The sequence below is a fragment of the Entelurus aequoreus genome, linkage group LG07 (assembly GCF_033978785.1).
Source record: "Entelurus aequoreus isolate RoL-2023_Sb linkage group LG07, RoL_Eaeq_v1.1, whole genome shotgun sequence".
Classification (NCBI taxonomy): domain Eukaryota; kingdom Metazoa; phylum Chordata; class Actinopteri; order Syngnathiformes; family Syngnathidae; genus Entelurus; species Entelurus aequoreus.
Genome location: NC_084737.1, coordinates 61,860,295 through 62,004,473, shown reverse-complemented (window position 1 = coordinate 62,004,473; position 144,179 = coordinate 61,860,295). Strand labels below are relative to the sequence as shown.

At 38.6% G+C, this 144,179-nt stretch overlaps 5 protein-coding genes across 8 annotated transcripts in view; 4 read left to right on the top strand and 1 right to left on the bottom strand.

The window, feature by feature from the left end:
* The window catches only part of LOC133653151 (G-protein coupled receptor 61-like), a 16,335-nt gene extending 12,536 nt beyond the window's left edge, over window positions 1-3,799 (top strand). Inside the window, exon 3 of the transcript XR_009826672.1 lies at window positions 3,473-3,799. The gene's annotated coding sequence lies outside the window, so the exon portion shown is untranslated. The remainder of the gene's footprint in view (window positions 1-3,472) is intronic.
* Window positions 3,800-4,994: 1,195 nt separating this feature from the next.
* LOC133654126 (guanine nucleotide-binding protein G(i) subunit alpha-1-like) lies at window positions 4,995-48,098 on the top strand. Its single transcript, XM_062054173.1, has 9 exons — window positions 4,995-5,469; window positions 25,283-25,325; window positions 25,698-25,839; window positions 28,139-28,296; window positions 33,630-33,758; window positions 34,440-34,569; window positions 36,466-36,619; window positions 40,228-40,435; window positions 45,527-48,098. The coding sequence occupies exons 1-8, from the start codon at window positions 5,352-5,354 to the stop codon at window positions 40,416-40,418; spliced, it is 1,065 nt and encodes a 354-aa protein (XP_061910157.1). The 5' UTR covers window positions 4,995-5,351; the 3' UTR covers window positions 40,419-40,435; window positions 45,527-48,098.
* A 556-nt stretch (window positions 48,099-48,654) lies between these two features.
* LOC133654128 (guanine nucleotide-binding protein G(t) subunit alpha-2-like) lies at window positions 48,655-55,467 on the bottom strand. Its single transcript, XM_062054174.1, has 9 exons — window positions 55,148-55,467; window positions 52,793-52,835; window positions 52,262-52,403; window positions 51,080-51,237; window positions 50,859-50,987; window positions 50,652-50,781; window positions 50,418-50,571; window positions 49,674-49,885; window positions 48,655-49,439 (listed from the first exon to the last, which is right to left on the bottom strand). The coding sequence occupies exons 1-8, from the start codon at window positions 55,251-55,253 to the stop codon at window positions 49,695-49,697; spliced, it is 1,053 nt and encodes a 350-aa protein (XP_061910158.1). The 5' UTR covers window positions 55,254-55,467; the 3' UTR covers window positions 48,655-49,439; window positions 49,674-49,694.
* A 13,543-nt stretch (window positions 55,468-69,010) lies between these two features.
* On the top strand, window positions 69,011-126,521 carry LOC133654123 (AMP deaminase 2-like). 4 transcript variants are annotated; one of them, XM_062054164.1, is made up of 19 exons: window positions 83,232-83,251; window positions 83,367-83,483; window positions 94,394-94,518; window positions 94,610-94,740; window positions 97,787-97,855; window positions 97,964-98,066; window positions 98,145-98,343; window positions 105,946-106,087; window positions 110,122-110,211; window positions 113,524-113,653; window positions 113,753-113,947; window positions 114,970-115,101; window positions 115,200-115,363; window positions 116,373-116,499; window positions 116,584-116,747; window positions 120,178-120,298; window positions 120,405-120,578; window positions 125,621-125,731; window positions 125,813-126,521. In XM_062054164.1, the coding sequence occupies exons 2-19, from the start codon at window positions 83,396-83,398 to the stop codon at window positions 126,026-126,028; spliced, it is 2,481 nt and encodes an 826-aa protein (XP_061910148.1). In that variant the 5' UTR covers window positions 83,232-83,251; window positions 83,367-83,395; the 3' UTR covers window positions 126,029-126,521. The 4 variants fall into 4 exon arrangements, with proteins under 4 accessions (XP_061910147.1, XP_061910152.1, XP_061910151.1 ...); XM_062054163.1 differs by lacking the exons at window positions 83,232-83,251; window positions 83,367-83,483 and adding an exon at window positions 69,011-69,101; XM_062054168.1 differs by lacking the exon at window positions 83,367-83,483 and having other exon boundaries at window positions 83,112-83,251; window positions 125,813-126,520.
* An 8,004-nt stretch (window positions 126,522-134,525) lies between these two features.
* LOC133654121 (glutathione S-transferase Mu 3-like) overlaps window positions 134,526-144,179 on the top strand; it is a 12,486-nt gene continuing 2,832 nt past the window's right edge. The window contains exons 1-4 of the mRNA XM_062054160.1: window positions 134,526-134,806; window positions 137,896-137,971; window positions 138,049-138,113; window positions 138,192-138,273. Coding sequence (XP_061910144.1) covers window positions 134,771-134,806; window positions 137,896-137,971; window positions 138,049-138,113; window positions 138,192-138,273 — 259 coding nt within the window. The 5' untranslated portion in view covers window positions 134,526-134,770. The remainder of the gene's footprint in view (window positions 134,807-137,895; window positions 137,972-138,048; window positions 138,114-138,191; window positions 138,274-144,179) is intronic.

Sequence of the window (144,179 nt, the reverse complement as noted above, 5' to 3'; positions counted from 1 at the left end):
ATATATATATGTATATACTGTATACATATATATATATATATATATATATATATATATATATATATACTGGATATATATATATATGTATATACTGTATACATATATATATATATATATATATATATATATATATATATATATATATATATATATATATATATATATATATATATATATATATATATATACTGGATATATATATATATATAAAAATATATATATATATATACTGGATATATATATATATATATATATATATATATATATATATATATATATATATATATATATATATATATATATATATATATATATATGTATATATTTATACATATATATATATATATATATATATATATATATATATATATATATATATATATATATATATATATATATATATATATATATATATATATATATATATATATATATATATATATATACTGTATATATATATGGCAGCATGGTGGCACGATTGGCAAGCCGCGGGCCACATTGTGGAAACTGGCGGGCCGTATCCGGTAGTTTGGGAACCCCTGCTCTAGACTCTTATTAATTTCCTGTTAATATTTACTTACTTTCTGCTCTCACGCGCTTCCGCCTACACCTCTTAAAGTTGACTTAGCACTTATATCATCACGATTATTTTGATTGATATTATAATCACGATTAATAACACAACTATTCATTAATTTGAAAACATATGTATTTATTGTAAAAGTTCAAGTCCCAACGATCGTCACACACACACTAAGTGTGGTGAAATTTGTCCTCTGCATTTGACCCATCCCCATGTTCACCGCCTGGGAGGTGATGGGAGCAGTGACGGGAGCAGTGAGCAGCAGCGTGCGCCGCGCTCTGGAATAGTTTTGGTGATTCAACCCCCAATTCCAACCCTTGATGCTGAGTGCCAAGAAGGGAGGCAATGGGTTTAAACTCACGACCTTCCAGTCTCCGTGCGGCCACTCTAACTACAAGGCTACTGAGCTGGTTTTTGTACCACCAAAACTCAATTTTAAATGTAGTTTTTTTTTTTTAATGGATAGAAATTAGTAACAAATAAAACCACAACAAGTAAAATAATAATACTAGCAATAACAATAAATGTAAATAACAATAGCAATATAAAAAACAATAAAATATTTTTTTTCCGTTTAGAATTCTTTTTTTTTTTTTTTTTTTTTTACCAAATACATGTATTTCACCACCATAGAGTGTGTGCTTTTTGTGTAAAATAAATGTTTGTAATTAGATGCAAAAAGCCTCACGTTTATTTTTGTGCAATACCTCTTTGGACAATTTTGACCAGTATTTTAGGTGAAAACATAATGGTTGTGTAAATGTATTAATGAGTGCATTAAGTAGATTATTCTTGTGCAATGTGCCTTTCTGAAACCTTCATTTTGTTAGCCAAGTCAGACCGGATGTGGCACACCATGTTATTATTGTGAAGGAAGGAAGTGCGCTGTGCTGTTCTCAGCTTGATGAGTAAAGAGGTGACTCAATTGAGGCTGTTAAAAAAAAAACAGCCTAGTGTGTGTGACTATCAGTGGTACTTTAACCATAATGACCGACATTAAAATACAGTAGCATAGTAGACCTAAGTATTAATTTAAAAACAAGGCAGTGGTTTTATTTAACAAGTATATTTAACATGTTGGGCTCTGTAACATTACACACAGTTTGAACAGTAGCACTGTCTTTGGAAAGTAAAACACTGTACTTTAATCAAGTGATTATTTGGCGTACTACTAGAAGAAGTCCGTGTACCACTAGTGGTACACATACCACAGTTTGAGAATCACTGGCTTAGCTATTGGCATGCCTGCTCCTGGCTTGCTCTGAATGTGTAACATGTTCAACACGGTCTTCCAGTGATAATAGTTCATGATTATGATACTTAAGAAACTAAAAAATGTTGTTTATTTACTGCAATGGAGGTTATTATTATTAGCTTAAGGATTATCATATTTTCATTATCGTGAGAAGCCATAATCGTAATAATAATTGTCCAGCCTTAACCATAATGACCGACATTAAAATACAGTAGCATGGTAAAAGGCCTAAGTATTAATTAAAAACAAGGCAGTGGTTTTATTTAAGAAGTATATTTAATATTTTGGCCACTGTAACATTACACACAGTTTGAACAGTAGCACTGTCTTTGGAAAATAAAACACTGTACTTTAATCAGGTGATTATTTGGCGTACTACTAGATCAGGGGCGTCAAACGTTCAGCCCGAGGGCCGGATCAGGCACACGAACAGGTTTTATCCGGCCCGCGGGATGAGTTTGCCAATTATAAAAATGAACCTAAAATTTCTGAATGAAAGAAACTGCTGTTCTAAATGTGTCCACAGGATGTCGCAATAGCAATTATTTGTATATTTATTTGTATATTTGTAGATGCTACATATGTACAAAATAAACCACATGTTAGTGCACCAGTCGAGGAAAATTATCAAACTACATATATAACATACTGTAATTTGATTTTAATATATATATATTTTTTATCTTGATAGATTGAAAATTAACACCAATGAGTCGATTGATGAACATTATCACATAATTTATTCAGAAAATATAAATAACGACAAATAAAGTACTTTTACTATTAACCGCAACAGGTAATTGTAAGGGAAAAAAACAACAACATTATGATTTGTACAATTTCAGAATGTGCTTGTTCTATTTTTAAACAAAGAAAACAATCTGAGGTTGTCTTTATTTTTAAGTTATCGTGCAACATGTTCAATGCCCTCTTCCAGTGATAATAGTTCATGTTTATGATACTTAAGAAACTAAGAAATGTTGTTTATTTACTGCAATGGAGGTGATTATTATTAGCTTAACTCTTAGTGGCCACATGTGTGGACAGCACCTTTCAGCTCTTATTTCCAAAATTGTGTACACTACTGAATTGGGGTTTTATGGCCGCTTATGTGGACACTTATACTGCCATCTGGTGGTGTCAGAAGAGTATTACATACAATAGAATTTGGGGGGAAAAAAAGTGTAAAAATAAAAATTAGCATGTCACTACACATGAAGTACACGTTTCTGTACTTATGGACTAAGTACATCATATCAAAAGATGATTTTTAGTTTTTATTCTAATTAGGGTCCAATAAGCCCAAATAGCAAAGAGAAATAAAAAAAACATGTAAACAAAGAGCTTGGGCCTTAAGAGGTTAAGGAAGCAGTTTCACACTCTATTAATTGTGTTTTATTTTGCATGAGCAAAGAGACTCCTAATGTGTTTATTAAACACCTTGAACATCATGTTTTTCCAAAGAAACATTTATCCACATTAACATGGACCTGTTACTCATTTTGTCTTATTAATGTGCAATTTTAAGTGCTTTCCTTCCTGCAAAGTGTGCATAATACTTTGTTGGTAATGTTTTTTTTAACTCAAATTTCCCATTGATAGGACTAATGTGCTGTTTTGCTTCCTCCATGCAGGTGGTTTGTTTCTGCAACCTGTCACTACCGCATCAACTGTGCATGTGCACATGTGCTACTATAACACTACTTGGACAAACTACCCAAAATGCATTGCTGGATATTATTTTAAGCGATTTTGAGTGTTTCTACCGTGCTAGGGCGTTAAAATGTAATTGTTTACATTTAATTAGAGTAATAATAATAATGATGGCTTGTTTCGCATTTATCTGTTCATTTTAAAACCCCTCATCAAGGGTTGTAATTGGGGGTTAAATCACCAAAATGATTACAGAGCATGGCCAACGCTGCTGCTCACTGCTCCCCTCCCCTCCCAGGGGGTGGAACAAGGGGATGGGTCAAATGCAGAGGGTAATTTCACCACACCTAGTGTGTGTGTGGTACTTTAACTTCAATACTAAATACAAATAATCAATAAAATTACCAAAAAAAATCCCAGTTTTTTCTTTTTTTTCTTTTCAGAGTGACCTTAATCTTAATTGTGTTTTTTAAATATGCGATGGTCCAAAAAAAAAAAAAAAGACAGCAGGTTTTAACTGGCGCCCCAGGTAACACTTTGGACACCCTTGTTTTCTATGGGATAAGAGCAAGTCTCTAAAAAATGAACAACAAAAGCCAGAATCCAATCTTCTGGTCCCCCAGGACATACTGTACTGTACTAGTAATAAACCAAGCCTTAATAAAGTAATCTACTGAGAGGTCCCTAAAATAGGGAACCTGCTCATCGGTGCAGATGGAAGCGGCCTCTGATCCAAACCCTCTCTTAGTAGATGACGTGGCACCTTGTCTTAGAGTTTCAGTGATGCTGTTGCCTTGGTAACCATCACTGACAACATGTTTGGCGGGCAGCAGGAGGTTTTTTTTATGTTACTGTTTGACTGTTTAACATTCCACATGAACAGGCAGCCATTAAGTAAATAATTAAATTAATTAATTTATTGTAAACGGTCAGTATCATCCATACATGGTGGGATACGCTTTTTATAAATGGCATTTCACCAATACTCACTCTGGCTGGATTTGGTAGGAATTTTATTTAATTCAAAACATATGTTTTTATTATTATTATTTTTTTTTAAAGCTTACTTTATTTTTAAATATACACATAACACATGTGCAAAGTGCATTTCAGAGCACATTAATGAGGTAACGGTGAAGCACGTGATGCATGCAAACAATTAAGTACAAATAAATATAAAGCTTTGCAATAATTATTGAATTGTAGTTGTGCTAAAAAACCGCTAGGGGTCACTGCCACACCCCATAAACCCGAACATAAACCAGAGTGAAAGTTTGCGTTTAATGTAATGTTTCGAACTAACTTCAATAGCAACACTTAGCAAATTAACACCGCATAATGGTTGGTTGTATCCATTACATTGTATCGTTATGTGCTCGGTTTTTCTCAAGTGACATCTCAGTGAGATGACATCTCACTCCATCGGAAAGTCTTCAGTGTGGGACTATGACTACATTTCCCAGCATGCACTTGGGGTTCACCATTCCCCTCTTCGTCATAGAACCGCTTATTAGCGTCTGGATGAAGAGAACAGAGAGACAGCGGCGCGAGCTGTCAATGTCTCGGCGAAAATACTTTTTTTTATCGCGGTTTTTTGGGGGAAAACTTTGTATTGTGACATTTTTCTTTGTAGTTTATGTTTAGACTTTTAAACGGTGTCATTGTTATGTTATCAAACCACTGATAAAGTGCTTCGAGACAATTCCCAAACACCCACCAGGACACGTTGGTGTTCCTTTTCCGGGACACTTGTGGAGTTAAACCGCTGAAGCTTTTCTAGCTTCTCTCTGGCGACGTATATGAGCTCCTGAAAAGAATAATTTCTACTATATTTGTCAAAAAGTTGTTCCGAGAGCCGTCATGGGCTGCACCATCAGCGCCGAGGACAAAGCTGCGGTGGAGAGAAGCAAGATGATCGATAAAAACCTTCGAGAGGATTTAGAGAAGTCCTTGAGAGAAGTGAAGCTGCTTTTACTCGGTAAGAATCATTCGGACATTGAACGCACCACTTGTAAGTAAGTCATGGTTTTGTTAGTGGGAAGTTGTTTTAATCGTTCTTTCAATTATACAAGCCCACTGTCGCAGATCACCACAGTTTATCCAACCTGACACCTTCTAGATTTACCGATCCATCCATTTTCATTAGGGTCAAGGGCGTGTAGAGCGGGGGTGTGACTCCTTTGGCACCTAACAATTCGACCCAGTTCTGATTCCTGGGATGACGATTCGATTTAGAAAAGATTCTCATCCAACACGATTCTCAATTCTACACGATTCCTGATTCAAACCGATTCTCGCAATGTATTATTTGGTGTAATCATTACATTTAAACTTTTTCAAAACCGATTACAGGTTAAAAAAAGCTCTCTCTGGTTGGAGATGGCCTAAAAACATATTTTTTAAAAATGATTCTTATACTAAAAAACAATTTAATACAACTTTTCTTTTTTTCTCTTTTTTTTAAATAGATTTTTTAAAATTATGAATCAGCAATTTAGAATCAGGATGAAAAGGAATCGCGATTCGGATGTGAATCAATGTTTTTGTGCACTCCTATTATTTGAAATAATAATTTTAATAAAACTTTTTCAAAACAGGTTACAGGATAGAAAAGTTCCTTCTAGTTTCATGGAGATGGCCTAAACATTTATTTTCAAAAATCATATACTATTAAAGAAAAAAGTATTTTTTTGTAAATTTTTAAAAATTATGAATTGATTTAGAATCGGGATGAATAAGAATTGCGATTCAGAATACATTTTTGTGTGCATCCATATTATTTAGTCATTTGGGGGCCCAAGGCAAATCTAGGACTTGGGACCCTCCACAAAACTAGGGATGTTGTGATTTGAAAATTTTATATCGCCGTTATCGTGACCAAAATTATCATGGTTATCATTATTATCTCGGTATTGTTGAATGCACTCCAAAAGTACTTATACACACACTGAAATATTTTGACCAAGTAATTTTTTTTAAATAACTAAATTAGACACATTTAGATAACCTTAAATTTTGTGTTTCTTGTGTTTCTGTGATAATGTTTTAGTCTTTGTATTTTATCTGTTCTAATGGCTAAGCTTTTATTGTTTTAAATATTGGTTTGTATAGTAGTGCTTGAAGATTTATTTAAATGAAAAGTGCGTAACAAACTAAATCTATTATTTCTGGCTACTATGTTCGGCGGTCTTTGAGCGCAGTGTAAAAACACCTATGCCTCGTACAGAACGATCACTCTGTCTAAAAGAGCACAGCTTGTAGGTTCAATATGCACAATTGTAATGGCTTAGTTGCTCAGACAGCAATGTGTTTTAATAAGTTTAGATTGGGGTATGTCGTTTCTTAATGGGGAAAGACGTTAATGTCTCTTGTTTTCATGTTAGCTTTTAAAGTACCAGTACAATGTAAAAATAAGTTAAGTTTATATGCTGAATTGTGTTTCATTTTATCCGTTAAACCATATCCATTTATCTATCTCCAATCTGGAAAGTATGTGAAAATATAGTCTAAACATGCACAAAACAGCACAATTTCAAACGGCCATTTTGAATATTCTGTTCTAAAAGACTTTGGCAATTTCCGTAGATTTGGGAACTCCTCTGCTCCATGTCTTTAGACAGCAGACCATCCATCCATCCATCCATTTTCTACCGCTTATTCCCTTCGGGGCCGCGGGGCGCTGGAGCCTATCTCAGCTACAATCGGGCGGAAGGCGGGGTACACCCTGGACAAGTCGCCACCTCATCGCAGGGCCAACATAGATAGACAGACAACATTCACACTCACATTCACACACTAGGGCCAATTTAGTGTTGCCAATCAACCTATCCCCAGGTGCATGTCTTTGGAGGTGGGAGGAAGCCGGAGTACCCGGAGGGAACCCACGCAGTCACGGGGAGGACATGCAAACTCCACACAACAGACCAGTCATGCTGGAAATACGTAAGCATGGGAACGAGATGTAATGTTTATCATTCATAATCCCTACGTAGGACAAGAACACATGTTTTAATTGTTTTATGCATTCTGAATCGTAAATAAACGTTCGCAAAAATGAGCTAACAATAGAGTCAAGGGAGGCTCCTCTATTCCGCCCACAAAGCCCTCTAAATAACCATCCAAAAACCACCAACAATACTCTATTTACATGACCTGAATGTATGGCCAATGTTCTGCGGCTGCCTCTGCTTCGCCTCTAATCTAAATTGGTAAAAGTTAATTGGAGATTATAAATCATGCCTCTCACTTGGATAGTAGAGGAATGACCAACAAGCTGGTCAACTTTGACATCTAATTTAGAGCCCAAAATTGGCAAAAAGTAAGCTCGTTTGTAGTTTTTTTTTTAAATCCTTTGCAAAGATTGTGATTAATTCTTCATCCAAACGGGATTATGTGAGTGTCCCAACGATTGGCATCCCAGCGATAGCAGACATTGTACAGTAAGTGTTTGTTTTATTAGTTTCTTGTTTAGCACTTAGCAATACTGTATTTCCTTGAATTGGCGCAGGGAATATAGTATTCACACGTTTAGAATTACTGCCGGGTCGAACTCGTTTCTCAAAATAATTAACGCATGCTTGGCCTTATCGCCGGTTCATTATTAACGCCGGATCAAATTCGTTTCGCAAAATATTAATTTTATTATCGCATGTCTATAATTTTCGCCGGGTCAAACTCGTTTCGCAAAATATTTAGCATATGGCTAGAACCTTCACCGGGTCAAATTCGTTACATCACGAGTGACGCTTTACCTGTCCTCATTTTCAAAATGGAGGAAGTTGCTTTCAGTAGTTTGCAATCGCACAAAGGAAAAAAGATAAAGAGCTATTCAGTAGGATTTAAGGTCCAAGCTATTGAATAAGTGAAGTGAAGTGAATTACATTTATATAGCGCTTTTTCTCAAGTGACTCAAAGCGCTTTACATAGTGAAACCCAATATCTAAGTTACATTCAAACCAGTGTGGGTGGCACTGGGAGCAGGTGGGTAAAGTGTCTTGCCCAAGGACACAACGGCAGTGACTAGGATGGCGGAAGCGGGGATCGAACCTGCAACCCTCAAGTTGCTGGCACGGCCGCTCTACCAACCGAGCTATACCGGTACAGTATGCTAAAAAAAACAGTAAGCAGCTATGTTTTATTAATATACCGTATCTGCGTGTGTCAAATACTATATAAGTCATTAAATGACTCCCGCCTCCTGGTGGTAGAGGGCGCTGCCGCGCTAGTGATCCTTCTTGCGACTTCCGGTACTGCAGAAGAAGTGACTACACGCAGCAAAAGATTTTTTTTTTTTCCTCTGCCTGAACTTTTAACATGGAGGATTACATACCGGTATCTAAAATAAAACAGTTTTCTAAACTGGACTTTCAATCGAAGCAGGAGGTAATAATTAAAGGAATATCTCCATCGAGACAGAGAGACTTTTAAAACTGAAGAAAGAAAATAAGGAAGACTTCTATAAACAAGTTATCGATGCTTTTGGTCAGAAGGAGCTGCAAATGGACTCCATTTATAAGTACAGGTAAGACCATAATAACGTTTTTTTTAATTAAATGTGCTTTTCATGATGGTATGCTTACATCACACTCAAAGCGCACGCCTAAATTTACTGCATTTCTTTTGGTAAACGCCGGAGTGAGAAGAGGTTTTAAAATAATTACCGCATGCACGGCCATCCCGCCGGCTTCCGGTAAACGCCGGAGTGACAGGAGGTTTTAAATTAATTAGCACCCCTGCGGCTATTCAAGGAAATACGGTATATGTTTCACTAAAGCTACATCTATTTAGTACTCGGCTTCTGGCGCTTGATGCTCATCCTCCTTGTGTTTGGGCTCAAAAATATAGGGTTCTGGATCATAATTTGTCCCCAAAAAGTTGTTGTCCCCTCACAATGTCTGCCATGATTCGTAATTGTTGTAGATGGAAGGAACTGTGGTTCCCACATGCATGTAACGGATCACGTGACTGGCTTGCTCATTATCGCACAGAAGGGCTCAGGAATCTGTGTGAGATTAATATTATGTTGATCATATCTACTCGCAAACGTAGGGCTTTTGATGTTATAAATCAAATATTGATGCTTATCGATTCAATATAAAGACAACTTGTTTTTCGAGCAGTGGGGGTCCCCACATCGTGGCCCCTTCCCAAAGTTTTTGTGTTTTCCCATTTTGGGTTTTGAGTTTTTCCTTGCCCGGATGTGGGTTCAGACCAGTGATCTCATTGTGGTTTGTGCAGCACTTCGAGGCACTTGCGATTAAAGGGCTATATCAATATACTTTGATTGTGTTGGCCTTGCGATTAGGTGGCGACTTGTCCAGGTTGTACCCTGCCTCTACCCGAGTGCAGCTGGTACAGGTGGGTTGCAATCACGTGACCTAGAGGCACATCTGGGTTTCAGGCGATGGCTCCCATTAGGCTACTGTTTATTTACCTGAATCCGTGCAGATTTAGGCGTATTTGGAAATGTTTAGAGGCAAATATATAAGTGATCATTAAAAAAAAATTTAAAATGGGAGAGAGTGGATTTATACACTCTTCAGAAATATATATTTTTTAAGGATTTAAACCATTTATCATCACCAAGCCGTTACCGCTCGCCATCAACTTCACTTCATTTGACACCTCACAGTATTTAGAGAACAAAAAATTGGAGGCACATCATGTCTTTACATATGAGCGGTCAACAAATTAAGAAATAATCTGTAAAAGACAAATTTGGACTTATTCATGCATCGGTAAGTAACGTATTTGATTGACATAACGAGTCCCGTGCTGCTGTGATCGTGACGCTAGTGAAAAAAAGGATATGTTTGTTTGAAGTTGAATTCCTGCTACAAATATTAGTCTCATCTACAATTCATGTCTGCAGTAGTTTTTATGGTGTGAAGTTCATATTTTGTCTCATTATTTAGCTATGTGTGCCCTGGTAGTTCAGCAATGTTAGCCAGCAATATCAATATTCAGTGTATGCTGTTGAGCCTATGGGAGATTTATTCATCTAGTTTATTAATACTTTTAAGGATATTTTATTGATGTTAGCGAATATCACCAGAGACGCTATAATGTGGTCATCTGTGTCGAATAAAGCATTTGGCTTTCCTGTGATACGGTTGATTGCACCAACATTTGACGATCTGTCACTTAACGTCTGTTTATGTTTCCTTAGTTTGTGTTTATTTCCTGTCAGCGCTCTTATTTTTGTTCCACTTCCTGCATGTCTCCCTGAGTGCTCGTTTCCCTAAGGTATGCTAGCTGCTAAGCTCGAGTTTTTAATGCAAACAGGGTGGGCAGATCGATACAAAAATCGATGTAACGATACCAAGTATAGTATTAGTATATAGTCGATACTGCAGTGATTAGATTGATATTTTCTATTATCACAAAATTGTATTTTGTTGTTTTTGTTCAGGAACAACAACAACAAAATCGACTTAAAGTCCTTTGCAAGGAGGAATTTAAGTGCAAAAAACAAAATATTTAAATCAGAACCAATAGTAGTCTTTGTATGAATTTAGGTATTCTGCACTATTGACTTTATTTTGATTAAAACAATTTATTTAATAAAAGGGCGTAAGGAAATAATTTAAATATCTAATTAAGTATTGTTACATCTCAATCCTGTATTTCTGTCTTATTATAATTGCGATCAAACATTTAATTATTAAAAATTTGAAGTATCAGCATTGTTATCGCCAATATTGCCCCATCACTACTCAGTATTAGATCAATACCCAAATTTGTAGTATCACCGAAAACTAATTAACTAAACAATAAGTGTTAAATAATAAATGCTTGTTACATTTTAAGTGTCAAGAGAAACACGTTACACCAGAAAGTTACAAGCTATAAACAGTAAATTCAACAAGTAGATTAATAATAGTTTTGATAAAATAATACAACCCTAAATGATGCAATATGTTACTGCATACCTCAGCAGCCAAATTAGGAGCCTTTGTCAGCTGCTTTTAAATGGTTCTATTATTATTCATTTGCCAAATAATTTTGTGATATATATTGTTATCGCAGGAGGCTGCAATATATAGTGCAATACAGATTTTAGGTCATATTGCCCATTCCTTGCGCAGTTGGACCCGAAGTGACATGTACCGTAGCTCTTTCAATGTGGAAGCCATGTGTGTGACTGGTGGGAAAATGAGAGCTCTTGGCGGTGGCCGTGTTTAAACAAGACATACTTGAATACAATACTTCTGTAAATAAAAATTTAGCAAATCATACAAATAAAATACAAATAAATACACTCCAATATTGGACATTGACAAACTACAAACTTAAATATTCTGTTTTGAATAAAATTCTCCTAAAAAATAAAAATGTACCATTGAAAGGTCTCTTTAGTTTTAGTAAGTGGATAAACGCAGGCTTTTACTGTTTGTGATAGTTTTCCACTGTCCTTCTTTCTCATCATACATGGTACCTTGTGTAAATTATTCCACCACAGTAAATGGAATTTTAGCTGGAGGTTGTTTGTTGTTATGTTCTTGTTTGCTTTGTAAAGAGTTGCATTTCCCCCACTTGGCTGGATGCTTCTGTTTCAGTTGCTGGAATAAGTTTGTTGTGCTTCTGCCTTTTTCAAACAAACTTTGCAGCCTGCAGTCATTGGTTCCATGCATGTTTCCACAAAACCAAACCAAAACATTGGAACAAACGTTTTGCTATAGTTTGCGTTAGCATTAGCCATGTTATGATATATGTGTGTGACTCTCGCGAAGGAAATAAGGGGGAGGGCGGAAGCTACGGAAGCTCCTGGAGGCAAAAGTTGTGCCGTAGCAAGAAGAGAAAATCATAGATTTCTTTCATTTTTAAAAATCGTCTGTTGGACGAAGTGACTGGGGAGAGGGAAGTCTGGGCTTCGCTGCGACCTCGGGATAAGCGGAAGAAGATGGATGGATGGATGGTCTGCAAAAAACCCGGAATTTATCGATAAAATGTATTTATCACCCAGGACTATTAGGTAGTTTGAACAATTACATTAGCCTCTTTTCCTCTCCACTTTAGTAACCTCACTTCCTTTTGATAAAAACCTCTCACAACCGTATCAACAGGTTTGTGTTGGTATGTCTTCCTGAATCAAGTCTGCACATGCAAAGTAGCGTAGAAAAGTCCATCGTGCGAGTAAGGAGGGGGGGTGCTGTCGAATAAATCATATGTGATACTGATTCAGCATTTTAATGTATCTTAATTTATCTCAAAGTGCATGAAATAAAACAAAAAACTAAATAATTGTTTTCAATAGAAGAAAACTTTATTAATCATTATTTCTGAGACATTTTGGAGCCCTTGGCAACTGCCTGTGTTGGCCTAATGGTTAGTCCGCCTCTGATTATGGTCATGGGAGAGCTGGAGTCTATCCCAGCTGACACCCTTGACTTCGGGTGTTGTACACACTAGACTGGTCGCCAGCCAAATGCTGGGTGCATGTAGACTCACATTCACACCTATAGACAATTATTCTCAGAGCATTCAATTGATTTTATCGCATTTAATAGTCGACTAGTGGACTAGATCTGACCATTCTAAGGCTAAGACTAGATCTGACCAATTTAAGTCTATGAGCATGAACTGATGAAGCCTACTAGGATGAGAGGCGAAACATCTTCTAAGACAAATCAAATAGTCCAGTTGCGATCGATTGAATGCTCTGAGAATACAATGACCTGGATGAATGAGAACATCTATACTGTATATATTATATATATATATATATATTTATATATATATATATACACATATATATGAGTCTGCAATTAAGCTGACAATACTTTGAAATGTGTGAGGAAGCCTAAGTACCTATAGAAAACCCACACATGGGGTGACCATGCAAACTCCACAAAGAGATGCCCAAATGGAGATTAGTACCTTCAGTCTTCTGACTATGAGGCTCACATGCTAACCATTTGACCACAGTGCGTATTTACTCATTCATTCTAATGGACATGTACGGTATGTGCATTAAACCACCATTAGAGTGTACTTTCTCTATCCAATGGTGAAGTTGGTTTTATTCAGGGTTGTTTAAATGTTTTCCACTTAGGGGCACACACCTAAAAAGTCAAAGTATGCAGGGGGCTGTTTTAATATTTTTTTATTTTATAAAAAAAAATATTGTAAATATTCAAAAACAAAACTTTGTGTTGGGTTTGTGTTATAGGGTGCAAAGTTATTAGTATCAAAATAGCAGCTTTTTCTCATTATACATCTTTTTGATTAAAATTTTACTGTTTTTGGTTTGATTATGTTTCAAGCTGTGGGCAACAATTAGCCCCGGGGCCACACTTTGGACACCCCTGGTTTAACCATTCTTTTATTTTCAAACTTTGAGAAACCATCCATTGTTGATACTGCTTGTCCACATTATTGTCCTAGGTGGGCTGGAGCTTATCCTAGCTGACTTTGGTCGAGTGGCTGAATATATACAGTACATACAATGAAACTCACATTATGAAAATTTTTAGTCTACAATTAACCCAACATGCATGTTTTTGGAACAAAGGGGAGGCTGGAGTACGTTGCGAAAACCCATGCAAGCACGGTGAGAACATGTAACAAGAATATTCCAAATTAGCTTCTAATCATAGATAGCCATTCATCCATCCATCCATCCATCCATCCATCTTCTTCCGCTTATCCAAGGTCGGGTCGCGGGGGCAGCAGCTTAAGCAGGGAAGCCCAGACTTCCCTCTCCCCAGCCACTTCGTCCAGCTCCTCCCGGGGGATCCCGAGGCGTTCCCAGGCCAGCCGGGAGACATAGTCTTCCCAACGTGTCCTGGGTCTTCCCCGTGGCCTCCTACCGGTCGGACGTGCCCTAAACACCTCCCTAGGGAGGCGTTCGGGTGGCATCCTGACCAGATGCCCGAACCACCTCATCTGGCTCCTCTCGATGTGGAGGAGCAGCGGCTTTACTTTGAGCTCCCCCTGGATGGCAGAGCTTCTCACCCTATCTCTAAGGGAGAGCCCCGCCACCCGGCGGAGGAAACTCATTTCGGCCGCTTGTACCCGTGATCTTGTCCTTTTGGTCATAACCCAAAGCTCATGACCATAGGTGAGGATGGGAACGTAGATCGACCGGTAAATTGAGAGCTTTGCCTTCCGGCTCAGCTCCTTCTTCACCACAACGGATCGATACAGCGTCCGCATTACTGAAGACGCCGCACCGATCCGCCTGTCGATCTCACGATCCACTCTTCCCTCACTCGTGAACAAGACTCCGAGGTACTTGAACTCCTCCACTTGGGGCAGGGTCTCCTCCGCAACCCGGAGATGGCACTCCACCCTTTTCCGGGCGAGAACCATGGATTCGGACTTGGAGGTGCTGATTTTCATCCCAGTCGCTTCACACTCAGCTGCGAACCGATCCAGTGAGAGCTGAAGATCCTGGCCAGATGAAGCCATCAGCACCACATCATCTGCAAAAAGCAGAGACCTAATCCTGCAGCCACCAAACCAGATCCCCTCAATGCCTTGACTGCGCCTAGAAATTCTGTCCATAAAAGTTATGAACAGAATCGGTGACAAAGGGCAGCCTTGGCGGAGTCCAACTCTCACTGGAAACGTGTCCGACTTACTCCCGGCAATGCGGACCAAACTCTGGCACTGATCATACAGGGAGCGGACCGCCACAATCAGACAGTCCGATACCCCATACTCTCTGAGCACTCCCCACAGGACTTCCCGAGGGACACGGTCGAATGCCTTCTCCAAGTCCACAAAACACATGTAGACTGGTTGGGCAAACTCCCATGCACCCTCAAGGACCCTGCCGAGAGTATAGAGCTGGTCCACAGTTCCACGACCAGGACGAAAACCACACTGTTCCTCCTGAATCCGAGGTTCGACTATCCGGCGTAGCCTCCTCTCCAGCACACCTGAATAGACCTTACCGGGAAGGCTGAGGAGTGTGATCCCACGATAGTTAGAACACACCCTCCGGTTCCCCTTCTTAAAGAGAGGAACCACCACCCCGGTCTGCCAATCCAGAGGTACCGCCCCCGATGTCCACGCGATGCTGCAGAGTCTTGTCAACCAAGACAGCCCCACAGCATCCAGAGCCTTAAGGAACTCTGGGCGGATCTCATCCACCCCCGGGGCCTTGCCACCGAGGAGCTTTTTAATTACCTCAGCAACCTCAGCCCCAGAAATAGGAGAGCCCACCACAGATTCCCCAGGCACTACTTCCTCATAGGAAGACGTGTTGGTGGGATTGAGGAGGTCTTCGAAGTATTCCCTCCACCGATCCACAACATCCGCAGTCGAGGTCAGCAGAACACCATCCTCACCATACACGGTGTTGATAGTGCACTGCTTCCCCTTCCTGAGGCGGCGGATGGTGGTCCAGAATCGCTTCGAAGCCGTCCGGAAGTCGTTTTCCATGGCTTCCCCGAACTCCTCCCATGTCCGAGTTTTTGCCTCCGCGACCGCCGAAGCCGCACACCGCTTGACCTGTCCGCTGCCTCAGGAGTCCTATGAGCCAAAAGAACCCGATAGGACTCCTTCTTCAGCTTGACGGCATCCCTCACCGCCGGTGTCCACCAACGGGTTCTAGGATTACCGCCACGACAGGCACCAACTACCTTGCGGCCACAGCTCCAATCAGCTGCCTCGACAATAGAGGTGCGGAACATGGTCCATTCGGACTCAATGTCCAGCACCTCCCTCGTGACATGTTCAAAGTTCTTCCGGAGGTGGGAATTGAAACTCTCTCTGACAGGAGACTCTGCCAGACGTTCCCAGCAAACCCTCACAATGCGTTTGGGCCTGCCAGGTCTGTCCGGCATCCTCCCCCACCATCGCAGCCAACTCACCACCAGGTGGTGATCGGTAGAAAGCTCCGCCCCTCTCTTCCCCCGAGTGTCCAAAACATGAGGCCGCAAATCCGACGACACAACTACAAAGTCGATCATGGAACTGCGGCCTAGGGTGTCCTGGTGCCAAGTGCACATATGGACACCCTTATGTTTGAACATGGTGTTTGTTATGGACAATCTGTGACGGGCACAAAAGTCCAATAACAAAACACCGCTCGGGTTCAGATCCGGGCAGCCATTCTTCCCAATCACGCCTCTCCAGGTTTCACTGTCGCTGCCAACATGAGCATTGAAGTCCCCCAGTAGAACGAGGGAATCACCCGGGGGATCGCTCTCAAGTACTCCCTCGAGTGAATCCAAAAAGGGTGGGTACTCTGAGCTGCGGTTTGGCGCGTAAGCGAAAACCACAGTCAGGACCCGTTCCCCCACCCGAAGGCGGAGGGAAGCTACCCTCTCGTCCACCGGGTTGAACTCCAACATGCAGGCTCTGAGCCGGGGGGCAACAAGAATAGCCACCCCAGCCCGTCGCCTCTCACTGCCAGACGGAGAGAGAGAGAGTCCAGCCCCTCTGGTGAGCCCATTGGAGGGGGAACCCACGTTGCCTCTTCGGGCTGTGCCCGGCCGGGCCCCATGGGGACAGGCCCGGCCACCAGGCGCTCGCCATCGTGCCCCACCTCCGGGCCTGGCTCCAGAGGGGGGCCCCGGTGACCCGCGTCCGGACGAGGGAAATCTGGGTCCATAGGTTTTATTTTTCATTGAGGTCTTCGAGCTGCTCTTTGTCTGATCCCTCACCTAGGACCAGTTTGTCTTGGGAGACCCGACCAGGGGGCATAAAGCCCCCGGACAACATAGCTCCTAGGATCATTGGGACACGCAAACTCCTCTACCACGGTAAGGTGGCAGCTCAGAGAGGAGAGATAGCCATTCAGCTTTGGAATTTCAATTCAATTGATTTAAATAATTTGAATTCAAATTTAATTGAATCCTCCCCACAGGATGCTGTATTGGAATTACAGGAAGCAAAATTAAATGTATTACAATTAAGAGAAATCACACCTAGCCACTTAGTGAATTGCTGGCTAATAATTGCATTACTTTGTGTAAAACTACAGGCAATTTAATGTAACTTAGGTAAAACACTGTAATTCTGCATTTAAACACTGTAATCACAGCTCTAAACTTATATTTAATTACTGCAATTAATGCAAATATTAGCCTGTAATTTACTTTTTATTTACAATGGATTTTTTTTTACGGCACAAGTAACAGGAAGAATGTGTCATGTTTAAAAAGTTTTTGGCTTAAATACTGAAAATACTTTACAAACACTGAACATGTATTCCTTCATTTTGAATACTAGGATAAAGTAAAGCATCCTGAGAAATGAATTATTTTTCCACCATTTTCCATTTTTTGAAAGTTACAATACATCAAACTGAATTATCTGTTTATCGAACATACTTTTAAAATACAATTTATACCTGTAATGACATTTCTATAAAATATGTAAAACGGTTATGTATGGAATATACTGTATAGCATGATTCTCAAATTATCAATTGGAATTTCATGGAATTCTACTTCCTTCAATTTGAATTTGAATTTCAATTGAACTTCCTGTTTGCAACCTCAATTCAAATGGAACAGTTTTTCTCTTTCTCTTACTCTACATGTAAACACGACACAGAACAATCCAAAAGTAGTGAAACAAAAATGAATATTATCAACAACAGTATGAATATTAGTTACAATTTCAACATAGCAGTGATTAAAAATCGCTCATTGACATTATCATTAGACATTTATAAAATAAAAATAAAAATGAACAATAGTGTCACAGTGGCTTGCACTTGCATCGCATCTCATAAGCTTGACAACACACTGTGTCCAATATTTTCACAAAGATAAAATAAGTCATATTTTTGGTTCATTTAATAGTTACAACAAATTTACATTATTGCAATCAGTTGATAAAACATTGTCCTTTACAATTATAAAAGCTTTTTACAAAAATCTACTACTCTGCTTGCATGTCAGCAGACTGGGGTAGATCCTGCTGAAATCCTATGTATTGAATGAATAGAGAATTGTTTTGAATCTGGAAAATATCGTTTTTGAATCGAGAATCGCGTTGAATCGTAAAAAATCGATTTTGAATCGATTCGTGACCCCAAGAATCGATATTGAATCGAATCGTGGGAAGCCCAAAGATTCGCAGCCCTAGTATTTATGCTGTTCTTAATGGGACGTCTTGAAAGAACAGTTTACAAAAATGTTTTTAATGAAATTAATAGAAAGACAAAATAATCAATCAAGTCAATACAAAATGGTCACTCACTCCACACTATATTAAAAAAGACAAGTTAAAAAAAAGGTAAATTAATTAATACGATTGCCTAATGTGGGGCGGGCTGATGAATATTAGCCAGCGGGCTTTGTCAGCCAGTGCAGCAGGGCCAGGGCCAACTGGTCCTGGCAGCTGCCAAGCTTAAGTGTATGTCATTGTGTACAGCATTTAGTTGTGATGCAGCTCATTTTTTTAAATCTTCGATATTATAACTTAGATCACATGTTAGTGTGAATTGAGATTATGTGTTTCTCCAACGCATCTTAGGATACATTCAATCATGGATGAGAAGCACAGACTTGCTGAAATTGGTTGAATGCCCCAGTTTACACCCACTGTGCGTTTGGCAGCACTTTTTCTCCAAACAGAACCAGCTTTCCAAATGAACAGAGAGTGACGTCTTCATTGTTGCATGTGTTATCTTGTATCGAAATTACAAAGAGTAAGCGAGAGAGCGTTGTTTCTGCTTATCATCTTCTGCCAGGACCTATTGATATGACCAGGTCACCGATAAATGCAAGTCTAATTGTCTGGATGGGGACAGGAGTCAGCACAGATGTTAAAAGTCCCAGCAGTTGAAAAGACAATTTAAACTAACCGATAAGTGAAATCTAGTCTACAACTGATTAGTGATCAGGTTGTCAAGCCAGAGGGCAGCCATACAAAGTACTGCAGATAGGTCGGCAACCAGTCGGAAGGTATAGTATTTACAAAAAATCTCATTACACATACAAGGATAATTGAGGACAATATAGTCTTTTGCAACTCTGGTAGCCTTTCAACAAAGAGTGGGAGTATCTGTGAATTTTTTTTCTGAACCTTTATGAGCTCACAAGTCTGATGTCTGACGAAAGTGAAATTGAATGAAAAATTTAAGTATGACCTATAAGTCAGATTAATTTTATATATGTCACACATGTCAGTGCGCTCTGCAAAACACTTAGGGTTTTAAGCCGAACCTTCCATCATCAGGAATCAATTTGGTACACACCTTTAGTGGACTGACAAGCCGTGTCTGTAAAATTTGGGCAGTATTGATTGACAAACATGGCCACCATCAGGCATAACGTTTTTTGCAGAGGTACAGGTCGGACTTAAAAACTAATTGAAATAGGGATGTATCGATCGGCCAGAAATCAGTATCAGACAATTTTTGTGAAAAAGTATGTGCTCACCATTGACGATTAATGACTTTTAATGCAGATCACAAACACTGATCCCCCATGGCTGACACTGTATTTATGTTTAGTCAATCGGTTGACAGGCAGCTAGCAGCTAGCAGCTAATTGTGTACAGTCGTGGTCAAAAGTTTACATACACTTGTACAGAAGTGAGTTTCCAATAATTTCTACAATTCTTATTTTTTAGTGATTTAGTGTTTGGAGCACATACTTGTTTGTCACAAAAAACATTCATGAAGTTTGGTTCTCTTATGAATTTATTATGGGTCTACTGAAAATGTGACCAAATCTGCTGGGTCAAAAGTATACATACAGCAACATACATTATCAATGTTGGTAATGTAGAAAAGTTACAATCAAATCAAATTAGCTTCATGGCATGGCCTCTTAACTTCATGTGAGTGATTATGATTGACGACACCTGTTGACTTCTCTGAGCCCATTTAAATAGGGCTCATGTGATGCAGTCATTAGACTCGGTTACAAACACGACAATGGGAAAGTCAAAGGAACTCAGCACAGATCTGAAAAAAACAAATCATTGCCTTGAACAAGTCAGGGAAGTCACTTGGAGCCATTTCAAAGCAGCTTAAGGTCCCAAAAGCAACTGTGCAGACAATTGTTCTTAAGTATAAAGTGCAGGGCACAGTTTTGTCACTGCCATGATCAGGAAGAAAACGCAAGCTATCACCTGCTGCTGAGAGAAAATTGGTCAGGATGATCAAGAGTCAATCGAGAACCACCAAAAAGCAGGTCTGCAAGGAATTGGAAGCTACTGAAACACAGATGTCAGTGTCCACAGTCAAGCGTGTTTTGCATCGCCATGGACTGAGAGGCTACCATGCAAGAAGGAAGCCCTTGCTCCAGAAGCAGCACCTTAAGGCTTGTCTAAAGTTTGTTGCTGATCACATGGACAAAGATAAGACCTTCTGGAGGAAAGTTCTGTGGTCAGATGAAACACAAATTGAGCTGTTTGGCCACAATACCCAGCCATATATTTGGAGGAAAAAAGGTGAGGCCTTTAATCCCAGGAACACCATTCCTACCATCAAGCATGGTGGTGGAAGGCCTGTTTTGCTGCCAATGGAACTGGTACTTTACAGAGAGTAAATGGGACAATGAGAAAGGAGGATTGCCTCCAAATTATTCAGGACAACCTAAAATCATCAGCCCGGAGGTTGGGTCTTGGGCGCAGTTGGGTGTTCCAACAGGACAATAACCCCAAACACACGTCAAAAGTGGTAAATTAATGGCTAAATCAATGCTGAAGAAACAAGTCCATGTCAGAAAACCAACAAATTTACCTGAACTGCACCAATTTTGTCAAGAGAAGTGGTCAAAAATTCAACCAGAAGCTTGTGGATGGCTACCAAAAGTGCCTTATTGCAGTGAAACTTGCCAAGGGACATGTAACCAAATATTAACATTGCTCTATGTATACTTTTGACCCAGCAGTTTTGGTCACATTTTCAGTAGACCCATAATAAATTCATAAAAGAACCAAACTTCATGAATGTTTTTTGTGACAAACAAGTGTGTGCTCTAATCACTCTATCACAAAAAAATAAAAGTTGTAGAAATTATTAGAAACTCAAGACAGCCATGACATTATATTCTTTACAAGTGTATGTAAACTTTTGACCACGACCCTATGTCTATACATAGTGTGGAGCCACTCCCCTAAGCTAATGTTAATCACTTTCATGTATAATAGTAATCAGGCATGCTAATAATTAAGCTAATGCTAAACTAACAACACCAAGAAATATGTGCTTAGTAAAGTGAGTGATTAGGTCGATATTTTGGTTTTGTTATTGTTTACAAGCTCAGGGAATAATTCCCCAGACACAGGAGGTCTTTGAGGGAAAAAGCCAAAGGATTTAAATGAGTAATATATAGTAATTTTTGTTTAGTTACTGTGTACTGTTGACTTTGTTTTGCTCAAACAATTGCATGTAATAAAAGAGAGAGAGGAACTACTTTAAATATTGTGTTGATATTGTTACACTGTCAATAACGCTCACCATAAGTGAATTAAAAAAATGTACAGTTAATACATATTATCGGTATTGGTATCGGCCAATCTCCTTAATGGATGATCATATCGGCAGCAAAAAAAAAACCTGAACGGAAGATCCCTAAATCGGATCTTTGAATCATATCCTTGAATTGCACTTACTTCATTGACTAATCTAAAACATTGATGATATTTGTTTTAAATATATGCTAATATGTATTCCAAAGCATTTTGAACACAACCTATAGTAGCTGACACAAATATCTTATACATCCATGTGTTGGTAGGCAAGACCATGGACACACAAAAATAGGTACAATAGGTAGGTAGAATATTTACTTTAAGAAAATAAGTAGGCAATCAGCTAAGCTAAGGTTGATGGTCAGAATGGTAAGAAAACCAAGCAGGCTTATATGAGAATGGTAATATATATGGATTGATATTCCTTGAATCCTTAAATTATTTTATTACATTGTGTCCATTCCAAAGAAATTTGTAGTTGTGCTCATTGTTGCTTTATTTCTATTCAGTGACAACAGACTCCGCTCTGCTTCAATTTTCTGGAGGAGAACCTTTGTAACATGACCTACTGCAATATGATTTGATGGGAACATGGTACCAGGATCTATATGATGACGCCATTAAAATGCATCACGTGGAGTACAGACGCATTTATTAAAGTTATTATGAATTCATACATATCACGCATGGCTTACCTCGTCACGTCTATAAAGATGAAAATCTACAAGATGTTGTTTGAAGAAATCAGCCATGCTGCGTCACATTGACAATTGGCCCTAGTATTGCTGATTATTGGATATTTAGATGTTTTTATAGATGGTTTGTTATATATTAAAATTAAACGATGGTTGAATATTAGACATGATAGATTTACTGTAAATTCCAATAGTAATCGTCATAGCATGAGTCTCAAAAAGAATAAGATATGTTCTATGGAGTTTTCATGCTTAGTTCTCTGTTTTTGCTCTGCATGTTATTCCTGATAAATAAATGTTTACCACATGTTGAGTAGTTTGCCATTAAGCTTTTTATCTTTCATGGTTGCTGTGCTTTTTCTTTAAACTTGATCTGCAGAATACTGTAGGACAAATCGATTCTTGCAAGTACTCAATCTCTGTTCATAGTCTAAACTGGAGCAGGTTTCTTGTACTGTAGTTTAGCTCCCTCAATTTATGTACTGTACTGGTGCAAAACTGAGAGCTTATGGTAGATACTCTTTCAATGTATGCTTTTAGTCACAAAGCTGAAGGTGAAACTTTTTCCCCCACATATTTCAGCACTCCTAGATAGTGCGGGGATAAAAGAGAGCTATGTGGGGAAAAGAGGGGCGGGCAGTAACGATTTTTGCACTTAACTACAAAAACTGGAAAGATAACACATTTTACAAAGTAAAATGGTTTTCTGTTGGCCCACAAACAGCTCTTCACATTTAAAGAAAAGCTTTAAAATTATTGTTAAATGAGGCTTTGTGGGAATTTCTGCATGTGTTTGGACAAATGTGAATGCAAAGTAAATCTGGCAGGAGGCAATGGTGATAATCAGCCAAAAATGCAATGAATGGTACAGAACCAGAAAAAGGGGGCATTGCATTTTGCTTAATCAATAAGTTTTTGCATTTATCTGTCAATTAACATTTAGCAAATCTTTAGTCACTTTACAAAACATTATCTGCTTTAAAAAAAAGTGCTCCACCATTAAGAGAACAACTTTAACATGTACAGTACGACTGTACATTCGATCATACATAGATCAAACTATGATTCTTTTTCCAGGCCACTTTGCCTACATTATCCTGCCAGTTGTTACCAGGCAGATTTCATCAGCCACAATTATGACTGTCCCCATAGGTCAATTAAAACAATAGCAATTGCCAGTCAGGCCCATTAGACTGGTGGAGAATTGACTGGAAGAGTAAGTCTGACAGACTTACACTAAGGGAATGATTCCAAAAGCCCTGCTATAAGGATGAAACATGTTTATACTAGGGCTGCTGTAGCTATTGATTATTTTAGTAATTGAGTAATCTATCGATTATTTTGTTTGATTAATCGAGTAATTGGACAATACACACTTTATAGCCTCTATATGCATTTTAGAGAAAATAATTGAAACAAACAAAAATGTTTCTGCTTGCCATAACCTTCAGTCTTTGTTTAAGTAAATGCACATCACCAACATTAAAATTGCACTTTTAGCATGTGTAATTAATAACATAGTGGGGGTAAAAACCCTTTTTGCTGTTAGCCGCCTCATAGATCACGTTATTCACACACCATCGCTTTCATGTCGGCTCCGTTTTATCACTCTACTGGGGTGCGGAAGCTATGTCCGTGTAAAGTTTCGGGCACTCCACGCGGCCCATATTTTGGCAATCCTTATTAGTTACACTCATTTTGAAGATTAATTGAAGCAACAGATAATAAATCAAAGCTTTTTTTGAACTGAATTAATCGATTAATCGTTGCAGCCGTAGTTTATTCACACACACAGCCCTGCTCTGTATCATTAAAAAGCACTTTTGCCTATGGTAGTAAATAATAGTTTTGTTTTTGGGTGGTAAAAATTAAGTTCTGTGTATGGTGCAATTGCATGTACCATTGTTAGTGTCGTGGTCCACACAGCTGACTCATAGTCGAATGGTCTCATCATTAACAAACAATCTTTACTTTTAGCCTTATAATATGTCTATCTTTTTTTTCTTTCGCACTAACTTGGACTCCACAAAATATATTAAAGAGGAATTGCTGATGCCTGGAGGATTAGAAATAAGACATATTCTTCCCGTTAGTTTTTTATAATAATGTATTTTATAATTTGATATTATTTTATGAAAATAAGTGTACCACCCTGTGCTGATTTACACTTGAGCATTTTGTCAAAGCAAACTGATTTATTTTAAAGGGTGTTGAGAGATCCCTGTTATCCGTTCAGTGCAAGAAAACCGCTGATGCATCCTGTATAGCTTGAATGTTGAAATTCTGTAAAAGTCCTCTCATGGGAAGTGATTCACCCACCCAAAATTGCAACACCTCCGATGTCTACATCATTTGCGCAAACCGTCCAAATTGAGCTCTTTCTACAGTGGAGACTTCGTCAAAATTATATGTTCTGTTTGGCTGAGGGGTTTCTTTTGTCCTTATGTGATCATCTTTACAGCATAAGCTCATTGTTGACAACGTGCTTATTGATCCAAACAGCTGACCACCAGAGAGAACATTACCTCAGTGTGTAACTACAGTACAAAGTGACTGTGCACAACACCTAAGGCGCCACTCAAATGACATTATAGCACTTTAGTGGGAGGTTTGACATAAACATTGTGTACATTGCTTGATGTGTGACAGATGTATACAGTAGATTGCTATGTTTTATGACAATCGTTTTCCTTTCCCTCTTTCCAGGTGCTGGAGAATCTGGGAAAAGCACACTAGTGAAGCAGATGAAGTAAGCCTGAAACAAAGTTGATGCCAGTTCTGTTTGGAGCTCTATTGTCAATGGTCACAAACAGGGTTCATCTATGTGGAAATGAGAGTACATCGGGGCACAGCAAAAAGCTCCCCATTTTGCACAACATGCAAAACAAAGGCCACAGAGGGCAGTCATAGCCTGGCAAGACATGAATAGACTCCACCGTTTCCCACATTACCCATGCTGCATGGTCACTGGAGCTCAAATTCCAGCTCTAATGACAGCATTGCAGGAAATGTTGCAGATCGCTAACATGTCCCACATTAGTACAATCGTTGGTCACAGTTTTAAATATTTATACAATCTCTGAAAGCTTGTTGGGATTTGTTTTTTTTCTGTGTTTGCTAGAATCATTCACGAAGATGGCTACTCAGAGGAGGAGTGCAGTCAGTACAAAGTGGTAGTCTACAGCAACACCATCCAGTCCATCATGGCCATTGTCCGGGCCATGGGGCGCCTAAAGATAGAGTTTGGGGATGAGGCCCGGGCGGTAAGATAACAATACTAAAATACTTAAAGTGGGACTGCACTTTTTTGGAATATTGTAAGACAAGCACACATATGCTTTTATTTTTTTATGAATTCTAACTAGTAAATAAATGCAATCAAAAGTCTGCATACAATGGAGCCTATACGAGTCGCTCTATTCTGCCTATAAAGTGCTTAAAACATCCAAACCCCTCCATCAATGTTTTATATACACCCTGTATATATGTAATGTAGTAACAGGCACATTCACAACATGTAAAATGTACGTGTTTTGATCATTCTAAACATACGGCATCACTACGACAGCATCCACCGGGAATCACTGTGGCAGATCCTCCAGCTATACGGTATACCATTAAAGTACGTCAACATCTTCAGAGCCCTGTACCACAACTCCACCTGTTGAGTGAAAACCACACAGCACAACCGACGACTTTGACATTGTGACCGAGGTAAGACAGGGTTGCATCTTGTCTCCCTGACTGTTCATCATTGTCATAGACTTTGTCATGAGGAAGTCTGTCGTCGGAGCAAACCTCTGCATTAAGTGGGGAGGGGGCAGACTGGCAGATATGGACTTTGCGGACGACTTGGCTCTGCTTAGCCATTCCTACGCTGCGCTCCAAAAATTTACCAACAATCTGCATGAGCAAGGGGAAAAAGTCGGCCTACGTATAAGCCAAGAGAAGACCAAGGCCATGACCGTCGCACAAGACCAAAACGTTCCACTGCTCACCGTAGGCGAACAAGGCATAGAGTACGTTGAGAACTTCACGTATCTTGGAAGCAACATCTCAAACACTGGAGACGCAGAAAAGAATGTACAGACCAGAATCGAAAAAGCTGCAGGAGTTTTCCAACGCCTCCGGGACATCTGGTCATCAAAATCTATCAGTACGTCCACAAAGCTGCGCCTCTATATGTCAGTGGTCATCCCTACAGTGACCTATGCCTGTGAGACGTGGATGAAGACATCAAGCATTACTAACAAGCTGGATGTCTTCCACCGACGGTGCCTCAGATACATCTTGAGGATCTCATGGAAAGACCACATCACCAATGAAGAGGTGATGAGAAGGGCAGGGGTAGCACCATTGTCTGACATAGTCTCTGACATGAGAAGGAGAATGGCTGGACGCGTACTCCGACTGCCAAGAGAGAGACCGGCAAGTGTGGCAATGGACTAGGTGCCAGAAGGGGGAAAGAGGAAGAGAGGACGGCCAAAGAAGACGTGGAGACAAACAGCCAAGGAAGACCTGAGAGACATGTAGTCAGCTGGCATGGAGCAAGAAGGGTCGCCAGTGACCGGAACAAATGGAGGGGACTCGTTGCCCAAAGTTCCAACAGGAATGGGAGGAACTAAGTAAGTCATCACTACATATCACTTACTGTACAATGTCTGCTGTCACTAGAATGCCAACTGTTAGGACGTTGTTATATGAAGATGAAGAATGGCTCATAATCTTCAATAAGAAAAAATGGGGTGGACAAGTGTCTTTTCAGGTCTTTCTTGCCATTCCCGGGTCTAAATTGGATGCCAAAGTTGCTGTTACTAGAATGCTAACTGTTAGGACATTGTTATATTGCCGTTAAGATGAAGAATGGCTCATAATCCTCACTAAGAAAAAAGTGGGGTGGACAAGCATCTTTTCAGGTCTTTCTTGCCATTCCCGGGTCTAAATTGGATACCAAAGTTGACCATTTTGTCTGATTATGTTCTTATCCTTCTACAGTCCAGGTAAGAGGCATGATATCTATCCATCCATTTTCTACCGCTTGTCCCTTTTCGGGGTCACGGGGAGAGGGGCTGGAGCCTATCTCAGCTGAATTCGGGCGGAATGCGGGGTATCTGATGTAGAATAAATGTTCACGAGCTCTGAGGCGAGAAAGCAGCTCACCAGCCGATGATGTCAACAAAGCAGTAACTCGCTTGTTAGTTCTCTGTGACATTACGCCGCTAAAAAAGGTTTGCCTGCGTTAGCGCTTATAATAACAATATCACTAATACTTGGTTAAAATTGCAGTCACAAAATGTAAATGTAGTATTGTTGGCGCTTTTTGGATGTTTTTTTAGAGGGCTTTATGGGCGAAAAAGAGGACCTCCCATTGGTTTCAATCTAAACAAATTTTATTGACGTTTATTTACGAGTTAGAATGCGTTAAAAAAACAAAAACACTTCAGTCTTCTTGTCTTTCATGTTGATTGTGAAAAATAGGCAACATTTAAAAAAAATTGCAGTTCCCCTTTAAAACATGCATTCCAAGAATCCAATGTGCCATGAAGGCTTGTATCTTTCCAGGGTGATGCCCGTCAGCTGTTTGTGCTGGCCAGTGCAGCAGAGGAAGGTGTGATGCCAGCAGAGCTCAGCGGCGTGATCCAGCGGTTGTGGAGTGATAGCGGTGTTCAGACCTGCTTTGACAGATCCCGAGAGTACCAGCTTAACGACTCTGCTGCATAGTAAGAACTCAGTCATATTTTTTTCGGCTTCAGATGAGCGCTACTTGCACCTCTTACACCAGAAATATTAAACTAGATTGTTTTGGGGGCGACATTTCTAGAAAGCTAAGGACCACGGGGCCAGACTTCCTTCAATATTAGTCTTATTTTGTATATTTCCAAAAATATACAAAATAAGACTAATAGTAAATAGATTGGTCAGAGTTACAGAAACTCTCTGCTGTTTTTAGGTACCTTCTGCAAAATTATGTTGTTTTTGAACCGAACTGGCGGGCCACCAGTTGAATAGCCCAAATGATGAAAAAGAGAGGACTTGAAATGAGACTTTGAGGAACACCACTAGTATAACCAAATAAGTTGAGAAAATGACTACTGACTGCATCTGAAGTAAACAAGCTACAGCAAAACCTTAGTTACATAAATCACATTACGAAAAAAAATTGTACCTGCCAAAAAGGAGAGAACCTAAAAGGGTGCCTGCCTTGAGGAACGCCTCAGTTATGTAAATCACAAGTTTGGATCCCAGTGTTCTGTTTGCTAGCCAGGTTAAAATGTCAATGCAAGAATCTTTCAATGTGTTTACAGTGGTCCAAGTTTCTCTGTACAACAGGAGAACTCTCCGTTTTTAGTTCTGTGAACTGTTTTTAGGAATTTGCTGCAAACATTTTTGTCTCCCACTTTTACTATAGTGTCATTCTCAGGCCGGATTTGGGCCCCAGGCCACCAGTCAAATAGCCCTGTTTTATATTATAGTCACATGATGTGGTTGAAAGCTGGAATGAAACAGAAACAAGAAAATATGTCAGTGTTACACAAAGATAGCTAACTGTCATATTGGCTAATCTCAACCTTCACTTTGTTTAATACTTTCTTTATTGCACAACGAGCCACTTCCATTTCTGGAATGTTAGTCTTGTTCGGTGCTTTGTTGTTGTGATGTTGTATCTTCCTTCTCATCACCCTTTAATAGCAGCAGTGTTTCCACTTGGGGCCCAAAGGAGGCAAGATGTGTCTTGTTTTTTAAGGGTCGCTGTGTGAGCTTGTTGCTCACAGAATTGCATTCCTGAGCAAGAACAGAGTCAAAGCAGCACCTAAAGCTGTCGAACTATCACATAGCAATTTATTGTGTGAATGCAAAGAGGCCAGCATTACTTTAGCATTACGTTTCTTAGCCCTATCACTTTGAGATTCAGAATTATCAGGATTTATTTCAGCAAAAGTATTATAGGTACAGGAAAGCAGTGATAGCGCCACATATCACTAACCCAGCCTTTCTGTCATCTTAGGTTTTTTTTTATTTAAAGTTGATTTAAAATTGTCAGGTATGCCAGGTATTGTGAAACATCTGCATGTCTTGTAAAATAATATCAAAAATATCATCTCCACTTGTGTTTTGCTTTTTCTTTTACTTTTTTGTGTAATGCCACTACACAGTTATTCCAAAGACATTGACCATATAATCATTGGAACACAAAAAAAAACTATTGCACTGGCTGCTCAAGCGCCTGTAAATCAACATCAGAATTAAAAGAGAAACGGACTGTAAAGTGTACTCCTTTTTCTTGTTTATTACCTTCCGCCCTTCTTTTTACAATTGTATACGTTTCCAGTAACAGGTAAGAATAGTATGACACAATTGTTTCTGATGTTTGCTACACCACAGTTAACTTATTTTTACACTTGTTTGCCAATTCATATTGTTATAATGTGGCTTTGAATAGTGCATTTGTGTGTAACGGATGTCAGCTATTGCATCTGTGCGTGAGTACATTGGTAAAACTCACACTCTGGCACCACAAGAGTTGCGCTGAACAATGAGCTGACAGCTCAGGCGTTTAGCTTGTTGGCTAAAGCTTTCCACTCTCAATCTGTGGACCTTGATTCAATCCAAAAAGGGGCAGATCCAGCGGGTTACCTAGAGTTGATAAATGTTTCATAATGGTGACAGTTTGGTGGAACAGATGACTTCAATTTGGGCCTTTCCCTATGGTAGCAATTGGTTCTATATCATACTTGCCAACCTTGAGACCTCCAATATCGGGGGGTGGGGGGTGGGGGGTAGGGGGTGGGGGGGGCCTTGGTCGGGGGTGGAGGGGTGGTGGTGGTTGGGGGGGGGTTGGGGGCGTGGTTATTTACAGCTAGAATTCACCAACTCGAGTATTTCATATATATATATATATATATATATATGTATATATATGTATGAAATACTTGACTTTCAGTGAATTCTAGCTATATATATATATATATATATATATATATATATATATATATATATATATATATATATATATATATATTTATTTTATTTACATAAAAGAAATACTTGAATTTCAGTGTTCCGGTGGCTATCCATTAGATGGCAGTATTGTCCTGTTTAACTTCTCCGTTCATGTTGAGTATATCATTTCGGCCACCGTGTTCAATGGAGAAGTCTGTTCTACATATTTACAGGCAACATACACCTTCCCCTTCGAACTGTCCTGGATGAACTGAAATTCTTGTTTCCATTCGTTTGAATTCGTTAGGCAAGCTGTTTATATTGTGGGAAAGCGGACATGAGAACAGGCTGTCCCCACTCAGTCTCAGGTCCGCATTGAGCTGGTGGGGGCGTGGCCTCCAGCTCCGGCTGAATACCGGGAGTTTGTCGGGAGAAAATCTCTGTCGGGAGGTTGTCGGGAGAGGCGCTGAATACCGGGATTCTCCCGCTAAAAACGGGAGGGTTGGCAAGTATGTTCTATATCCAAACGCATTGCAAGTTGACTAATTTATTAAAAAAAGATGTTGAACTACCAGAGTTGTACTGTATTTACAGTATGTATTGACCAACGTTCCAAAGCAAGTAAAAACAAAGCAATGTGAGATCCATTGGGCATGAAGTCAGTTGTGTTTTTGTTGAAACAGTAAGACGGGAGGGAACTCACAGTGAGGACATGCGCCTTGTTTTCAAAACAATCACTCTGTCGTGTGCCGTGACTCTCTGTGCACTTTGTCTCCACAAAGACAAGCGGGGAACAGAGAAGAAGTCTGTTTATGCTGAATTCATAATGAGCAAGTATTTACTGGTATCAGCGACCAAAATATGAGCCCATACTTAGCAACCGGATTGTTGGAAGTTACTTGTCTCTGCAGACGACCAAATGTGTTGTAGGTGTGATTAAATTAGATGATTTTGTTTGAAGCATACATTAGAGCAGTAGTAATTAGGGTAGCAAACCGTCTCTTTAAAAACAAAATATAAATACGCTGTCCTGTATCAAGCCTTAAAGAAACACACTTTGTACTACAATTGTATTCTCTCATCAATGAGAGAATAAGGAGGGTGCAGGTTAATTCCTAGACTGGATTGTGTCAGGAAGGGTAACTGGTGCAGACATGAAGCTTAATTCTAATGTGATTGTCTCACTGTAATGAAATGATACATTAGAATACACTTGATAATGTTGCTGTCATCAATAATTGTCATGTCCGTGTCTTCTTATCAGTCAACTACAGTGCTTCTGGAAAGTATTCACAGCGCTTCACTTTTTCTACATTGTTTTATGTTACAGCCTTATTCCACAATGGAATCAATGCAATTTTGTCCTCAACATTCTACACACAATGACAATAAATGACGATTTATATTTTATTTTGCAAATGTATTAAAAATAGAAAAACTAAAAATATAATGTGTACATAAGTATTCACAGTTTTTGATCAATACTTTGTTGATGCACATTTGGCAGAAATTACAGCCTCCAGTCTTTTTTTATACGATGCCGCAAGCTTGTCACACCTATCCTTGAGCAGTTTTGCCTCTTTGCTGCATCAGGTTGGATGAGAACCATTTGTTTTCATCCAATATGTCTCTGTACATTGCTGCAGTCAGCTTTCCCTCTACCCTATCCTCCCACCACCATTCTTTACTGTAGAGATTTTATTGGCCTGGTGATGAGTGGGGCCTGGTTTCCTCCAAAAAGATGCCTGGCTTACGCCAAAGAGTTCAATCTTTGTCTCATCAGACCAAAACATTGTGTTTGTCATGGTCTGGATTTCTTTCAGGTGCATACTGGCAAACCTTTTATTAAGAAATGGCTTCCGTCTGGCCACTCTACGATACAGGCCTGATTGGTGGGTTGCTGCAGAAATTATTGTCCCTCTGGAAGGTGCTCCTCTCCCCACAGAGGAATGCTGGAGCTCTGACAGAGTGACCATCGGGTTCTTGGTCACCTACCTGACTAGACTAAGATGAATGCAGCAATGTACAGAGACATCCTGAATGAAAATCAACACTTCCCATCCAATCAGATGGAGCTTAAGAGGCGCTGCAAAGAGGAATGGGCAAAGAGGAATATATTAAAAAATATTTAGGGCTGTAATTGCTGACAAAGGTGTATCAACAAATTATTGAGCAAATGCTGTGAATGCTTATGTACATGTGATTTTATTGTTTTTAATTTTTAATTTTTTTTATAAATTTGCAAAAATAAACTTTTTTTTTTTTCCACATTGCCTTTATGGGATATTGTGTGTAAAATTTTGAGGACAAAAATTAATGTATTCCATTTTGGAATAAAGCTGTAACATAACAAAATGTTGAAAAAGTGAAGCGCTGTGAATACTTTCCTGATGCACTGTTCAATCTTTGTCTCAAGAAATCAGCTTACACACACACGATGCACGGACAGAGCCTTGCTAGTCTCGACTCGTCAGAGAGAAGCAACCCGAGGTAACAGAAATTAGGAGGAAAAAATATGATTGCAAAGCCAAATGTCCCGTTTGTGGAATATTTCGGTTTCAAACCAAATGAGCAAGATGAGATCATCAACATGGAAAAGTTTAAAAAATGTATTATTCCTAAACATTCATCTAACTCAATTAAAGTTTGAGTCAAATGTTATAAAAATAGTTGCACACAAATAAAAAGAAATAAATGGCAAAACATGAAAAGAAAATTGCTGTGTAATTTGGTTCAGCCAACCCTGCCAAGAAAGTGCCCCTTATTTATTTTTCAGTGTGTTGGCATCCCTAGTAGTAATATAACCTGAAAATACCACGGTAAGGTCAGCAAGTTCTTTTACTGATACAGTTGCATAATATCCTGTTGTTTTAACACTAGCATCTGTGCTAACATTACATTTCGGAGTTGTGTGTTCAGTCACAGTGCTTGTCCAAACTTTGCTGCACTCTAAATCGATTAAACAATGTTTATCTAAAAACACTGTGTTACAACACAGAAGAGTTTTGTTGGTGTTAAGTGTCATACACCCATAGCCTTAATGTTTTTGGCCTCTGATCATGTCTTGCCGACTGACCCGAGATCTTATTTTACCATATATTCTGTTTTGCAGCTATCTGAATGACTTCGACAGGCTCTGTCAGCCCAACTACATCCCGACCCAGCAAGATGTACTGCGGACGCGTGTCAAAACCACAGGAATCGTGGAAACTCACTTCACCTTCAAAGATCTTTACTTCAAGTTAGTAAAAGCTGCACATAAGACTACAGATGGGGTGTTTGTGCCACAAAAATACCATTATTAAACAACCTGAGGATGGGTTACTGGCCAGCTTTGAGATTTGTTGATTTACAGATAAACACTAATGTTTGGAGCCTCCAAATAGCTTGCAGGGGATATATAAAGTCAGCTTTACTACAGCAAACACAATAAATTATACTGCATTTAGTGTTGTTCACTATTTAGATTGTTATCTGCCAAATACTGATATATTAACTTCTGCAAACTTCTATTAATGTTACTGCTGATGGATCACATGCGACTGTCATAATTCAAAGTGCTTTAGTTTCAAGACAGAGGCTGCTTTCTTCTCGATTATTTTGATTTTCATGCTAATGTAACAAACGATGATTGAAGACTTCATTTGCATATCTTCAAAAGACAGAGAGAAGAGATGTCTTGTTTATTCTGTGTGATGGATGGATTAATGTCCCACTAGGGTTTTCAATTGATAATGAAGTGGATGGAAACTGGCAGGTATTCCACCTAAAAACAATAATTACAAAGAAAATTGATTGGAATAGCATATTTTTTGTCCGTCTCAGAGGTGTTGTGCTGGCAAGAGACCATGCTAATGTCTAATAAAAGGGTGTAGCTACAAATAAGATTATATTTATACAGCTTTGCTTTCTGTATGTCCAGAATGTTTGATGTCGGAGGTCAGCGCTCAGAGAGGAAGAAGTGGATTCATTGCTTTGAGGAAGTCACAGCCATCATTTTCTGTGTGGCACTCAATGACTATGACTTGGTCTTGGCTGAGGATGAAGAGATGGTTTGTTAGTTTGTCTTCATGGTGTTTGTATGTATCAGGGATGTTCGGTCAGGGGAGGCAGGTGGGGCATGTTAATAGAACAAAACAAATAATGATAACATAAAGAAATATGAACACTTGTTCATTGAACAGTGTTACAAATGTGTTCCAATCACTTAAAAAAATTATTGATATACACTACCGTTCAATAGTTTGGGGTCACCCAAACAATTTTGTGGAATAGCCTTCATTTCTAAGAACAAGAATAGACTGTCGAGTTTCAGGTGAAAGTTCTCTTTTTCTGGCCATTTTGAGCGTTTAATTGACCCCACAAATGTGATGCTCCAGAAACTCAATCTGCTCAAAGGAAGGGCAGTTTTGTAGCTTCTATAACGAGCTAAACTGTTTTCAGATGTGTGAACATGATTGCACAAGGGTTTTCTAATCATCAATTAGCCTTCTGAGCCAATGAGCAAACACATTGTATCATTAGAACACTGGAGTGATAGTTGCTGGAAATGGGCCTCTATACACCTATGTAGATATTGCACCAAAAACCAGACATTTGCAGCTAGAATAGTCATTTACCACATTAGCAATGTATAGAGTGTATTTCTTTAAAGTTAAGACTAGTTTAAAGTGATCTTCATTGAAAAGTACAGTGCTTTTCCTTCAAAAATAAGGACATTTCAATGTGACCCCAAACTTTTGAACGGTAGTATATATCATTGCATATGCACATTTCCTGATAGGGTAGAAGCTTATAATGGACTCTACGGTAGCCTATCCTCTTTGCTTTAGTGCGCAAGTAAGCTTTCCCTCTTAGTGCACTGCGCCCTACTGTGAGTGCACTTGGCTCTATACAGGGTGGAAACCTATGATGTGGCCGCTGGGAGCCAGACCTCTCTGATTAGTGCGCAAGCGACCTTACCTTGTTATTGCAGTGCAGTCATAGGACTATTTTTATAGTCGACGAGTCATCCAATCCAATCTACTTTATTTGTATAGCACATTGCAAAAAAATAATGAAAGTTTAACAAAGTGTTGCACAGTAGTTGAAACACATTTAAAAGCAGAATAAAACTAAGAACAGTCAAGTGTAAAAATATTTAACTAAAAAGGAGAATAAATACATAAGAGAAAAGAACATTTACTAGGATCGCACAACGCTCAATCTGGTTTAAAAGCCAAGGAGTAAAAATATGTTTTAAGACGGGATTTAAAATGAATTAAAGAGGGAGATGTCCGAATAACCAGAGGGATATCGTTCCAAAATTTTGGACCCACAGCTCAAAACACACGATACCCTCTGCAATTTACCGGGTTTTTGGGATGAAAAGAAGAAATTGATCAGCAGACCTCAGAGACCTTGTTGGTGTGTAGATTTTTAAAAGGTCTAAAATTTATTGTGGCGCTAATCCGTAAGAGATTTAAAAACAATCAATAAACTTAAAAATGAAATCTCAAATAAACTGCGAGCCATTGAAGTGATGCTAAAATGGGGGTAATGTGCTCATGTTTTATGTGCCAGTTAAAAAAGGCGAGCAGCAGCCTTTGACTAACTGACTATCAACTATCTTAGCGATTAGTCGACTTATCGGTTTATGAAGCCTACTCCTATTAGTCACTCTAATTTAGCCATCAGCACTTAAATTAAGAAAATAAAAATTAACTTTATTCAGAAACATTTACTCATCCTGCTATTTCAACCATTTTTAAATCAAGGGTAGACAAAGTCCTGATAAAAACAAATGCTATTTGTATTGTTTGTTTATTGTTATTGTAATAATTAACATTAAATATAACTAAAGCTAAACACCAAGTATGAATCTAACCGCACGTCAGTGGTGTATATGTACAACATGATGACGTTTAAGAACCAAGTTGCTCTATCTTTGCCTTTGTCTCTCTCCTCAGAACCGCATGCATGAGAGCATGAAGCTCTTTGACTCCATCTGCAACAACAAATGGTTTACGAGAACCTCTATCATCCTCTTCCTCAACAAGAAGGACTTGTTTGAGGAGAAGATAGGCAGGAGTCCTCTTACAATTTGCTACCCCGAGTACAAAGGTAAAACAAACAGCATCTACAGGTTTAACCTTAATGTACGTAAAGGGAAACATAACCGATATGTCATACTTGTCAACGATGCGATCAGATTGTAAGTAGTTGCGCTTATCTTGAAACATGGTTCTCTCGGATGCACAACAAATATTGTAGCGATGAACAAAACTTCCTTGACTTTGAGTGTTCTGACTCTGACTGACTGAATACAATATATCCATATAGTTGTCAAATGTCTTTCTAGAAAAGTATTACTAATAAGTGTTTTTGTAAATGCAGGTTGGTTATAAGATACAAATGTTAAATGTCTGTTACTTTCAATCAATCAATCAATCAATGTTTTTTTATATAGCCCTAAATCACAAGTGTCTCAAAGGGCTGTACAAGCCACAACGACATCCTCGGTACAGAGCCCACATACGGGCAAGGAAAACTCACCCCAGTGGGACGTCAATGTGATTGACTATGAGAAACCTTGGAGAGGACCGCATATGTGGGTAACCCCCCCCCCCCCCCCCCCTCTAGGGGAGACCAAAAGCAATGGATTTCGAGTGGGTCTGACATAATATTGTGAAAGTCCAACACATCAGCGAGAGTCCAGTCCATAGTGGGGCCAGCAGGAACCATCCCGAGCGGAGACGGGTCAGCAGCGTAGAGATGTCCCCATCCGATGAACAGGCTAGGAGTCCACCCCGGAGCAGAGTAGAAAAGAAAAGAAAAGAAACGGCAGATCAACTGGTCTAAAAAGGGAGTCTATTTAAAGGCTAGAGTATACAAATGAGTTTTAAGATGAGACTTAAATGCTTCTACTGAGGTAGCATCTCTAACTTTTACCGGGAGGGCATTCCATAATATTGGAGCCCGCAGACTTTTTTGGGGCTCTGGGAATCACTAATAAGCCGGAGTTCTTTGAACGCAGATTTCTTGCCGGGACATATGGTACAATACAATCGGCAAGATAGGCAGGCGCTTGACCGTGTAGTATTTTATACGTAAGTAGTAAAACCTTAAAGTCGCATCTTAGGTGCACAGGAAGCCAGTGCAAGTGAGCCAGTATAGGCGTAATATGATCAAACTTTCTTGTTTTTGTCAAAAGTCTAGCAGCTGCATTTTGTACCATCTGTAATCTTTTAATGCTAGACATAGGGAGGCCTGAAAATAAAACGTTACAGTAATCGAGACGAGATGTAACGAACGCATGGATAATGATCTCAGCATCGCTTGTGGACAAAATGGAACGAAGTTTAGCGATATTACGGAGATGAAAGAAGGCCGTTTTAGTAACACTCTTAATGTGTGACTCAAACAAGAGGGTTGGGTCGAAGATAATACCCAGATTCTTTACAGAGTCGCCTTGTTAAATAGATGTCAGTGTTGAGCAGGACCGATAATCAGCATTTCCGTTTTCTTAACGTTGAGTTGCAAAAAGTTAGCGGACATCCATTGTTTAATTTCATTAAGACACGCCTCCAGCTGACTACAATCCGGCGTGTTGGTCAACTTTAGGGGCATGTAGAGTTGGGTGTCATCCGCATAACAGTGAAAGCTAACACCGTATTTGCGTATGATGTCACCTAGCGGCAGCATGTAAATACTAAAGAGTGCAGGGCCAAGAACCGAACCCTGGGGAACTCCGCACGTTACCTTAACATAGTCCGAGGTCACATTGTTATGGGAGACACACTGCATCCTGTCAGTAAGATAAGAGTTAAACCAAGAAAAGGCTAAGTCTGACATCCCAATACGCGTTTTGATACGCTCTAATAAAATATTATGATCAACAGTATCGAAAGCGGCGCTAAGATCAAGAAGCAGCAACATAGATGACGCATCAGAATCCATCGTTAGCAATAGATCATTAGTCATTTTTGCGAGGGCTGTCTCCGTAGAGTGATTTGCCCTGAAACCGGATTGAAAAGGTTCACAGAGATTGTTAGACGCTAAGTGTTCATTTAGCTGCTGTGCGACAATTTTTTCGAGAATTTTCGAGATAAACGGAAGGTGGGACACCGGCCGGTAGTTCACCATGAGGTCAGGATCGAGGTTAGGTCTTTTGAGTAGAGGATGAATAACCGCTTTTTTGAATGCTAGGGGAACAGTACCAGAGGAAAGTGATAAGTTTATAATATTTAACACTGATGGACCTAATAAAACAAAAAGCTCCTTGATAAGTTTCCCAGGAATTGGGTCAAGTAAACATGTTGTTTGTTTTGTCCCATTTACACATTTTAACAATTCCTCCAATGTTATTTCATCAAAGAGAGAAAAACTATTTTGGAGGACGGTGTCTGTCGTATATACAGTCGTATCTGTGTTAATAGAACCCAGCTGTAGCTGAGATGCATTGTCTTTAATCTCTTTTCTAATTACTTCAATTTTCTTATTAAAGAAATTCATAAAGTCATCTGCTGAGTGGGTGGAGCTACTGGGAGGAGTCCCTTGTTGGGTTAGCGATGCTACTGTACTAAACAAAAATTTAGGATCATTTTTGTTGAGGTGGATGAGATTTGAGTAATATTTAGCTTTAGCTGAGGTAAGCATGAGTTTTTAAGTTATTAAACTATCACTCCATGCTTGATGGAAAACTTCAAGTTTAGTCGCACGCCATTTGCGTTCCAGCTTTCTACATGATAATTTCTGGGCTTTAGTTTCTTCTGTAAACCATGGGGTACGCCATTTAGGGGCCCTTTTTAGCTTTAGCGGTGCTACACTATCAATGGTGTCACGCAGGGCGTCGTTAAAGCTGTTAGTGAGGTTATCAATAGAGCCCACATAATTTGGGAATGGTGCCATTACCGAAGGCAGTAGGTCAGTAAGAGTCGTCGTTGTGGCAGCATTAATAGTATAGTAGTTATTATTATTATTATTATTAGTTTGTTGACAATGAGTCAGAACTTCGAATTTTATAAGGTAATGATCGGACATTACTTTAGTGTACGGGAGTATCATAACTTTAGAGGTGGTGACACCCCTGACAAGCACTAGATCTATCGTATTACCGTTGCGATGCGTGGGTTCATTTATTATTTGTGTAAGACCACAGCTATCAATTATAGTCTGGAGCGCCACGCATGGTGGGTCCGATGGGGTATTCATATGGATGTTAAAGTCTCCCATTATGATTATATTGTCGGCGTGCGTCACTAGATCAGCAACGAACTCTGAAAATTCATTGATAAAGTCCGAATAGGGCCCTGGGGGGCGATAGATGACAGCCAGGTGCAGAGGCAGCGGTGTGACAAACCTCACAGTAAGCACCTCAAACGAGTTCTATTTATTATTTAGGTCCGAGGTAAGGCTAAAGTTTTTGTTGTATATTAGTGCAACACCCCCACCCCTTTTAATGGGACGGGCAATATGCGTATGTGGCTGACATTTGACAGGTGAGTACTATTGCTGTTGAACACGTTTGAGAAAGCAAACCAAAGCTCACGGTGCCACAACAGCACTTTAGACTCCATTCTAAACATATACTTTAACCTGTTATTGCTTGTCTGTTTAATGATGAAAAATGTTCTCACTGTCCACACTGTTCAGTTCTTTGCTATTTTGCTGCTGTTTTCACTTTCTTACTTAATCATTTAGACATAAACACTTGCCTTTTTTTTATATAGGTGAAAACACGTATGAGGATGCAGCGCAGTACATCCAAAGCCAGTTTGAAGACTTGAATAAAAAAAAGGCCAGCAAGGAGATCTACACCCACTTTACTTGTGCCACAGACACCCAGAATGTGCAGTTTGTGTTTGACGTTATCACCGATGTTATTATCAAAATCAACCTGACGGATATCGGACTCTACTAAAGATTTAGGACCTGAAGGTAAGCTTATTAGTCAACTGGTTATGTGGATGATTATATATTATATTTATTTTACACATTTTTGGTCTGAGTTAATTAATGATCGCATTAATCATGTAGCAACACAGAGTAATCACCCGAATCATTTTTCGACGCACTTGCTCTTTTACTTGACCTATGGATGATTATCTAAAAGGCTCCGTAGGTTGTTATATGGTCAGTGATCAGGTCAAAGTGTATATCAGTGCAAAGATGAGTGAGGAGAGGCTGTGCACTGTGACAAATTTTGCTTCAAAATACACCCCGATCGGACTGTAGATAATACTGTTACCAAGTTTTGAGCAAATAAATTATGTATATTTAGGAAAACATAAAAAAAATGTTTGTCAATGACATTTTAACAAAATTGCATTGTTTCAAATTATTGGGGTCTTCTTTTTTTATTTATTTTTTTATTTTATTTCAGCAAAAGTATTATAGGGACAGGAAAGCAGTGATAGCGGCATATATCACTAAGCTAGCCTTTCTGTCATCTTAGGGTTTTTTTTTATTTAAAGTCGATTAAAATTGTCAGGTATGCCAGGTATTGTGAAACATCTGCATGTCTTGCAAGATAACATCAAAAATATAATCTCCACTTGTGTTTTACTTTTTTGTGTAATGCCAATACACAGTTATTCCAAAGACAATGACCATATAATCAATGGAACACAAAAAAACTATTGCAGTGGCTGCTCAAGCGCCTGTAAATCAACATCAGAATTAAAAGACAAACAGACTGTAAAGTGTACTCTTTTTTTCTTGTTTATTACCTTCCGCCCTATTTACAGTAACAGGTAAGAATAGTATGATATGATGTTTGCTACACCACAGTTAACTTATTTTTACACTTGTTTGCCAATTCATGTTGTTATAATGTGGCTTTGAATAGTACATGTGTGTGTAACGGATGTCAGCTATTGCATCTGTGCGAGTGTACATTGGTAAAACTCACACTCTGGCACCACAAGATTTGCGCTGAACAACGAGCTGACAGCTCAGGCTTTTAGCTCGTTGGCTAAAGCTTTCCACTCTCAATCTGTGGACCTTGATTCGATCCAAAAAGGGGCGGATCCAGCGTGTTACCTAGAGTTACTAAAGGTTTCATAATGGTGACAGTTTGGTGAAACAGATGACTTCAATTTGTGCCTTTCCCTACGGTAGCAATTGGTTCTGTATCCAAACACATTGCAAGTTGACTAACTTATTAAAAAAAGATGTTGAACCACCTGATTTGTACTGTATTTACAGTATGTATTGACCAACGTTCCAAAGCAAGTAAATACAACGCAATGTGAGATCCATTAAGTCAGTTGTGTTTCTGTTGAAACCTTAAGACGGGAGGGAACTCACAGTGAAGGACATGCGCCTTGTTTTGAAAACAATCACTCTGTCGTGTGCCGTGACTCTCTGTGCACTTTGTCTCCACAAAGACAAGCTGGGAACAGAGAAGAAGTCTGTTTTTGCTGAACTCATAATGAGCAAGTATTTATCAGCGACCAAAATATGAGCCCATATTTAGCAACCAGATTGTTGGAAGTTAGTTGTCTTTGCAGACGTTCTTTAAAGTTAAATTTAATTATGCAAGCAAGTTATTATTGTGATTGATTAATTACAATTCAAACGTTTGATTTATCTGGGTTTTTTTTAATAATCATTTGACAGCACAAGAAAAGATGAAGGCTAGAATGCCTAAAAATAATAGCTTTACTTTTAAAGTGTTCTTTTCCACACTCTGCTATAATTATATGAGCAACTGTGAGCAGGACTTCAAACTAATATTATCACAGCCAGGTGTTGTTGGAGATTCAGCAGACTAGAAACATGTCAAGCAGGCAAGCAGGGAGCTAAATAACATTTATTTGAATATAAACATAGGAGACACTGAAACATAACAACAAAATGAATCAAGTCAAAGAGCAAAGCGGAGCAGAAGCAAAAAATTATGTTGAGATACAAGTGGGCGGGACATGACGGCTAAAACTACCCTCATGGTCTGACGCAATAAGAAGGGGGCAGGACTGACATGACGTGGTGAAACTATTCAGACAAGACCAGGAAATACAACCAGTAAATATGTCATGTGTATTAGTGATGGGAATCCCATCTCTTTTCTGAAACTCTGTTATTATAGCACGACTTACTAAAAAGTATTTCAGCGCTTAAGTGACTCCTCAGATTTTCCGTTGCTTAAATATTTTTTTTACCAAAAGTAATGGTTTTTGTAAAATTAATAATGTACAAAACATATGATATGTAATAGGGGTGTAATGATTCATTTTAACAACGACTTGATTCGATATATGGAGTTGCCGATATGATTCAGTCACTTTTTAGCAAAACAAATCAAGCAGTGTGACAGTGAAATAAATACTGGATTCCGGACACTGCAGGTGAAGTTTCCTATATTTTCGGTATAAATGAATTATCAATACAGACAAGCAAGTAAACAGCAATTAATGGACAATGCATTCACATCTTATTTTAATAAAGAGCAACCAACACTTTAGGTTGAATTAACAGAAAGAAACACTTTATGCTCACATTTTAAACATTCAAGCATTTTTCTATAAAAGTACAGTAACCAACATTTTACCAGTAGATTTACCTGCTAAATAAAGTTCCCCGACCCGGCCATACAATATCTGTTATCCACCCTCGTGTCACCGATGATAGACAGGGTCCCTGGTGTGCTAAACGGAAGCTCATCCCTGTTGATGGTGTTTTTACCTCGATTCATAATTTCCATAGCCTCCGTTATCCATCTCTTCTATTTATTTGTTTCTCATCAAATGACTTCTCCTTGTCTTCCGTGAGTCGGTGCCTCGCAGAACTTGCAACACTGTCACATCCATTGTGTTGGCTGCGTCTTCTGTGGTTTAAAGTTGTGTTGCAGCTTTATCATTGTGTTGTGTTGTTTGTATTTGTTGTGGCTTTTGCAATCGTGCTGTAGCTGAAAGTTATGATATCGAAATGCCCGGCAGTGGAGAATGAGACAGTCGGAGATACACTCTGTCTTCGATGCTTACTTAACAAGCGGTAACAAACTCAGGGAGTCAAAACACACATATATACAAGAGCTGCTGTTCGCCACAACTCACATTTAGACACTCAAGTTGACTCAACACACAGACACCCAAACTCTCGCAGGACTCACACACGTCACACACGACAGCACCATCTCTTAAAGGCACACAGACACACATTTCACAAATATTACACTATTGTCTTGTGACGTTTGTGTTCTTAGGACCTTTCTCGACCACCGTAGATATCCGCCATTTTTGTTTTAATGACGCCAGTGACGGGAAAATAGACTTAACGTTTAAAATCTTTATTATTACAACTGCTAAACTTAATATAAAATTTATCGTTCTCTAATCCAATATTTTCCTTTTTCTAGTATCAATAAAATCGATCGATTCCCTTTTCAAACAATTTTGGATCAATACTTGTCTCTTGGAAGGCAAACTTGCCGAGCACAGATCAATATACTTAAAATTTAGGAATATAAATCCATCTATCACTGTATCGATCAATCGTTACATCCCTCATATGTAATGACTCTCGATGTATGGCTATTATTGTGCTGGGTTATGGCCACAGACTTTGTAAGGACTTCGTGCCTTACTGTAACTTTCCACCTTGTTCCAGTGATCACACCTTGCACAGAGTGTTACAGACATATAAAATGTTAAGATAATATATATGTACATAGCTTATTATACTCAAAATGTAACAGGGTGCTAATCTTTTTGACTTCACAGTAATGCTGAAATATGACTGTACATACGGCAATAGCCATCATGAATGCAAGACGTCCATTAAAAAAGATTCTGCAAATTACGTTTCTCTCTATTTAGTGGTTTTGCTATTCTAGATGATTTAATCTGCATTGAAATTAGTGTGTGATATTTTGCTTGTTCATGTGTGGAGTTTGCACATTCTCCCTGTGACTGCGTGGGTTCCCTCTGGGTACTCCTGCGTCCTCCCACTTCCAAAGACATGCACCTGGGGATAGGTTGATTGGCAACACTAAATTGTCCCTAGTGTGTGAATGTGAGTGTGAATGTTGTCTGTCTACCTGTGTTGGCCCTGCGATGAGGTGGCGACTTGTCCAGGGTGTACCTCACCTACCGCCTGAAAGCAACTGAGATAGGCTTCAGCTCCCCCCGTGACCCCGAAAGGGACAAGCGGTAGAAAATGGATGGATGGATCTTTATTGTTCATATCACATTGCCTAAAAAATTTGGAAAACATATTATAGTAAGAATACTTAATGTGTAAGTCCTGCTGCCCCTTGTGATTTAATCATTTGTTTTCAGCCTTATCTGTTTAAAAAAAACAGTACATTCAGCAGTGTTTCCCACAGAAAGGGAATTAATTTGATGCGGCAGAGGGTGAGGGGGTGAGTGGTGTGGTGGGGGTGTGACCTGGGGGGCAGTGTCAAAATGATGTAATTGTGTAATTTGCATAATTGACTATGACGCATGTATTTTTTATAAAGACTAAATATACAGTATGTCACTTTAAAGACAATGCTGTGTCTTGTCATGCTGTTTATTTTATTACTACAATGTAACACAGACTTGACTTTTGCACCTCTGGTTTATTTACATATATTATACTGCCTTTCCTGAATATTGGAATTTAATTTGCCCACTATGTAAACAGTACTATAAATTAGAGGTGAAAATACAACTTGAGGTTGTGTATTGGTTGTCTCTACAATGAAGTTACTGTAAAAATAAGCACAAAGAAAAGTGAATTAATATACACATGAAGTGCACATACGTGTAAGAATCATGTTAAATCCACAATATTGTTTAGTATTAACTGAAAAAAAGAAATGCATACATACAGGATAAAGGTTGGCTATTGTGCCGCCCGCCTAACATACAATGGACGACCCCATTGACATGTTAATGGGAATTAGTATTGCCACGGTTTTAAACTTGTAAACTTGAGATTTTAACGGAACAAAATTGACTTGAAACAGCAAAATCAAATCTACAGTGTTCAGTATATTCTGCTCAGCCATTGATTGCTTTTGTATCTTTTGCTTTGTTGCAGGTGTCACAAGGGGTTTCTGGTGATCTTGGCTGGTATCTGCTAACTGCGGGAAAGGCAGAGGGAATTGTTTTACAAAAGGACCAAGCCGCAACTATGACATCCAAAATTCTGGAGACTTGTGTCATGATTACTTTAGTCATGGCAGAGAGATGAAGTAATTTGTGAGAGTTGCTAGCCAAACAATCACTGTGAGTTCTTTGCTCCTGTGGCAGGTAAAGACTCTGATACACCATCGGTATGTCTGTTTTTCACAGCTGATATGTAAATTTACCTGGTTGAGTGTTACCTTGCAAATCTGTGTTACACATAGCTTTTAGTTTAAAAACTGGGTTGCTGTATTGCTTTGCAGAGTACCGTATTTTTCGGAGTATAAGTCGCTCCGGAGTATAAGTCGCACCGGCCGAAAATGCATAATAAAGAAGGGAACAAACATATATACGTCGCACTGGAGTATAAGTCGCATTTTTTGGGGAAATTTATTCGATAAAACCCAACACCAAGAATAGACATTTGAAAGGCAATTTAAAATAAATAAAGAATAGTGAACAACAGGCTGAATAAGTGTATGTTATATGACGCATAAATAACCAACTGAGAACGTGCCTGGTATGTTAACGTAACATATTATGGTAAGAGTCATTCAAATAACTATAACATATAGAACATGTTATACGTTTACCAAACAATCTGTCACTCCTAATCGCTAAATCCGATGAAATCTTATACGTCTAGACTCTTACGTGAATGAGCTAAATAATATTATTTGATATTTTACAGTAATGTGTTAATAATTTCACACAAGTCGCTCCTGAGTATAAGTAGCACCCCCGGCCAAACTATAAAAAAAACTGCGACTTATAGTCCGAAAAATACGGTATACGTACCTTAACTTATGTGGAGGACATAGTTTTGTATTTGGTAAAGATTATATAACACATACATATAGTTCTACTGAACTCCACTGCAGCACAATCTAACTTTATGTAGTATGTTATACTGAACTATTTTTATATTTTTAACTGAGACACATCACAGCACAGAAATTCCTAAAAGGGAGTTGATGAAATTTCTTGACTAATGTTATTCACTTAGTCGGCTCAATATCGAAGCCGTTTTCTTACAGAATCCATGAAGACATGCATTTATGTTTCACCGCTCTCACTTCATGCTAAAGATGACTTTATTCTTCCCTCACTTCTTGTTCAAAGAAGTCCTATCAGCCAGTTTTCCCATTTAGAATTTGCATGGCTCTCTCTGCATTTATATTAGCTCATTTTAAAATCATTAGATGCGGGCTGTGCTTCCTTTGTTTGGTTTTAAATTAAAAAAAATCTTCCACCAGGCGGTTGATATCCACCTGGAAGACGTTTAATGGCCTTTTGCAAACAAAGCCGTAAAGGTTGTGATGCAAAGGGGAAGTAGTATTTTCTGAAATATGTGTTTTGAAGTGATGGTTGATCGTGATCAGCCGTTGCTTGTGTATGTGTAGCTCAACAACACACCACAGACATCAACAAGTGGGTATTGGGAAATGCAGGAAAAGATTATTGAATGCAAGCTTTGGGTTTATGCATAATCAACTATTGTAAATAGAGAGACTTTAAAAGACAAGTAAAATCCCGATTCATCCACAAACTTGGATTCTGTTGTCAATGTACTTGTTTTAACTGCAAAGGTGTTCTTCAATTACTGTTCTTGCTAGGTCGGATGCAACACATGTTGGGGCTTTGGAATTGATCAATTTCAAACTAATAAGGCATATCTTATTTATGTCCAAGTGCCCTGCCATATTCATTGTGTAACTGCTTAAAGACAATTATTGTTAACTTACTTAATAGCAGTGCCTTAGCTCAATGGATTTAAACACAATCAAAGAAAACATTTGGGACTGGCAAGCTATTTGTTTTCTTTGTCCTAACACTTTTTTCTGCAAAGAGATTAAGAGAATGTGGCAACAATTCCAAAACACTGCATAAGCACTGAGGGCCTGATCTGCTAAGATCCAAATTCCACACGCTAAACACTGTGTGCAAATTATATAATTTAAGGTACTATTAATGGTTGTGTTGCATGCGATCTACAAAGACTGCATGTACAAATGATAACAAGTGCATGAGTGGCGCATTTTACATGTACTACGCGGCTTTCCCCATGGAGACACTCATTTACTGCACATTCATGTCATCATGCTCCTACCTGTGGTGTTTTGCAGCAGACATGTACCACTTTTTCCGGGCATTTTGGAAGCGGTCTGGCTGTGCATCTACAGTGTAACCCACTTTTTTTTAATTCTTTGAAGGCAGAATGTTCCAGCCGTAAGAAAATGCATATTGCAAGCATGTTTTTCATATATTAAAAAACGGATGTCATTCAAAAAAACAACAGACACCAAAATGCATCAATTGAATTTGTTTTAATTATCTCCTTAAGTATTTTTTTTGTTTGTTTTAACCCTTTGTATTCCCATTTGGACTAATATGTCAGTTTTTTAAATTTTGAAATATTTGCATAAAATTAATTATTCTCAATTTACTGTATTAAAATGAATAAATTAAACCATGACAAAGTATTTTTTTAAAAAAAAGATGAATCCAAAAATGTTTTATACACTCTTAACTCCCTGGGGATTTAGCTGTACTTCGCTGGGGATTCTTTTTTTTGCAGTGATATTTTGATATTAAGAGAGAATTTAACATACAAATATTAAAAGTTAAAGTGATAAAAAAAACCTTGTTTAATTTGGAGTAACACAATCAAAGCTATGGCCAAACAATGATCAAACAATTACCTAAAAGGACAAAAAGTGCCCAATATACACTAAGGGTTAAATATATATGTATAATGCCTTTTTTTAGACTGCATTCTTTGACTTTTAGTTTCCGTCTCTCAGTGGAAAATATTTTGGACACCCCTCCCATTGACAAACTAATGTATTGCTCCATTGTGATGAAATAAATGTACAGGATATGTTTCTTTTAGCACTTACTATTAAAATGTGGTTTAAATTAGCTCCTGAACGCTTAAAATGACCTAGAATTACTTTCGCCAACAATTTACCGAATTTTATCATCCATCTTTCCAGTGTGCACACGATGCTGGAATTGAGCAAACAACGACACAGAGACACGTGAAGTTAATGCAGCTTTAATACATGCCTCTACATTTCATAAGAAAGGATCAACTGTAGCTTTGCATTCCCTTTTCATTAATAAAGCATCACTCCTTTGTACTATTCCCCTCTCTCTGTTTTATTTATTTGTATAAATATACTGTATATGATCTGTATATAACCATTTACATGTCAAATGTTATCGTTGTTGTTCAAAATATAATGAATTAACTACTCTTATGTACAAAGTTTGTCTAACACGTTTGACCGTCAGAAATACATTGCTTCGGTTAAAATGTTGGGTGAATTGAAAACATCAACGCTATTTAAATTATATTACAATTTGGTTTGTCATCTCGATATTCTGCAGGCATATGCAATATACTTTCTCAGCAACATTTTACAGTTTAAATATCAAGACCACAGCGACTACTGTACTCGAAAACAAAAACAAGGAAGCGATGATGCTACACAAAACATTAATCTTTAACTCTGGGTTCATTGTATTCTCTTTCATTGCTGGTCTCAGGGATAATAGTAGTCAAAGGGGAGCGATGAGGTCATCTTCGAATACCAGATGCTACTAGTATTTGCAACTGAAAAAACAGTAAAAACCTGCATGTCCATTAAGGTTGACTCTCGACCCTGCTCTACTTGCAGGATGTAATTGTTGAAGATGTGCTTCTTAGAGGAGCAGTCATAGACTTGGCATGGAGGCGCTGGCATGAACGCAACAAACCTTGGTGGATCCCTGGTGCTCCATCAGCACGCTTAATGTCAGAGTGGGAGGGGCCAAATTAAGTTCTGCAAAAGGAGATGTGAAACATAGCTTTGTGAAGAAATTGTGTAAATCCTGCATTGCTTATAGATTATAACCTTATAGATGATCAATAGACAGGAAATAATTGGTTTTCTTTGGGAACATAGGCTATCATTAAAGTTAATGTTATCTTGGAAGCATCTTTATCAGAACATGACAAGATGTACAGAAACAAGTTTTTTTTAGACTGATTTGTCCCGTCATATCTTAGAACCTACCTGGGGTGACCGCAAAGCTGCTTAGAAGAGACCACAGTCTTTAAGGTTCTCCTTGATGATGATGTCTGTGACAGCGTTGAACACAATCTCGACGTTCCTTGTGTCTGTGGCACAAGTCAAGTGGGAGTAGATTTCTTTCACGCCCTTCTTCATGTTCAGTTCCTCAAACTGCGCCTTGATGTAGTTGCTGGCATCTTCATACGTGTTTGAACCTGGAATAAATAAACATCACTTGTCACGTACTTTGTAACAATTTTAGCATCTTTGTCAAATCTTTTGAAACCCTGAGATGATCGATATTTCAGTCTATAATATTGGTGGACCAGTCAGGACACCTGTCTTGCTATGGTGGGACATAAAGGTTGTGTTCAGTGCTTGCAAAAACAGTCGAGGTTTGTCGCTGTTTTGGTTTCTGGTTGCTAATTTGAGTTTTCAACAGCAGCCTAAAAACAACAGTGTTGTCAAAATTGGTGTAAAGTTGTCTTGTCTTACTTGATCATCTAAAAGGACTGGGTCTATTTGAGTGACTTTGGCAGAGGTGTCTTGACTTTTTCCACAAAATGTTTTCCAAAAATCTAAGGACTGACAGGCACACATTAATATTCTCCTTTTGTTTATAAAACGCTACAACCGATATGCAACCAATGCACCCTATAACTTTCTTTCTTGTGAGTGTGACCCTAAGTTTTGTTTGTCATTTTCTGATACGTGACCATTAAAGCATTAACAGGTAGTTGTTTGTACCGTCATAGTCTGGAAAGCAGATGCTCAGGTGGACCTTCTTGATCTTCTCCTCAAAAAGATCTTTCTTGTTGAGGAACAAAACAATGGAGGTCAGCGCAAAGAACCTATGGTTGCAGATACTGTTGAATAGATGGAGGGACTCGTGCATGCGGTTCTGAAATGATAAGAAAGGAAGAGCGTCTTAGGCGAGTTGTTTTTAGGATCTTTCTTGACAGCTCGTGGGGTCCAACTCACCACTTCGTCATCCTCTACCAGCACCATGTCATATGCACTGAGGGCGCCGCAAAAGATGATGCAGGTCACACCCTCAAAACAATGGATCCACTTCTTTCTTTCTGACCTCTGGCCTCCCACATCGAACATCCTATGTACCAAAGACAATCTCAGTGTCGGACTTTTAAGGAATGGGAAAGTTTTTCTTTTTGAAAGTGGGTCTTTCACCTGAAATACAACTCTTTGCAGGAGAACTGTTCTTCAATGATACCAGTTGTTTTGACTCGAGATCGCAGCACATCCTGCTCAGTGGGGAGGTACTCAGGTTTGCCGATTCTGTCCATTTCATTGAGGTAACTGAATGACAAAGAGAGTGAAATCCGTCACCTCATTATCGCATTTACTGTGAGGCAGCTTGGTGTTCTCAAGAGTTGAAGACGTGGACTTACTAGCCAGCAGAGTCGTTGAGTTGGTACTCAGCAGCTCTTTCGAATCCGGCCTGCACGCCGGAGTCTTTCCACAACTTCTGGATGACGTCAGCCAGCTCAGCAGGCATGGTACCTTCCTCGATGGAGTCGGACAAGTTTTGTAGCTTCTGAGCGGTCTCCTAAAATTCCAGGAAAGTAGAGATCCATTAGAATTTCGTTGTACTTGTGCAATGACAACAAAAAGCTTCTTCTTCAACCATCACACTCCACTTTCCTGGCTCAGTGAGAAGTGCAGGGAAACCTCTGAATCAAATGTCTTTAAATGAACTCAACATATCTCGCCAAACTTGCATCGGACGGATTTATTTCTCCAGTGGGTTTCGATTTTTCTTTGGCTTTTTTGTGAGGCCCCGCTTTCACGGTCTGTACTCATAACGAAAATCAAGGTCAAGGGAGCTTTTGTCCTTTTATTGTAGGGTACAGCTGTCTTTGTCTTGGTGGCTCATTGCATGTCCACAATGTGTCATCAAATTTACCGGTAGGTACACATTCGGTAGTTGTTGTTTTTTTAATTTTGTTTGCACTTTAATGACATTTAAGAATGTTAAAAATGATGATGCATAATCTTTGCCACTGCACTAAATGCCTCAGTTAACATCACATACTGTATCATAAAATGGTGAGTAGTTTGGCTTTATTGTAGTTTTATTTGATTCATTTGGAACATTTATTTAGGCTTGTATGGCAGCTGGAAATATTTAAAAGCCAGATTCTTAAATCTGACACCCTTGCCACTTCTTTTGATGCTTCGCCCAATATCAAACATCAGCAAGGGTTGAGGAGTTTTGCTTTAATTTAGTTTTATTCGGTTAATTCAGAACACTTATTTATACTTGTATGACAGTTGGGAATATGAAAAAGCATGATGCATAAATTTGACGCCATTGCCGCTTCTTTAGATGCTTTGCCCAACTTTAAACTTCAACTGGAGGTGAGTAAGTTTGCTTCATTTTAGCTATATTTAGTGATTGACAGAAATCTTAGTAATGGTTGATGGCGACCGCCTGACCCTGTATTTTATAGGTAAAAGTTGTTTCTAAATACAAACAAATCGCAGGGTGGCCAGCATCCCAGAATAAATTGCATTCCGCCTCAGAGGTTCCAGGGTAATTTAAAACTATCTGGTGTAGAGTCATAGTCGACCTGTGCAGAGGGAGCACCGAAGTCAATGCCCAGAATCTCCATGCCTCTGATGATAGCCAGAGCCGACTGCAGGATGTTGCCATAAATGATGGCTCGGAACTCAAGCTGTTCCTCTTTTGTGTAACCGCCTTGATGCAGAATCCTGTACACAAGATGGTGGAAACAGTGACAGTGAGTATGTTGGTTGAAGTTTATTTCGAACACGTATACAGTTTCAATATGATACATCCCATATTTGACATGTTTTCATTTGTGTTGGTGAATGCAATACTACATTAAGTCCACTACATATGTAAAGACTTGTAAGGCAAAGAGCAACAGAGCCTTCCTGCCTAAAACAAGTGCTGACAAACGGGAGTCAGCGGATGTTTAACCTATTGACCTCGGTGAAGGGCTTCAGCAAAGCCGACATCGAGGCGGGACGTTGAGCCAGTCGACCAATCAGATTCGATCAACTGAGCCGCACTCTTGAGTGCTCACACACAGTGACACAGCGTGGATGAAATGGTAAATGCAATTGAGTCCACTTACTTCATTTGCTTGACGATGGTGCTTTTCCCTGACTCTCCAGCACCTGCAGAGAAAGACAGAGATAGAGGACACAGTTTACCTCTGTTTCTCTTTAACGTTGCACAGACACACAGGCCGGGCCATAAAGGGGAAAAGAATGTGCATTGAAACATGTTTTTCTTTACTATCTGGTTACTTACGCAAAGGCACACATCTAAACATTATATTAAAAACATTAATAAACGGTCTTGATGATGCGGTTGCCCTGCATAATTCTCATGATATAACCACTCTGAGCATCCATCCATCCCTTTTCTACCCCTTGTCCCTTTCGGGGTCGTGGGGGTGCTGGAGCTTATCCCAGCTGCACCCTGGACAAGTCGCCACCTCATCACAGATAGACAACATTCACACATGAGGGACAATTTTAGTGTTGCCAATCAACCTATCCATTCTCATTTAAAACCCCTTACCTTTTCCTCTTTACCTATTAATACATACTGGGTGTGGGAATCTTCCAACAACTCACGATTTGATTCAGATTCTTAGGGTGACGATTTTGTTCGGAATTGATTCTCAATTCAACACGATTCTTGATTCAGACCGATTCTCTCAACCTATTATTTAGTATGAAATGATAATAAAACATTTTCAAAACAAGTAACAGGTAACACAATTTTAAATGATTTCTTCTTAGCTGCTGACTTATGACGTATACGCAGAGTAAGCGTAGAAATGGCATAAAAGCGTTTTGTTTTTTTAAATGTATTCTCAAAAAAAAAGAAGTTTTTATTTCTTTTTATCAATTTTTGAAACATATGAATCCATTTAAAATCGGAATAAAATAAGAATTGCCATTTTTTTAGGGCCCATATTACATATACACTTACTCTGTAACATGCATTTGAAACAAGTATGCAGACCACAACAAAGCATCTAAACAGTTCTTTTTTAGCTAAATGGTTCTACACTTGACTTGTTCTTAGTTGTATGTGTTTTAACTACTGTGCGGCACTTTGTGAAATATTTATTGTTTTTTGAAATGTTTTATAAGTAAAATGGATTGGAAGTAAGAAAGATGTTTCATATTCTCCTGAGAAGCATTATCCTCTGCAGTGGATATTTGTGTTACACAAAGCCCTGCGTAATTAAGTTGTCTTATTAAGCCGCAGTTAAAGACTTGTGATGATTTTATGAAAAACACAATCACCAAAGCAAAAGCAATTATTGTTTGTGATAGAGTACATATGATGGAACCACTGGAAGGTTTACTATGATTACTGTTTTTTGTCATCTTAGAGACATAAAGTGGTTTGTTTTCTTACCATTGCAGACCGTGCACTTGTCGCATAGTTCCCAAGCTAAACTAAGCATTTTCTAAATCTTTTAAAATACATTTCAGATATTTTGCTGATTGAATGCGTGAGGAAAGGCATACTGTACAGCAGTTGCTCCTAAACATCATTTCCAACATGCATCAGCTACAGTATGTTTACACCCAGCTGGAATTTGACTGAATAACCATAATGCAAAATGGGACTACTACTATGTGAGGGAAAGTAAGTACATTTTATTCATAAAGCGTTTTTCACAGATAAAATCACAAAGCGCTGGTGAAGTAAAAGAACAATTCAATTCAAACAACAGGGGCAACGTCATAAAAATATGAAGACAAATCTTCATATTTTTTTCATGTGTCGCTTGAGGGATCAGCAAAGACCTCCAACAAGTGGATCTGCACTAAACCTGTTAGCTAATTGGATTGACGTATCGCTGCTTTGCTGCGATTCATTTAGACCAAAGGCTGTGATCTCTTAAGCGCCAACGTCCTTACATAAGAATTGAAACGTCTGTGCCTCGCTTGTGCTATTTTTTTTTTTCAGACTTAGCATGCTGGTCAGACGTCCCAATTTAAAGCTTGCATGCAACTCCTTGCAGACTTGATCATTCAACTGCAGAATCTTCTTCATATTCACTATAGACTTGCAGTCGGATCTCACTCCTGCTGTCTAATCTCCTCCATCCCATCTCCACTGCTGAGAGGTGCAAGCAGGCCTTCCTTCTTCCTAATAAATGAATGCAGCCTGCAAATGCCCTAACAAACTTTGTGCAACATCCAACCAATCTAGTGATGTCTGCCACTTAAATATGCAGCAAATCAGCCTGCATCCTAATCTAACTATGAGGTTTGTTCCACTTATAACTTGCATCTTCACTGTTGTTATGCATTGTTGAGAATAATTCCTCATCTTAACCTTCTTGTACTGTATGTCTCCACTGGACTGCTCTGCAAATGTGACTGTCCTCACAAGTTTGACAAGAAAGACAACTCTACATTTTGCATCCCAAACAAGACAACCTTAGAAGTGCACTTACCAAGCAGTAATAATTTGACCGTCTTGGCGTCCTTGTCAGCATCCTCCTGAAGTTGCTTTTCCAACTCCTTGGACTTTTTGTCCTCTGCACTGGCTCCCGCACCCATGCTTTCGGCCTCCGCAAACTCAAGATCCTCAAGGATAGAAATTTTGCCGGTCCTCTGAGCTGCTTTAGAGAATCTTGGCGCAGCACTAATTGTGCCGAAAGTCGCTTTCTGGACGGAGGGGGACTGCTGTGAGGGAGGTGCTTGAGCCTTCCTGGCTTGCTTGGCGTCTTGTCAGTTGAAGATCAGATAAGAGACTCTCAGGGCTCACTTCAATTCACAAGCTCTGCCCAGCAAAGGTTCACCCTTTAATTCCCTCTTCCTAAACCCCTTACTGAGGAGATGACTCTTCCTGATTGGCCAGCCAATCCAATTAGTCTAACGGATGTAAAGAAAAGGTAATGGTCAAATTGTGTCTTTATGACTGATTGAAATACACGGCTGTGAAGTAATGGTTGGCTTTAGAGTGCATATTGTAGTTGTATATGTATAGTTGCCCTATTATATTATTACATATTCGTCCCTACCTTTAGTTGTTATCACTTTTTACCAACAAACTTGTTTTGAAACTCAATAAAAATGTGTTGTAAGTAGTGCTGTCAAATAATAGTTGTTTTTTTTAAATACCGTTTGATTTTTTTAAAAAAAACATGTTTCATTTATTTACAAAAAATCACACAGAATATCAATCAGCGGTGGAAATATACATTTTTATTTTTTTAAATCAGATTAATTACACTTGTGAATTTTTATTAATCATGATTAATCACAGGTTATTACTTATTGCAAAATTCAAATAAATAAATTTAAAAAGCCAAATATTTGACACAAATGCAATTTTATTGTTAGAATGTCATGCAGGAACATTTTTTAATGTGTTTTCTTGAATGCACTCCATTTATTTGCTCAAAACATTTTTTTGTTGTTGTCATTAATCACATGAGTTAACTCGTTATTTTGGACAGCCCTCGTTGTAAATTCTGTAGATTAGTGATTCGTAAACTGTGGCACACATACCTAATGTCATGACTGGTTCATTTATCTTCTTTTGACTTCTTTTTTTGTTTAAATTCATTCTTATTTCTGATTATCGTTTTTATGATGATATTATCTTGATTTTGTATGTACTTTATGTCATATTTTATTAATTATAGCACTTTTTCATCGCTTAGAATTTTGTTTGTCTTTAGTGGGTATATTGTAGGCCTTTGGTTCTTTCTTTTATTTTTGCAAAAAATATATATCTATTTTTATATTGCTCTTTTTTATTTTTGGTATGAACATTTTTATGTAAATTCCAAGTTATTGTTTTTTGTTTTTTGTTGTTGCTATTTTTGTAGTACAAAATGTTATTATTGATCATGTTGTATTGCATTGTAATCTTTTGTTTTGTAAATGTGTGATGTTTTTTCTCTGGACATCAGGAAGAATAGTCTCCACTGCGGTGTAGACTAATGGGGATCCTTAATAAACTAAACTAAACTAAACTAAACTAATGGTACGCAGGCTTCATCTAGTGCTACCTCAAATGAATCACTTAAATAAATAATCAAACACAGTGTTACTGTTCAAACTGTGTGTAATGTTACAGTGGCCAACAATCTTAAATGTGTTTGTTAAATAAAACCTCTTCCTTGTTTTTAATGATTATTTAGGCCTACTACACGACTGTATTTTAATGTTGGTCATTATGGTGGTACTAAGGAGCCAAGTGTTTTGTGAGGTGGTACTTGGTGAAAAAGGTTTGAGAACCACTGCTGTAGAGTATAGTATCTATTGTACGATTCTTAAAATGTGTATGAAATTGCAATTGCTGTACAAATATGCTGCTGAAATTGATACACGTAATGCATGTTTCTGTAAATATGATTAAGTAAATGTGCTTTAATTCAACAATAAGCTTGTTTTGATCCAGTGTTGCAAAGTCAATGCAAAAATCATGGGTTGATGAGGTATGTATGAGTTTAATTGTTTCCTTTAATTGTAAAAAAATTATAAAAAATATTGCAGCTTTTATTTATTTATTAGACGCCTTTTACTGAATATGCACAAGCACTGTTCTTAATATTATGTGATAATACCTTTTATACTGTGTTTTGTTTTGAATTGAATTGAATTGAAGTATTTATTTCAAACCTGCACAGTACAACAACACACATTTTTAATTTTTTTTTTACATTTTGGCAGAGACATTTATGCAAGGCTTGAAAGGGGTTGGATGAAGCAGATGCTTATAATATCCCAACCCCTCCCACTCATTCCACATTTAACATAAACAATCAAATACAAGAACAATACTATACAAACAAAAACAAGAAAAGCTCCTGTACACTAACAATACAATAGTACCACTGTTACTATGAGACAAGACGAGACAAAACACACACACAAACACACACATGTACTGTATGTGATTGTATGTCTACTTGGACGTTGGAGTCTGCAATAAAGCTTGATTAATGTAATAATGTAAAATAATTAATAATGAAAAATAGTTGCAAGGTACAGCTTTAAAAAAATGGTGTCATTAGATTCATAAAAACTGTGGACGGAAGGCCATAACATATTTTTAAAGACAAAATTGGACTGACAATTTTAATGTTACCTCTTCCTATTTACCCTGAGTTGCAGTATGTTTGCAAGACCCCAAAAATTACAATGTGGCATTTTTAGTTAGGCACCTATGATGTTCCGATTATGAATGAGGCCGTGTAAATATGTAGAAAATAAGTACACATGTTTATCTGCTTCCACAGTAAACTTATTCATGTCAAAATATGACAAACAGTGTTATGGTGCAGGGCCGTAAAGCATTAACGCTTTCAACCGTGTTGCATTCGCTGACCGGTGGGCTCTTGACAGCGGTCACATGGACGAGCAAGGAGGGAAGCATTAAGGTCTTGTAAACGTCTTACAGCTAAGACGTTTAAGTCCCAGGTGGTGTGTTGGACTGATAAATAGAGCAACTGTCACTGCACCGTGCTCTTCTGTTGGCTGCGAGTGTTTGCATGATCTCAATGTCTTGCACGGGGTTACGTAATCACTTTCAATCACTTTTTCAACAAAGTGCCTTTTCTCTCATGTGAGAGATGCTGAGAGAAGATGAGCAGGGGGATAATGTCAGACATGAAGAGTTGACGGGGGGAGTTCAGTGTACGGGTGTTGTGGCTTTGCATGTTGCATGTGCTCTCACACTTACACTACACTGCTGTTGTACTTTCCACTCTCTCTGAATTGCCCACAGGTGTGTGAATGCTTGATTGTCTATATGTGTCCTGTGATTGACTGGTGACCAGTGCAGGGTGTGTACTGTGCACGCTTATAACCCAAAGTCAGCAGGTATAGGCTCTCGCTCACCAGTGACACCAGAAAAAATGGAAAGATCAGCGTTTGTCCAAACGTTTTCCACAAAGGGCCGCATTGAGATCAATTGAAGGATGATACATTGTCTACATTAAAGATACTAAAAGCAAACCAAAATATGTCAATATATGCTAAGCCAGCTGAACAAAACATCTACGTTAGCTTTGTGTTATACAGTAGGTGACAAAGTAAACGTGTGCAATATCTAATAACTAGGGCTGTCAAAAATAACGACTTGACTCACCAAAAAATATGCATCAATCATATATACCAAGATTAATCACGCCATTTTTTTTTGACTGCTCCTTCACCTTCTAATCTATTCTAATAATAAAATTGCATTTTCTTTTATTAAGGTAATTGCAATTTTTAAGTTAATTAAATGTAGTTAATGCATGTGATTAATCACAAAAAGTTATCACATTTAGCATGTATCAGCGCAGATTATTCACCCAATTAATATTGACCCCATTGCTGTGCTCTTTGACAAAAATGGGTTTCAAATACATCCCGATGGGTATATATGATTTATCCATCCGTTTTCTACTGCTTGAGCAAATTTTAACCAGACAAAACAGGAGAAATGTAAACTTAACCAGAATGACCCTAATATTCACGCTTATAATAAGGCTGTCAAATTTAACAAGTTATCGCACGTGAATAATCACATTAAAGTTATCGCATTAACACTAACTAGCACTAACTCCATCACTACAAGTGAAAAATCTGGGCGTCGTTTTCGATTGTGACCTTAGTTTTATACCAGATATAAAATATATAACAAAATATCATTTTAAGAATACAGCCAGAGTTTGCCTAATTCTCTCTCAGGGCAACACGGAGACGCTAATGCATGCTTTTAATACAAGTTGTATAGATTATTGTAACACCCTGCTTTCTGGTCTTCCTAAGAAGGTTCTTGCACCTTTACAATTACTCCAAAATTCAGCGGCACGTGTCCTGACGAAGACCAGAAGGCGGGCTCACATTACACCAGTTTTAAAATCTCTGCATTGGCAACCCGTGTGTTTTAGGATCAATTTTAAGGTTCTTCTTATGGTTCGCAAATGTTTTTTATGGTATTGGGCCTTCTTATCTTTCAGATTTGCTTTTACCCTATGAACCTCCGTCATGGAACAGCTTGCCGGAGGACCTCAAGGCTGCGGAGAACGTTCATGTTTTTAAGAGCCGGCTTAAGAGCCACCTTTTTGATTTGGCTTTTACCTGATATTAATTAGTTTATTGAAGTCATTTGTATTTTAGTTTTCATCCTGTTTGTTATGTAATATTTTATTTAGTTCTATTTATACACATATATAGACGGCGTGGCGAAGTTGGTAGAGTGGCCGTGCCAGCAATCGGATGGTTGCTGGTTACTGGGGTTCAATCCCCACCTTCTACCATCCTAGTCACGTCCGTTGTGTCCTTGGGCAAGACACTTCACCCTTGCTCCTGATGGGTGCTGGTAGCGCCTTGCATGGCAGCTCCCGCCATCAGTGTGTGAATGTGTGTGTGTGAATGGGTGAATGTGGAAATACTGTCAAAGCGCTTTGAGTACCTTGAAGGTAGAAAAGCGCTATACAAGTATAACCCATTTATCATTTATTTATATTACATTTATTTATATTCATCTTCATATGTCTTACTTGTATTTTATTCTTTATCTCTACTCATGGTTCTTACAATTTTACAAGTTGTATTATTTTTATTTTCCAACGTTCCTCAGATGAGCCATCTGCCTCAGGGGTTATCGGCCGTGCTTGTGGGGGCGCTTTTGTGTCAGCGTCCTGGTGGCCATGGTTTGATGACCTCCTGGTGCAGATGGCTCCCGTGATAGTGTTTACTCGCATGTCTCCTCTGTACTCAGCTATGCAATCATTTGTCCATATAGTTGCATATGTGTGTATGTTGTGTGTGTGTGTGTTTGTGTTTGGTATCTGTGTCCGTGCGTGCATATGTTATAAAGGGGGATATGGGTCATCGGGGTATTGTTTTTAACTTTGTAAAGCACTTTGCATTGCATTTATTTTATGTATGAAAAGCACTTTATGAATAAAGTTTGATTGATTGATTGATGACAAGGATGGCGGACGCTGTAAATCGAACTTGGAACCCTCAGGTTGCTGGCAAGGCCGTTCTACCATATAAGCCACACCGTCCGTCCCAATGCTGTTACTAAATTTTGAGCAAATAAGGTACGTACTGTATGTATGATTAATCATGATTAATCACAATTCAAAAGTGTGATTAATCTGACTTAAAAAGGAATCATATGACAACATCTGAATGTTTGTGTGGGAATGATAGCCTTTGCCAATTCACCTCCCCAATTCCTTTCCCTTTCACCCTTTTGGACCGCGTTACAGTCTACTTCTGTTTTGAGATGCCCAGCACGGCCCCCTCCTGTCACTCCGCTAAGCGTGTTGCGTCCTTAATTGCAAGGGGCAGGCTGCTTGAGGCTTCGGAGTGCTTCCAAAGAGGCTAATTGCGGTGGCACATCTACTGACACCGACCAATCCCATTAGGCCGACGATGGCGTAGCCCTGCTTTGTGCTCCGTCTCTGTGGCGCTGATCTGTTGACGAGATTACCCAGAGAGTCCCGGCTCAATCAGAAAGGCAGCCGATTAGCACTTGTGCTTTTTCTCTATAGGGCCGATATGGTCTATATGATGTTGCTTTAATGCTTCATGGCAGGGCTATTCAACTACATGATGAAGAGGGCCGCAGTTTCAGGGGCCCAAGGTCTCAGGGGCCCAAGGTCTCAGGAGCCAAACATCAAAATTTGTATGCTTCTTTAAAAAGTGCCTCCGCAGGTTGTATTCCTTTGACACTGTTGACCTAATTACAAAGTACACACGTCAGCTTCCACACTGCACTGTCCATAAATTCATTATTCTGCCCTCGCTTCTCGTTTCCAGCGTGTGCAGCTAGACAGATAGTTAACAGCATGAAGGGTTTTGTGGATGATCGATGTTCCTTTCTTTTGAAATATTTTCCTTCCTCAGGTTTATTTTTTATACGTCTTCCTTTATTTAGGCTTATAAGACTGAATAAATAAACCAGGGGTCCCCCAACCTTTTGACTCGAGGGCCGCATTGGGTTTAAAACATTTGGCTGGGGGCCAGGCTATATATATATATATGTATGTATAAGTATATGCATATATGTATATATATGTATATATATATATATATGTATGTATGTGTGTATATATATATATATATATATATGTTTATGTATGTATATATATATACATATATATATATACATATATATATATATATATATATATATATATATATATATATATATATATATATATATATATATATATATATATATATATATATATATATATATATATATATATATATATATATATATATATGTATATATATGTGTGTGTATGTATATATATGTATATATGTGTGTGTATGTATATATATGTATATATGTGTGTATTTATATATGTATATGCATGTATATATATATATATATATATATATATATGTACAGTGTTGGGACTAACGCGTTACAAAGTAACGCGTTACTGTAACGCCGTTAGTTTCGGCGGTAACTAGTAATCTAACGCGTTATTTTTTATATTCAGTAACTCAGTTACCGTTACTACATGATGCGTTACTGCGTTATTTTACGTTATTTTTTATGTAGTATCGGCTAGAAACAGAAGATCTGAGTGTGTTTTATTGCAGCGCTGCGGTGGAAAAGAAGAGGCGTGCTTTCTGTGGGTGGGGGCGGGGGGGACTCCCAGACCGTAGTTGAGGGGCGCAGGGGAGACGTTCCTCCAGGGCCTATGTACTTCGGGGCTAACAACCTTCACTTTACCCGGAAGTGGGTCTTTACAGCTGAGGGTGAATGACGAGGCCGGCGGTTTGTTGCAACTTTGTGACTTTATTGCACGCAGCCATCCACCAAGCTAGAGCACCTGCACTCACTCACTGTCGCCGTACCCTCACTTCTCTCGCCCACTCACTCACTGACGTCACTCACCCCACATGCTGTCATATCTTAAAGGGCCACACACACACATACGCTATTCTCATAACAACTAACAAGACATCATGGTGAAGCCAGAAGTCTAGTTTTTTTTAACATGGAGACATTCTCAATACTTTTCTTTTGTCGAGCACAAAGAAAATAACGTTTAGTTAAATGTAAGTTGTGTCTTGGATCAAAGATCCTATCTACTTAAAGTTAAAGTTAAAGTGCCATTATGTTGCAGCTATTTAAAATAGTTTTGTCAATTTGTTCTGGCCTGAAATAGATTGGCCCTTTGAAACATATCTTTGTCTTTGTGTGTTGTATGTAGAGCACATTGCTTTCTGAGTTCAGTGATGCAAATGCATGTCAAGTTGATCAACAGATGGTATTATTCTCCAGTGCAATAACAGTACTGAAATGAAGGCTAAAAGGGCATTAATGGGAGCCTTAAAAAAAGGGGGGGGGGGGGGGGAAGAAGTAACTAAATAGTTACTTTTCACTGTAACGCATTACTTTTTGGTGTAAGTAACTGAGTTAGTAACCGAGTTACTTTTGAAATAAAGTAACTAGTAACTGTAACTAGTTACTGGTTTTCAGTAACTAACCCAACACTGTATATGTATATATACACTACCGTTCAAAAGTTTGGGATCACCCAAACAATTTTGTGGAATAGCCTTCATTTCTAAGAACAAGAATAGACTGTCGAGTTTCAGATGAAAGTTCTCTTTTTCTGGCCATTTTGAGCGTTTAATTGACCCCACAAATGTGATGCTCCAGAAACTCAATCTGCTCAAAGGAAGGTCAGTTTTGTAGCTTCTGTAACGAGCTAAACTGTTTTCAGATGTGTGAACATGATTGCACAAGGGTTTTCTAATCATCAATTAGCCTTCTGAGCCAATGAGCAAACACATTGTACCATTAGAACACTGGAGTGATAGTTGCTGGAAATGGGCCTCTATACACCTATGTAGATATTGCACCAAAAACCAGACATTTGCAGCTATAATAGTCATTTACCACATTAGCAATGTATAGAGTGTATTTCTTTAAAGTTAAGACTAGTTTAAAGTTATCTTCATTGAAAAGTACAGTGCTTTTCCTTCAAAAATAAGGACATTTCAATGTGACCCCAAACTTTTGAACGGTAGTGTATGTATATATATGTATGTATATATATGTATATATGTGTGTGTGTATGTATATAAATGTATATATGTGTGTATTTATATATGTATATGTATGTATATATATATGTATATATATGTGTATGTATGTATATATATGTATATATGTGTGTATTTATATATGTATATATATGTGTGTATTTATATATGTGTATATATGTATATGTATATATGTGTATATATATATATATATATATATATATATATATATATATATATATATATATATATATATATATGTATATATGTGTGTATTTATATATGTATATGTATGTATATATATATGTATATATATGTGTATGTATGTATATATGTATATATGTGTGTATTTATATATGTACATATATGTGTGTATTTATATATGTTTATATATGTGTATATATGTATATGTATATATGTGTATATATATATATATATATATATATATATATATATATATATATATATATATATATATATATATATATATATATATATATATATATATATATATATATATATATATATATATATATATATATATATATATATATTCAGAGCGTGATGATGTCACGTTATTGATGGTAAAATACATTTTTAGACAATATGATTTGCCTGAGTGGCTAGGAGACACCGAGAGTAACAAGTGGTAGAAAAAAACAAAAAACAAAAAAAACAATTGTTTTTTTCCCCGGGCCGGATTTTGGACGCTGGCGGGCCATAGTTTGGGGACCCCTGATATAAACATTACAAAAATATAACGTTCATTGTGTATTTTATATAAATAATAACCATCATGTATGTTACATAAATAAAAGAGAAGGTTTAATGTTAATACACACAGCAAACATTGCACACATCACTACACCACGGATACAAAAGATATCACAGGGTCAGAAATGTTAATACATTCATGCTTTGTTGTCCCGTTGCTGTTAGAAGTTCGATTCTCGCGATTGATTTCGATTTTTTCAGTGTCGATAGTGCCACCTTCTTCTACTGCTGCGTCATTGTGACACATATGCTTTGCTGTTGCCCCCCTGTGGGGTGGCGGAAGTACTGCATACATGAGCAACTCTGTTTCATCAAACCCGCCAAATTAAAAGCTTTGGCGGGACAAATGTTCAATAGCCCTGCAATATGGTGTCAAAGAGGTTATGGAGATGTGCGATTTTCTGATGAAACACTTTAACGATCACGGTGATAAACAACTCACTGATATCAATCTGCAAACACATAATGTGACAGTTACAGAAAAGCAGAAATGGTTTCCTCCTTCAAATTTGGGCGCTCCAGGGAGGTTGGGCTTCGTCCCTCTGAGGAGCTCAGCAAGATTTGAGCTATGTTTATCTTTAAGTCTGCCAAGGAAATAGGCGTACTCTCACTGGTGACGCATCGAGAGGCCGCCTGACGCCATGCTGCCACATTTACCTCTGCACCCTCATCCCTTAATCACCATTAAAAAATCACACATGGTTGAAACGCCAGCCTGGGTGCACACACACAGTGTGGGAACAGAAGAATCTGCTATCACTCTGCAGCTCGCATGAATGAAGTGACAGTCCGCCATAATACGCATGATATTTAAGGACCACAGTATAGTCCTACTGCAGACACATTAGGTTGAGGGACAAGTGAACAAAGTCAGACTGGGGAATTTGTTTCAAGGAAATACTTCCTGTTTGTCACTACTTGTGTCTGATAGACAAATTCCTTTTTGAAGAAGCTCAAGAATTAAAAATGTGTTCAATTTCGGTATTGAATACTTGTTGTTGCTCGTTATAAAAAGAATACTATGGTAATTGTTTCCTCATATTCAGTCATTCTATACATGTTTACCTTGCATATTTTTTTTATCATTGATTTCACAAGCCAGATTTATTTTTCCATTAAACAGAGGTCATTGAGCAAGCATGACAGCGCTCAGTTCTCTCTCTGTACCACAAGAGGGTGCTAGCGACTTCTGCATGCTGTGCTGATGTTTATTGTTGCGGGTGTCCATTCACATACTGTATGGAGTTCATACATGTATATTTGTTTTCTACTTACAATTATGACTGATGTTGTTTATATCTGCATATATATTATTCTTAGTATTGTAGATGTAGAGTTTATATATGCATACATAGTATTTATTTAGTTATTTACAATTGCAATGTGTCAGGTAGGTGCACTGCTGCTTGCAATATATGTCAAATAAACCACAATAAAAACAATAAAATAGAATCAATAAAAAGTTGCCCAAACTAATCACTCCTATATGAGTAGGAATTTAAAAAAACAACAACTAAAAAAGTATTCATAGATACATTTATCAAATAACTTGATTGTCATTGTTCAGTTCAGTTTCAGTTTCAGTTTATTTCGAAAATGCTTACGATACAATGTAATGCATCACACATTTGTTGTTGTTTCATTACAGCACGTCCGAAAAGGAGTAGGAAGATGCTCATCTTATTTAATCCTACCCCTTGTCATACCATAGCCATTTTATCCCATTTCCTTGTTGTCTGTAACAGAACAGTGAATAAATAATAATAAATAATATATCTTAGTAAGTAAACAATTACTAAATACATAAATAATCTTTTTCTAAACAAAAAAAGGGTTCAAGATTTTCATCATAATTATTGTTCTGTGTACTTTGTGAACACTTGTAGTTTGAACAGTCTGAATCATATTGGTGCTTTGTTGGATTCCTTTGGTTAATCCATTCCATAATTTAATTCCACATACGGATGTGCTAAAGGTTTTAAGTGTTGTACACGCATACAAATGTTTTAAATTAAAGGGACGGCGTGGGGAAGTTGGTAGAGTGGCTGTGCCAGCAATCGGAGTGTTGCTGGTTACTGGGGTTCAATCCCCACCTTCTACCATCCTAGTCATGTCCGTTGTGTCCTTGGGCAAGACACTTCACCCTTGCTCCTGATGGCTGCTGGTTAGCGCCTTGCATGGCAGCTCCCGCCATTAGTGTGTGAATGTATGGGTGAATGTGGAAATAGTGTCAAAGCGCTTTGAGTACCTTGAAGGTAGAAAAGCGCTATACAAGTATAACCCATTTATTATTTATTTATTTATAAATTGGATTTTCCTCTAAGGTTATATTTCTTCTCTTTTGTTGAGAATAATTGTTGTACATTCTGTTGTTGATTATAGATTATAACCATGTGGAATTTTAGCCAAGTAGGAATCACTTATGTCCAGTTTTATATTGAGTTCATTTGAAAGTGTTTGTCATGATGCAGACATTTATGACATATATTTCTCATGAGATTTAATAGAGACATTAATATGATGTGTTTTTAGAGCATGATTGTGTGACGTATATCTTGCTGAGAATTAATTGGAGTGTTGACAAAATTAACACTTCTAAAATACAAAAAAGTCCAGACATGATTCTTAATCTATCCATTCATCTAAAATAAATATTTTTACACTTCCAAGTTCAAAGCTGAATAACCTCTTAAAATATTTACAGGTGACATTTTATTCGACAGAGGGACATGCGGTAGAAAAATGGATGGATGGATGGATATCAGGCCCACACACACACACACACACACACACACACACACACACACACACACACACACACACACACACACACACACACACACACACACACACACACACACACACACACACACACACACACACACACACACACACACACACACACACACACACACACACACACACACACATTATTTTATTTCTTACCTTCTTGAGACCTCCGAAAAATGACTCTCTCTTTAGGACCAGATATATAAAGATTTGTATTTACAACATTAATAATAAATACATCCATCCATCCATTTCCTACCGCTTGTCCCTTTTGGTGTTGCGGGGGGTGCTAAAGCCTATCTCAGCTGCTTTCGGGCGGAAGGACCCTGAACAAGTCGCCACCTCATCGCAGATAATAAATACATCCTATGCAAATATATAAAAGGTAAGCTTTTAGTTAAAAAAAAAAAATAGAATATTTTGTTTGTAATTGGTTTTTACTCTTCATTATTTACTTATTACAGTATGTCTCTACATACACATATATATTTTTTTGGAAAAAATAAATGTTGGCCAAAGGGGGCGCATTTCAATTTCTTACACACATTTTTTATTACATATGTTGGCCAGAGGTGGAGTCCTTCAAATATTTACACACACTTGTTATTTCAAATGTTGACCAGAGAGGGAGCACTTTTAAAACCGACACACAGTCAATTAGAAAAATCCCTCCTTTTTGGGACCACCCTATTTTTCATAGATTTCACCACCACAGGTAAAAATTTGATCTTTATTTTTTGTTGTTTTGTAATATGCTTAAGGCCGATGACAAACGAGTCACGGAACACTTTGGGCAACCCAGCTGTAGAGGCTAACTGTTGTATTTGTATCCTATGGTCACATATGGGACGCAGGTTGTCTTACGTCAGCACCGGAAGTCGTAAAATCAGCTGTTCACCTGGCGGGTTTTTTCCGGGATGAATAGAGAAGTCCTTCTTTAGCTGCCATCTTGTTTTATCATACAGTATACTGCTGCCTTTGCACCTGTCAATGTTTAATTTTGTATGCACATTAAGTCAACAAACATTCCTGACTTTGGAGCAATGTTCACGGATTCTAGTATTTGGCTCTCCATTAGATGCAATGGTTTTCCGTATTGGGACTATGATTTCGGTCCTAACTTGTTCACCGGTCCTCATATGGAAGCTACTATTCCTTGTTGGTGTCTCAAGAAGGGTAAAAATACAAGAAGTCACACACACACACACACACACACACACACACACACACACACACACACACACACGCACACACACGTTTGGTTGCCACGGCAACAGCACCACTAGGAGAAGTGCGTTGCTGAGTTTGTGGCTCATTTGTATTCTCTATTCGTGTGAGTGCATGTTTGTGTTTGTGTGTGTTTGTGCCGGGGGGAGACGATAACCACGCCCCCTCTGCTACACCCGCAGCCTCCATCAATGCTGCAGCTCCAACCCCAAAGTCTTCCAAGAGGGCGGGACTAGTTTCTCTGCAGAGGGACGCTCTCCACCAACCAATTTGGAAATCCCTACTCCCAGGCACGTACACACACACACACACACACACATGCACACTAGAGCTGACTGCAACCGAAGCCCCCGAGCACTCAGCATCTGTGCAGCATCCCGCTCCTTTCCTCTTCTCGCTCTCTCTCCATCGGTGCTGACAAGCTCCGCAGCTCTGACTCATTCGCTTCTCCCTTCCCCCACCCCTCTCACACCGGCTGAAGCACAGGGGCTGGCAGCATGGCCTCCAACGTGCCTTCTGGGACCACCAAAGGCAAGCCCCTCTCCCCCTTCAGGAAGCGGGGAAGCCTGCAATACACACCCAGCACAGGTGAGTGGCAGACGTGGGGTTAATGGAGTGTGTTGGGGATGCATTAGTTAGTTTGTTGTGTGGTTGAGGCAGCGTGGCGATAAAGCACCTTTGAATATTTGAGGCAATGCCAACCTGTTGATTGGCTGTTCTCTGATGGACATTCTGACATGCAGTGCAGCTTCAGGCCAATGAGACTGCAGCTGGTGTTTATTTTCATTCTAAACTTTGCCGATGCTATTTCTTAGCACGGCGCAGCGTGCATACGTATGACGCCAACCTGGATCTTGTGTTAGATTTCACAAAAATGTAGGGCCTTAAATTACGAGACTAATTGGTTCTGTGACGGAGCTCTTAACTCAAAACACTTGTATCTTAAATCAACGTCTCCCATTGAAATGAATTGTCTTTTTCTTGCCCCTTTTTCTTGCCCCTTGCGCAGCCCTTTGAGACACTTCTGATTAAGGGCTATATAAATAAACTTTCTTTGATTGATTGATTAAAATTAATTAAAAACTAACATCTCAATAAGAAATATTATATGTAAAAAATACTATAGAATGTACTACTAACAACTACAGTAATGTACTAATTATGTGCAATATTTACCTTGAAGAGCGCACTTCTACAATATCTTTTTCCGGCTGCTTCTCTGTCAAACACACCATCAGCAGCTTTTACATATGTTCATGGATAAATGTCCGCCATTTAAATATCATTTTAACATCCTTGGCCGGGCTTGGATTCATTCTGCTTCAGTGTGGCGCAGACTAGCAGTGAAACGCTCAAATTGGTTCGTTGTGACATTTGCTACACATTGGCTTTCAACTTAAAACATAACAATTAAAGGCCTACTGAAATGAAATGTTCTTATTTAAATGGGGATAGCAGATCCATTCTATGTGTCATACTTGATCATTTCGCGATATTGCCATATTTTTGCTGAAAGGATTTAGTAGAGAACATTGACGATAAAGTTTTGGTCGCTGATAAAAAAAGCCTTGCCTGTACCGGATTACCCCATTAATTTGAGCCAGGATGAAAGATTCGTGGAAGAGGAACGTGAGAGTGAAGGATTAGAGTGCAGTGCAGGACATATCTTTTTTCGCTCTGACCGTAACTTAGGTACAAGCTAGCTCATTGGATTCCACACTCTCTCCTTTTTCTATTGTGGATCACGGATTTGTATTTTAACCACCTCGGATACTATATCCTCTTGAAAATGAGAGTCGAGAACGCGAAATGGACATTCACAGTGACTTTTATCTCCACGACAGTACATCGGCGAAGCACTTTAGCTACGGAGCTAACGTGATAGCATCGTGCTTAACTGCATATAGAAACAGATGAAATAAGCCCCTGACTGGAAGGATAGACAGAAGATCAACAATACTACCAAACTCTGGACCTGTAACCACACGGTTAATGCTTTCCAGCCTGGCGAAGCCTAGCAATGCTGTTGCTAACGACGCCATTGAAGCTAACTTAGCTACGGGACCTCGACAAAGCTATGCTAAAAACATTAGCTCTCCACCTACGCCCGCCAGCCCTCATCTGCTCATCACGACCCGTGCTCACCTGCGTTCCAGCGATCGACGGCGCGACGAAGGACTTCACCCGATCATCGATGAGGTCGGCGGCCCGGAGACGGAGGAAGTCAAGGTGAGGACAGCTGCGCGGCGGCGAGCGTTGTAGCTTTCGACGACACCCCGGCCGCCATCAGAGTCGGCAAGAAACATATATTTCCCCAAAGTTACGTACGTGACATGCACATAGCGCCACGCACATACGGGCAAGCGATCAAATGTTTGGAAGCAAAAGCTGTACTCACGGTAGCGCGTCTGCTGTCCAACTCAAAGTCCTCCTGGTTGTGTTGCTGCAGCCAGCCGCTAATACACCGATCCCACCTACAGCTTTCTTCTTTGCAGTCACCATTGTTCATTAAACAAATTGCAAAAGATTCACCAACACAGATGTCCAGAATACTGTGGAATTTTGCGATGAAAACAGAGCTGTTTGTATTGGGATACAATGTGTCCCAATACTTCCGCTTCAACCCTTGACGTCACGCGCAAACGTCATCATACATAGACGTTTTCAGCCGGAAGTTTCCCGGGAAATTTAAAATTGCACTTTATAAATGAACCCGGCCGTATTGGCATGTGTTGCAATGTTAAGATTTCCTCATTGATGTATAAACTATCAGACTGTGTGGTCGGTAGTAGTGGGTTTCAGTAGGCCTTTAATGGATAGCTCTTATTTCAAAAAAACTCTTAAATTGGTGTATTCTTAAGTTGAGTCACTGTATTAAAAAATGCTTTTGTCACACTTGCACGCACACACACACACACACACACACACACACACACACACACACACACACACACACACACATTATTTTATTTGTTACCTTCTTGAGACCTCTGAAAATGTCGACCTCTTTAAGACCACCCTTTGTAGATATATAAAGATTTGTATTTAAACATTAATAATATATACAATACTATGCAAATATAAAAAAAAGTAAGCTTTTAGGTTTTGTGTTTTTTGGGGGGAGGAATGTTTGTAATTGGTTTTTAATCTTCATTATTTACTTCAAGTTATTACAGTATGTCTTTATATACATATTTATTTTAGTTTTTTAATTAATTTTGGCCAAAGGGGGCGCATATCATTTTCTTACACACACTTGTTATTACATATGTTGACCAGACGGGGAGCACTTCAAATTTTTACACACACATGTTATTATAAATGTTGGCCAAAGGGGGCGCATTTCATTTTCTTACGCACACTTGCTATTTAATATGTTGGCCAAAGGGGGCGCATTTCAATTTCTTACACACACTTGTTATTACATATGTTGGCCAGATGGGGAGCACTTCAAATTTTTGCACACACTTGTTTTTTCATATGTTGATCAGAGGGGGAGCACTTTTAAAAGCGACACACAGTCAATTTGAAAAATCCCTCATTTCACCACCAGGGGTGCAATTGAGACATTCTCTATTAGATGCAATGGTTTTCTGTATTGGGACCATGATTTATGTCCTAACTTTTTCACTGATCCTCATATGGAAGGTTATTTTCCTTGTTGATGTCTCAAGAAGGGTAGAAATACACACACACACACACACACACACACACACACACACACACACACACACACACACACACACACACACACACACACTGTGGTAGAGAGCATAGCAAAGAGACAGCACTTTCAGCACATTTTGCTGTTTGCTGTCATTTGAATTGTGATACCAAACTGCACCAGAGTTCACATGCAGGTGGACCAAATCGGCGGTCCCCTTGATTGGTGGCCCCCCCCCCGGGTTTGAATGATGGAGTTGCCATTTGACCAAACAAGCCGTACGAGCAGAGCAAATGTACCAGAGTTCCTTTGAAGCGTGAACGCCACCCTAAAGGCATACTTCTTCATGCTGCTTTTACCTGCAGGATGTTGTTATTCGTATGATTATATAAATACAGTACATGTTAGTGTTTGCCACGTTGTATGATAGTATGATTATATAAATACAGTACATGCTAGTGCAGACCTGGGAAAATTAAGGCCCGGAAGGAAAGACAACGAGAATGCGGGCTCCCGTGGATGCGATAAAAAAGGTAGCACATGCTTTGTATTACCTGACCGACGAGGGAAGACTACGGAAAACATCGAATGCATTTGGACTGGCAAAGCAGACTGTATCAGTTATTGTCCGCCATGTATGTCGCAGACTCAACGTCTAGCTCCAGAGTATATAAAGTCACCCAAAATTAATGGACAATGAAGGTGAAGGCAAAAGAGTGAGGAGACCAGATATCTAGATCCCTAGTGTGGAGGTTGCCCTCCAGTGGGTTCCTCGGACCACCACACACTGCCACAGTACAACACTGTTTTATTTGCATAAATAGTGCAAGGCTTTTGCTTTCGAGCAAAATGTCTTTTCTGAGTCCGTCTCTCTCTCTCTCTCTGGCTCCCACTCCAACTCTCCTGTCTCGTCCCGGCTGCTGCTATTAAAGGCGACAGGTGATTAGATAACAAGGCCCACCTGGGCCATCTACTCACCTGTCGCTGTCTTCGAGGCCGGTCCTTGCACACCCCGTTCCGCGGCAGGCCCGCAGGCCACACCCCCCTCCACACCTAGATTGAGTGATTGATGTGAAATGCTCTTTATCACATTGTTTACTTTCACATGTCCATTAAAGATTTGATTGATTTATGATGGCTCAGGTGTGATTCACTACAATAGGGCCCCACATCACACTGGATTCCAGTTAATTGAAATACCACAACACTGGATATTGTTCAGATAAGTTCAATTTAATTCAAGAACTTGCTCACAAAGCAACACTGGAGGTGACTATGTCGTGCGCACTTTCCACGCATGAGTATTAGGTTGCGTTTCGATGGGGGGGGAATCTTAAACGACCATTATTGTGTGGCCATTGTTGTTCTCCCACATTCACATTCACATTCACATTGCACATTCACCATGTGCAAAACATGATGTGAGTTAATTAATTCACTTCACACTACTATTTTAAAGGCCTACTGAAAGCCACTACTACCGACCATGCAGTCTGATAGTTTATATATCAATGATGAAATCTTAACATTGCAACACATGCCAATACGGCCGGGTTAACTTATAAAGTGCAAATTTAAATTTCCCGCTAAACTTCCGGTTGAAAACGTCTATGTATGATGACGTATGCGCGTGACGCAATCGTTGGAACGGAAGTATTCGGACACATTGTATCCAATACAAAAAGCTCGGTTTTCATCGCAAAATTCCTCAGTATTCTGGACATCTGTGTTGGTGAATCTTTTGCAATTTGTTTAATGAACAATGAAGACTGCAAAGAAGAAAGCTGTAGGTGGGATCGGTGTATTAGCGGCTGGCTGCAGTAACACAACCAGGAGGACTTTGACTGGGATAGCAGACGTGCTATCCGACGCTAGCCGCCGACCGCACGGATGATCGGGTGAAGTCCTTCGTCGCTCCGTCGATCGCTGGAACGCAGGTGAGCACGGGTGTTGATGAGCAGATGAGGGCTGGCTGGCGTAGGTGGATAGCTAATGTTTTTAGCATACCTCTGTGAGATCCCGTTGCTAAGTTAGCTTCAATGGCGTCGTTAGCAACAGCATTGTTAATCTTCGCTTACAGGTCCATGGTTTAATAGTATTGTTGATTTTCTGTCTATCCTTCCAGTCAGGGGTTTATTTCTTTTGTTTCTATCTGCAGTTAAGCCTGATGCTATCACGTTAGCTCTGTAGCTAAAGTGCTTCGCCGATGTATTGTCGTGGAGATAAAAGTCACTGTGAATGTCCATTTTGCGTTCTCGACTCTCATTTTCAAGAGGATATAGTATCCGAGGTGGTTTAAAATACAAATCCGTGATCCACAATAGAAAAAGGAGAGAGTGTGGAATCCAATGAGCCAGCTTTTACCTAAGTTACGGTCAGAGCGGAAAAAGATGCGTCCTGCACTGCACTCTAGTCCTTCACTCTCACGTTCCTCATCCACGAATCTTTCATCCTGGCTCTAATTAATGGGGTAATCGTCGCTTTCTCGGTCCGAATTGCTCTCGCTCCATTGTAAACAATGGGGAAATGTGAGGAGCCTTTCAACCTGCGACGTCACGCTACTTCCGGTACAGGCAAGGCTTTTTTTATCAGCGACCAAAAGTTGCGAACTTTATCGTCAATGTTCTCTACTAAATCCTTTCAGCAAAAAAAACGGCAATATCGCGAAATGATCAAGTATGACACATAGAATGGATCTGCTATCCCCGTTTAAATAAAAAAATGTCATTTCAGTAGGCCTTTAAAGGTTTGATTCTGCATGTCTGCGATGAGATAACGATCCCGGTTGTCCCATCTGAGTAGGCAAAGATGACATTTAAATGACACATTTTTAGCCTCTTCAAAGTCACTTTATATAGTTAAAGTAAATAAGCTATATGTAATGCAGCAGCAATTCAGATTGGGATACTTGAATGTTTAGGATTGTAATTGTTGACGTTTTTTTTTTGGTATTGTTTTCTAATTCCATAGCGCGGTGAATCTTGTAATTAAAGGACACGGCCTACCTGTGTTTATAGAATCATGTGATCGTGTCAGTCACACGGCCTGTGCGGGGAGTTGTAGCTCATAATTACCACGCTTTGTGCGCGCAGCGCGGCAGCAGTTGGTTTGGGGGCAGTGGGCGTGCGATATTTAGTACTCTTGCTGTGAAAAAAAGGTAGTTGTCAAATTTTGTAAGCCACCCACTCAACAGTTTGCCTCCTCCGTGTGAGTGCTCTGTTCCACTTTGTTCAACTGCTTCAATCGGCTACATGAGAGTGGTCGGGCTGAATAGGAAATAGAAGCCTTCACCAAACATAATGATTTATGATTTTTATATGTTGGTTTGCTGTATAGTTGCTGCTTGACTAACATGTGCCATGTTTATTTACATGTTCAAAGCCAAATAAGATAGAACTTGAGGGCAAGTATGTTTGTGGCCCAGGAAGTCTGCCCAGCAACAAATGTACACAAAAACATGTGACTGACCACAAAACAAAATAAATGGTAAATGGGTTATACTTGTATAGCGCTTTTCTACCTTTCATTTCATTTCATTTAATTTTTATTTATCTCCTTCATTGATGTGCATCTTTGATAGACAATTATACCACAATTATTCAGTTATACAGTTACACATCAATGCCTGAGAAGGAGCAGGATGAAGAAAAATCTTATATTTTCCTGCCCCCTTCAACATAATACGTAGTCTTACTTAATGATATATAAACCAACAATTACATCCAAATAACAAAAACAAAAAAAACACACAAAAAATACACAAGTGCAAAACTTCATGAAGTACAAACCGAACAAAAAAACAAAAGAAGTAATATACACCTCACGGGGTGACACAAAAATACAAAACCAGGCAAAAAATAAGTAAAATAATAAATATAAAGCAAAATGTAAACACTTATGGCTGTCCATATGATTTTATTGTTCTGTCTTTATATATATTTTTCAATTGGAATATATTTTTACAATCTTTTATCTCATTGTAAAGAGAATTCCATAGTTTAACCCCCACCACTGATATGCACATTTTTTTTAAAAGTTGTCCTTGAATACTGATGTTGGAAATGACCTTTTCTTCTATGCTCTTCATTCTCAGAAGTGATGACAAACATTTTTTGTAAATTTGCTGGTAATGTTTTACTTTTAGCCTTAAACATGACACATAATGTCTGTAACTTTACTAGCTCCTGTAATTTCAATAAACCCAAATTAATGAATAATATGTTAGTGTGTTCTAGATAATCTGCTTTATGAATAATCCTTATAGCTCTTTTCTGTAGTTGATACAATGCCTTTATGTTACTCTTATATGTGTTCCCCCACACTTCCACACAGTAGCTGATATATGGCAATATAAGTGCACAATACAATATACTCATTGCCCTATAATCTAACACATATTTTACCTTATTTAATATAAAAATACTCTTAGACATCTTTTTCCGTACATGTGCAATATGAGATACCTTCAAGGTACTCGAAGCGCTTTGACACTATTTCCACATTCACCCATTCACACACACACTGATGGCGGGAGCTGCCATGCAAGGCGCTAACCACGACCCGTCAGGAGCAAGGGTGAAGTGTCTTGCTCAAGGACACAACGGACGTGACTAGGTTGGTAGAAGCCGGGGATCGAACCTGGAACCCTCAGGTTGCTGGCACGGCCCCTCACCCAACCGCGCCACACCGTCTCCAACTTTCATCATTATGAGAGCTATACTTTGACATAAAGAAAGGCAAAGTGATCTTCTTTTATTTATAAGACAGGCAACATTTAAACTGTACGTATTTTACAAAGATTTCCACTTAATGCTGTTTTGCGGTAATTTGCAAAAGCTATCATGTTTGAAGTGAACATTTATGACAATGCTATGAGTTTTGGCAGATACTCTTTGACATTTTGGTGGGCGTGGCCAGCATATGACAAATTTTCATTGGTACATGGGGCAATTAGAGTTGTGCCCTGTTTACTCTTCCCAGCAACATGTGACCCAGTACAGAATCCCAGCATTTCAGATAGATGGATGGGTGATTTTAACATACTTTATGACACATTTTTATTGCTACTTATTGCTGTGGCTACTTTCATAGCCACAGCTGCCCTGGGGTAGACTGACGGAAGCGTGGCTGCAATTTGCGCCAACGGCCCCTCCGACCACCACCTATCATTCATCATTCAATTCACCCGTGTGAGGGTGAAGTGTCCCGCCCAAGGACACAACGGCAGCGATGATTTTTTTTTGGATGGTAAGAGGCAGGGAGCGAACATGCAACCCTCAGGTTTCTGGCACGGTTGCTCTACCCACTACGCCATGCCGCCCCGGTTATCGCAATTATTTTGAGTTAACTATTAACAAAATGGTATTACCGTATTTTCCGCATTATAAGGCGCACCTAAAAACCTCCAATTTTCTCAAAAGCTGACAGTGCGCCTTATAATCCGGTGCGCCTTATATATGGACCAATATTGAGCCACAACAGGTCTCGCAACTACGGGATGCATAACGTAACCCCAGCCTCTACTGTAGCGTCTATTCTATGCGCCTTATAATGCGCCTTATTTATGAACAAAGTTTTAAAATAGGCCATTCATTGAAGGTGCGCCTTATAATCCGGTGCGCCTTATAGTGCGGAAAATACGGTAATCATGATTTAATATTTTAATCAATTGACAGCCCTAGTTTTTATGCACACAAACTTCTAGGAGATCAGGCACTTTGTCTCTTGAAAGTGTTAAGAACTGATCCTGGATAAATGCGTAAAGACAATGCTTTCTAATGAGAAGCAATAAGTAATCAGTACCAAGTTGATGCAATTTTACAGTGAAAATATTTGTTGATCGAGTTTAATGATAGATCCTTGATATTTTTGCTCTTTGCTCACATTTTGTTCCTGCCTCCTTTGCTTGCCATCATGTCCATGACGTGATGGACTGTTGCCACATCACATCCGCCGAATGAGACAAGGAAACCATAATCTGTCACACCCTTCTGGGATGGCAGAATCTGCTTGAGTAATGACTCAGTTTAGTGATTAGTTTTTGATTGGGCCTCGAGTCTCCCCCATATCAGCAGTCGGCCAACACGCCTTTGTTTGATAATCTTCAGTCATTTATCAGCATGTTTGGTCTGTGTGTGTGTCATTTCACCTGGCCTGCCGAGCCCTATGGACTTGTGCCCTCTGTAGGTGGAATCAGGGCCGGCTTGCCATTAGGCAAACACAGGCACTTGCCTGGGGCCCGAACACTTCCATGGGCCCCAAAACATCACACAAAAAGCTATTTCTCATTCTAATACATAGACACCGTCAAGAGTGCTCTTTTTCCCACCAGTCATACACTGCTGGCCTTCATGATAACAGCGCTATGTGTGACATCCAGTCAACACAAAAAGATCTCTGAAAAATGGATTACATTTTAATAAATGCTGATTAATGTTCCTACTACTTCCAGTAAAAGTGTTGGGATCAGTGATACTCATTGTGCGTCTCATCAAGCTTTAATATTCAGCTCGCTTGGTAATTTCTTACAACATGATAAATTACCATATTTTTGTTATGTGGCCCCAATGACTAGGTTTGCTTTTGACCTTCAAATGACTAATTACGCCCCTGGGCGGAACCATTATTTGTCATACCGGTGTGTCTGCGATAGCACAGACCAGTTGTTGCTGGGAACACATCCTGTTGACCTGTGGAGAGAAACAGTTTTTTTCAGGTACAGTGTTTGATTTAGGATTTTATTCTATCCATGAAATGAATAAAACATATAATTAGTAACTATTCGTCATTTATTTGGTCAGCGATGTGAAATAACTTCACTAAAAGTTTATTTTGTGTTACTCATCTTTGCTGTGATTTTGTAGCCATCAGAATTTTACAGAATTGTTGCACTTCTCAAAGTACTACATGGAATTAAAAAGCTAAATAATTAGGAAACATGATTGTTAATACAGTAAAAAGTTGTCCGTATTAAAACAATGCTAATTGTAACCTAGTTATGATAATGAATTACATACTATAAACCGTTTTTTTCTTCACTTCTGATTGATTCTGTTGCGGTATATATATATATATATATATATATATATATATATATATATATATATATATACATATATATATATATATATATATATATATATATATATATATATATATATATATATATATATATATATATATATATATATATATATATATGTATATATATATATATATATATATATATACATATATATATATATATGTGTGTGTGTGTGTGTGCGTGTATATGTATATATGTGTGTATAAATTTATATATGTATGTATATATATATATATGTGTGTACATATATATATATGTGTGTACATATATATATATATATATATATATATATATATATATATATATATGTATATATATATATATATATATATATATATATATATATATATGTGTATATATATATATATATATATATATATATATATATATATATATATATATATATATATATATATATATATATATATATATATATATATATATATATATATAATGCAGCTGAGATAGGCTCCAGCACCCCCCGTGACCCCAAAAGGGACAAGCGGTAGAAAATGGATGGATATATATATATATATATATATATATATATATATATATATATATATATATATATATGATTGTTTTGGACCTGGTAGAGGTAAATTGTGGTTTATTTAAATGATTCAATTAGTGAGTGGTTTCATTCTGGGTTTTTTGTTTTTAATTAATTTTAATTTATTTTGCAATGCAGGGCCTGGCCAATAGGAGGAGCCCTGTGAATGAATGATGAATCTTTGCACCAATCCTCCTTAACAGTACAAAATGTTATGTTGTGAAAATAACGTAATTAGTTTTCTGCCTTTGTAAACATTGGAATAACAAAAAAAAGACGACGGTTTCAGCTTTAGACATGATTTCACTGAAATCCATTTAAATGTATTTCTTAGTTGTTGTTAATGATAAAGTCTTCCACCAAAGCTTTTCAGGCTGATTTGAGAGCAGCACACAATCATGACGTTTTAGTGTTTTAGTGGCAAACAATAGATAGATAGTTTGGTTATAATGAGAAGTTCAATTGTTTGCAAAGCTGACATTGATGTTGCAAAAAAGCTGAAACAAGCAGGAAAAGTATAAAAGGCTAAACGGGACAAAATTAAATTGATAAATCTTTAAAAAAATACTTAAATGTGTCATTACTTAACTATAATTGGATATAATACATACATGTGTCATTAACTCATTTAATGCAAAGTTATTTAATTACTAACAATGTGTTACTAATTATTTGATAACTTAATTAATTATTTATTGTATTATTTTGTTGTTTGATAAGTTATTTCATAATTTAATTAAGTATCTCACGATTTGGTTAATTATTGATTTCATTATTTAATGAGGTGATTATTTATTTCATGATTTAATTAATTAAGGAGACATTTAGGTACTTTTTTTTAAAAGATGTGTTTGTTTATGTTGTCCCATTTGGCCCTTCATAGAATAGCACTACACGTGTTACATTGTTTACATACTGATAAAATAAATATATGTTGATTTTGTCAGCTCATACTGTAAAAGCTCATTTTTGTCAACGCATAAATATGTTGACCTTTTATAGTTGTATAATAATTGTAATACTTTCAGTATAGGCTAAAGTTGAGTAGTACTTTTTTTTTTTTTTTTGGTAACAATATTTTTCAGTATTTTTTCAGTATCAGTATACTTTTTTGTCTTAAATTGCTACCAAACACTTATCCTATGTGTAGTTCATTTGCACCTAATTAGGACTTGCTATTTAAAGTTTATTTCAATATGTTACCCTTATCAAAATGTGTTAATAATAATGACAATAAAAGGATCAACTACAGGTATTCTTACTACAAAGTTGTAACTTTGACTTTTCAATCGACTGTAAGCTTTTAGAAAAATAAGACAGATTTGTGTTGCTTTTTTCTTGGATGAAAACACATTGTAAAGACAAAATAGTAGATGACCTCTCGTCTGAGAAATCGCACAAATATTTTGTGTTAGGGCTGGAAAAACAGTCACGATTTCACACTAGAAAGCTGGAGTTAAACTGTTGGCAAGATACAATACTGTAGCAGCACACTCAAACTAATGCAAAAGAAACCTCTTTGGGAAGAAAAACATTTTTTTGCAATTAAGGTACTGTAATTTAAACCATCAGTAATTAACTGTAAAATCACAGCAATACAGCATATAGTTGTAACTTTATTGGAATTAACAATACAATTACAATTGGAAAGTTAGAGCATATAGTGTTGTATTTAACTGTAAAATCACAGCTGTGATGTTACATATAGTTGTAACTTTATTCAAAATACCTATATAAATACAATTGTGAAGTTACAGTGTATACATTAATTACTTGTTTATTGCTGTTAATTGGTTCCGGGCATGACCTTGATAAATGGTATTCCCCGAACTTGGAATCATAAATTAGAAATTAAATATTGACACAGCTAGCGCATAAAAAAGCTGTTTATAACCTTCTAGATACATATTTCAACATTAAAAAATCACTTTAGACATGAAATAACACCGATTAGTCACCTTCACACTCTTTTAAGCCAATATTGTAACGCTGCCTTAAGCTGAGCCAATCAGTGTCCACAATACTGAACAGCACCCTCTGATTGGTTTGTTCTAAACTACAATGGTATTGATATTTTTAGTTGATTTCGCCGTTTTTATGCCTGAAAATTATAAAATTGTAGAATATGCTTTAAAAACAAAATGATGCAATGCGGTGAAGCCGCAATATTTGAAGCACGATGTGGCGCGGGATGACTGTAATTGTAATTAACTGTGAAAACCACAGCTCTATAGGTAAAATAAATTGCTGTGAATACATTTCACAGTAAATTACTGTAAATGTTACAGTGAAAGTAATGCAACTATCAGCCAGTAATTTGCTGTGAATGTTCAATGAAAATGTTTCCAGTGCAGCCAAGCTCTTGGAATTTGTAAAATGACAATAGAAATAAAGAAAAACCCTGCAGAGAGAGCAACAATAAGTTACCTTGCGTGGAGACAGATCAGTTCAGTTCAGTTCAGTTTCAGTTTATTTCCAACATTACAATACAATGTAATGCATCACAGGTTTATTGTGAGTTCAAACCCCGGCCGAGTCATACCAAAGACTATAAAAATGGGAGCCATTACCTCCCCGCTTGGCACTCAGCATCAAGGGTTGGAATTGGGGGTTAAATCACCAAAAAGGAATTCACCGGGTGCAGCCACCGCTGCTGCTCACTGCTCCCCTCACCTCTGGGGGGTGATCAAGGGTGATGGGTCAAAACCAGAGAATAATTTCGCCACAGCAAGTGTGTGTGTGACAATCATTGGTACTTTAACTTTAACTTTATATTTCCAGTTGTATCATTACAGCACGTCCGAAAAGGAGTAGGAAGAAGCAGAGTTGATCTAATCCTACCCTTTTTCATACCTTAGCAATTTTATCCCATTTCCTTGTTGTCTGTAACAGAACAGTGAATAAATATGCCATAGTAAGTAAACAAATATTAAATACATAAATAATCAGTATTTAAAAAATTAAAAAATAATTTAGGATATTAACATCAGTCGACTTAATTAATTGTAATAATGTGGTTTTTTTGTCCATATGATTCACTTATCTCAGAATTGGACCGACGCGCCGGCCCTTTAATCTGTGAGAGGAGATGGGAATAAAGACATTATCTTCTTATAGCTGAGCCAGCACTATTTAATTCATAAACACAGCAAACATCCTTTCAGCAAAAAAAAAAAAAAAAAAGCGGTGACGACGACAGTTAGTAGGACGAAGGTTTGTAAGGTTTGCAGCGTGGCCAACCATCCATCACGTGATGTACGGCCGTCTCCCACCTCCCCCTCCACTGAGCTCTCCCGTGGTACATTCCAGTCCAATGTTGAAATGAGGAAGAGCAGCTCCAGAGGCAGCTGTAGTGCAGCGACCAGGAGGAAGGGGGGTCACACACACACTGGCATCATGTGAGGGGGGAGTTCATGGACCTGCAGGACCACCTCTGTGTATGTATGGCAGGGATAGAGCGAGGAGCAGGACAATATGGCAGATGATTGTGTGTGCCTTTTTTTTTCTCTCACTTCAAACTCCCTGTCCTTCCTCCCCTCCATTGTGTTCAAGTACGAAAGGACAGACGATGGCATCCTGGCATGCTCCATCTCTTCCTTTCTCTCCTCCCGTGTGTCTCCCCTCGCTCGGCCCTGTCTAGCTGCTGGCAAACAGGCCGTGAAGAGACAGGTACGCTGCACTATGTAGCCTGGTCCCGAGCCAAAGCATAAATATCCCCCTTCAATTCCTCACCCTCCTCTCGTTCCTTGACGCCTTTGTGTAAGCGCCTGGAGCATGGCCGTCTGTAGCACACGGTGCTACTGCGGATTGACTGACACAAAAACTTGGAGTGGACTGAGAGGATTATTACAAGGTTGTTGTGGTTTATGCATGACCAAGCATGCATCAGACTCTTTAGAGAGCTGCAGGAAGAAGCTTCTTTAGACGGGACTGACTTTCTTCACATGACTTTTTAACACTGATGCTGCGTTATTGTGTGGCGCACGTATTATCAGACTTCTTTTGCGCCTTTCAAACTCCCCCCCTCAGAAAACGTTCCTATCACAATGTTAGCACTAGATTGTGAATATAGCTGGGGTTTTTTAGTGTTGAAATCTGCACAGTCATGCAAATACAGATTGCTGGTATGGCTGCATTTTGGCTATAAGCTATATTTTGAAATGTGTTTTGTATGCAATACAGAGCAGTGTATACAGATGTGTGTAGAAATCCTGATGTTGTGGGCAATGTTCCCTCTAATTTGTCATGTGTGTGAGCAAACGCACAAACTCCCTGAGCATTCAGTGGAGCAACATCAGACGTGCACACTGTGGCCACACCAGCGTCACACCTGTCCCAAACCTGACATCATAACAATTTAAATGTTTTATTAAAATAATTTTCTGGTTTAAGTGATTTTGCCCTCTTACAATGACAATAACAAAAAAACATGTTTTTCATGACCTATGTCAGGGGTCACCAACGCGGTGCCCGCGGGCACCAGGTCGCCCGTGAGGACCAGATGAGTCGCCCGCGGGCCTGTTCTAAAAAAAAAAAAAAAAAAAAAAAAAAAAAAAAAAATTTTTTTTTTTTTTTTTTTTTTTTTTTTTTAAATTAAATCTACATACAAAAAACACAAGATACACTTTCAATCAGTGCATCAACCCAAACAACCTCCCCCATGCACACTCATCCACACCCACTCACACAAAAGGGGTTATTTCTTTCTGCTACCAATATTCTGGTTCCCACAACATAGACAACACATCTGCAAGGGACACAGTCCCTGAAGCACACATGATTGTATAGGCTGCTGGTCCACTAACATTTTCATTAATTACTATTTTTTATGTAATTATTTTTATATTGTTTTACTTTCTTTTTTATCCAAGAAAATGTTTTTTATTTATTTATCTTATTTTATTTTATTTTTTTAAAAAGGGCCTTATCTTCAACAGACCAGGTTGTCAATGAAATTAGATTTGTTTAAAGGGTTTTTTAAACCAGGCCCAGTCCAGATAATGTCCAAGTCGGACTCAGCAACACACACCTTCATTCATGTACACAGAAAAAAATTAGGGAACACAACAGATTGCATATAATTTATAAACAAAATTACATTTTCAAAATAAGCATTTATGTACAGTCCAGATTATGTCCAGGTCACTCAAATTAGGAAACACAACAACAGATATCATATAATCTATAAACATAATTCTACTTTCAAAATAAGCCTTTGAGGACTTCTCATCTTTTTTTAAATGTTTTTTGGCATCATTATCGTTTTCAACCATGTAACTTTCTAAAGTTAGAAAATACTGAATAAATGTTTTAAAGAAAGTAATACTAAGTGAATATCTGTTTTTGGCCTTAAAAATATTTTTTTTACCGAGTACTATAATTAAATTGACTAAATCATGATTGTCAATGAACTCTCCTAAAATAACAGAAACCACATTAAGCTTCATAAACAAACCAATCCTTAAACACATTTTTTCAACTTCCACCCAAAACAAAGACACAATATGACAATACCAAAACAAATGCAGGGTGGATTCAGGCTCCTGACAACAAAATCGGCAATCATCTGACTCTGTCATATTCCATAATTTTAACATTTTCCCTGTGGGTAAGAAGTTATAAATAATTTTAATTTGAAAATAACGATTTTGCACATCGATAGTGGTTTTATAGATTAGTTTGAATATGGCATCCCATGGCAACGGGCAGTCAAAAAAGTCCTCCCATTTTCCATATGTGTTGTATGAGGCAGCCTTCAAAGATTTCTTTATTAAATAAAAATTATATATTTTTCTATTTATTTTAGTTCCTTTTTGCCAACTAGAATTTCTTATTAGAGGTTTACAAACTAATAATTTAGTAGTTCCATAATTAATTATTTGTTTCCATCTTTTCCCAATTACTCCAGTTAGTTGATAAAACGAAAAGCTTGAGCAAGCATCACCATACATAGCTCTAAATTCATCATACTTCATAATTTTACCATTCTCATTGATAATATCATTGACAAAAATGATTCCTCTTTCAAACATATATTTCCAAAAGAAAGGCTTTCCATCTATTACAATATTAGAGTTCATCCATATTAACTGCTGCAAAATATCGTCTCTTTTTTCTGGCACATAAAATTGAAAACACCACTATGAGTGGATTGTTTCCTTTATGAACCCCGCCATGTTTCCCAGCAGACTCTCTGGGAGGGGATCACTTGTAAAAAAGGATACAATTTCTTTTGATACAGTACATGTTTTTTTGTCCAACAGGACATTTGTGTACCACTCAATGTTTAAATACATCTTTGGAACAATTGATACTTTTAAAGACAGACACATAGCTTCCAGGTTGAGAAGTTTCAGGCCCCCATATTCATACTCTTTGTACAAAACCTTTCTTTTAATCTTTTCTGGTTTGCCGTTCCAGACAAAATCGAAGACCCTCCGCTCATAAATCTTAAAAAAGTTTTGTGATGGAGCTGGTAATGACAAAAACAAATAAATAAATTGAGGAATAATTAACGAGTTGGCAATAGACATTTTACCATACAAGGTTAGGGATTTCCCTTTCCATAATTGCATAATTTTGTCCAGCTTTCTTAGTCGATTATCATAATTTACTGAGCCTAGATCTTCCAGATTTTCTGGGACAACAACACCAAGTATGTTAACTGGTCCATCTGTCCACAAAACAGGCACTTTGCATTCCATTCGAAAGGACGTTCCCTTTAGATTTCCGATCCTTAACATTTTACATTTATCATAATCAAGCTTAAGGCCAGATTGCTGTGAAAATATGTCCAAAAGATTAAGAAGGTTCTGCAAACAATGAGGAAAAATCTTATCTTTGTGAATCAGCCTTTTCTGACATGAACTTCATCAAGAACAAACACAGAACACGCCTCACTGATGCACATCTGCAAGACTCACTCAGAGTTGCAGTGTCAAGTTACACACCAGAGTACAACACACTAGTTAACAGCATGCAATGCCAGGCTTCCCACTAACTGACAAAGAAACAGATAACAGATTTGGTGTCCAGTTCAAAGTGTGACATGATTTAAAAATTTGAGAGTTTACTTTTGTATTTTACATGAGTTATTATTTGTACAAACATGGTGCAAAGTAATTCATGATTTGTTAAAAAATGTTAGTGGCTAGCTAGTTAAAATGGGATATTGTGATTTCACAAGACTGTCTTAGAAGTGATCATTTGAAAATGTTCAATTTGAAAAATGTGCACTTAGAGAAAATATAAAAATAAAGTGTTGCATATTGATATTTATCTGTTTCTATATATATTTATTGTGAGAAATCATTAAGATGATCAGTGTTTCCACAAAGATAAATATAATTAATTATTAATAATAACAGAGTTAAAGGTAAATTGAGCAAATTGGCTACTTCTGGCAATTTATTTAAGTGTGTATCTAACTGGTAGCCCTTCGCATTAATCAGTACCCAAGAAGTAGCCCTTGGTTTCAAAAAGGTTGGTGACCCCTGACCTATGTGCTAGTATTGTATGTCTGGCTGCGGGTCCTGCCTTTAAAAGAAATGTTACCCCTTTCAGAGATTACATTTAGTTCCTGTAACTTTCTGTCTGTAAAATACATCTTTTTATTAGCATTTATGAAATCTAGTGGCAATATTTCAGGAATAATATCCTTAGATTAACATTCTTAATAAATGGCAGTAAAATAAGCACGCATCTGATAGAGGAGTCAGAGTGTTACAACCTGGCATTTACACATTGTGTGGCGTTGGGGTTGTCCGACTTTTTGTGTGGCCATAAACGCAACACTGGCTAAATGCCATGAGTGCGTGTGTTGGTGCAGGTGAGACAGAGCGAGCGGCTTCTGTTGAAACGACGGATGACAACGTTGGTTTAAGCCTAGTTTGTATGGCAGAAAATTACCAGTTTTTATAGATAAAAGTTTTTTTTACTCATGTTTTTGGTGTGGTTACAAACAGTTTTGCTCAATAAAGTGATTGATGGAATTCCTGTCCGTAAAGTGTCTCGACAGACGATAATTGAACTGTGTTGACAAAGATTGTTTTATTCATTGGGGCCACTCTTGTTGTCACTTGTCACTCATTGAGTTGCATTGCAAAATCATACAGAATAAATTGTAATGTGTTTATTTTGTTTAAAGTTCAGATGGGATTTTTGATTTTCTGCGCTGCATTAATTTGCTGTGCGCAGAGGACGCGTGAGCAGTGCGCAATTGCGCAGGCGCGCACCTTTGAGGGAACGTTGGTTGTGGGTCTGTTTTGATTGGTGACTATGAACTCTGCCAAGCAACAAGTAGTTGTGTATTGTGTGACAGGACAATTAAAAGGTATCAGAGTAATTCTGTTGATTTCAGTTGCTGAATTTCTTACCGTGGTTGGGAATAGTTATGTTTTTCTAGTAGTGATGAGTCATTCGTGAACGAGCCATCTTCATTTTCTGATATTTTTTTCTATGGAAGCAGTTATTGATCAACCAGCAAATACTGTTACCTGGATGCTGATTCTTCTTTTATTTGTGCACATTTTAATTCACATTTTGTGGTGTACTTTCTTGTAAATGTTGCGGTGGTTCACTACCTCAGTGGCCTTGTGGTTAGAGCAGTGGTTCTTAACCTTGTTGGAGGTACCGAACCCCACCAGTTTCATATGCACATTCACCGAACCCTTCTTTAGTGAAAAATAAAATGTTGTATTTTTTCAAATTCAAGACGAAGTTATATGTTTTTGGTAACACTTTAGTATGGGGAACATATTCTAAGTAACAAAGACTTAATTTAGAGTTATTTCGTTAGGGTTAGGGTTAGAGGGTTAGGGTTAGGGTTAGAGGGTTAGGGCCAAGGTTAGAGGGTTAGGGTTATAATAAGGCCATGCCGAATAAGGCATTAATAAGTACTTAATAATGACTAGGTAAGAGCCAATATGTTACTAATTTGCATGTAAATAAGCAACTAATTAATGGTGAATATGTTCCCCATACTAAAGTGTTACCATGTTTTTTTTACTGGTGCACAAAATGAACCGTGCATGAACATCGGCGATAGGGAGAAGTTTTTATATACACGATGAGTCGGGTGTGTCTTGACCTCCACCGAACCCCTGAGCCCGACTCACCGAACCCCTAGGGTTCGATCGAACCCACGTTAAGAACCACTGGGTTAGAGTATCTGCCCTGAGACTGGGAGGTAGTGAGTTCAAACCCCGGCCGAGTCATACCAAAGACTATAAAAATGGGACCCATTGCCTCCCTGTTAGGCAGCACAGTGGATCAGGGGTTAGTGCGTGTGCCTCACAATACGAAGGTCCTGCGTTCGATCTTTCTGTGTGGAGTTTGCATGTTCTCCCCGTGACTGCGTGGGTTCCCTCCGGGTACTCCGGCTTCCTCCCACCTCCAAAGACATGCACCTGGGGATACGTTGATTGGCAACACTAAATGGTCCCTAGTGTGTGAATGTGAGTGTGAATGTTGTCTGTCTATCTGTGTTGGCCCTGTGATGAGGTGGCGACTTGTCCAGGGTGTACAGTGTGCAGCTGAGTACCCTGCCCCCGCGACCCCAAAAGGGACAAGCGGTAGAAAATTGCTGGATGGATGCCTCCCTGCTTGGCATTCAGCATCAAGGGTTGGAATTGGGGGTTAAATCACCAAATGATTCCCGAGCGTGGCCACCGCTGCTGCTCACTGCCCCCCTCACCACCCAGGAGGTGACATTTCACCACTTCAGTGTGTGTGTGTGACAATCGTTGGGGCTTTAACTTTAACTTAACTTTATAAAGTAGGGATGTGTCGATCGGTCAGAAACCAATAAGTATCGGACGGCTTTCCTGAAAAATATTATGTGATCGGCGTTATCAATTAATGACTTTTAATGCTGCTCAGAAACGCCAATCGTGTGTTTGTTTTCAGTCCCGCGACTGACAAGCGGGCAAATTAAAAGCCATATTACATACAGATGTGTCATGAGATATACATCGAAATTGAGATGACTTAAAGGAAACTAAATGAGCTCAAATATAGCTACAAATGAGGCATAATGATGCAATATGTACATATAGCTAGCCTAAATAGCATGTTAGCATCGATTAGCTTGCAGTCATGCAGTGACCAAATATGTTTGATTAGCACTCCACAAAAGTCAATAACATCAACAAAACTCACCTTTGTGCATTCACGCACAACGTTAAAAGTTTGGTGGACAAAATGAGACAGAAAAAGAAGTGGCATAAAACACGTCCTAGAGAGTCGGAGAAAGTTATACATGTAAATAAACTAAGGTGAGTTCCAGGACCGCCAAAATTAGTAGGACAAAACGGCGCTCGCCAAATACTCGAATCAGTGAAGCATGTTTAATATAAACAGTGTGCTTTATAACAATCAGGGAGGTTTGTGTCATGTTTGTCCTCCTACAGAAACCATATTAAAACAAAAAATATATTTTTTTTCCCCTCATCTTTTTCCATTTTTCATACATTTTTGAAAAAGCTTCAAAGAGCCACTAGGGTGGCGCTAAAGAGCCACATGCGGCTCTAGAGCCGCGGGTTGCTGACCCCTGGTCTATACTATTATCACTGGAGGACAATGCTAAACATGTTACACACCGGAAACAAGCCAGGATCAGGTATACTAATAGCTGAGCTAACGGCTAGGCTCGCTTAAAACAACACTAAGAAATAGGTGCTTTGTAAAGTTTAAAAAGTGTAGATGGACGCATGTTACACAAAAAAAAAAAAGCTGTCATTAACACAGAATTAACAAGTAGATTATTCATATTCTAGAGAGAGAAAAATATAGCAACAACTGTTGGTACGTCAGCATTGTCACAGTTGGTACGCCACACGTCAGGGGAATTGGTGGTGTCGATACCAAGTGTAGTATCAGTATATAACTGATACTAGGTGGTTATTTTTATTTTCTCTTTCTTTTTGTCAATGTTTACAAACTCAAATAATAATTCCCTGGGCACAAGAGGACTTTGAGATCAAAGTCAGAGGATTTTAATGAGTAGTAGACTTTTTTTTATTTAGTTATTGTGTACTATTAACTTTGATTCACTTAAACAATTGTGTGCAATAAAAGACAAGAAGGAACTAATTTCAATATAGCTGCCAATACCATTCACCATAAATACATGGGAAAATGTGCAGTTAATACACGTGATCGGTATCGGTATATAGGCCGATCTCACTCATGAACGATCGTATCGGAATCGGCAGCATAAAACCCTGTGAAACATCTCTACTTTCGATAGTTGGGAATTTACAAGTAATACACACAATCAGAGGTCCGTTTGGGATGGGTCTTTTTTTCTTTGCTTTGTCGTTTATTTCTTAGAATTAAATAATAATTTAATTTATATATATATATTATTTAATTATCATATGATAATGTAATTTAGTTAATTCATGTATTTAATATGTAAAGTAATATATATTTGATCTGATTATATTTTTATATTAGAAATCCATGTTACAAGTCTTCTGGTAATAAATCTATTGAAGTAGCACAAACATCCATAAGAGTCTAAATTACCTAAATTACCATCACTATTGTCTTGTCTCTGTTTCCATCTCCATTGGCAGATCTATAGTAATCTAATGATAAAAATTAGATAGTCAGGGAACGTTTTTCATAATAAAGTACAATAAAATGTGCTCATCTTTGTTGTTTACCTGCTGCTTGAAGGCATCAGACGACTTATTCATTCCTGTTTCCACTTGTGCACAGACCACACGGGGCATTATGTGCTTTGAGTTGGACGCGTCACGCTGTTTTTTACTGAAATATTCATGCACTAAAGGTCTCTCGACAAGCTCATGCTATTTGACCCCATTTTAAGCCTCCTTACTAACATGCATGCCATTGTTTTCCTTACGCCTCAGCATGCCTCTTTGCTGTTTACAGTCTCTTTTATCCCCTCTTCTGCTCATTTAGATCCATAAAAGCTCCAGTGCAAGAGATTATATGGTATCATCAAGTAAACCATGACTTATTTTACCGGTGCTTGTGGCTCCGACTGTGAGGGGATGAGATGTTACGTAACCTAGATGCATCTGATCCAAATATAGCAGCCATTATGGGGATTAGCTCCGGGTTCGCTTGGCTCGGCTTCACCGAGGCCCATCTTGGGTGTCTTTGCCGCTGGTCGCATGCTGCCCTTGACGACAACACTGTCCTATGTTATCAGGGGAAAGTGATATGGTCCAAAGTGACGTCTTAGCAGGCCATTAGCTTGCACAGACGAGCACGGTGACATCTGTGACTTTGTGGCTGAGGTTGAGCCCTCACAGGGTTGTTGACTCAGGCTTGTTTTACATAGTGAGGACACCGCTTCTTACTATTTCACCTGCACTATCTCACAAAAGTCGTTTAAATACAGAATCATAGTATTGTAGAAATTAAACGTGGATATACTTTAAAGTAGTAGGTATAATATTAGGACTGCTACTATTCTATAGTAGACTTTGCATGCAGTTAAACGTGGATATACTTTAAAGTAGTAGGTATAATATTAGGACTGCTACTATTATATAGTAGACTTTGCATGCAGTTACAATTCCAAGATGTTATTTGGCAATAGTGCACAGGCTACGGTGTGTTGCCTAGCCAGAAAGTAGTATTTGCCATGAAGCTGAATGTGCCAGTCTAGTTTTATACTGAGTCCTACAGTTGTGAAAGGTACTCCTCCCTAGCCACATGGCAGTTTTCCACCATGACTACCATGATAAAATGCCTTGCAGTAGAGCAGTGTCAGGTTCAAACACTGATGACATCTATTAAACAAGACAAGAAGCAAATAATTCAACAGAGACATAATTAAATTTGGCTCAATTTGAGGAGAGACGCTTGGACATCTGTACCCTTGTACAGTGTCATTACGCTCTGCCAAAAGATTGCACGCCTCCTTCTTTTATTTGGACCTTCCCTGACCACATGGCAAAAGCTGTTTCTAAGGGACGAGGGTCGTAAAGAGTTCACAGAAAAGGTCGTAAACAGTTCACCGAAAAGGTCGGTTCAAAAAAGAGGTTGTAAAAGAGTTCAAAAAGAGGTTCGTAAAACAGTTCAAAAAGGAGGTTCAAAAAGAGGTCGCCTGGAACTTGGGCAGATCCTGCCTTCTCTCCGCTTTGTAGTCCTTGGGTTAAAACAATATCTTTCTGTTGATTACAATACATGAAAGAAAACAGAACACCTTCATGTTGCTTCCCCCTTTTCACAGTGGAGTTTTACAAGCATTCTTCTTGGTAGGTTCAAAGACAGCTTTTGGTCTTTTCGCTGGGAACTCATTTCAACACAAGGTTTTTGTGATAACTTAAATAAAATTATTCTAACAAGCAGTGATTATCAAACTGCAGTGCATGTATCATTAGTTGTACGCGGGCTCCATCCAGTCGTACACCAAATAATTAATTGATTAAAGTACAGTGTTTTATTTTTTCACTGTGTGTAATTGGCCAAAAATATAAAATAGAACCTCTGGCTTGTTTTTAACGAATACTTAGGCCTACTGCGCTACTGTTTTTTAAATGTTGGTCATAAGGGCGGTACTTGGAGAGCCATGTTTTTTCTGAGGTGGCACTTGGTGGAAAAGGTTTGAGAGCCACTGCTCGAGAGGATGAAGATAATGGAGTTGCCAAGTATGTTTCCATGCCTGAACCCAATTGTGCACCTGAAGCATCCTCAAACCGAAGGTGGAAGAGTGAAAGACTTTTCATATCCACCAACTAGACCGGTGATGTCATCATGGAGGCGTGTTACAGGATTCCTGTAACAACCTGTTCAGCTCTGGTGAACTTCCAAGTCCAAGAGGATCAAGGCACTGCTAGATAATAATGGTGCTTGCACTAAATCAAAAAGTACCAATGATTGTCACACACACACACACGGTGTGGCGAAATTATTCTCTGCATTTGACCTATAGTCACACTTTGGATGTACTCACTTGTGTCGAGTCATTTTAAGAGGATAGTAGCGCATAACTGCTACACAAGCTGTACATTGACTACTCTAAATGATATCCAATTTTTATTTCTATAGTACTGTTGTTTGAATGTGAGAGGAGTACTTATATTCAGAGTTCAAAACAATTCACTTGGCCTCACTTTACTCAGCGGAGCGTTAAATAGCAGGGATGATGCTACTCCTGCATGTTGAGTAGGATGTGTTGGTAAGATGGTGCTGAACAGAAGGTGGTGGAACTCCGTCTTTTCACCAATTGTTCTCATGCCTCGCATAAAGCCAGTGTTTCTCAAATACTGGGATGTCGCGATGAGATGTTATTTGTGTCTACACTCTGGTATTCATGTTAGAACGATATACAAGCCTGCAGCTAGGTGGCAGCAGTGCTCACTCAGTCTAATCAACAGGCTCCCTGTTCTACACAGTAGTAGTAGTAAGTACACAGGACAAGGACTTCCCTTGTTTTGGGTTTTGTAGATCAGGACCATTTTTTCTAAGCTTTCGCGGTCCACATAAAACGATGTGACGGACCAGATCTGGCCCCCAGACACCTGCGCTATAGAGGGTACAACAGGGTGCAAAAATGATCATGCTTTTATAATAGAAGATTAACTATTCTTTTTCAGTTGACCTCCGTGGTACTCGCCACCTCCTCACTCCCCAGCATTCTTTACCTGGGATTCCCGTGGCCTTGAAACAGTCCATTGACCTGCGAACATCCATGGACGGGAAGTACAAGGAAATCGCTGAGGTCAGTTGTTGTTGTCATCGTTATCAACGTTTGCGGTGTTTTGTTCAATGTGTGTGTGTGTGTGTGTGTGTGTGTGTGTGTCCTTGTGAAGGAGCTGTTCTCACGAAGCCTGGCAGATAGTGAGATGCGCAGCGCTCCTTATGAGTTCCCAGAGGACAGCCCTATAGAAAAACTGGAGGAGAGACGCCAGCGTCTGGAGAGACAGATTAGCCAGGACGTCAAGTATGTGAGATTTGATTAACAAAATAACCTACAAGAACTTCTTTCAAATGTTGTTTTCTTTCTTCAGGAGTACTTTTACTTTAGTTTTATGTACACCACTATAGCCAAACATAAATAAAAAAATATAAAAACTCAAAAACAATTGAACCTCTAAAGTCAAACATTTATATATAAAAAGAATGCCTCAAACGTCAAAAAAATATATATATATTTTCTGTTATTTCGCAATTGTATGATATAAGCAACGCTGTTAAATATCAGTTACTTACACAAACTGACTGATTGATTATACAAATAACATACAGTAATTAATCTGTCTTTATGCTTATATGACAGTTAGGAAAAACATGGCTTTTATAGTTCATACATTAGACTTAGACTTAGGCAAAATTTATTGATCCACAATGGAAATTGTTCCACACAGTAGCTCAGTTACAAAGGATGGAAAGTTAAGTTAAAGTTAAAGTTAAAGTACCAATGATTGTCACACACACACTAGGTGTGGTGAAATTTGTCCTCTGCATTTGACCCATCCCCTTTGATCACCCCCTGGGAGGTGAGGGGAGCAGTGGGCAGCAGCGGTGCCGCGCCCAGGAATCATTTTTGGTGATTTAACCCCCAATTCCAACCCTTAATGCTGAGTGCCAAGCAGGGAGGTAATGGGTCCCATTTTTATAGTCTTTGGTATGACTTGGCCGGGGTTTGAACTCACAACCTACCGATTTCAGGGCGGACACTCTAACCACTAGGCCACTGGGTAAGGATGGAAAGGATAATTGCAGGTATAAGAATAGACTAAAAATGTACCATAGTAGCAATATAAAATATAACATATATGTAATATTTACATATTATATATACAATATATACTGATATATTATATTATTATATTATATTATATTATATTTTTATATAATATATACAATATACATGTTTTGTGTTTGACTCTGGAAACAATTCGACTTACATTATTTCCTGTTGGAAATATAACAAAAAATTGGGATGCACAATAAAATCGATTCACGAATCCCGATTTATATTCATCCCAACTCTAAATCGATTCATAATAATACATTTTATTAAAATATAATTTGTAGGTCATCTCCTTACAACCAGAAGGAGCTTTTTTAAACTTGAACCTGTTTTGAAAAAGTTGCATTGTAATTATTATACTAAATAATACATTGCGAGAATAGGTTTGAATCGATAATTGTGTTGAATCAAGAACTGATTGTAAAGGGGAGAAAAGGGAAAAAATGGATATAGAAAAAAGGGAAGAAAACATTTTTTAAAAGGGGGGAGGGGGTGGAGATTTGGTTCCAAAAGATTTACACCCATTAAAAAAAAGTGTTGTCAAATAATTTATTTTTTCAATCAGATTAATCACACTTGTAAATTTGAATTCACCCTGATTAATCACAGGCTATTTATTACTAGCTTGCATAATTTCAAATTAACTAAAAAAAAGTATTTGGACACAAATGCAATTGTATTGCCAGAATCATCATACAGGAACATTTTTGTTAATGTTTTACATCATTTATTTGCTCAAAACTTGCTAACACTTTGATCTAAAGTCCAGTCAGGGAGTATTTTGAAGTGAAATTTGCCAGCGAGAACACCAGTGAGAGTTTTCTCACCCTTTACCGGGGGTCAGCAACCTGCTCTTTAGAGCCACCCTAGTGGCTCCCTAGAGCATTTTAAAAAAAGGATTGAAAATGGAAAAAGATGGGGGCAATTTTTTTTGTTTGTTTTAGTATGTTTTTTGTTTGAGGACAAACATGACACAAACCTTCCCAGTTGCCCACTGTTTAATATGTATGTGTGTATGCTTCACCGATGAGAGTATTTGGTGAACATCGTTTTGTCCTATTGATTTTGGCGGTTTGTTTACATGTAAAATCTCCAACTCTTTCTTTGTCTCATTTTGTCCACCAAACGTTTTATACTGTGCGTGAATGCACAAAGGCGCCCTTTGTGGATGTTAATGACTTGTTGGAGTGCTAATCAGGCATATTTGGTCAGTTCGTGACTGCAAGCTAATCAATGCTAACATGCTATTTAGGCTATCTGTATGTACATATTGCATCATTATGCCTCATTTGTAAGTATATTTGAGCTCATTTAATTTCCTTTGCTTTTATTGTCTTTGTATATAATTTTGTTTTGCATGTCTCATGACCACATTATCTGTATGTAATATTGGCTGCATTTCAGATAGTAGTTTGTGTGCCATGTTGCTCCAGACCACAGCAACCATTACCTAGCTTGCCAAAGATTTTAATAAATCTATTAAAAGAAGACAGCCTTAACTTGGACACACACATCTATACCTTTGGCCATTAAAAGCCAATCATTTACAAGAGTTATATCACCTTCTGAGTAGCCTCTGATTTACTAATGGTTTCTAATGTTGTAAAAATGTGTAGAATAAATAATACATTTCAACATTTCTGTCAACGAAGATTTGCTTCAGCCTGCGACACATAATCATTTTGATAGTAGGCTATTATAGCTAATATAGACACTTACATCATGTGTTGACTTCATTGCAAGACTTATATACGGCTTTTCATTTTTTGCGGCTCTAGACAGATTTGTTTTTTTGTATTTTTGGTCCAATATGGCTCTTTCAACGCTTTGGGTTGCCGAACCCTGCTCTATACCATCCACTATTGCGCAATTAATCTACCTATATTCATAATTAATGCTCATGAATTAGATCCTATTTTGACAGCCCTGATTAAAACGTATTTTTAAATGTATTGCCTTCGACTTTTGAGGGTTCACATAATAAAAAATATATGTCAGTGCGTCGGTAACCGCAGGAGCACTTGTTTTGTTGACCTTCATAGCTGTACAGGCTGAAACAGCACTATAATATAAAATGTGGTGCTTATATGTAGCTTGAAAAGTCAACCAAATGGCATCTCGGTGTGATGAAAGAACGAAACACAATATTGTTCAATGAGTCCCTCCCTCCTACGTGTGTTTTTGTGAGGATGATCAATGCTGACCAATGTGAGCTCAGCTTGTCTGTCCACAGATTTGAACCAGACATTTTGCTGCGAGCCAAACAGGAGTTTATGAAAACCGACAGCGCAGCTGATCTTGAGTGAGTGCCTCCACACTTACACACACATGCTGGTCTCTCATAACAAGCCACTCAGTTACCCTCAAACGGCAGAAGAGAACATTGAAAAAGCGATGAATCTTCTGTCAGATACATGAAGGAGCAAAGCCAAGCGCTGGACCTGCTGGAGAGAGAGCTGCCCCCGGAGAGAGAGTACCAGCGAGTCAGCATCTCTGGAGAGGAGAAATGTGGGGTAAGACTCGTGCTTATTATGCGTAGCATCTGAAATGGAGAAAACACTTTTTTCATTGTTTGTCGCTCCTCAATCCAGGTTCCATTCACTGACCTGCTGGATGCAGCAAAGTGTGTGGTGAAGGCACTCTTCATAAGACAGAAGTACATGGGCCTTTCTATGCAGAGCTTCTGCACGACCACTGCTAGATACCTGCAGGAGCTGAGCGACCGACCCCTTGACCTAAACATCTATGAGGAGGACATCCAAGAGGCGGCAGAGGCCACCTTCACTACAGGTACATTACTCACCACAAACATGCTGGTCAAATATCCTCCCAATCGGGGGTCTTCAACGTTGTCCAGGCCAAGAACCCCCAAATTGATGGCGCAACGGAGCGTGTGTTTTACATTAAAAAAAACATTTCATCAAGGGATTTTGTTGTTGTGCAATAAATAATAGCAGTAGTGCTGCTAATAGCTAACTGGCAAATAGGGTGCTAATCACTAGCTGGGAATTGGTGTACTAATCGCTAGATGGCAACTAATGCGTTAATCGCTAGCTGGCAAATAGTTCACAAATCGCTAACTGGCAACTACAGTGATAATCGTCAACTGGCAACTCCAGCGCTAATCGCTGGCTGGCAGTACAGCACTGATTAGTTGCTATATTATATGTAGAGATGTCCCATAATATCGGGCTGCCGATATTATCGGGCTGCCGATATTATCGGCCGATAAATGCTTTAAAATGTAATATCGGAAATTATCGGTATCGTTTTTTTTATTATCAGTATCGTTTTTTGTTTTGTTTTTATTAAATCAACATAAAAAACACAAGATACACTTACAATTAGTGCACCAACCCAAAAAACCTCCCTGCCCCATTCACACTCATTTACACTCATTCACACAAAAGGGTTGTTTCTTTGTGTTATTAATATTCTGGTTCCTACATTATATATCAATATATATCAATACAGTCTGCAAGGGATACAGTCCGTAAGCACACATGGTTGTGCGTGCTGCTAGTCCACTAATAGTACTAACCTTTAACAGTTAATTTTACTCATTTTCATTAATTACTAGTTTCTATGTAAGTGTTTTTATATTGTTTTACTTTCTTTTTTATTCAAGAAAATGTTCTTAATTTATTTATCTTATCTTATTTTATTAATATTTAAAAAAAAGGACCTTATCTTCACCGTACCTGGTTGTCCAAATTAGGCATAATAATGTGTTAATTCCACGACTGTATATATCAGCAGTGTTGGGTTAGTTCAGGGGTCACCAACGCGGTGCCCGCGGGCACCAGTCGCCCGTAAGGACCAGACGAGTCGCCCGCAGGCCTGTTCTAAAAAAAAAACAAAAAAAAAAAAAAAAAACAATTTTTTTTTAATTTAAAAAAATAATAATAATAATTATTTATTTATTTTTTTTCTTTTTAAATCAAATCTACATAGAGAAAACACAAGATACACTTTCAATCAGTGCATCAACCCAAACAACCTCTCCCATGCACACTCATCCACACCCACTCACACAAAAGGGGTTATTTCTTTCTGCTACCAATATTCTGGTTCCCACAACATAGACAACACATCTGCAAGGGACACAGTCCCTGAAGCACACATGATTGTATAGGCTGCTGGTCCACTAACATTTTCATTAATTACTATTTTTAATGTAATTATTTTTATATTGTTTTACTTTCTTTTTTATCCAAGAAAATGTTTTTTATTTATTTATCTTATTTTATTTAATTTTTTAAAAAAGGGCCTTATCTTCAACAGACCAGGTTGTCAATGAAATTAGATTTGTTTAAAGGGTTTTTTAAACCAGGCCCAGTCCAGATAATGTCCAAGTCGGACTCAGCAACACACACCTTCATTCATGTACACAGAAAAAAATTAGGGAACACAACAGATTGCATATAATTTATAAACAAATTTACATTTTCAAAATAAGCATTTATGTACAGTCCAGATTATGTCCAGGTCACTCAAATTAGGGAACACAACAACAGATATCATATAATCTATAAACATAATTATACTTTCAAAATAAGCCTTTGAGGACTTCTCATCTTTTTTTAAATGTTTTTTGGCATCATTATCGTTTTCAACCATGTAACTTTCTAAAGTTAGAAAATACTGAATAAATGTTTTAAAGAAAGTAATACTACGTGAATATCTGTTTTTGGCCTTAAAAATAAACATTTTACAGAGTACTATAATTAAATTGACTAAATCATGATTGTCAATGAACTCTCCTAAAATAACAGAAACCACATCAAGCTTCATAAACAAACCAATCCTTAAACACATTTTTTCAACTTCCACCCAAAACAAAGACACAATATGACAATACCAAAACAAATGCAGGGTGGATTCAGGCTCCTGACAACAAAATCGGCAATCATCTGACTCTGTCATATTCCATAATTTTAACATTTTCCCTGTGGGTAAGAAGTTATAAATAATTTTAATTTGAAAATAACGATTTTGCACATCGATAGTGGTTTTATAGATTAGTTTGAATATGGCAGCGGGCAGTCAAAAAAGTCCTCCCATTTTCCATTTGTGTTGTATGAGGCAGCCTTCAAAGATTTCTTTATTAAATAAAAATTATATATTTTTCTATTTATTTTAGTTCCTTTTTGCCAACTAGAATTTCTTATTAGAGGTTTACAAACTAATAATTTAGTAGTTCCATAATTAATTATTTGTTTCCATCTTTTCCCAATTACTCCAGTTAGTTGATCAAATGAAAAGCTTGAGCAAGCATCACCATACATAGCTCTAAATTCATCATACTTCATAATTTTACCATTCTCATTGATAATATCATTGACAAAAATGATTCCTCTTTCAAACATATTTTTCCAAAAGAAAGGCTTTCCATCTATTACAATATTAGAGTTCATCCATATTAACTGCTGCAAAATATCGTCTCTTTTTTCTGGCACATAAAAATTGAAAACACCACTATGAGTGGATTGTTTCCTTTATGAACCCCGCCATGTTTCCCAGCAGACTCTCTGGGAGGGGATCACTTGTAAAAAAGGATACAATTTCTTTTGATACAGTACATGTTTTTGTCCAACAGGACATTTGTGTACCACTCAATGTTTAAATACATCTTTGGAACAATTGATGCTTTTAAAGACAGACACATAGCTTCAAGGTTGAGAAGTTTCAGGCCCCCATATTCATACTCTTTGTACAAAACCTTTCTGGTTTGCCGTTCCAGACAAAATCGAAGACCCTCCGCTCATAAATCTTAAAAAAGTTTTGTGATGGAGCTGGTAATGACAAAAACAAATAAATAAATTGAGGAATAATTAACGAGTTGGCAATAGACATTTTACCATACAAGGTTAGGGAATTCCCTTTCCATAATTGCATAATTTTGTCCAGCTTTCTTAGTCGATTATCATAATTTACTGAGCCTAGATCTTCCAGATTTTCTGGGACAACAACACCAAGTATGTTAACTGGTCCATCTGTCCACAAAACAGGCACTTTGCATTCCATTCGAAAGGACGTTCCCTTTAGATTTCCGATCCTTAACATTTTACATTCATCATAATTAAGCTTAAAGCCAGATTGCTGTGAAAATATGTCCAAAAGATTAAGAAGGTTCCGCAAACAATGAGGAAAAATCTTATCTATGTGAATCAGCCTTTTCTGACATGAACTTCATCAAGAACAAACACAGAACACGCCTCACTGATGCACATCTGCAAGACTCACTCAGAGTTGCAGTGTCAAGTTACACACCAGAGTACAACACACTAGTTAACAGCATGCAATGCCAGGCTTCCCACTAACTGACAAAGAAACAGATAACAGATTTGGTGTCCAGTTCAAAGTGTGACATGATTTAAAAATTTGAGAGTTTACTTTTGTATTTTACATGAGTTATTATTTGTACAAACATGGTGCAAAGTAATTCATGATTTGTTAAAAAATGTTAGTGGCTAGCTAGTTAAAATGGGATATTGTGATTTCACAAGACTGTCTTAGAAGTGATCATTTGAAAATGTTCAATTTGAAAAATGTGCACTTAGAGAAAATATAAAAATAAAGTGTTGCATATTGATATTTATCTGTTTCTATATATATTTATTGTGAGAAATCATTAAGATGATCAGTGTTTCCACAAAGATAAATATCATTAATTATTAATAATAACAGAGTTAAAGGTAAATTGAGCAAATTGGCTACTTCTGGCAATTTATTTAAGTGTGTATCTAACTGGTAGCCCTTCGCACTAATCAGTACCCAAGAAGTAGCCCTTGGTTTCAAAAAGGTTGGTGACCCCTGGGTTAGTTACTGAAAACCAGTAACTAGTTACAATTACTAGTTACTTTATTTCAAAAGTAACTCAGTTACTAACTCAGTTACTTACACCAAAAAGTAATGCGTTACTGTGAAAAGTAACTATTTAGTTACTTCTTTTTTTCCCCCTTTTTTAAGGCTCCCATTAATGCCCTTTTAGCCTTCATTTCAGTACTGTTATTGCACTGGAGAATAATACAATCTGTTGATCAACTTGACATGCATTTGCATCACTGAACTCAGAAAGCAATGTGGTCTACATACAACACACAAAGACAAAGATATGTTTCAAAAGGCCAATTTATTTCAGGCCAGAAAAAATTGACAAAACTATTTTAAGTAGCTGCAACATAATGGCACTTTAACTTTAACTTTAAGTAGATAGGATCTTTGATCCAAGACACAACTTACATTTAACTAAAATGTTATTTTCTTTGTGCTCGACAAAAGAAAAGTATTGAGAATGTCTCCATGTTAAAAAACTCGACTTCTGGCTTCGCCATGATGTCTTGTTAGTTGTTATGAGAGTAGCGTATGTGTGTGTGTGTGTGTGGCCCTTTAAGATATGACAGCATGAGAGGTGAGTGACGTCAGTGAGTGAGTGGGCGAGAGAGGTGAGGGAGCGGCGACAGTGAGTGCGTGTAGGTGCTCTAGCTTTTGTTAGACCCGAAGTACGGCTCTGGAGGAACGTCTCCCCTGCGGGGAGGCGTGCTTTCTGTGGGTGGGGGAAAGCACGCCTCTTCTTTTCCACCGGAGCGCTCCAATAAAACACACTCAGATCTTCAGTTTCTAGCCGATACTACATACAAATAACGTAAAATAACGCAGTAACGCATCATGCAGTAATGGTAACTGAGTTACTGTATATAAAAAAATAACGCGTTAGATTACTAGTTACCGCCGAAACTAACGGCGTTACAGTAACGCGTTACTTAGTAACGCGTTAGTCCCAACACTGTATATCAGTATCAGTTGATATCGGTATCGGTTGATATCGGTATCAGTAATTAAAGACTTGGACAATATCGTAATATCGGATATCGGCAAAAAGCCCTAATTACAGTATATGCTAAGATAATTACAATGTAGTTCAGGGGTCCTCAAACTTTTTGACTCGGGGGCCGCATTGGGTTGAAAAAATTTGGCCGGGGACCTGTGGGTGTGTGTGTGTGTGTGTGTGTGTGTGTGTGTGTGTGTGTGTGTGTGTGTGTGTGTGTGTGTGTGTGTGTGTGTTCTGGCAATGCTTACTTAATGGGGACATCGCTCTGTTTACACAGTCACCTTTAGGGGACCTCTGACGGTATGGGGACAAAAAAACAGGTCGCCTAAAGGGAAACCTTTATAAATGATAGTCAGATCCATTCTGAAGATGCCTAAGTGATTTTTAAGCTTTGGCCCATAAAACGGGGACGGCGTGGCGAAGTTGGTAGAGTGGCCGTGCCAGCAATCGGACTGTTGCTGGTTACTGGGGTTCAATCCCCACCTTCTACCATCCTAGTCACGTCCGTTGTGTCCTTGGGCAAGACACTTCACCCTTGCTCTTGATGGCTGCTGGTTAGCGCCTTGCATGGCAGCTCCCTCCATCAGTGTGTGAATGTGTGTGTGAATGGGTGAATGTGAAAATACTGTCAAAAGCGCTTTGAGTACCTTGAAGGTAGAAAAGCGCTATACAAGTATAACCCATTTATCATTTATAAAACATGTTTACTGGTTAAACTTCCTATAAGAGGACAGCTGTAGTGCTGTATTCTGAGGATCATGTCATATTCAATTTGAACTTTTTTTTTTTTAATGGTCCTCAGTAGTCACATACAAATTTGTGTGAATTATGCAAAATTATTTAAATTTGGTCCCCATGAAGCATATTGACTCTTTTTCCCCAGGGTCCCCAGTAAGAATGATCAGCACATTACTTCATCAATCCAGAGATTTAAAGACGTGTATGAGCTAACTGGGCAGTGGCCATTTCACCTATTTTTTTTTTATGCCTCCACAACCTATAGGAAGGGTGGTCCCCACAACTGATGATCAAAAACTTGGTCCCCATTTCAAATGATAACCAGTATGTGTGTGTGTGTGTGTGTGTGTGTGTGTGTGTGTGTGTGTGTGTGTGTGTGTGTGTGTGTGTGTGTGTGTGTGTGTGTGTGTGTGTGTGTGTGTGCGTGTGATGATGTCACATCATCGATGGGAAAATGCATTTTTAGACAATATGATTTGCCCGAGCGGCTGGGAGATCTCGAGAGTAACAAGTGGTAGAAAAAAGATTAGAAAGGACAAATACAATTTTTTTAAAAACTTGAGACTTCCCGCGGGCCGGATTTTGGACGCTGGCTGGCCGTATACATGTTGCGGTTAATAGTGTTCTATTTTTATTTGTCGTTATTTATACTTTCTGAATAAATGATGTGATAATGTTCATCAGTCAACTTATTGGTGTTAATGTTCAATCTATCAAGATAAAAAAATAATATCAAAATCAAATTATAGTATGTTATTTAATGTAGTTTGCTCATTTTCCTCGACCGGTGCATTAACATCTTGTTTACTTTTGTTTACATATGCAGCATCATCTACAAATATACAAAGAATTGCTATTGCGACATCTAGTGGACACATTTACACTACCGTTCAAAAGTTCGGGGTCACCCAAACAATTTTGTGGAATAGCTTTCATTTCTAAGAACAAGAATAGACTGTCGAGTTTCAGATGAAAGTTCTCTTTTTCTGGCCATTTTGAGCGTTTAATTGACCCCACAAATGTGATGCTCCAGAAACTCAATCTGCTCAAAGGAAGGTCAGTTTTGTAGCTTCTGTAACAAGCTAAACTGTTTTCAGATGTGTGAACATGATTGCACAAGGGTTTTCTAATCATCAATTAGCCTTCTGAGCCAATGAGCAAACACATTGTACCATTAGAACACTGGAGTGATAGTTGCTGGAAATGGGCCTCTATACACCTATGTAGATATTGCACCAAAAACCAGACATTTGCAGCTAGAATAGTCATTTACCACATTAGCAATGTATAGAGTGTATTTCTTTAAAGTTAAGACTAGTTTAAAGTTATCTTCATTGAAAAGTACAGTGCTTTTCCTTCAAAAATAAGTACATTTCAATGTGACCCCAAACTTTTGAACGGTAGTGTAGAATACCAGTTAATTTCATTCCAAAATTTCGGCTCATTTTTTTACTTAGCAAACTCATCCCGTACGTTTTGACACCCCTGCTTTAAATGATGGCTGTTTTTAAGAACTTACTGTGGAAACGCCTGTCAAAGATCTTCTGTATGACCAAAGCACCGCTGTTTTTAAGGACTTACTGCAAAGAAATTGTTTTAATTTTTTTGATTGATTAATGATTGCTAACAGCCACATGCTTCGTCCTAATTAGTCCCGACGAAGAGGAAGGAAAATCAGTCCACATGACAGGTTGCTCCTACACGTTCCACCGCCCATCTGCTTCACACGTCTTGCATGCTGCCTTATGTGCGGCGCCCTTACGCCGACACTTGAGTCCTTCCAAATCTGCCACCCGCCGTGAAATTTTGTACTCCCACAGACCCCACAGTGCACCCACCTGTTTCTGAATCACACCCTTACAAGAACCTGGACCCGGCCAGCATGCCCCCCGACGTGGGCTACGGCTGCAAGATGGTGGACGGCGTCATGCACGTTTACACGTCAAGAGCGACGATGGACAAGTGAGTTTTCGTAGCAAGTTTAGCTTGGGATTTGTTGACTTGATGTGTGATTTGTGCTTACAGTGGGCCCTCGCCACTTTGCGGCCCCTTTGATATCGTCTCAAAGCATTGTGGATTTATAAATTGTGAATATGTATTTCTATTAGGGATGTTTGATAATGGCTTTTTGCCGATATCCGATATTCCGATATTGTCCAACTCTTTAATTACCGATACCGATATCAACCGATACCGATATAAACCGATACTGATGTATACAGTCGTGGAATTAACACATTATTATGCCTAATTTGGACAACCAGGTATGGTGAAGATAAGGTCCTTTTTTAAAATATTAATAAAATAAAATAAGATAAATAAATTAAAAACATTTTCTTGAATAAAAAAGAAAGTAAAACAATATAAAAACGGTTACATAGAAATTAGTAATTAATGAAAATGAGTAAAATTAACTGTTAAAGGTTAGTACTATTAGTGGACCAGCAGCACGCACAATCATGTGTGCTTACGGACTGTATCCCTTCCAGACTGTATTGATATATATTGATATATAATGTAGGAACCAGAATATTAAAAACAGAAAGAAACAACCCTTTTGTGTGAATGAGTGTAAATGGGGGAGGGAGGTTTTTTGGGTTGGTGCACTAATTGTAAGTGTATCTTGTGTTTTTTATGTTGATTTAATAAAAAATAAAAATAAAAAAATTATATAAAACGATACCGATAATTAAAAAACCGATACCGATAATTTCCGATATTACATTTTAAAGCATTTATCGGCCGAAAATATCGGCTAATTTCTATGTACATATGTATGATGTCTAGCCACCATGACATAGTGCACAACACACTATTAGCTGATGACGGACCAATCGCAGAGCCCTTTGTTCTCTGTCCCGGCAGCTGATTGGCTCAGCCACATAGAGCCTCTTCAGTGCTTCAGCTTAGCTTCCTGTACTCTTTCTTCTCCTTGCGTGTTTGCTTTGCTGTTTTTGTGACATTTGAATTTATTTGAAGCCCTATGACGTTGTCCAAACGTTCTGAGCCATATACAGTGCACCCTAAAAGTAGTATTGCACATTTTGTTAGGTTACCGCAGGGGTGTCCAAACTTTTTCCACTGAGGGCCGCACACGGAAAAATTAAAGCATGCGGGGGCCATTTTGATATTTTTAATTTTCAAACCATAACAAAATATATGGATTTTTTTTTTTTTTTAACAATTAGGGATCCTAGGGCCCGTAAAGGATCTCAGTCATTAAAATGTTAAAAACAAGTCAAAATATTATTGCCTATTATTATATATACCTTTTCTGTCAAAGACAACTTTGTTTTTTATAGTAAAACTGAAATATGCAGTATTTCCCCCACCGCCCAAAACATTCAGAAAGCAATGTTTGATGTGAAATAATTGGAGCCCTGAAAAGATCAATAATGCATGACAACATTGATTTTATTTTCATTATTATTTTTGATTAATCACAGTGAAAAGATAAATACAATCCCACTAAATATCTTTGGGATCCAAAAGGTACCCCACTCATAAAGTGATACATTTTTATTATTATTTGTTTTACTTTCAACACTTAAGTTACGAGATCAACTTCAGATACAGTATATCTGTCGATTTTACGTTTGAACTATTATTTTGTTTGTTTTATGCTCCTTTGTCAAAGAAAACTTGGATGTTTTTACATGGCAACCACACAATATATGCAATATTTTTCCACATAAAACTTTTTAATGTGAAATATTTGAAGTAATTGGAGCCTTGAAGATGTCAATAATTCATTATTATTGATTTTTTGTCTTTTTTTTTTTTGGTGCAATGGCAAAAAAAGGAAAATAAGGATGGACTAAATAAATAAAAACAGCCTGCATGGCAGCTTTGTGTCAACATTGCAACGTTTTCTCGTTAGATTTCACCTCATTCCACTTTTTTAATGTTTTTTTGATTTTTGCAATGGCATTTCCAGAATGTGTGGCGGGCCGCTAAACAATTAGCTGCGGGCCGCAAATGGCCCCCGGACCGCACCTTGGACACCCCTGGGTTACAGCCTTATTCCAAAATGAAATAAAATCATTTTTGTCCTCAAAATTCTTCTCAAAATACCCCATAATGACAATGCAAAGTTTTTATTTAAAATTTTTTGTAAATCTATTAAAAATAAAAAACAAAGAAGTATTCACAGCCTTTGCCATGAAGCTCAAAAGTGACCTCTTGTGCATCTTGTCTCAACTGATCATCCTTAAGCTGTTCTTTCAGCTTAATTATGATATATTGTCATTGCCATAACGGGGTATTGTGTGTAGAATTTTCAGGACAAAAATGAAATAATTCCATGGAGGAGAGAAAGAATATAAGGACAACAGCAACAGTGTCTATTAAAAAGACTGTGCCAACAACCCTCCATAACTTTGGTCCTTTACAGCAGTGGTTCTCAAATGGGGGTACGCGTACCCCTTGGGGTACTTGAAGGTATGCCAAGGGGTACGTGAGATTTTTTTTTTAAATGTCTGTCAAAAAGAACTGTGATAAGAAATGCAACAATGCAATATTCAGTGTTGACAGATAGATTTTTTGTGGACATGTTCCATAAATATTGATGTTAAAGATTCCTTTTTTTGTGAAGAAATGTTTAGAATTAAGTTCCTGAATCCACATGGATCTCTATTACAATCCCCAAAGAGGGCACTTTAAGTTGATGATTACTTCTATGAGTAGAAATCTTTATTTATAATTGAATCACTTGTTTATCTTTCAACAAGTTTTTAGTTATTTTTATATCTTTTTTTCCAAATAGTTCAAGAAAGACCACAACAAATTAGCAATATTTTGCACTGTTATATAATTTAACAAATCAGAAACTGATGACATAGTGCTGTATTTTACTTCTTTATCTCTTTTTTTCAACCAAAAATGCTTTGCTCTGATTAGGGGGTACTTGAATTAAAAACATTTTCACAGGGGGTACATCACTGAAAAAAGGTTGAGAACCACTGATATACAGTATAGACAGAGTTTATGAGTGTGTTTGTTAAGAATAATAACAGAGTGTGGTAGCTTTATAAAGACCTAAAATGCAGACAATATTAATGTAAATCATAAAATAAATGGAGACCCTACTTTGTGGTAAGTCACCTACCAAGGGGGGTCTGAATTGTATCGCACACGACTTGGGGAATGCTGAAATGTATTTTTTTGATTGGAATAAATAGCAAATATATTTACAGCATTCAAAATTATGCAAAATGATTCAATGTGTGGTACGTTTTGATTTCGAAAGGAAATTTAACAATTTTGAATATGTTCAAAGTTGGACACTTTCAATGAGAATTCATGAGAATATTTATTTTAAATGTATTTAAATTATTGGCCATATTTGATGGTAATTAATCAAGCTGTTTCACCGACAAAAATATTAATATATTTTGTATGTTTAACCAAATTAAACTAAATTTGAAAAATAAATTGCTGTATGTTTATTCATTTTGTTTTATCAAAAAATAAAAACATGACTATTTACTGTAGGTTTCCTGCTTTAGAGGAATTCAGCTCACATCCAGATTATTAAAGTAATTTTAAAAAATTATTCACAGTTCATTAAATTCCCATTATATTCCTATGAATTGTCATTAGCTTCCCGGGCTCGGGTCTTTCTGTATGGAGTTTGCATGTTCTCCCCATGACTGCATGGTACTCCGGCTTCCTCCCACCTCCAAAGACATGCACCTGGGGATAGGTTGATTGGCAACACTAAATTGGCCCTAGTGTGTGAATGTGAGTGTGAATGTTGTCTGTCTATCTGTGTTGGCCCTTTGATGAGGTGGCGACTTGTCCAGGGTGTACACCGCCTTCCGTCTAAATTCAGCTGGGATAGGCTCCCGCATCCCCCATGACCCCGAATGGGACAAGCGGTAGAAAATGGATGGTACATTAATACTCATGTGAAGTTTCCTGCATGGAAATGATTGTAATTGTGCATGACTACCATTGCACCTGTGTTTTTACTGATGATTGCATCTTTCTGGCAGGAGCACAGAGCTGGACCTTCCATATCCAAACCTGCAGGAGTACATTGGTGATATGAACGTCATGATGGCGCTCATCATCAACGGACCAGTGTATGTTATCTATTCTCTTCTTTACATTACATTTCCTACACAGCTTTAATTTTATATGACATGATGTAAATTCCCGCAGAGGGTCTTTGTACGCCATGACGAATGGCGAAAAACTGCAAATAATAGACACCCATGGAAAGCCCCAAAAATGCCAATTTTTGATTAACTAAACCCTAAAATACGCCTCTCACAGTTATTAAATTAGTCAACAACAACACGTCTTGTCAAAGCATTTTACTGTTGGATTCTTCGCTGCAGCAGTCTTTTCCACCCACAGATAGTGCCAACAAACCACTATTTATGTTATCAGAAAAAAATATATATTTACAATATAAGCAAGGAAAAGAAGTAGGTGGAAATCTACTGTATCACAACAATGTGGTTTAAAAACTACCATGGGAAGTTTTGAAAATGTGTTTGTATATTTCAGTTAATTGGTTCCAGACATGGCCACGAGAAATTAATTGTCCAAGAAGTAGGAATCATTAATTATCCATCCATCCATTTTTTACCGCTTGTCCCTCTCGGGGTGCCGGGGGTGCTGGAGCCTATCCCAGCTGCACTCGTGCAGAAGGCGGGGTACACCCTGGACAAGTCGCCACCTCATCTCAGGGCCAACACAGATAGACAGACAACATTCACACTCACATTCACACACTAGGGCAAATTTAGTGTTGCCAATCAACCCAAATGTAATTTTATCACAGCTACAGAGTTTAAAAAACGGTTTACTACCTTCTAAATACATTTTCCAACAATATGAGAGCCCGCTGGACATGAAATAACACCCTTTAGGTGTTATTAGAAAGCTCTATGGTTGAAAACGATAATGATGCCAAAAAACATAAAAAAAAGATGGGAAGTCCTCAAAGGCTTATTTTGAAAATGTAATTATGTTTATAGATATGCAACAACAACGACATACATGCTATCTGTTGTTGTGTTCCCTAATTTTGAGTGTACAAAAATGAAGGTGTGTGTTACTGAGTCTGACCTGGACATAATCTGGACTGTACATAAATGCTTATTTTGAAAATGTAATTTTGTTTATAAATTATAGGCAATCTGTTGTGTTCCCTAATTTTTTCAGTGTGCATGGATGAAGGTGTGTGTTGCTGAGTCCGACTTGGACATTATCTGGACTGGACCTGGTTTTAAAACCCCTTTAAACAAATCCAATTTCATTGACAACCTGGTCTGGTAAAGATAAGGTCCTTTTCTAAAAAAATAAAATAAAATAAGATAAATAAATAAAAAGCATTTTCTTGGATAAAAAATAAAGTAAAACAATATAAAAACAATTACATAAAAAATAGTATTTAATAAAAATGTTAGTGGACCAGCAGCACATACAATCATGTGTGCTTCAGGGACTGTGTCCCTTGCAGACTGTGGTATATCTATGATGTGGGAACCAGAATATTGGTAGCAGAAAGAAACAACCCCTTTTGTGTGAGTGGGTGTCGATGAGTGTGAATGGGGGAGGGTTTTTTTTTTCCGGTTGATGCACTAATTGAAAGTGTATCTTGTGTTTTTTTATGTTGATTTAATGATAATTTTTTTTTTTTAAATAAATAATAATAATAATAATAAAATAACACCCTTTAGTCGGCTTTACACTTTCTTATTCTAATATAGTAATGCTGCCTGAAGCTGAGCCAATCAGAGGCCACGATACTGAACAGCACTCTCTGATTAATTTTGTGTCTTCTATTTAGTATTGATTGTTTTACTCCGATTTGACATTTTTATGCTTGAAAATGCATTATTTAGCACCAAAAATGTGTAGAATATATTTTTAAATACCCCCCAAAAAATCTGCGAAGATGCAGTATTTGAAGCGCACCATGGCAAAGGACGACTGTAAAGAGATTTGATGATAGAGTTTTTATTATTCATAAATAATCATAATCATAATTCATAACTTTATTGGCAATTTGGCTCATTTTGACTGTTCATAATTGCATCACTAATATAAATGAACATTTAAATTCCCTTTATGGACAAACCTGAAATGTGATGCAAACTTGGTGTTGAATTATGCAGTTGTAAAAAAGTGATGTTTATTCATTTAACTTGTTAAGCATTTTCATGGTATTGGTTTATTTCGAACCTGCACGCAGTTACAATATGGTACGTCACATTCAACGTTCCCTCTAAGGTGCGCGCCTGCGCAATTGCGCACTGCTCAAGCGTCCTCTGCGCACAGCAAATATATGCCGCGCACCTAATCAAACCCATCTGAATTCTAAACAAAATAAACACATTTATTCTGTGTAATTTTGCAATGCAACTCTGAGTGACAGTGACAACAAGCGGCCCTAACGGTGTTCGTCAACACCGTTCAATTATTGTAACGTGTATCGAGATGCTTCGAGGACAGGAATTATATCGATCACTTTATTGAGCAAAACTGTTTATATTCGGCCATAACCACACCAAAAACATAAGTAAAAAACTTCTCTCTCGAAAAACTAGTCATTTTCTGCCGTACAAACCAGGTCAAAACCAACTTGTCATCTGTCACCAACACACATAGCACTAAGCCACTGGTGCGTTTATGGCCACACAAAAACTCAAACACCACACAAAGTTACACTGACTCCTCAGTCATACGTGTGCTTATTCTACTGTCATTTATTATTAATGTTAATTTATTGATATTAATCATGGAATGCTGTTACTAGAGAAAGTTACATGAATGCACACTTCATCCTATGCTTACATTTCATTGTGCAACATGAGGATGTTTAAGGGGAACTAAATGTGATCTCTGAAAGGGGTGCAAATGATTTCCAAAGCAGGACCCCCACCCAGACATATTGTACAATACTAATCCATAGCTTATGAAAAACAAGATTTCTTTTATTTTCATTACAAGTGGGCCAAATCACTAATATTCCAAAATATGACTCCTCTCATTTGAGTGTTATTATAAAAGATTGGTTTGAGACAGGTGTGCTGCTGGTATTGCCACATGTGATGTTGCTAACATGTGCTCCACTGAATGCTCAGGGAGTTTTTGTGTTTGCTCAGACACATGAACAATTAGAGGGAACATTGGTCACATTTATTCAGTTTTTCATCACAGCATATCTGAAAAGGAGTAAGAAGAACCACATTTTACTTAATCCTAACCCTTTTCCGTTTCATAGCAATTGCTAACACATTTGTTTGTTCTCTTCCTGGGCTCAATCTGTAGCACAAACAAATAAATGAATGGATAAATTAATTAATAAATACAGATCTCATGAATATATAGTAAAGCTGCATGTCCCAAACAAACCATGATGCAAGTTTTCCCACATGCAGGAAGTCCTTCTGCTACCGTCGCCTGCAGTATCTTAGCTCCAAGTTCCAGATGCACGTCCTCTTGAACGAGATGAAAGAGCTGGCAGCCCAGAAGAAAGTCCCGCATCGAGACTTCTACAACATCCGGAAGGTCGCCTGGGCGTCATCTTTGCCAAAGCTTTCTTTTTCTTTTCCTTTTTATTTCCTCTCTCGATCCAAAGGCGTCATCTTCTTGTTTCCGCACCTGCAGGTGGACACACACATCCACGCCTCCTCCTGCATGAACCAGAAGCACCTTCTGCGCTTCATCAAGAGAGCCATGAAGAAGTACCCACAGGAGATCGTGCACGTGGAGAGAGGCAAGGGCCAGACGCTCATGGAGGTGTTTGAGACGATGCACCTGACGGCCTTTGACCTCAGCGTGGACACCTTGGACATGCACGCCGTAAGTTCTCCTGCTGGACTCTCACACTGTTATGTTAGATCAGTGGTTCTTAACCTTGTTGGAGGTACCGAACCCCACCAGTTTCATATGCACATTCACCAAACCCTTCTTTGGTGAAAAATAAAAAAAAATATTTTTTCAAATTCAAGACAAAGTTATATGTTTTTGGTAACACTTTAGTATGGGGAACATATTCTAAGTGACAAAGACTTAATTTAGAGTTATTTGGTTAGGGTTAGGGTTAGGGTTAGAGGGTTAGGGCCAGGGTTAGAGGGTTAGGGTTATAATAAGGCCATGCCGAATAAGGCATTAATAAGTACTTAATAATGACTAGTTAAGAGCCAATATGTTACTAATTTGCATGTTAATAAGCAACTAATTAATGGTGAATATGTTCCCCATACTAAACTGTTACCATGTTTTTTTAAAGGTGCACAAAATGAACCGTGCATGAACATCACCTTGTTCAAAGAACAAAACTAACACAGTGCATAAACTCACAACAAATTACACACCTGCAAGTCAGTCTGACTTCTGCTGTTGCCGTATCCGTAATACGCCGATAGGGAGAAGTTTTTATTTACACGATGAGTCGGGTGTGTCTTGACCTCCACCGAACCCCTGAGCCCGACTCACCGAACCCCTAGGGTTCGATCGAACCCAGGTTAAGAACCACTGTGTTAGATCCACCATGGATTAGACTTTCACAATATTATGCTAGATCCACTCGACGTTCATTGCACCGGTCCCCACATCTGGGGTCCCCTCCAAGGTTTCTCATTGTCATCCCATTGGGTTGAGTTTTTTCTTTCCTTGATGTGGGCTCTGGCCGAGGATGTCGTTGTGGCTTGTGTAGCCCTTTGAGACACTCGTGATTTAGGACTATATAAGTAAACTTTGATTGATTGATTGATTGATTGAAGTTCCACATATTTGAATCCCTGCTATTGAAAAGACTGCAGGAGCTTGTTCGCTTCAAATTGTCTGGCAATTTCTACCCTTTTTTTTGTCTGCTCCTGCAGGATCGCAACACCTTCCATCGCTTTGACAAGTTCAACGCCAAATACAATCCCATCGGTGAATCCATCTTGAGAGAGATCTTCATCAAAACAGACAATCACGTGGAGGGAAAATACTTTGGTCACATCATTAAGGTGCACTCTCACAGACTTCATGAGTGATCTGCACCTTTATACAGGATGTAGGCCTCAGTAGCGCCCCCTGCTGATCGTCTTGTGTCACTGTCCACCAGGAGGTGATGGCTGACCTGGAGGAGAGCAAGTACCAGAATGTGGAGCTCAGGTTGTCCATCTATGGCCGCTGTAGAGATGAGTGGGACAAACTGGCCAAGTGGGCCGTCAAGCATCAGGTCTACTCGAAAAACGTGCGCTGGCTGGTGCAAGTGCCGAGACTTTTGTGAGTCTAACAACTACACTCACTCAACTATTGTATCACTTTAATAATATGACGCTCAAGCACACGACCAAAACCTTTCCTGTCTCCGTAGACATCAATAAATGGGTACATAAATAAATATAATTTGCTATGTTCATGTTTAATTAATCTGTATATATATTCAGCTATAATTCCTAGAATCTAAAATGCTATGGAACCTTCTTTTTGGCCACTTTTACTGTTTGTTTGTTTTTTACACTACTGATGTTTTTTCTTAACTAAATCAAATCAAATAAATATTATATAAAAAAATAAACACAGATCAATCCACATTTAATCATTATATACATAATAAATTAGATGTATAAATTAAGTTGACCACTATAGTCTAAAATTTTTACTCTATTTATTGTACTTACACAAATAAAATAAAATTAATATTAAATACATCCATACAGACAAATACATTTAAATAAATAGATACTGTATATTTATAACCAAAATGTATATGTTCATATATCCGTGATAAATGTTTTTTACACTATTTATGGTACTTTTACGGAGAAACAAAATCTGATTAAATGAATAAATACATTAATCCAAATCATATTTGTATTAGTTTAAATTATAAGTTATTTCTTCATACAGCAGAGGTAAAATCTTAAGAAAATGTACAGTATATTTGTGTGACTATATTTGTCCATGTTAGATATACATGTGGTCTATATTGCTCCATTTATGCTTTATTATTATTATTTTACATAACCACACTACAAAAAAAATATCCATGTTTGGTGGATGTAAATAAAAAAAGATAATGACTAATTAAACAAATACTAAGAAATAGTGTTTACCGCTTTTTTATACCATACATCTTCATTTTTGATTTCCCACGGATTAAGCCTAAGAGTTACACACAGTTACATTTAAAATAAGTCTTGTAGTAATTATTATTTAATCAATGTATACAGTAAAAAGAACAATATTACCATAGCAGTTATTTAGGCTTGTGTGTGTTTTCTCCTCCAAGTGATGTGTACCACACCAAGAAGCAGCTGTCCAACTTCCAGGAGATGCTGGAGAACATCTTCCTGCCTCTGTTTGAAGTCACAGTCCAACCCGCCAGTCACCCTGAGCTGCACCTCTTCCTTCAGCATGTATGTATCAACTTATGTTGTTTTTTCATTCAACTTGAAAGTATTGCTTTATTCGGAGCTGCTTGGTCTTGGTCCCTGGTGCAGGTTGTAGGTTTTGACAGTGTCGATGATGAGTCCAAACCGGAGCAGCATATCTTCAACCTGGACAGTCCGTTGCCAGCCAGATGGACAGAGGAGAACAACCCGCCCTACTCTTACTACCTCTACTATATGTATGCAAACATGACCGTTCTCAATCACCTGCGCAGGTATGCACCCCCACCTCATGGCTCATTGTGGAATTTCTCAAGTTTATTTTTGCTCAGATGCCTATGAATGTTCTCATTCATCCAGGTCATTGTCATCTCACAACATTCAATCGATCGCATCTGGACTGTTTGGTTTTTCTTAGAAGATGTTTCGCCTCTCATCCGAGTAGACTTCATCTGTCAGTGGTCGTAGACTTAGATTGGTCAGATCTAGTCTAGCGGCTGGTGCCAAAACCCCAAATATTTATACTCCAAAAACCAGGAGGGTGTGCCTGGGAAAGGATAGTTCCGCCCTATCGTAGTGAGAAAAATAACTGTTTTAATGCAAACGAGCAATCCTAACTGTCAACGCCAATGACAGTCGTTGAAGTGTAATTTCCCCTCGTTAGCATTGAGGTATTGTGTGGCAGAACGATCGCTGTGGATTGACTACTACCAGTCCATAATAGTCGTAATCACCCGCGTAAGCATTCCATTCAGTTGTAAACAAATGGAACAAATGGCACAGGAGTTAGAAACATTCTGGTCACCTTCTGTGACCAGAATGTTTCTAACTCCTGTTATTTGTCGGAGGCTAAATTACAGATTTTTTTATGAATGATTTGAAAGGACAGTGTTGTATGTGGGAGACAGGTGGTGTCACAAACCACTTCCTCTGTTCAGGGATGGTTTTTCAACTTGACGTAGATGGCTTCCCTCACTCCGCTTTCTCAAATGCTCAAATGCATTTTTTCTAGAGCAGCAGAATATTCCCAGGTAATATGGTGCGATTCAGCACCACATGATTGCACCAATTGGTTTTAGACATTTTAACATGGCTCACATTTTGGACGAATAATGATTATTGATTATTCCATAAGACATCTTTGTTTAGGTTTTGACCCTCTCCTTAATGTTTGCCTTTACTGTTATTTACCATCCTGGACCACTATCAGGTTGTCTGAAAAGTGAATTGATGTTAGTATTTGATCGCTACAATGTTATCTCTTATTGTTTGTGTCACTTTTTAATGTAAATACTGCATACATCACATAATCACCTGATAAGAATAAACACACTAATCATATTATCAAATACAATTTGCATTAATTCACTACACCCTTATGGTGTTTTATGTTTCCATATTTTTGTTGTATCTATCAAATACACTTGTTTTGTTTTTTTTCTTTTTAAATTGAAGGATGTTATTGGTTTGTTTGACTTCCTCATCTAATTGATTCCACGGAGTCACCCCACAAACTGATACGCACATACTTTTAAGAGTAATGTTAACGCAAGGTTGCTTTAAATTCCAAAAAATTTAATCAGAGTTAAGTAGTCCAAACTGTTAATTGACATGTTTCAGAATCAGAATCAGAAAATTTTTATTAATCCCTGGGGTGGAAATTTGGGCGTTATCGTTGCTCTCCATATATACAGTAATTAGAAATAAAGAAGGGAAAATTTAATGAGCAATGAAATAAAACTGGCAATACAATAAACAAAAGTACCAGTAGGACAACCATGATATACAGTATAGACATTATTTACATGGTGTAATGACCGGAATGGCAGTGTGAGACTGGTTTTGCACATTATTAAACACAAAAGTGTAAAAATATAATGGAATATTGCACAGCTATGGGGTTTATAAAATGTATCCAGATTAATAGATAATATCCATGACTATTTGAGTGATGTAAAGTTTGATGGCCACAGGCAGGAATGACCTTCTGTGGCTTTCAGTTTTGCATTGTGGTGGGATAAGTCTAGTGCTGAAAGTGCTCTTGTGTTGGACCAGCACATCATGGTCATTGGACATTGTCCAAGATGCTACGCAACTCCGACAGCATCCTTCTTTCTGACGCTGTCGTCAGAGAGTCCAGCTCTCCAATGATGTCGCCGGCCTTGCGGATCACTTTATATTTGTCAGAAGTTTTCCATTGTTGAATACATGAGTCTGTTTGGAAGAAATGTACCAAATATGAAACTAAATAAATGTGCAAAGTATGCAACTGAAACTGTACTTCAGATATGCAACGTAGGGCCTTGTTATGAAACTGCATTGATTCGATCGCAAAACATGCTCTACGCATGGTTGAAAGAGTGTGTAGGAAGACAGATTTGGCCATGTTGTTGCTAGGCAAAGTTCATAGAGTTCATAGTGCACACAACTATAAGTGTCCTATGGGACAATAAATAATGTCAGTCATGCACACAAGTCTTGTTTAGATTAGGGCCCGACGGGAACAAGACGTTAAAATATGCACCTTTTTTGTGTTAAATATTTATGTATGATATATATCAGGGGTGTCAAACTCAAATACAGAGTGGGCCAAAATTTAAAACTGAACAAAGCCGCGGGCCAAGGTTGAAAAAATTTACCTTTTAATAGGGACCCAAACAAATTTTGCATTGAATATTGAACAAGCAAGGCTTATATAACTTTATAGTGACATGCAAAATAGAGTTTCAAATAATAATAATAATAATTAAAAAAATATCAATGGCATATCAAATACAATTTATATAAAAATTTAATCTGGGGTAAATATCAACATTAACTTTTTCCACAGGCTAATACATTTGAAAATAAAATAACAATGAATAAACCACCTATTCAGGACTTTAAACTGCTCAGTTTGCAACACACTGAGCTAATCTGATGTGCCCAAGCCAGATACCTGGCATCTTTTCTTGGATGCTAGTTCATTAATGTCGGGGCTCAGGCTTTGAGCTGAGGCAACCTTCATTATCGAACAAAGGTGTTCATCAGTCATTATATCTCGCAGTCCACCCGGACCACAGTCTTGGGGGCGTGCCTTAAAGGCACTGCCTTTAACGTCCTCTACGAGCTGTCGTCACGTCCGCTTTTCATCCATTCTAACAACGTGCCGGCCCAGTCACAAGATATGTGCGGCTTCTGTACGCACACACATGTGAATGCAACGCATACTTGATCAACAGCGATACAGGTTACACTGAGGGTGTCCGTATAAACAACTTTAACACTGTTAGAAATATACGTCACACTGTGAATCCACACCAAACAAGAATGACAAACACATTTCGGGAGAACATCCACACCGTAACACAACATAAACACGACAGAACAAATACCCAGAATCCTTTGCTAACTCTTCCGGGAGGGTTGGCAAGTATGAGAATTAGCGGTGAATGCGGTGTTACCACAGCGCCGCTGTATATAATCGGCGGGCCAGCTCTAGTGTTTATTTGGTATCGCCTCAAGGGCCAAGTGAAATTACACGGCGGGCCAATTTCGGCCCGCGGGCCAGAGTTTGACACCAATGATATATATGATATATGCCATCCTCTCGATCTATACCAATACAGAATGGCCAGTGAATTAAAAAAATTCATCGGAGGAAGACAATCAAAATAAGCATGAAAAAGGTCACCGCCCCTGATGAATGTCTGTTTTTCATTCCAGGCAGCGGGGTTTCCACAGTCTTGTCTTACGTCCTCATTGTGGCGAGGCAGGTCCTATCCATCACCTGGTGTCTGGTTTCATGCTGTCTGAGAACATCTCCCACGGGCTGCTGCTCAGGAAGGTACATCCCCGAGGCGACAACTACCCTTTATTGGCAGCGCCATCTTGATTAGTGAAATCCAAATGGAGACGCTGCAGCATAATCTAAATGTCTTATCTGTCCACAGGCTCCTGTGCTGCAGTATCTGTACTATTTGGCTCAGATTGGCATCGCCATGTCTCCTCTCAGCAATAACAGTCTGTTCCTTAGCTACCACCGTAACCCTCTGCCTGAGTACCTGTCCAGAGGACTGGTGGTCTCCCTATCTACGGACGACCCCTTGCAGTTTCACTTCACCAAGGTCTGCGCACACAAGAAGTCCTTTGACCTTTGCACTTTTTGTAAATACTCTCTTTGTTTTTCATAATCAAATACAAATGAGTATTGGTGTGTTCAGGAACACTGGTTATCATTCATGGATTGTTGGCAGGAACAAAAGAGACTAAAGACCATTTCAAAGAGCGATTTCCTGCTCCATTTAGCGCCTTGCTATAAAATCCACTCTCCTGTGTATGAACACTGACAAACGAACAGAGAAACAACCTATAAGACAGTGCTATTCAACTGGTGGCCCGGGAATGGCACCAAACCAGGCCGTCGAGTTTATTCCAATTGTTTGCAGTAAATTTAGAAAAAACAGTAGAGTGCTCGTGTTGTATAGAGGAACTTGGAACACTGTGAACACATTGGCATTTTAACATTGCTAGCAAACATAGAACACTGAGGTCCAAACTTGTGATTTACATAACTGAGGCATTCCACAAGGCACCCCTTTAAGTCCTCTCCTTTTTGGCAGTTCAAAAAACATTTTGTAGTGTGATTTATGTAACTTTGCTGTAGCTTGTTTACTTCAGATGCAGTCAACTTCTTTAGTAGTACTAGTGGTGTTCCTCAAAGTTCCATTTCAGGTCCTTTCTTTTTCATCATTTGGGCTATTCAGCTGGTGGCCCGCGAGTTCAGTTCAAAAACATTGTGAGAGACGGATTTTTGCAGTAGATTCTTAAAAACACTGGTACAAGGGTGCTCAAAGTGGGAGCACGGGGGCCAAATTGTGGGCCGCCGAGTCTTTTGATTTGGCCCGCTAAAGGGTGGCTTCCCAAATGTAATACATATTGTATTCATACTGAGTTTTTAAGCTCACGATATTGATATCAGATATTGGTCCAATATTGGCAGAAAAAAACAAGTATCGGATTATATCGACCTGCATCTAAACTTTCCAATAATCGTTTTACTACGAGCAGTCCTGCAGCGTGTGTACTTGTGCAATGCTGGACAGCAAGTCGAAATGCAGTCAAAATGTCCTTCAATAAGCACACATGGTTGATATTTTCTTGTATTTTAGTCAAATCAATTTCAAAAGGTAAACACGGTAGGTTGTAGGCTACGAGTACTGTAGCTACACAACAGCTAAACACACATTAACACACAAGCTAGACATAAGTATCTTTAATTAACCAATATTGCAGCACATGTGTCAATATAAAGAAGTATGAAATAATTATACTTTCATACTACTTACAAAGTGTCCAAGCCAGAAGTGTATTAAAAAGTATCCAGTAAATGACGTGTCCGCATCATTCAACTTCCTGTGTCATGAGCTTAAATTAATTAATTTTTGTGAACACTAGGTGTCGCTAAAAACAATTACCACTCCACTTCAACTTAAAGACAGAGTACGTTCCTTCCAGACATCCATCCGTCCATCCATCCATCCATCTTCTTCCGCTTATCCGAGGTCGGGTCACGGAGGAAGCAGCCTAAGCAGGGAAGCCCAGACCTTCCTCTCCCCAGCCACTTCGTCCAGCTCCTAACGGGGGATCCCGAGGCGTTCCCAGGCCAGCCGGGAGACATAGTCTTCCCAACGTGTCCTGGGTCTTCCCCGTGGCCTCCTACCGGTTGGACGTGCCCTAAACACCTCCCGAGGGAGACGTTCGGGTGGCATCCTGACCAGATGCCCGAACCACCTCAACTGGCTCCTCTCGATGTGGAGGAGCAGTGGCTTTACTTTGAGCTCCCCCCGGATGGCAGAGCTTCTCACCCTCTCTCTAAGGGAGAGCCCCGCCACCCGGCGGAGGAAACTCATTTCGGCCGCTTGTACCCGTGATCTTGTCCTTTCGGTCATAAACCAAAGCTCATGACCATAGGTGAGGATGGGAACGTAGATCGACCGGTAAATTGAGAGCTTTGTCTTCCGGCTCAGCTCCTTCTTCACCACAACGGATCGATACAGCGTCCGCATTACTGAAGACCCCGCACCGATCCGCCTGTCGATCTCACGATCCACTTTTCCCTCACTCGTGAACAAGACTCCTAGGTACTTGAACTCCTCCATTTGGGGCAGGGTCTCCTCCCCAACCCGGAGATGGCACTCCACCCTTTTCCGGGCGAGAACCATGGACTCGGACTTGGAGGTGCTGATTCTCATCCCAGTCGCTTCACACTCGGCTACGAACCGATCCAGTGAGAGCTGAAGATCCTGGCCAGATGAAGCCATCAGGACCACATCATCTGCAAAAAGCAGAGACCTAATCCCGCAGCCACCAAACCGGATCCCCTCAACGCCTTGACTGCGCCTAGAAATTCTGTCCATAAAAGTTATGAACAGAATCGGTGACAAAGGGCAGCCTTGGCGGAGTCCAACCCTCACTGGAAACGTGTCCGACTTACTGCCGGCAATGCGGACCACGCTCTGACACTGATCGTACAGGGAGCGGACCGCCACAATCAGACAGTCCGATACCCCATACTCTCTGGGCACTCCCCACAGGACCTCCCGAGGGACACGGTCGAATGCCGTCTCCAAGTCCACAAAGCACATGTAGACTGGTTGGGCAAACTCCCATGCACCCTCAAGGACCCTGCCTTCCACACAGTTAATGATAAATCGGTTAATGTTTCATACCTACCCTTCTTCTCCATTAGACTAATTATAATTGATTAAACCTTTAATATTTCACACGAAAAAAATAAAAGTATGTATGATTCCTGCTGATATCGTATAGGATCAATATCAGTATCGTATCGGAAGTGAAAATGTTCTAGCCACCCTTAAAGCTGACACCATTACTAAAGGCATTGTCGCAAGGCTAACTTGTTGCCTAACTAGTTTCCATCTATCGTTGTTATTGGTACTATATAAAGGAACCTTTTGGCCATTTGTGTTTCACAATTAAATTTGCTGTGTTTGGCCCCCAGCCTTTGGCACATTTGTACTTCGGCCCTTCGCGGCAAAAGTTTTGGCCACCCCTGCACCAGAGTCTTGTTATAGAGATGAACCTTGACTAGTTTTTTTTGGAGAAGATCCTTAAAAACAGATTGATTGATTGATTGAGACTTTTATTAGTAGGTTGCACAGTGAAGTACATATTCCGTACAATTGACCACTAAATGGTAACACCCGAATACGTTTTTCAACTTGTTTAAGTCGGGGTCCAGAGCGCTCCTGTAACTCTGACAAAATTAATAGACCAAAATTAAATGTCTACTGCAGAGCAGTGTTTCTTAATCATTGTTGGGCCGCAAGCACCTCCTACAGGTCTGCCAAAAAAATATTTTTATCAGCTGTGGTCTGTATGGGCCGAAACACTACTCAGTTGTAATATGCTTTTCCACCTCTTGTGGCAGTAATGACAATCTCAAACAAACAGAAGAATGCTGGAACCAAAGTCATAGATACGTTTTTTAAGTGCAAAAATATGACTAAAGTGGTGAAGCTGTATTTTCATTTGCACTTTAAAGGCCTACTGAAATGAAATGTTCTTATTTAAACGGGGATAGCAGGTCCATTCTATGTGTCATACTTGATCATTTCGCGATATTGCCATATTTTTGCTGAGAGGATTTAGTAGAAAACATTGACGATAAAGTTCGCAACTTTTGGTCGCTGATAAAAAAGCCTTGCCTGTACCGGAAGTAGCGTGACGTCACAGGTTGTGGAGCGCCTCACATCTGCACATTGTTTACAATTATGGCCACCAGCAGTGAGAGAGATTCGGACAGAGAAAGCGACGATTACCCCATTAATTTGAGCGAGGATGAAAGATTCGTGGATGAGGAAAGTGAGAGTGAAGGACTAGAGGGCAGTGGAAGCGATTCAGATAAGGAAGATGCTGTGAGAGGCGGGTGGGACCTGATATTCAGCTGGGAATGACTAAAACTGTAAATAAACACAAGACATATATATACTCTATTAGCCACAACACAACCAGGCTTATATTTAATATGCCACAAATTAATCCGCATAACAAACACCTCCACCTTCCCGTCCATATAACCCACCAATACAAATCAAACACCCGCACAACACACTCAATCCCACAGCCCAAAGTACCGTTCACCTCCGTAAAGTTCATACAGCACATATATTTCCCCAAAGTTGCGTACGTGACATGCACATAGCGGCACGCACGTACGGGCAAGCGATCACATGTTTGGAAGCCAAAGCTGCGTACTCACGGTAGCGCGTCTGCTATCCAACTCAAAGTCCTCCTGCTTGTGTTGCTGCAGCCAGCCGCTAATACACCGATCCCACCTACAGCTTTCTTCTTTGCTGCCTTCATTGTTCATTAAACAAATTGCAAAAGATTCACCAACACAGATGTCCAGAATGCTGTGGAATTTTGCGATGAAAACAGACGACTTAATAGCTGGCCACGATGGTGTCCCAATATGTCCGCACAATCCGTGACGTCACGCGCAAACGTCATCATACCGAGACGTTTTCAGCAGAATATTTCACGGGAAATTTAAAATTGCACTTTACTAATCTAACCCGGCCGTATTGGCATGTGTTGCAATGTTAAGATTTCATCATTGATATATAAACTATCAGACTGCGTGGTCGGTAGTAGTGGGTTTCAGTAGTCCTTTAATTTTACTGACAGTCTAGTTAAGAAACACATTGTTTATTTTGTTGATTTATTTGAGCACAACATAATTGTTTGGAAGTGTGTTTTTCATCAGTCGTTTATGAGCCCCTTCTTATGCAGTATATTTGGTTAGTACTTGTTTTTCTAATCAGCCTGACCTAAGCCTATGGTTTACGTGGTAAATAAATAATAGTTTGTGTGATTAACACATGCTTTCATATCATTTGACAAGGATGTAAGATAATAATTATTGATTACAATTAAAATCAAGTAAGATTACTAATTCAGCCTTAATATTTGAGTGGGGCCTGTCCGTAGTGGAAAAATTGGGCCCTGAAGTCAAAAACATTAAGCACCCCTGCCGTAGAGGACGCTGGTACTAAGGAATATGCAAAAACAATTTAGTTGAGTACCCCTGCTATAAGAGGTTCCCAAATACTGTGTGATAAAATGTGTGCCTTATCGTTCATAGGAGCCCCTGATGGAGGAGTACAGTATTGCAGCTCAGGTGTGGAAGCTGAGCTCCTGTGACATGTGTGAGCTGGCCAGAAACAGCGTGCTGATGAGTGGTTTCTCTCATAAGGTACCCTTGAGCGTCCGTCACAATCACAACACACTGATGTTAGTTGGACACTTTCATCTTACTGCTAATCTTGCAACTCAGTTAAAGGGCTACTGGCTGGGGCCGGACTATGTCAAAGAAGGGCAGGAGAGCAACGACATCAGCCGCACTAACGTCCCTGACATCCGGGTGGCGTACCGCTACGAGACCATGTGCGAGGAGCTCAACTTGATCACGCAGGCCATCCGCACGGACCAGCTGGACACCATTGAGGAGGAAGAGAGTACTTTCACGGCGGCTACCCAAGCACAGCAATAAACAAACCCGACTTTAAACACATTTGACTATTCAAAGTCCAAAAGCACTGTGGCAATTTGAGAAAGAATATGTTGTTGTGAAGTGTTATTTATTATTTACACTTTATATTCTGTTTATGGCCATGTCACGGCAGCCTTTCTGTGCTGATTGTCCATTGTCAGCATCAATAGTTACATTGTAGTCTTTAGTCCTGATATGTCCTTGTTGTCTTTCCGTGGCTGCTTGAAGGCATGTCATCTTGTGCCCTGCAACACGTGTTCATGTTCAAGTTCTCCCTCGAGTCTGCTGCTAGTGTGATGATGCATGATATGCTGCTGCAGTCTCACATCTTCGCCAAAAGTCATCAGGACTACAATCATGTAGGGAACACGTTCAAAGTGTCAGTTTGTGTCCTCTTGGGTACTTGGAGTCAAGTTTGTCTTCTCCCAAGTGATCATGTTTGTTTGTGTAATGTAATTTCATGTCTCCTGTGTTTATGGGGAAATAAATGTTTATGTTCGAGTGTTTGCCTTCATCATTTACTAATAACAACACAAATGAAAGTAACAGATTACATTTATTTGCATGACTGTAATTGACCAGTCTTTTTTTGTCAATTTGCAATTATCAAGTTGTTTTAAGGGTTTAGGGATAAGGTTGGGGTTTTCAGTGGTCAGGATTAGTTAGCTACTCAGTGGCCTAGTGGTTAGAGTGTCCGCCCTGAGATCGGTAGGTTGTGAGTTCAAACCCCGGCCGAGTCATACCAAAGACTATAAAAATGGGACCCATTACCTTGAGTGCTCGGCACTCAGCATCAAGGGTTGGAATTGGGGGTTAAATCACCAAACTGATTCCCGGGCAGCGGCCACCGCTGCTGCTGCTCACTGCTCCCCTCACCTCCCAGGGGGTGAACAAGGGGATGGATCAAATGCAGAAGACAAATTTCACCACACATAGTGTGTGTGTGACAATCATTGGTACTTTAACTTTGACTTAACTTAACTTCATTAGGTTTGGGATTGGGTCTCAAATATTTTCAGTACGCCCCCCTAGGAAAAAAATAATTTGCGCCCCCTCCCCACTCTCCACCGTGACTATAAATAGTTTAATTTGTCTGTAAAACTGTTATAACTATACCTCTGCATAACATTGTAAGTTTATTGACATCAAGGAAACAACACACCTGCATTGGCCCCCACTATTTGAGAAGGACTGGGTTAGGGGTAGTAGGGGTTCAAGTTAGATTTATGGTTTCCAATTGGGTTTTCAATCTTAGGCTTGAGTTTTAACCTAGGGTTAGGGTTTCATATTAGGGTTTAAACTAGGGTTAGTGCTCTATATTTTGGTCTCAGCATAGAGTTAGAGTTTTATTTTATGGTTTAAATTTAAGGTTAGGGTTTCCGATTGGGGTTTCAAGCTTAGGTTTGGGTTTTACCCTATATGGATAGGGTTTTAAGCCAGGGTTAGGGTTTTATATTTGGGTTTCAATCTAGGGTTTGTGTTACGTCGTGGTCACATTTTACTGCGTGGATTGTTCTCCCAAGATGCAGACGGAAACTCCGGAGGCAATGTGCAGGTAAGACAGTGATTTATTCTCATAAATCAGGCAGGAAATGCAGATAAATAAAACAAGCGTGCCGATAGCACGGGAAGAAAAGGAAACAGCTAGCGCAAAGGCGTAGCATATAAACAGGCATAGGAATCAAAAAGGTAGACGTCGTAACTGTTGCGTAGCGCAAACAAGACAGCCAGACTGAGTGTGGTAAAAAACAAGAATAAGTAGCTCTCTGATTAGTGCCCAGGAGCAGGTGAGCGTCCCAAACACTAATCAGAGGCAGGTGAAACTAATCAGCACTCATGGTAACCAAAACACAAACCCAGGGGTGCTGAAAACAGAACAGAGGGAGTCAAAATAACTGAACAAAACATGATCTGGGTAACGGATCATAACAGTTTGGGTTTAAAGGGTTAAGGTTTAATCTTAGGGTTTTGAGGTTAGGGTTTCCCAATGAGGTTTTAAACTTAAGCTTGGGTTTCAACCTAAGGCTAAGGGTGACAAGCAAGGGTCAGGCTTTCATATTTAGGTTTCAAGCTAGGGTTAGTGTTTTATATTTGGGTTTGAATAGGGTTTGGGTTTAAATGGTTAGGGTTTTATGTTAGGGTTTCAATTTAAGGTTAGGGTTAGACTTAAGCTTGGGTTTCAACCTAGGGTTAGGGTTACAAGCAAGGGTCAGACTCTCATATTTGGATTTCAAGCTAGGGTTAAAGTTTCATATTTGGGTTTCAACCTAAGGTTTGGGTTTAAAGAGGTAGGGTGTTGTATTAGGGTTCCAATTTAAGGTAAGGGCTTGCGATTGAGGTTTTCAAGCTTAAGCCTGGGTTTTAACCTTGGGTTATGGTTACAAGCTAGGGTCAAGGTTTCATATTAGGGTTTTAAGATAGGGTTAGGCCAGGGACCTCAAACATGTGGCCCATGGGCCCAATCAGGCCTGGGAACAGGTTCAATCTGACCCGCAAAATGAGTTTGCTAAGTGTAAAATTGAGATGCATTTTTAAATTAAAGAAACTGCTGTTCTAAATGTGTCCACTGGATGTGGCAATATCAATTATGTTAGGCAAGCGTATAGTTTAATCCGGGGCAAGTAAGTTTACCAAGCAAGAGGTACACGGTAAAGCGGGGCTGCGACTCCTCCACCTCGACCCAACGTAAAACAAACAGGAGTAAAATAAAAATTGGTAACCAAACTTAAAATGGGGGATGAGACACTGCACATTGATATAGTTCTGTGAAAATGATTGTCTTGTGTGCAAATTTAAAGAAAGTAAACTTTATTATGTTTTTTGTTCAATCCTAGATGGTCTGTGATTCAAAGTTTAATTGCTTTGTAGATACACTGAGATTAAGTCTAAATTCATTGTGTTCTTCATGGTGTTTTTGAAACTGCACCAATTTTTTCCTCAACTAACTTGAAGTGTTTTGTCAAGAGGAGTATTTGTGATATGTACATTTTCAGAATGTGCGTGTTCTATTTTAGGCCAAATTAAAACAAAGAAAACAATCTGAAGTTGTCATAGTTGTATTTTTAAGTTATTATGGCATGACTATACCCGTCCAGCCCAGGTGGGAATAGATTTTCCTCTATGCGGCCCAAGAGCAAAAATGGGTTTGACACCCTTGGGTTAGGGTTTCATATTTTGATTTTAAAATGGGGTTAGAGTTTGCAATTGGGGTTTTAAGATTAGCCTTGTGTTTTCACCTAAGGTTAGGGTTTCATATTACGGTTGCAAGCGAGATTTGAAGTTGAATATAAGAGTTTCAAGCTAGGGTTAGGGTTACACATTAAGTTTCAAATGTTTGGGGTTTCATATCCGGATTTCTTATTAAGATTTCAAACTACGGCTCGGGTTTCAACCAACGATAACGATTTGGCACAGGGTTTTAAATCTTAGGTTGTAGTTTCATATCAGGGTTTCCAATTAGGGTAAGGGTTTTGTATTACAGTCTCAACCTAAGGCTTGGGTTTATTGAAACTATTTTACACTATGAAAAAGTTTGGGAAAATAATGTTTGGTGCAAGCGAGCATCAATCTCGCTACCTCTTGTATGCAAAGTGATGGCTCTACCATGCAAGCTAATTCTCCATGCTGTAACAGTGGACGTCCACGTATTCTGTGATGTGGTCCAGGGTAGAAATTAAATTGAAAAGCTAATATTGCCAAGAGGTCATAGGGGTGAACTGGATTGTGTTCTACATGTGAAGATTTCAGACGCAAAAACTGATATCTCCATTTTCCTTGTTTTGGGTAAATCAATGTTGTTTTGGAGCTTTTCATTCAAGGTGAAGGTCAAGGTTCAACTTTATTGTCCCTGCGGGGAAATTTGTCTTGGGCACAGTGCATCATTGCTTTCTTAACATACACAAAAACAACAGAACAAAAACACAAGCGCAGACACAACTACAACCAGACAACTAACATTTAAAATGAGAACATGGAGCTTGATAGACATAGATGGCACTTTGATGTAGGCATAAAATCTACAGTATGGAGATAAGATAAAGTGCCAGTGTGCATTGCACTACAGCTCATAGATAAAGTGCTTTGTGCTAAAGTGCTTAGTTCTAAAGTGCTATGTGCTAAAAAAAAAAAAAAGTGCTAACCTATGTATTAACATTCTATTGCACCTTGTTGGTCAGCTTAATGGAGGCTGGGACAAATGATAATTTGAGGCGGTTCGATTTGCATAGTGGGACCCGGAGTCTTCTCCCTGATGGCAGGGTTCTATATTCAGGGAAGAGTGGGTGTTGTGAGTTGGAAATAATTTTCTTAGCTTTTTTCCTAACTGCCTGCTCATAGATGCTCTGTATAGGCTCATATTCTTTCCTCCCTACGATTTTCATTGCCGTTTTATGCATGCCGGCCAGTTTGCTTTTTAGCTTAATGGTTAGGTTGCCAAACCATGAGGTGATCCCGTATCTAATGATGCTCTCTACAATGGCACGGTAGAAAATCATCTACCGTGCCATTGTAGAGAGCATCATTAGATACGATATGAAACAGCCATCCCGATATTTTGGTTTGCAACTGAATTTTTTTAACAACCAAAATGAAACACCCAATTCAAAAAAATGTACATTTACTACAAAAATTGAATTTTGATAATTTTGTACACATTTTGGTGCATAAACAAAAGAACTCCAAACAAGGTTTCTTTGCAAAATAGACTAATCCTGAATGGTGCAAGCCTGCCCCTAAAAATGAGTGAAAACAGATAATTTATTTCAGAGGGATGCTTATTCTCTCACTGTAATGAATTAATTCACCCCAAACAAACATCTTTTTGGGTGAACCCTAGACAAGGGGGTCCAGTGTTTACATTGACAGCTACATCACAAGACAACAACAGCAGAGTAAACACACAATTCAGTTCATCATTGGAAAGAGTAGTGGCTACACACGTATTCTATACAGGCAATAGACAGGATTTCTACCACTGCACTGTGTCAACCTTTCTTACTCACGGACCGCTCAAAATTACTCATTATTGATGCTTTATTTAGTTACTATCACGGGAAAACAGACAGTAATATGCGAAAGATAGCTTTTGCGGAAAATCTAATTTTGCCTCCTGGTAGGGAATGGTACGTGGTGTGTACGTGGTGGTACGCGGGCTCTATTTAGTGGTACTGCAAATAATCACTTTATTAAAGTACAGTGTTTTATTTTGCTATGTTGAAACACAGTGTTGCTGTTCAAACTGTGTGTAATGTTAAAGTGGCCAAACATATTAAATAAAACCTCTGCCTTGTTTTTACTGAATATTTAGGCCTACTACGCTACTGTATTTTAAAGGCCTACTGAAACCCACTACTACCGACCACGCAGTCTGATAGTTTATATATCAATGAAGAAATCTTAACATTGCAACACATGCCAAAACGGCCAGGTTAACTTATAAAGTGCAATTTTAAATTTCCTGCTAAACTTTCGGTTGAAAACGTCTATGTATGATGACGTATGCGCGTGACGTCAGTAGTAAAACGGAAGTATTCGGACACCATTGAATCCAATACAAAACAGCTCTGTTTTCATCTGAAAATTCCACAGTATTCTGGACATCTGTGTTGGTGAATCTTTTGCAATTTGTTTAATGAACAATGAAGACTGCAAAGAAGAAAGTTGTAGGTGGGATCGGTGTATTAGCGGCTGGCTGTAGCAACACAACCAGGAGGACTTTGACTTGGATAGCAGACGCGCTATCCGACGCTAGGATGATCGGGTGAAGTCCTTCGTCCTTCCGTCAATCGCTGGAACGCAGGTGAGCACGGGTGTTGATGAGCAGATGAGGGCTGGCTGGCGTAGGTGGAGCGCTAATGTTTTTATCATAGCTCAGTGAGGTCCTGTTGCTAAGTTAGCTTCAATGGCGTCGTTAGCAACAGCATTGTTAAGCTTCGCCAAGCTGGAAAGCATTAACCGTGTATTTACAAGTCCATGGTTTAATAGTATTGTTGATTTTCTGTCTATCCTTCCAGTCAGGGGTTTATTTCTTTTGTTTCTATCTGAATTTAAGCATGATGCTATCACGTTAGCTCCGTAGCTGAAGAGCTTCACCGATGTATTGTCATGGAGATAAAAGTCACTGTGAATGTCCATTTCGCGTTCTCGACTCTAATTTTCAAGAGGATATAGTATCCGAGGTGGTTTAAAATACAAATCTGTGATCCACAATAGAAAAAGGAGAAAGTGTGGATACCAATGAACCCTTGTACCTAAGTTACGGTCAGAGCGAAAAAAGATACGTCCTGCACTGCACGCTAGTCCTTCACTCTCACGTTCCTCATCCACAAATCTTTCATCCTCGCTCAAATTAATGGGGTAATCGTCGCTTTCTCGGTCCGAATCGCTCGTGCTGCATTGTAAACAATAGGGAAATGTGAGCAGCCCTTCAGCCTGTGACGTCACGCTACTTCCGGTACAGGCAAGGCTTTCTTTATCAGCGACCAAAAGTTGCGAACTTTATCGTCAATGTACTCTACTAAATCCTTTCAGCAAAAATATAGCAATTTCGCAAAATGATCAAGTATGACACATAGAATGGATCTGCTATCCCCGTTTAAATAAAAAAAAATTCATTTCAGTAGGCCTTTAATGTTGGTCATATGGTGGTACTTGGACAGCCAAGTTTTTTCTGAGGCAGTACTTGGTGAAAAACATTTAAGAACTTCTGGTGTAAACTATTCAGTGGTGCGCACAGCTCAAAATCGGCGAAATGGAGTTTATCGTGTTTTACACCTGAACTCTTTATATGTGGTTTCAAGATAAATGGGGGTTACGGTTTCACATAAACCTTTGAGATAATGTTGGGGTTTCATATTAGGGTTTCAATAGCTGGGGTTAGGGATAGTGTTGAAGTTTGCTAAAAATTACAATCTCATCAGTTAATAAGTTGAAATAAAGGGAAGAAAAGCTGCAGAAAGATCATTTAGTTTTTGCACTTTAATTCATAACAGTGTTGCATCCTTAAAAACACTTGGTTTATGACTTTAACACTCCTTAAAAGATATATAGTAACTTTAGCATTTTAAATCAGTTCTTTTTTTACTCGAGTTGTTTTTTAGACCTGTACTTTTACTTTTACTGTATGGGTACTATTTCAGTGAAGTGTTTTTTATTTGAGCATAATATTTTATGTCGCTTTCCACATCAGAGTAAGAATACTATAATACAAAATATGAGATGAAGATGAATGGAATTAGAATTAGTCAACATTGTTTAGGGCTCAGTGAAACATGTGATTGAAACTAAGGACATTTAACAAGTGGATTGTTTAAAGTGGTCAAAGTAGGTCAGCTTTCTCACTGAATATGCTTGTATTTTGCAGTATTAATCTTTACAGTACAATATTGTGCAATACACCCATTTTTTAATCATAGAGGTGGATAAAAATGCAAGACAACTATATATGTTTTATGTACAGCTTTATGTCCAGCCATAAATACTTTATCTACGTCTGAGCTGGAGCTTATCCCAATTTTTCCCAGAAAGGTTAGAGGGTTAGGGTTATAATAAGGCCATGCCGAATAAAGCATTATAAAGTACTTAATATTGACTAGTTAAAAGCCAATATAATTTGCATGTTAACAAGCAACTAATTGATGGTGAATATGTTCCCCATACTAAAGTGTTACCATGTTTTTTTTACTGGTGCACAAAATGATCCGTGCATGAACATCACCTTGTTCAAAGAACAAAACCAACATAGTGCATAAACTCACAACAAATTACACGTACGCCTGCAAATCAGTGTGACTTCTGCTGTTGCCGTATCCGTAATACGCCGATAGGGAGAAGTTTTTATATACACGATGAGTCGGGTGTGTCTTGACCTCCGCCGAACCCCTGAGCCCGACTCACCGAACCCCTAAGGTTCGATCGAACCCAGGTTAAGAACCACTGGTCTGGAGCAGGGGGGGGGAGTGTTTCTTTTTTGTTTGTTTTTTTTGTCATAAAAAAATACAATCATGTGTGCTTACGGACTGTATCCCTGCAGACTGTATTGATCTATATTGATATATAATGTAGGAACCAGGAATATTAATAACAGAAAGAAACAACCCTTTTGTGCGAATGAGTGTGAATGAGTGTAAATGGGGGAGGGAGGTTTTTTGGGTTGGTGCACTAATTGTAAGTGTATCTTGTGTTTTTTATGTTGATTTAATAAAATTTAAAAAATTTAAAAATTTAAAATGTTTGTTTTTTTATTTTTTGTGCGGCCCGGTACCAATCGATCCACGGACCGGTGGTTGGGGACCACTGTTCTAGAGTGTTTAAAAAAAATACACGACCTATTTTAACCTTATGACTTTCGGGACCCTGTGACGAAACTTTAGAGGAGCCCTAAAGGTAAAAAAAAAATAGATATATTGTTACGTTTTTTCTAATGAAAAATATCAAAATGGCCACCGCGTGCTTTCATTTTTCACTGTTAAGCTCCCTCGGCGGCGAAAGTTTGGACACCCCTGTACTAGTTGAACTTGCTGTCACTTTGTCACCATTATTCCAACGAAAAAATCGGATTACGCTACACAAGTGACCCGCCCACCTCTACTCCCCGCCGGCCTGTTGGAGACTTTAAAAGAAGCCCTCCTATCCATCTGGTTCGGTATCCAGTGAACAAACGTCGCCTTGTTTGCTTGCTGTGCAGCAACACAACCAACAAGTCGACACAAGTGCAGCATTTGCACACAAACTCCCACGTTCAGCATGAAGATGATTCTGGCTTACTGGGATATTCGTGGGGTGAGTTTTATGCCTCTATTATATACGACAACTCCAACAGGAATGAATAGATAATATATTATTTTGTGCCGACTAGAGCTATAACGACATCAGTTAAAAAAAAATACACATTACTATATAAGAATAACTTATACGTTTCTGCTTTTTCTGTGTTGTTGTGCAACAGATATTAATGCCAAGAAAGTGTATGAGTGAACACACTTAGCGTTTATGTCGTAATAATATCCGGATTTATCGGGGCTAATGCTAAAGCTAGCTCACTTGGCCGTCTCAAATTATCAAGTTTTAAATTAAAACTTTGAATAAAGCAAATGCGGTGAATTTGAGTCTAATAATAATTTTTAAATTGAAAAAAAAAAACGCAATAGAATACATGCACGTACATACCTCCACCTAATTAGTGTTATTATCAACATGCTGTTGGCAAATAACTTTAGAATAGTTTTAATGTCACTATGTTCTTCTTATATTTCAATTATATGTTGTCCATACTTAAGAAATATGGTCATGCATTCGTTGGTTATCTAAATAGACCCTCAGTCTTATCTCAGTCAATAAACAAACAAAAGACTGTGAATGAATGAAAGATTGTTAAGTGCTTATATCTATCTAAGGCTATGTCTACACTAAGACAGATAACCCCTTAAAGTAATAATTATTTAAGCCCCGTTTCAGCCACACTAAACTATGGTTTATGTTCCCCTCCTCGGACAAATTTTTACACGGGTAAGTGTGCCGTGTATTTCTTGAATCTCCGGCTCTTAGCTTTGTATGGACTCATTGATCGTTTACAAACTGAGTTCGGAGAGGAAGTGACGCCAGAAAGACCGCGCCCCACACCGGAAGTGACGTCAGCAAGAACGCGCCACAGCCAGCTTCATAATAAAGCGGTTTCGTAACTCTGAGGTAACACTGGAAATATGGAGGCGAGTCATCCAGACATACCCATGTCTCTCATTCTTCTACATGTACATACGCTTGTGGAAATCACACATGAATACCTTGAGAAAGCGATTGCAGCTATTTGGGATACAACACTTCTCAGACGGTAAGAAAACTTTCGTATGTCGAGGTCAGCTGTGGTTCTACTTACCGAAAAACTTCGTCCATTTGTCGAAGAAGAGTCAACGAGAATGCGGGCTACCGCGGATGTGATAAAAAAGGTAGCGTGTGCTTTGTATTACCTGGCCGTCGAGGGAAGACTAACTACGGAAAACAGCGAATGCTTTTGGACTGGCAAAGCAGACTGTATCAGTTATTGTCCGCCATGTATGTTGCGGGCTCAACGTCTAGGTCCAGAGTATATAAAGTCACCAAAAAGGAATGGACAATGAAGGTGAAGGCAAAAGAGTGAAGCGTGTCCTGACCAGATATCTAGATCCCGAGATTGATTGTTGACAAATGTTCTTTGTCACATTGTGTACTTTTGTGTCCAATAATTTTATTAATTTATGATGGCTCAGGGGTGATTCTCCACAGTAGAGCCCTACAGCACACTGGATTCCAGTTACTTGAAATACCACAACACTGGATATTCTTCAGTTAAGTTAAATTTAAGAACTTGCACACAAAGCAACACTGGAGGTGACTGATGCGCGCATTTTCCGCACATGCGTACTAGGTCGCGTTGCGCCGGCTGACGGAGGGGGGGACGGGGTCTTAAAGTGTGTGCGTGTGTGCGTGTGTGCGTGTGTGCGTGTGTGCGTGTGTGCGTGTGTGCGTGTGCGTGTGTGTGTGTGTGTGTGTGTGTGTGTGTGTGTGTGTGCGTGTGTGTGCGTGTGTGTGTGTGTGTGTGTGTGTGTGTGTGTGTGTGTGTGTGTGTGTGTGTGTGTGTGTGTGTGTGTGTGTGTGTGTGTGTGTGTGTGTGTGTGTGTGTGTGTGTGGTGGGATTTACCCTGAATAATTTTATTTTAGTAAACGGGGCCTTAAAATCCAGAACAATTAAAACTGCCATTTGTTTTGAATGAAATTATCGTTTTGGCTGGGAAAAATGATCTATTATAATAATAATAATAATAATAATAATGGGGCGGCATGGCACAGTGGGTAGAGCGGCCGTGCCAGGAAAAACTGAGGGTTGCAGGTTCGCTCCCCGGCTCTTGACATCCAAATTGCTGCTGTTGTGTCCTTGGGCAGGACACTTCACCCTTTCCCCCAGTGCGCTCACACTGGTGAATGAATGATGAATGATAGGTGGTAGTCGGAGGAGCCATAGGCGCAAATTGGCAGCCACGCTTCCGTCAGTCTACCCCAGGGCAGCTGTGGTTATGAAAGTAGCTTACCACCACCAGGTGTGAATGAATGATAGGTTCTCACTTCTCTGTGAAGCGCTTTGAGTGTCTAGAAAAGCGCTATATAAATCTAATCCATCATTATCATTATTATAATAGTGCGTTTTGGTCAGAAAATGTGTGTGCTTATTTTCTATGCAGTGTCCAACAATATCACTGATTGTGCCACCTTGATAATGCTTAACTTATTATTTGGCAACCATTTTGAGAGAGAAAAAATTAAAACAAATCACACACTGTACACTGGAAAGCCAAGGATGTCCTCTCCATAGTACAACAGTTTTATTTCTGATGATCTCACACGTTTTGGGAAAAAAACAACTTAATGTACTAATACAAGTAATTAAGAAGTGCACCAAAAAAACAAAACAAAAAATATTATCCACCTCAACAAGTTGTACAATTTCAAACATGTATTTTAACATCAACTTAAAGATGGCAGTCATGAAAAATATTTTGTTTACATTTTTTCCCCCCAACTCCTTTATTGTTCACAATGCTGAGTCACCATTACAAACGTCTTCTATAGCATTTACAGGCGAGGCCATTTCCAAGTGTGTTGACTCTTGTGTGAGCAGGATTAACCTGCTCAGGTCACTATCTGAAGCTTGACATCTGTGAGATTTTGAATATGCACCACGATGGCTATTGTGCCAACTGCTTTGAGAAGACCGCACCCGAATAGAGTGCTACCATGCATGTGTGCACATGTAGAGAAGAGTAAACAAATGAATGAGCAGGGAAATTATTTTGAACAAGAAAAGCAAACTTTCCAAACCTTTCTGATTTTCTATGCAGCTGGCCCAGCCTATCCGCCTGTTGTTGGAGTACACTGGGACGCCATATGAAGACAAGTATTATGTCTGCGGCGAAGGTGAAGCTGCCTGCTTGACAAGTTTTACTGTACACACTTACTTACTTTGTATTGTTCTCTTCTTTCTATGTGCCCAGCTCCCAGCTTTGACAAAAGCTGCTGGCTAGATGAGAAGTCCGGCCTTGGAATGGACTTTCCTAACGTGAGTGATTAGTGATGACCCATTCATTTATTAATTAATTCATTCATTCATTCTAATATGATGCATGTTTGACTGCAGTTACCCTACTTGAAGGATGGAGACAGGATGATCGTGCAGAGTAACGCCATCATGAGATACATTGCTCGCAAACATAATATGTGTAAGTTTGAAATGCACTTGAAAAATTCCATCTCAGCTTGTGAAAGTGTACCATATAAAAATAACACATTTATTAAACCCAGATATGATTTTTGTTTGAAATGCTTAATTATCCAAGACAATCGAACCGTATGTGCACACTAAGATTACTAAAATCTAAACACCATGTGGTAAACAGCGTGTGCAGTCCATAAGATAGTGTGTACTATTAGTGGGTGTGTTGCATGTGATTTACTAAGACTGTGTGTGCAATTGTAAAGTGGTGCACTCAAAATTAGTATTTTGAGTGTACTATACAGGGCATCACCATGGAGAGGCTCTTCTCACTCCGTTTGACACGCCAAAAAAATGCATACTTAAAGAAGTTATAAATATTTTAGTATATATTCTTTGTGGAAAAAAACTAACGTAATTTAAAAAAAAAAAAGGACACCAAAATACTTTAATCAGGCCCTTAAAGGGGAACTGCATTTTTGGGGAATTTTGCCTGTCGTTCACAATCATTATGAAAGACAAGAACACACGTCTTTTTTTTTCTTCTTTTTTTTTAAAAAAAAAATGATAAAAAGCGCTTGGAAGGTGTGGCTAATGGGAGTCACCGTTGTAGCCTTCAAAACCCTCTAAAACAGCTTCAAAACCTTTCATTAACATTTTATATGCACACTTCAAGTCTATATATAATGTAGTAACAGACACGTTCATAACAATATGCAATATGTTTAAGATTTACCATATTTTGATCATTTAATCACTTCTTCCGCCCATTGATTTCAGTTTCCATAGCAGCGCACGTCCGACTTCCAGTGTGTTCCTACTTCGGGATATAAATCTCTTGTGTGTGTTCTAATCATGGTAGATTAGGCAGAAAACAATGAAGATGACTATTTTTGGACAAATGAGCATTCACAAACATATATTTTTAAACTTGAATGAAAGGAGGATAAAATGCTGCTTCTAGAAGCAAGCACGAAGGAAGAGTGAAAGGTTGGAAGCTGATAGAGTGAGGTATAAGCCACTTGAAGCTACAAATGTGGAATTTGGAGACATGCAATTTCGACATAAATGGCGTGCTTACCCCAAACAAACCAGAAAAAACGTCCCCGGCCAGCTAGACCCAAGAGACAACTAACTGTCCATCGAGTGAGTCGCACTTTATATCGATCATGACACACACGGCACGTTATGCCTGTTATTACAACTACAGTACACACACTGTCTGGCTAACTGTGTACAAACAAAACATGAAATGTGGGCTAATACTTTACAGATACTGTAATATGATTGTTCATGTTTTTCAATCAGTACAGATTGGTGTCCTATCGCATTGTGTTGTGCACTACCAACGCAAACACGTTTCTTGCTGGCGTAGAAGCTAGCTTTATCTCTTGTTGTAGTTAGCTTCTACCGCTAATACTATAGCATGCCGATGTGTTAGTACGCTAGAAAAAAGAGTTCCTCAGTGTTCGCTTTTACAATAAGGTTACAAAACGTAAATTAAGTATTGGTGCCATTTTTTTTAATGCACTTTTAAAGTGATTTTGTGGTACAATTGATTTCTCCTATTAGCTGTATTGCTAGCTACCTAGAACGAGCTGATTTTTACATGTTAGAATGCAAAAAAACAAAACCCTTTTGTCCTCTTGTCTCTCCATGATGGTGAACGATAGGCAAAAATCCCCCAAAAAGTGCAGTTCCCTTTTAAGTCCTCATGCAGCTCTAAAATTATGAAAGAATGTTGCTGAGTAGACGATATGTGTAATATTTTAATTTATGACCGTACAAAATGTTGACACACACACACGTAGGACAGAGGATTGTCGTCTGTCTTTGCAGCGCAAGCACTGATCCTGCAGCCTTGTGTGGAACTCTGTTTGCGTGTGCTAAATACATTTGCAAAATATTGCTCGCAAAACTGCGATGAGTGTTGATAACTTACATTGCGCATGCTAAATAATTACATTTACGTCTTCTCCTCCCAGTATTGTGGGCCTTTTCGATGATCAGCATATATTTTGCATATTAATGAAGACACACAAAATGGATTGCACGCCTTATACTACTCACTTAACAAACACAATCCAATTTGCACACATTTAGTAGATCCGTTTTTGTTTTTTTAGTACCGTATTTTTCGGACTATAAGTCGCAGTTTTTTTTTCATAGTTTGGCCGGGGGTGCGACTTATACTCAGGAGCGACTTATGTGTGAAATTATTAACCCATTACCGTAAAATATCAAATAATATTATTTAGCTCATTCACGTAAGAGTCTAGACGTATAGGATTTCATCGGATTTAGCGATTAGGAGTGACTGTTTGTTTGGTAAACGTATAGCATGTTCTATATGTTATAGTTATTTGAATGACTCTTACCATAATATGTTACGTTAACATACCAGGCACGTTCTCAGTTGGTTATTTATGCGTCATATAACGTACACTTATTCAGCCTGTTGTTCACTATTCTTTATTTATTTTAAATTGCCTTTCAAATGTCTATTCTTGGTGTTGAGTTTTATCAAATACATTTCCCCAAAAAATGCGACTTATACTCCAGTGCGACTTATACTCCGAAAAATACGGTACACGCAAACCTTTAGTAAAATGTATTTGAATACATTTTGGTCCAGATTACTGGGGCCGTACTTATCAAGCTTCTCAGAATTACTCCTAAGAAGTCTGCTAAGAGTTGACTTAAGAGTAAATAAATTCTTGGCTGAAAGCTGCACTTAAAAGTTAGTTATCAAGCGTCTTACTCACACTTTCAGCGAAGTGTAGGACTGAATCTTAAGTGTCACACTCAGAGCTGAATTACGACATTACTATGTGCCGTAAACGGAATTTTAGGTGACGTAATTTCTGTGTCCATAGAAATGACCAATCACGGAAGGGAATCCGTTGTCTAAGAATAAAGAAATATCCTGGAAATATTTAAGTGGACAATGGGAGTGTATATTTTGACAATAAACTACACTCACTGACGTCACTCACCTCACGGCCACACACATACGCTACTCTCATAACATTTTCTTTCCAATTCATTAATTAGGCAACTAATTTGAAACTGGTGTGGGTGGCTCTATATATACTAGCCCACTGCAGACACATGCAGAAATCAACAAGGAATCGAAAAGTATTAAATCTGTGACAAAAATAATATCCGCTCTGTCTAAACGATACCGTTTGATCAGCTGCTCGTCATCAAAAAAAACAAAAACATTGTTCCGTTCCCTGAACGTTCGCGCACGTCTCTCTCGCCTCAGTGCCATCCCCTGCTGGCAACTCCTAACCACTTAAGACACCTCTGAAGGTCTCTTAAATATCGTGGAGAGTAGGAGTGATTCTTAGACTTAAGAACGTTGATAAAAAGCTTTTATTCTTAAGTTTGAGAGTAGGACTAAATTTCGCAAATTCTCAGGACTTAAGTGTAAAATGGCACTCTAAGAAGCTTGATAAGTACGGCCCCTGATCTACATAATAACCCTACAGTACGTTGGAACTCTGTGGCAGAACACAATCAGTCCTGTTAGGGTTGGTCAACCTCTAATATGTTCATATTTTGAAACAAATACAGAGATTAATTGTAGTGTCAAACTGTTGAAATCCTAAAAACTTTAACAAAGTTTCAAGGTCAACTAACATCATAATTGCTGGTGTATGCCACTGGTTCAAAGTAAAAATATAAATAAAAAACATTACCAAAAACACCACCAATTAGCATGTCACATTAGTGGTTTCAAACAACAGATAAAAAATATATATATATATTATATATTATATAAATCAACTTTAACACTCATGCAAGTGTAAAAATAAGTTCAACACCTAATCTTAAGTAATGTAAGGCAAAGGTGATCAACATAAAAACATTTTTTTTAACATTCCTTGGTTTTAAGTGTAAACATTACCTGCTGGTAAAATATTAAGACCTAAAAATACTTACACCTTTAACTTTGGCGTAAGGTAAAGTTGATTGATGTCACAGATGGGGCGCAGTTTTTTTCAACAATTGTTGGTCTGACAAGTGTATAAGAATAACGCTCAAATTTCACCTTGAATGAACGCTTATCTATTGATTTTAGATCATTTGTCACTACCTTAACAAAATAAACAAGTCGTGCTGAACAAAAGTATTGAGACACTGCTTGAATGTGAGTTTGCTCTTTTGGACTAATTGTCCCAAGAAAGTAAAAATGACATGAACTGCGCAACTCTCCTCCCCCCAAATATTGCATAATCCCACATTTAATGACTTTGAAGAAAATCAACTTCCACTGCATTCTATTGTTTTGAACATGTGCTTGCTTTTCCTGCTACTTCTTTGATATAAAGCATGTTTTTGTTTCGTGTTTGAGGGTTTGACATGCTGTGCTTAGAAGAACATTCCACAAATCCAGCAATATTTTGTGGTTGTGCTGTGGACCTTCTGCCCTTCAGTGTTTAAAACATGCATTGATGGAACTACAGAACTACTATGGAAATACTAGCCATAACATGGGCAGACTTTAATGCTCCCTCAAATCCACTCTGTCACAAGATGAAGCTCCTGAAACTCACCGAGAGTAACTTACATAACACATGCCTGATGTATAATGTGGTATATAAACTGAATGATCTCTCTGTGAGCTCATTCCTATAACCCCTTCCACATGAGCAGGAAACATTGGCTAAAGGGCAAAACGCCATAAACTCAAATGCACAAGCTTTAGTATAACGTGCAAAGGCCCAAATATCTGGAACGAACTTGACAGTCCAATCACACAAGATTATAAGACACTGCTTAACTCTTAGCTGTGCTTTTACTTTTATGAATGCAATGATTCTGTCACACATATCTTATGGCTTAACTACATGGTCCCAGGCACACCAGTCATCAATCAAGAAAATTGAGTGTCTTTATAACCGCACCTTGAAAGTTCTAGACAAGAAGAGTATACGATATCATCATTGCCAAATTTTAACCAAATACAATATTTTAAGTTTTACCAATTTTTTTTTGTTACACACAGTCAAACTGGTTTTTAAATGCTTGCATAACTCTGCTCCCCAATTGCTCTGCAAGGCAATTACAAGACTGCAAAGTGGTACCAGATCTACCACCCGAGCAGTGTCAAAAGGCAACTGTTGTGTTCCATTCCGTAGAACATCTTTTGCCCAGACTGCCTTTTCAATAAAAGGACCACAACTATGGAACTCTTTACCGGACACTTTGAAAAGTATACCTGCACTTGTCACTTTCAAAAAACAAACAAAATTATGGCTAGTTGAGCAACAATCGTGTTCCCATGTTTAGTTTTTACTCATTTTTACTAATTGGTTTTTATCTAGTCTGCACTTTGTCTGTGTTATTATTATTATTATTGGCTTTTATCTAGTTTGCACTTTGTCTGTATTATTACTATTATTATTATCAACTCTTTCTATTTTTTATTTTCCTATTTTAATGATGTTTGATCTGTGTTGTTGTTTGGGACAAGTGTTGTAAATTAGCTTTGTCTACAAACACTGTGATGCATGCATCGGATAACTGTTTCAGATGTCTGTTTTTGTATCTGTCCCTATTTCAAATAAACCTCTATAAAAAAACAAACAAATCTAGAATGGAAAAAAAAAACTATTGAAGCACATATTGTTGCTACATTATACCACACCATCAACCCCAAAAACCATCACACTAACCAAAATATGTATTATTGTTCAACTGTAACATGAGGTATTTATTATTGTAGTGTGTGTGTGTGTGTGTGTGTATATATATATATATATATATATATATATATATATATATATATATATATACACACATATATCATTTTATTGATTTATTATTGGCAAAATTACCATGTGTAAGACTACCAGAAAATGAACAAGAGAGTATGAATAAAAACTGTAAAGATGTGTGACTGTA

Coding starts and splice junctions, on each gene's coding strand:
- LOC133654126 (XM_062054173.1), top strand. CDS start 5,352: ATGGGCTGCACCATCAGCGCCGAGGACAAAGCTGCGGTGGAGAGAAGC. Junction 5,470..25,282: donor AGTGAAGCTGCTTTTACTCG/GTAAGAATCATT, acceptor CCCTCTTTCCAG/GTGCTGGAGAATCTGGGAAA. Junction 34,570..36,465: donor TGGCTGAGGATGAAGAGATG/GTTTGTTAGTTT, acceptor CTCTCTCCTCAG/AACCGCATGCATGAGAGCAT.
- LOC133654123 (XM_062054163.1), top strand. CDS start 69,011: ATGGCCTCCAACGTGCCTTCTGGGACCACCAAAGGCAAGCCCCTCTCC. Junction 98,344..105,945: donor AGAGGCCACCTTCACTACAG/GTACATTACTCA, acceptor GTACTCCCACAG/ACCCCACAGTGCACCCACCT. Junction 115,364..116,372: donor GTGCAAGTGCCGAGACTTTT/GTGAGTCTAACA, acceptor TTCTCCTCCAAG/TGATGTGTACCACACCAAGA.
- LOC133654128 (XM_062054174.1), bottom strand. CDS start 55,253: ATGGGTGCGGGAGCCAGTGCAGAGGACAAAAAGTCCAAGGAGTTGGAA. Junction 52,836..55,147: donor GGTCAAATTATTACTGCTTG/GTAAGTGCACTT, acceptor CTTTCTCTGCAG/GTGCTGGAGAGTCAGGGAAA. Junction 50,782..50,858: donor TGCAAAGAGTTGTATTTCAG/GTGAAAGACCCA, acceptor TTTGGTACATAG/GATGTTCGATGTGGGAGGCC.